This window comes from Myxocyprinus asiaticus, chromosome 2, assembly GCF_019703515.2.
Source record: "Myxocyprinus asiaticus isolate MX2 ecotype Aquarium Trade chromosome 2, UBuf_Myxa_2, whole genome shotgun sequence".
Lineage (NCBI taxonomy): Eukaryota > Metazoa > Chordata > Actinopteri > Cypriniformes > Catostomidae > Myxocyprinus > Myxocyprinus asiaticus.
Genome location: NC_059345.1, coordinates 61,828,537 through 61,972,715, shown reverse-complemented (window position 1 = coordinate 61,972,715; position 144,179 = coordinate 61,828,537). Strand labels below are relative to the sequence as shown.

General features: G+C 39.4%; 4 protein-coding genes across 4 annotated transcripts; 2 read left to right on the top strand and 2 right to left on the bottom strand.

Moving 5' to 3' along the window:
* Nucleotides 1-14,338: 14,338 nt before the first annotated feature.
* Nucleotides 14,339-41,466, bottom strand: sf3b2 (splicing factor 3b, subunit 2). Its single transcript, XM_051718644.1, has 22 exons — nt 41,303-41,466; nt 40,725-40,768; nt 40,575-40,634; nt 37,937-38,092; nt 37,655-37,717; nt 37,300-37,426; nt 34,500-34,603; nt 34,266-34,374; nt 32,865-32,956; nt 32,580-32,774; nt 31,888-32,010; nt 31,725-31,805; nt 27,502-27,729; nt 26,608-26,757; nt 22,002-22,091; nt 21,703-21,810; nt 19,746-19,853; nt 18,484-18,626; nt 18,257-18,358; nt 15,346-15,445; nt 14,785-14,991; nt 14,339-14,586 (listed from the first exon to the last, which is right to left on the bottom strand). Exons 1-22 carry the CDS (start codon nt 41,415-41,417, stop codon nt 14,515-14,517), a joined length of 2,577 nt encoding a protein of 858 aa, XP_051574604.1. The 5' UTR covers nt 41,418-41,466; the 3' UTR covers nt 14,339-14,514.
* A 2,468-nt stretch (nt 41,467-43,934) lies between these two features.
* On the top strand, nt 43,935-109,558 carry capn1 (calpain 1). The gene is made up of 22 exons (XM_051719701.1): nt 43,935-44,086; nt 57,174-57,644; nt 66,317-66,386; nt 80,779-80,897; nt 87,670-87,803; nt 91,770-91,938; nt 92,125-92,208; nt 94,167-94,252; nt 94,365-94,439; nt 95,673-95,833; nt 97,998-98,158; nt 98,247-98,258; nt 98,811-99,022; nt 99,680-99,719; nt 99,821-99,886; nt 99,986-100,043; nt 102,012-102,076; nt 102,896-102,964; nt 103,534-103,612; nt 106,045-106,161; nt 106,530-106,588; nt 108,630-109,558. The coding sequence occupies exons 2-22, from the start codon at nt 57,393-57,395 to the stop codon at nt 108,654-108,656; spliced, it is 2,115 nt and encodes a 704-aa protein (XP_051575661.1). The 5' UTR covers nt 43,935-44,086; nt 57,174-57,392; the 3' UTR covers nt 108,657-109,558.
* A 933-nt stretch (nt 109,559-110,491) lies between these two features.
* Nucleotides 110,492-113,304, top strand: dusp19b (dual specificity phosphatase 19b). The gene is made up of 4 exons (XM_051719564.1): nt 110,492-110,787; nt 112,383-112,429; nt 112,621-112,773; nt 112,864-113,304. The coding sequence occupies exons 1-4, from the start codon at nt 110,562-110,564 to the stop codon at nt 113,044-113,046; spliced, it is 609 nt and encodes a 202-aa protein (XP_051575524.1). The 5' UTR covers nt 110,492-110,561; the 3' UTR covers nt 113,047-113,304.
* Nucleotides 113,305-119,142: 5,838 nt separating this feature from the next.
* On the bottom strand, nt 119,143-125,189 carry LOC127453198 (purine nucleoside phosphorylase-like). Its single transcript, XM_051719439.1, has 6 exons — nt 124,966-125,189; nt 121,433-121,602; nt 121,210-121,313; nt 120,585-120,760; nt 120,297-120,487; nt 119,143-119,823 (listed from the first exon to the last, which is right to left on the bottom strand). Exons 1-6 carry the CDS (start codon nt 124,986-124,988, stop codon nt 119,600-119,602), a joined length of 888 nt encoding a protein of 295 aa, XP_051575399.1. The 5' UTR covers nt 124,989-125,189; the 3' UTR covers nt 119,143-119,599.
* Nucleotides 125,190-144,179: the final 18,990 nt, after the last annotated feature.

The window sequence follows — 144,179 nt, the reverse complement described above, 5'->3', positions numbered from 1 at the left end:
TTCCATCTAAACTCAACAGTCCATATACACCTACGAGTGTCCCCACGACAACTTTGCTGTCGGTGCTTCTATACAACTTTTGTGAGACAGAATTACACAACAGAAAATAATCTATAAAACAAACTCCAGCCAATAGGTGGAATAAGCACAAAGAACGTGTAGATTCATCCACATAATAGTCCCGAAGGTGTGTTCCTCCACAAAACAAGCTCCAGCCGCTAGTGGAACCAGCACAAAAACAAAAAAAAAACGTTCAGTTTCCTCGGGCAGTCAAAGTGCAGTCAAAGTCAGTAAGCCGGCCCATACGGCTGTTACATGACTGTAACAAATGCCCTAATCACTCTAATGATTTGCAAGAAATATTCCACAAAACAAACTTCATCCAATAGGAGGACATAAGCACAAAGAGCCTGCAGATTCATCCACAACACTGTCACAAAGGAGTATTATTCCACAAAACAATCTCAAAGTCAATAAGCCGGCCCATACGGCTGTTACATGACTGTAACAAATGCCCTAATCACTCTAATGATTTGCAAGAAATATTCCACAAAACAAACTCCATCCAATAGGAGGCCATAAGCACAAAGAGCCTGCAGATTCATCCACAACACTGTCACAAAGGAGTATTATTCCACAAAACAATCTCCGGCTGTTAGGCGGAACCAGCACAAAAAGAAACAAAAAAGGCATCCAGTTTCCTCGGATGGCCAAGTGAAGGTTCAGTGAGTCAGGCCCACTCGGCTGTAACATGAGAACCACACAATGACCCACTCACTCCAGTGTTTGCAAGAAATATTCCACAAAACAAACTCCATCCAATAGGAAGCATAAACACAAAGAACCTGAAGATTCATCCACAAACTGTCCCGAAGGAGTGTTATTCCACAAAACAAACTCCAGCCGCTAGGCGGAACCAACACACACACACACACACACACAAAAAAGGAGCTCAGTTCCTCGGACAGTCAAGTGAATGTTCAGTGACTCAGCTGTAACATGAGAACAACAGATAATTTACTCAGTCATTGACTTTATGAAGGACATCGCTTGCTGTGTGCATGTAAATATTTTGCGGCCATCCTTAGTATCTACTCTCAATTTGGCTGGGAACATCAGTGCAAAAGCGACCTTTTATTGATGTCAGAGTTTCTTGCATTCCTTGAATCGATCACGTTTCTCTCTTGTCAAATTCGCAAAGTCTGGGAACAAGAAAATGCTGTGGTTCTTCCAAGAAAGCTTTCCTTTACTCCTCGCCTCATGTAACACAAGATCTTTATTGGATGATCTCAGAAATTTGGCCAGAATTGATCGGGGCCTGTCTCCCTCCGTGGATCTCTGAGCCAGAACTCTGTGAGCTCGCTCGATTTCCAGCTAATGGGCTGTTATGTCGGCATACTCGGGAAGAGCTCGTATTTCACCATATCTCAGCCTTCTTCTTTCTCAGGAATTCCAACAATTCGGATGTTGTTTCGCCGGTTATGATTCTTTAAGTCTTCCGACTTTTCCCAAACGCACTCCAAGTCCATCTTGGCCGCTAGTGGGTTAGAAGCTAATTCCATCTCCGATGACTCCAGATAATCTATCCATTTCTCGACGTCCCCCACTCTTGTGACCAACTCAAAGAATTTCGGCTCCATGGCAGTGATCCATCGACATATTACAGCAAGATCCTCCAAGTCAGCAACGACCTTCGCCAGCATTGCTGACATGCTCGACAGTTGACGCTGAATCTCTCCCACTGCACCATTCAAACTGAGTCCCCGGTCTGTGGCCCTGTCAGGGGTATCAGCTTGAGCACATAAGTGTCCTTTAATGTCTCCAGAGCCAGAGGATTTAGAATTCTTTGACATATTGTCTTCATAGAATAGTTATGGAACAGGGCGTATTGAATCTCACCGGTTTATGACACAAAAAGTATTAAAAACTAGCAAAGTGCACAGAGCTTGCCATTCACACGTCCGACCCTCGCATGGCGCCGCGCAACTCTCGGTTTTAAGTGGTCTTAACCCAGGGTCAAGTGCAGTGTGAAAAGTCTGTACTATATATTATTATAATGTAATAATAAGGTAATTATTAACCCCATCAATGTGCCCACACTTAGAATAGATTTCAATACATATTTAAATAAAGGCATTTGAGGTCAAACACTCATTTATCTGAGGTCATAGCCAAGTTCACATAGATAGTCAAACACTGTGTTTTGTTATATTGGTCATGTGGTCATGTCACTGTCAGCCACATTATAATCAGCTTGGATTAATCACTTGCTGGGTCAGATATGACAGCTCTTACAGTGATCCCCTCCTGCCCCAATATACACAACACGTCATCAGGACAGAGAGGAAGGTCAATTTGAAACAGCCCTTGTGTCATAAGCTCCGCCACAGTGATTATAAAGGTTAATAATCCCAGCAATCATTTGCAATAATACAGACTGACTGAAGGCCCCATAATAATTGGGTGTTGCTGGTTGTTGCCATAGCATTGTTATATGGTTGCTAAGGTGTTTGGAGTGGTTGTTCATGAAGCGCTTTGTGGTTGCTAGGGTTGTCTGGGTGGTTGTTTACTGTCCCAAAGTCAAACGTTCCTGTAGCTCATCTGGTAGAGCATGGCGCTAGCAATGCCAAATTCATAGGATGAATTCCCAGAGAAAATGCCTTCTGATAAAATGCAAACTGTGCCATAATTTTCAGAAACACCAGGTTAGGTACCATAGAGATATGGGCTTTTTATCATTCCTGACTGTTATAGTGCCACCTATTGTCTAATCGCCACCACAGTGCTTTTTCAGATTCACATGTAGCACAAGTGTACTAAATTTGACGAAAATGTTATCTGTCATTTAGGAGTTTTATTAGGAGAATTATTGATCGAGGCTGTCCACAAATTTTTCCTGTACAGGTTTTGTGGATGTCGAATGAAAAACCTTGTTCGCAAACGTACGTTTTTTAAAAATAATATAAAATATTTAATGAACGATTTAAATGACACCAATGGTTCTTGAGGCAAAGTTTTTCAGAATGAGGAGATCTATCATATGATAGTAATAACACGTGTCTGTGTGAAACACTGCAGAATATACAATGATTTACACGTGTGTAAAATGCCTCCCGGTGGGCAATTTTTTTCACATTTTGCACCGACCTTTTGGTCCGAGAGTCAAATAGGCCCACCACATTTCGTTCCAACCTTCTTTGTTAACTTTGTCTAACAGCTGCTGAAAGTTGATTGGTCGATGGTGGCCATGTTTTTCAAAATATTTGACTGTCCTCATAGACCTTGATGGCACCTTGGACAAAAAAAGTCGATTTGTCACGGTCCTGTTACTGGATCCTGCACGGTGTCTGGATCCTGACTTCCTGTCTGGTTCGGTTTCGGTCTGTGTCGGGGTCCGGACTCTCCTGCTCCATGTCTGTCTGTTATTGACGTGGGTGCATCGCGCTTATGTTATCTTGGCAGCATGCACTTGCGTCAATAGTTTGTCTGGCTCACGCGAACGCGGGTGCGCCTCACATTGCGCGCACGGGTCGCGAGCTGGCTTCATGTTGTGCCGAGGTTCAGTCGCTTCGGTCTAAGGTTTCGGGTATGTGTGTGGCCGAACTCTTGCACAGCTGTCCTGTCTTGTTTTTGTCGCCTGTTGCGTGCATCACATGGTGTTTGCCTTGCGATGTACGCTCAGGTTTCATTTAGTGTGAGAATGCGTGGCATCGCTTTGTTTGGTGTTGCTACGCATTCTCTCGTCTGGTTTATCGGTTGGCATATTGCCTTGCCGATGTGCACTCATGCCATTCGGGTGTATTGTTGTCTTGTGAGAGCATGTGGCTTTTTTTTGTTTCTGTATTGCCGTGTGTCTCTCTGTCTTACGTCATACCCCGCCTCCTTGTTTGCCCATTATTACTTTATTAGTCACACCTGCCCTGTCTTGTTAACCTGTTGATTTCTCTCCCTGTTTTAGTCTCCTCGTGTTTGCTGTACAGTGCCAGTTCGTCTTGTTTCCTGTCTTGTGTTTCCAGTCGGTCTTGCTTCCAGTCCTAGTCCTGTTCGGTCCGGTCGGTCCTGATTCCTCGTTAACCTCTGCCCCAGCCCTGGATTATAATTACTTTACGTTTTCCCCTACAGGGTAGTTTGTGTTTGTTTTTTCCACCTTGTGGGAGTTTTATGTTGGATTTTTTGTGTTTTACTTTTGTATTAAATTAACTTTTATTTTTCACTCTATGTTTGGGTCCTGAGCCTCTCTGTTCCTGACAGGATTGGACTAACAGTTCCATAGTTAGAGCAATGGTTAGTTATTTTTAGATTTGCCATTGTTATAGTGCCACCAATAGGCCTAGATGCCCTTTTTTGTGTCCTCAGATTTACCGCATACATAAGTGTCCCAAATTTGGTGAAATTATCTAATTCCATTCAAGAGTTCTAACCATTTATGTAAAAGTGGCCATGCACAATTCTTACATTTTCGCGTACCGTTGCGACGATGAATCAAAGGTTTAACCCTTAAACGCATACCTCGGGTCTTTAGAGACCAGGACCTCATTTCACCCCCCGTACCCCATCCATTTTTTGGAGTTGTGCCCACACCTTTTTAGTATTCCTCAATCTGTCTCTTATAAATAGTGTAACCAAATGTAGATTTAGAGAACTCCCTCTAGGGGAAATTAGTTTTGCAGCAAAAGGTGAAAAAAGGCAATAAGACAATACATTAATACATTAGACACAACACATACAAGATCTCATAAAAGGAGACACCCGTCCATAAAGTGCATAAAGCAAAATAAATGATGTAAGTAGAGTTCAACAGCCCAATGGCCACTGGCACAAAAGAGGCTTTCTTTGTTTATTATAAGATAAATTAGTACTATATTTATACAAATAAATATTATATCACGCTGATTTTCTGTGCAACAGGGTGAATTATCTGTATCCCATATGCGTGCTCACATACATAATTTATATGCTATTTCTTACTCAAGGTGGCGCTGTTGTTTCAGTGATTGACTTGATTTACATTTGTCATTGCTCTTTGATGAAGAAACAACATAGAAGAAAAATATAGCACAACACAGCACATGAACAGTACGATATGACTACTGTCATTTGGGTGTACTATTGAAATTATGTACATTTTGGATCCATTTAGACTCAATAAGTGCCTGAGAAAATACTTGTGTATCTTATGTGTAGATTATATGTTATGTGAAGCTCAGTATGTGTTTGACAGTCAGTTGCATCTTGTGGAATTTCAGTGTGAAAGTAATGAATGCTGTTCTAGATTTGTCCAGACTTGATGCATTTTCTCTTTGATATATAAAAAATAATACATCAAAATTATTTTCTAATTGTCTTGAAAATATTTTGAGAATTTTACACTATCTGGGCATTTTGTAGATCCATTCTGATAGATATATACAGTGCATCCGGAAAGTATTCACAGCGCTTCACTTTTTCCACATTTTGTTATGTTACAGCCTTATTCCAAAATGGATTAAATTCATTATTTTCCTCAAAATTCTACAAACAATACCCCATAATGACAATGTGAAAGAAGTTTGTTTGAAATCTTTGCAAATTTATTAAAAATAAAAAACGAAAAAAATCACATGTACATAAGTATTCACAGCCTTTCCCATGACACTCAAAATTGAGCTCAGGTGCATCCTGTTTCCACTGATCATCCTTGAGATGGTTCTACAACTTGATTGGAGTCCACATGTGGTAAATTCAGCTGATTGGACATGATTTGGAAAGGCACACACCTGTCTATATAAGATCCCACAGTTAACAGTGCATGTCAGAGCACAAACCAAGCCATGAAGTCCAAGGAATTGTCTGTAGACCTCCGAGACAGGATTGTATCGAGGCACAGATCTGGGGAAGGGTACAGAAAAATTTCTGCAGCATTGAAGGTCCCAATGAGCACAGTGGCCTCCATCATCCGTAAATGGAAGAAGTTTGGAACCACCAGGACTCTTCCTAGAGCTGGCTGCCTGGCCAAACTGAGCGATCGGGGGAGAAGGGCCTCAGTCAGGGAGGTGACCAAGAACCCGATGGTGACTCTGACAGAGCTCCAGCATTTCTCTGTGGAGAGAGGAGAACCTTCCAGAAGAACAACCATCTCTGCATCACTCCACCAATCAGGCCTGTATGGTAGAGTGGCCAGACGGAAGCCACTCCTCAGTAAAAGGCACATGACAGCCCACCTGGAGTTTGCCAAAAGGCACCTGAAGGACTCTCAGACCATGAGAAACAAAGACTGAACTCTTTGGCCTGAATGGCAAGCGTCATGTCTGGAGGAAACCAGGCACTGCTCATCATCTGGCCAATACCATCCCTACAGTGAAGCATGGTGGTGGCAGCATCATGCTGTGGGGATGTTTTTCAGCGGCAGGAACTGGGAGACTAGTCAGGTTCGAGGGAAAGATGAATGCAGCAATGTACAGAGACATCCTTGATGAAAACCTGCTCCAGAGCACTCTGGACCTCAGACTGGTGTGAAGGTTCATCTTCCAACAGGACAACGACCCTAAGCACACAGCCAAGATAACAAAGGAGTGGCTTCGGGACACCTCTGTGAATGTCCTTGAGTGGCCCAGCCAGAGCCCAGACTTGAACCTGATTGAACATCTCTGGAGAGATCTGAAAATGTCTGTGCACCGATGCTCCCCATCCAACCTGATGGAGCTTGAGAGGTCCTGCAAAGAAGAATGGGAGAAACTGCCCAAAAATAGGTGTGCCAAGCTTGCAGCATCATACTCAAAAAGACTTGAGACTGTAATTGGTGCCAAAGGTGCTTCAACAAAGTATTGAGCAAAGGCTGTGAATACTTATGTACATGTGATTTTTCTTTTTTTTTTCTTTTTTTTTTTTAATAAATTTGCAAAGATTTCAAACAAACTTCTTTCACGTTGTCATTATGGGGTATTGTTTGTAGAATTTTGAGGAAAATAATGAATTTAATCCATTTTGGAATAAGGCTGTAACACAACAAAATGTGGAAAAAGTGAAGAACTGTGAATTCTTTCCAGATGCATTGTAGTGCCGGTCTCTAAAGACCCGAATATGCAGGAGTATTTAGTGAAATTCCCATGCATTTAAGGGTTACTTAAACTTGTTTTGATAATTATTGATATTGGGACTCCAGAGAATCTTTCTGTACTGGTTTCGTTCCGATAGGGCAAATGGCCGATAAGGGAATAGCTGCAGGGCCAGGCATAGCTCTAAATTAAAGATATAGGGAGCCCCTTTCCCAAACCTAACCCTTTCCCTAACCTTAACCCTTTTGGAGTTGTCGCAAACCCCCTATTAGTGTAACCCCACCCCCTTTTAGAGTAACCCATCCTCTTTTGTAATTAATATTTTTGATTCATGAGCATATGACAGTAAAAAAAACTCAACACATATATAATGAATCAACATTTTACATTTAAACCCTACTAATACAATCCCACCCTGACCCCTAACGAACACCCCTGTGGTCCCACATAACACACACACAATCCAAAAAAATAAAATAAATAAATAAATAAATATATATATATATATATATATATATATATACACATATACACACACATACACATACACATATACACATATATACACACACACATACATATACATACATACACAGATACACATACATACACTTACATAAAATAAAATATATATATATATATATATATATATATATATATATATATATATATATATATATATATATATATATATATATATACACACATACACAAATAAATAAAATAATAAACATACATGATTAAACTACACTCTCCACATCCCCTCCCCGAGATTCCCCCAAAAAAACTAAATATTTGCCCCATTTTTTAGCAAATAAGTCCCTCAACCCCAGCCTTCTACTTACCGCCTCTTCAAATGCAGCTACCCTCCCCATTTCCACACACCACTCCGAAAAAGAGGGTACTCCATTTGACTTCCAACCCCTTAAAATTACTTGCCTGCCGATCATGAGACTGGTCATAACCCAGTTTTTTATATGATTGTCCCCTAAATGCATGACCGCTCCATCACCCAAAATACAGAGTCTGGGACAAAGCAAAACCTGAGTGTTCAAAACGTCGCACAAATACCTCTGAACCCTCAACCAAAACTCCTGGATCTTAACACACCCCCAAAAGACATGGGCAGTGTCTCTAACTTCTGACTGGCATCGCCAGCAAGTGGGTGTGTCTTTAAGACCAAGCCTATATAATCTAGAGGGGGTCCAATAAAATCTATGTAAAATCTTAAATTGCATAAGGCGAACCCTTGCATATCTAGATACAGACTTGACATTTTTAAGAATCTTAGTCCACACTCCATCTCCAATACCAAATTCAAATCTTTTTCCCATACTCTCTTGAGAGAAGTCAAGGCTCCATCCCCCAGACTCTGAGTTAGTAGGGAGTAATACACTGATGCTTCATGGCCTTTTCCAAAAGCAGCAATCACCTCTCCCAAAGCACCTGCTGCTTTAGAGGGGTGTGTGCCACTCCCAAAAATAGTGCAGAGAAGGTGGCGAAGCTGTAAATACTTATAAAACTGAGATCTGGGAATGCCAAAATGTTGAACCAAATTTTCAAAAGATCTCAATACTCCACCCTAATATAGGTCACCAAGTGTATTAACCCCCCCTCACAATCCAATCTGACCAACAAAAAAGTGACTTATTAATACATAGTTTAGGGTTCTGCCATATGCTCGAGGCAACATTTAAATAAATATCAGAATTAAACACTCTGGACACTTTTGTCCATATCGAGTGCAAATGCAAAATAACAGGATGCGACTTAACCTCTCCAGCTAGTTTAATCGAAAGGCTATGCAGTGGCAAGATAGGGGCAAGAACTTCCTTTTCAATACAAAACCAGGGAGGGGCCCTCTCAGGTGGAAGCGACCAATGAGCCAAATGTCTAAGACTGAATGCATAATAATAAAACAAATTCTTGGGTAGGCCTAGCCCTCCTCTGTCAATTGGCCTATGTAACTTATTGAAATTTAACCTGGGGCGCTTACCATTCCAAATAAAGGACTTCGCTATGCTATCAAATTGCTTGAAATAAGAGAGGGGGACATCTACAGGGAGAGACTGAAGCAGGTAGTTGAATTTTGGAATACAATTCATTTTAATAACATTAACCTTCCCAATTATCGATAAATGTAATAAAGCCCACCTGCTGACATCGCTCGAAAACCTTTTTATTAAAGGGTCAAAATTAACTCTAACTAAATCAGACAAATTTGCTGGGAATAAAATCCCCAAATACTTAATGCCCTGTTTGGACCACTGGAAGGCACCCGGCTGGAAAGCCGTTTCTGGGCAGTACGCTGTCAGCGCCAAAGCTTCGGATTTAGACCAATTGACTTTGTATCCTGAGAACTTGGAAAAGGAATTAATAATTCTGTGGAGGCAAGGCATAGGTTCAGAGACAAATAATAAAATATCATCTGCGTAAAGCAGAAGCTTATGCACCACACCTCCCGCTGTCACCCCTGGAAAATCATCCACCTTTCTTATCGCAGCTGCTAATGGTTCCAGGGCAAGACAGAACAATAATGGGTAAAGAGGGCAACCCTGTCGAGTGCCCCTATCCAGAGTAAAATAATCTGAAATTAATCCATTTGTTTGTACCGCTGCTACAGGGTGTTTATAAAGTAACTTAATCCAACCAATAAATGTACTCCCGAACCCATACATTTCCAAAATCTTAAAAAGATAATCCCATTCTACCATATCAAACGCCTTTTCGGCGTCAAGTGAGATGGCAACGACCGGAGATTGATCATTCGCCACTGACCACATGATATTGATGAGACGCCTGATGTTATCAGAAGAGCTACGGCCCCGAATAAATCCCACCTGATCTCTATGTATAAGAGATGTCATAACCTTACTTAATCGGTTAGCCAAAATTTTTGACAATATTTTTACATCTAGTTGGATCAGGGAGATTGGACAGTAACTTTTACACTCGCTTGGATCTTTGTCCTTTTTAAGAATCAGACTGATCCGGGCTTGTGTCATGGTTGGAGGAAGCTTTCCATTCTTTAATGATTCAGTATAAACTTCTAATAAAAGTGGGGCCAGTTCTGTAGCATAGGATCTAAAAAATTCTGCGGCAAAACCATCTGGCCTTGCCAGTAGGTAGGGACTTAATTACCTCGTTAAGCTCCTCCAAGGTTATCTCAGAATCAAGAGAGTTTTTTTGCTCAGTCATCAGTTTAGGAAGATCTAATGGTTCCACAAAGTTTCTAATATCTTCATCAGTAGGCGAAGGCGTGGAACTATAAAGATTAATATAGAATTCTTTAAAAGCATTATTAATATCAATGGCTGAGGTAAATATTTCACCACCAGCAGATTTCACTGAGGGAATGGTAGAAAAAGACTCTCTCTGCTTTATATATCTAGACCCACCCTCTTTTGGAGATTTCGCCCCCATTTGGATGTCTCCGGCCTGCAGCTACACCTACTTGGAATGACCTAGGAGTTCGAAAAAGTAGATTTTGACACAAAACAAAAAACAATATGGTGGAAAAAAATATACAGAGATGTACGTTTTGTTCCAATGATATATAAGACTCGAGTCTGTGACATAAGCTTGATGAGTTATGGCCCAAAATGTAAGATTTATTTATTTTTTGTTCACCATAGCTCCTCCCATTGGCCGATCGGGGCGAGTCTATGCGCATGTGTAACCAGTTCCATGTCTCTAGTCTAGGGTCATCCAAAGGTATAGCTGCAGGCTGGAGACCTACACGTGGGGGCGGAGTCTCCAAAAGAGGGTGGGTTTACTCCAGAAGGGGGGTGGGGTTACACCAAAAGAGGGCTGACCCAACTCCAGAAGAGGGCGTCACTTCCACTCACGGATATGGTTAGGGAAAGTGCTGTAAGGGGCTCTCTATATCTTTAAAGGCGATTTAGATCCCTTTTTGGAGCACTGCCTGCAGCTAAATCAGTTTTAGGGCATAATAATAATAATAATAATAATAATAATAATAATAAATCCCTGACAAAAAAAGGAGCTTTGTGCTTGAACCCCTAATTAGCTTTACTGTGTGTTCTTTTTTGTATCAGTGCTAGTATTTAGCTCTGTGGTATTACTCCTCAAACAGCACAAAACAGATAAATATTAAGATGTTTGGGCCTGTAAAATGAACACTTACCATACTCAGACTGTTTGGATGAGGACTGGAATGTGGCAAATTGCATCTTTCCCACGGATCAACACCAGAAACATGTTGCAACTCATTCAGCGAGCAGCCATGTCTTATCTCACATTTGCAAAATAGCACCCTCAGCTGACAACTGTTATGAATCTGAATATTATGTTAAATCTGAACGAACCGCTTCTAGTATGAGAATGTGCAAAATGATTGACAAGCAGTAAACACATCAAAGTCTTCTGATTGGCTGATAAATGAATGTGTCTGCGGGCCGTGGTCACATTTTTGTTTGTTGTTTATGTAATCAGTCAAGCTCAACCTGCTCCGAGCGGGATTTGAACCGGCATCTACGGAATGGGAGGCAGATGCGCTAACAAGGAGGCTTAAGGCTACAGCCTCTAGTGTCAGCTGCTGTCTTACCTAAAGCAGCAGTCCAACACTTGAACCTGCATCATGTGTGTCATCATGTGCTGTGCCCATTGACAATGTCAGAGTCAACTTAAGATGTTTTTCAGAAGTCAGGATAAAATTCAGTTGGGAATGTCAGTCTAACATGTTCAAGGAATAAGTCTGATGAATAAATAAATATTTTTCACTTATGTCATCTCAGTGCACACTTGTTTTGAGTTGATCCACGGTGCGTACAGATGCCACAACTTCAAAGGCGCATTTTGATACAACTTGAATGGAATTGTTTTTAATGCTACCAAAATGTCATAAAAAAGTTGTTAAACGTATTTATTATAAAGCAAAACTTTTGAATACTTTTAGAAACTAAGACATTTTCTCTGCATACACAAACCATATAGTATGTTTCATGCAGCCACTGATCCAGAGTCAGCTTTTCTCATCTTATTCTCCCAGTTACAGGGAGCTGTAACACGGAGCAGTTAGGCTGTACTATAAGTCAGTGAACTGAGCGAGTATTTCACCATGTGTATTATGTCGTGTCCAGTGGAAGACTAGATTTATAATCCCTCTGCCTAAACGGGTTTACTGATTTTTGTAATGCAGTGTATTTACACATGAATCAACTGCGTTTCACTCAACCGAATGTTAACCTCATATTACTCTAAAACACGACATGCGCATGTGCATTAGCAAGTTGATTGACATGTAATGTCTGTATCTAAAAGGTGATTGGCTCTTTTACCTGCAAGGCGGGACTTCCTTTCTACATCCATTGACGGTTGGGTGCTAGAGCTTCTTGGCTGGGCGTTCCAATTTCTCCCATTCATTTAAATAGAAGTGACTTGTCTCTGCTAAATAGTCTCTGACCTCACACTGTATAGAACTACAATGCCAATCATGCATTACGTCTCCTTCCTGAAGTTTGTGCACATTTACTCCTGATTTCTCACAATACAGTGACAGTAGAAGTGTACAAAAGCAACGCGTTACTTTATTTATTATCCCCTTTTCTCCCCAATTTGGAATGCCCAATTCCCACTACTTAGTAGGTCCTCGTGAACCGTGGTGGCACGGTTACTCCCCTCGATCCGGGTGGCAGAGGACAAGTCTCAGTTGCCTCCACTTCTGAGACAGTCAATCCGTGCATTTTATCACGTGGCTTGTTGTGCATGACACCACGGAGACTCCCAGCATGCGGAGGCTCATGTTACTCTCCATGATCCACGCATAACTTACCACGCGCCCCATTGAGAGTGAGACCCGCTAATCGTGAACACGAGGAGGTTACCCCATGTGACTCTACCCTCCCTAGCAACCGGGCCAATTTGGTTGCTTAGGAGACCTGGCTGGAGTCAGGAGTTCGAATCCAGGGTGTGCTGAGTGACTCCAGCCAAGCCCTGCTTTACTTTATTTAAAAAGTAACTCTGATATTATGGTCTGAAATAAAACTATTGCGTTACTTTACTCGAAAAAGTAATCTGATTACGTAACACACATTTTTATTGTGTTACCCCCAACACTGGTCGCTAGTGTACCTCATGAGGCCAGGGGAGTGAGGTTTACACATATCACACAAACCATCTGGCTTCATTTACACAGTCTAGTGCTCTCACAGAGGCCGTGAGATAACTCAGGATAATTATTTCAGTGATATCTTTCAGGGAGAAGGAACATTTTCTGTGTTCCATAAAACTATAAAAACTTTGAAACCTATATCCTCCAAAAAGTTTGTTTTTGCAATAAAGAAAAAAATCAGCTAATTAAATAAAGCTGTGAATACAAACTATTTATTAACAAGACAAGAAACGTGGAATCTTACTTTCTGAACATGTGCACGTCTACAGCACACTTTACATTGTCAAATGAGATTGAGTCATTTATCAGTAAATGACAGGTTGCTGTCTGTACGTATCAGACTATATCTGTTATGAGCCATTTTAGCGGTTCCAACAGCCAAAATACAAACTATGTTGATAAACACAAAAAAAAAAAAACTGTACATACTGCCATTGCCGTCTATAGGCACGATCATTTCAAGCTTGATTTCACTTCCTAGTGCCTGTCGCATGCGCAAGATCGTTAAATGGCGCTATAGGAAGTTTAATTGAGCCTGAAATCATGATCACCAAGGAGACTGCTGTCAAGATGTACAGTGAAAAAGGAGTTACATTTTGGTCTGTTCTCACCCAAAACCAACTGGATCACTTCAGAAGACATTGATTACACCACAAGAGTGTGATGGATTATGTTTATGCTGACTTAATCTGCTTTTTGGAGCTTCAAAAGCCTGATCACCATTCACTTGCACTGTATGGACCTACAGAGCTGAGAAATGTTTTCAAAAAAAAAAATCTCCATTTGTGTTCTGCAGAAGAATGTCATATGCATCTGGGATGGCATGAGGGTGAGTAAATGAGAGAATTTTTATTTTTTTAACTAACCCTTTAATATTTCATACAAATTCATTACGGTGTTCTGGGTAACTTGTACTAGACCAAGTCAAGTTAATATTTTCCCCACAGATATGAGTTATGGTAACCAACTGAATGTATCTACCAGGCCTCACATGCATTACAAGTTTACTGAAGTGAAATCGTATAAATAGCATATTTCAGGTGTTAGTTTTGTTAATAGAGTTGGAAATCCAAAAAAATTACAATATAAATGAGCATAAAGTAGTTTCCACAAGTGATTTGCCTTAAGTTATCTGCTACTTAACCTGAGATATGAAAACCACTACAACATCAGTTTGTCATGGACTGGCATTTTATTTACAAAAAAACATTGACCATATACGCAAAAAGTTGCGCATTGTAAGATTACGGCAACAAACATGAGGGTGATTCTACAGAACTTAATCAGTTAAAAAGAAAAACAAAATGAAGGATGAATATGGGTGGTCTTCCACAGCTCTCTCTGGGGCTAAAACTTGAATTCTTTGTATTTCTTTGCTCCTGCACGTGTGTCCTGTGGCTGCGCCTTTCGTTTCTTTTGCTGTGAGGGTGACAAAAGTGGAAAAAAAATTAAGCTCTGAAAACATTAAACGTTTGAGAGCTTATGCAAAAAAGCTCTTCAATAAAACATTTCAATGGTATTTCATACCATCAAAAGCATTTGAGATTCTCCAATCACTGATTATGCTCATCAGAAAGCACATGCACAATCCTCCAGTTACTAGTATACTCATCTCACCTTTTGTTTGGCTGCATGTTCGGCCACCATGTCGCTGAAATCTTCTTTCTCCACCTGCGCCTGCTGCTCTCTGACGTGCTCCTCGTACTTCTGCGTCATGGCCATGGGGTCCAACTCCAACTCCTCTGGGGCCAAAGCCACTTCCACACCCTGAGAGTCTCCACCCAGACCTGAAACACCGGCCACTTTACGCCCCGCCACTGCCGCCTGGACAAGGGAAGAGGAAAAGTGAGAGATCAAACATTTGTATATTTTCAGTTACCAGTTTGCATGTCACTGTCACAAAGTTGCACTCATTAATCCACATGGGACTCATTTGCATTTAAAATGATTGTATATAGACAGTAATCTGCATGTAATGGCTTTGAGCGATGAGACCCAGATCTGTAGGAGGCAGGGAATGGCGCTCTGTTATCTGAGGCTTGTAAAGGTCATCTGCCCACCACATATTTAAATCAGATCAGACAGTCTGGGATACGAGCAGGATGAGATGCTGTCTGGATCTGCATGTGGATATGTAAAACTCCTAAACATCTCTCACACACAGACACACAATCGTACCGCAGACATGTCATAGATGTGAGTGGAGGCCATCATCGCGGCGCCCACTGGTCCTGTTCTTCTCTCCGGCAGCACTGTGAACAGCTGAGGAGTCTCATTTCTGAAAACAGACATGATAATAGATACATTTAGTCTATGGGTCCCTAGGAGGTCACAAGCGGGTGCTGATATTTTTTTTTTTTTTACAAAATGTTTATTTAACAATAATAAACATCTGCATATACAGCGGCCCCACTTAAGCCAGACTGAATTTAATTTTATTCCATTTGATAACATTTCAAACCAAGTTGCAGACAAATTACACCTTTTTAATCAGATGACCTTTTCTCAGAACTTCAATTATCCAAGAATTGTCTCAAGGTCATTTTAAAGGATGCATAAAGTCAGTTAATTTGAAATCTAATTTATTTCCATTAATTACAAGTTTCTCTAAGTTGAAAACTTAGGGTTAGTGATTCTAAAAAAATGAAGAGTAGGGCTGGGCGATATGGGTACAAAAATTATATCTCGATATTCCAAATATACACTGATCAGCCACAACATTAAAACCACTGACAGATGAAGTGAATAACATTTATTATCTCATTACAATGGCACCTGTCAAGGGGTGGGATACATTAGGCAGCAAGTGAACAGTCAGTTTTTGAATTTCATGTGTTGGAAGCAAGAAAAATGGGCAAGTCTGAGCAACTTTGCCAAGAGCCAAATTGTGATGGCTAGATGACTGGGTCGGAGCATCTCCAAAATGGCAGGTCTTGTGATGAGTTTCCGGTATGCAGTGGTTAGTACCTACCAAAAGTGGTCCAAGGAAGGACAACCGATGAACCAGCGACAGGGTCATGGGCACCCATGGCTCATTGATGCGCATGGGGAGCGAAGGCTAGCCCATCCGGTCCGATCCCACAGAAGAGTTACTGTAGCACAAACTGCTGAAAAACGTAATGCTGGCCATGATAGAAAGGTGTCAGAACACACAGTGCATCGCAGCTTGCTGTGTATGGGGCTGCGTAGCCACAGACCGGTCAGAGTGCCTATGCTGACCCCTGTCCTCCACCGAAAGCACCTACAATAGACACGTGAGCATCAGAACTGGACCATGGAGCAATGGAAGTAGGTGATCTGATGAATCACGTTTTCTTTTAGATCAAGTGGACAGCCGGGTGCGTATGCGTCCTTTACCTGGGGAAGAGATGGCATCAGGATGCACTATGGGAAGAAGGCAGGCCGGTGGAGGCAGTGTGATGCTTTGGGTAATGTTCTGCTGGGAAACCTTGGGTCCTGGCATTCATGTGGATGTTACTTTGACACGTACCACCTACCTAAAGATTGTTGCAGACCACATACACTCCATGTCAACTGTTTTCCCTGATGGCAGTGGCCTCTTTCAGCAGGATACTGCGCCCTGCCACACTGCAAAAATTGTTCAGGAATGGTTTGAGGAACATGACAAAGAGTTTGGGGTGTTGACTTGACCTCCAAATTCCCCAGATCTCAATCTGATGGAGCATCTATGTGATGTAGTGGACCAACAAGTCTGATCCATGGAGGCCCCACCTCGATATTTACAGGATCTGCTGCTAACGTCTTGATGCCAGATACCACAGGACAGCTTCAGAGGTCTTGCAGGGTCCGTGCCTCGATGGGTCAGAGCTGTTTTGGCGGCACGAGCGGGACCAACACGATATTAGGCAGGTGGTTTTAATGTTGTGGCTGATCGGTGTATATCTCGATAATTATGTATTTGGTCTGAAATGGCTTAAAAGTGATTTTTGTTTTCTGAGAAACCATTATTTCAACTAAATAGCCATTGTAATCAAGTAGATTCAAAATGTTATATGCATGAAGTAGGGCTGCACGATATGGAGGAAAAATGCAGTATGCGATGAGTTGTTGGAAAAATGCGGTATGATATTGGAATAAAAAGGGACAATCTATCTCAGAGATCACATTGTTGTCTTTTGTTACAAATTGCATATAGACCGCATATAATATACAGTTTTTTGACCATTAGCTATGTAGCATATATTAAAAATCAATCTTCAATTATTTGTATTTTTTTGTAAAAAAGTATATGAATATAAAGTTAACTGTGGGATATCTTAATAGAATCTGTGTTGTAAAATATTTTATTTTAACACTGTAATCCATGTTCATATTAATTTCAAAATGTGTTAATTCAATGTGGGACTTGTATTTTTAAAAATTATTGCCGTAGACAAGCTGCTTTGGTTTAACATGCTTGTTGTCAGTCCTCGCTGAACTTGAGACTGATAGGAATGATTTCACGGGACAATCCATTATTTGAACCCATCCTTTGATATATCCACTCAGATCCACATCGGCCAATAAACAAGACAAGTCTGAGTGTATATACTGGTGTCTGGTCTCATTATTATCTGCACACACACAACGCATTGTGAAATCACAGGACAGCAGCGGTTACAGCTACATACGCACAAACTATGAAATGCTCCATCATTTCAATCGAGTCGGTGCCTATGCACACTAAGTAACAATCTCGGATCCAGTCTATTCTCTGTGTCACCTTGAACGTTACTGTATTAAAATAATTCCTTTATCGCCCTTGCGATATGTATATTTGCAATATTTCGCTAAATTCAATGTTTTGTGCAGCCCTAGCATTAAGTTAAAATCAAGTAAAATAATAATCAAGGCATATTTTCCAAAAGTTTTAACTAAATGAACACATGAATAAATGGCATTTTCATTCATGTTTCCATATACAATGATGCATATATATATATATATATATATATATATATATATATATATATATATATATATATATATATATGATTTACACATTTCAATTTATAAACAAAACTATCACATTGAATTAAATAAAAAAATATTTTAAATGTTATTGATTTCAATTTGCGCACACACTCACCCATCCATGGCCTCTTCGATCTTCTTCTTCCTGAGCTCAATGAGCTCTGGAGTTTCCATGCCAGTAGGTACAGAGGAAAACCCACCAGGAGTGATCATACCACTGCCAGAACAAGAGAAAGACCTCTGTAAGCTTCCACATTCTGAATGTACTATTAAAAACATAGTGATGCAGAAACACGGTTTGATTTCCATAAGTTCAGGCTGTGAGTGGAGAGGAATCAGTACCTGTCTGCAGGTGTGAAGAAACCAGTTTCATCTGGTTTCTCTTCGTCGCTCTCCTCTTCCTCTTCTTCCTCGGATGATTCCTCGTCAGACGGCTCCAGCTCACCCCAAGGGGTTCGATCTACTTCCTCCTCCTCTGCTTTGGCCTGTCAACAGATCAGACAAACAAAACAACCCAATGAATCATTGAGTGAATGAGTAGTGTGTGAAAGCCCTTACTATAAAACACATAGTTCCATTTCTGGATGCAATACAGCATTCCAGCTGTGCTAAAATACATGATACAACAACAGCTATGTTTAACTAGACACTGTGTATTTACTGTGCAACACCCATACAGGTCTTATAGCGGAAGGGTGCCACTTCATGAATTTGCTTAATCCGTTTTAATGACAATGTCTCAATATCTTTATTACCCAGTAACTGTTCTACAAAAGGCAATTAGGCACACGAGGTTGTGCAATATGTTGACTATAATCAACTTCACAGCACATTGTGCCTCTCAACATCCTCTAACCAACACAATATAGCACAGCCTCTCATTGCTTATTGACCTGTTTCAGTGACGTCACTTTTTCCGCGCAGCCGGCACATTTGTGACCATCAGCGACAATGGCAGTGAATGGAAAAATACCCATAAAACTATATCAAGAAAAACATCAAAAAACGCTTTTGATCCATGCCAAGTCCCAGGAAATGTGTATAAAGGTCTGAACAAATCTTGGCAAATTTGACTTTCACGGACATTAAAATATATTTTAGCAACGATTCACCTCCGTGTTTTTATTTATTACAACGTGTTACAATGATCGCATACCTTTATACAGTCTGGGTATTATGAAAAACATCATCCTATGTGCATTTCCAGTTTAATTGTATCAGAACCGATGATGTTATAAATATAACTGACACGTGTACAGATAACTGACATGTCTGAATAAATGAGCAAGAAGTGTTTTATCCGTGCTCTCCCCCTTCATCGCTGCTTGTCTTTGGCGAAATGAAGCCGTGTTACTTAAGATAAAACTTTACTGAAAGCAAAATTACATTTTGGCTCTGGTAATTAAACAGCAGTGTCACCTTTTTAAGGTGCTACAAACATTTCGCAGACTTTTGCCACATCCCACAGCGTAGCACAATGAAGAAAAATGGAATTTTGGTCACAAACATGGCCGTGCAGTCATAGTGACATCACATGAAACAGGTCAATTGCATAAAAGTGTGCTTCAGTTTGTGTGTTAACAGTTGCATGTTTGTGTTCTGACCTGGAAGTCCACTGCGTTAGTTCCGAACACATCTCCATACAGAGGTTTTCCCATCTCATCCACAGGAGGTTTACCCCAGCCGCCCGCATGGTACCCGAATGAACAGCCCTGAAAGAGATACACAGACAGCCAAACATGCTGACCAAAGTCTTGCCTTTCACTGTTAGAAGTATTTGCAACAAAGGTCAGTAGTAAAGTTGTTGCAAGCAAACTATGTTGGAAGTACGAACACTTCACAACAACTAAAAAAATATTTGGTGTTTCTTTAACTTCAAGCATGGTCCAGGGGGTTGATTTTTATTCAAATGAACAGATTTCAATTCTTTCTGTCATATGACAGTCTCGTTAAAACTGAATTGGAACCTTTTTACCATGGGGATCGTTTCACTGACCAATCAGTTAGCGCTTTCCTCATGAATATTAATGAGCTTTCACTGTAATCTTAACCTAATGTTTTGGAGCACATTTTGCTCGCTTCAAAAGCGGAAAGACAGCACTACACGGGCCATTTATCAACACGGTTTAATGGTTAGAGCAGCACGAGTGCAGGTCAGGTACGTTAACACACAGACCACGCAGATGATTATCAACAGTGCTAGACGATACTCGGATTATCAACATAGCAAAATGAAAAGAGGTGCGTGAGCACAGGGCAGATGTGCTTATTTGCAGACTGGTCTCAACAGACTATTTTAAATGTGCTTGTGAAACCGTGTGATGCACGACAGGGATCACGAAACCCATTTGAATGCGGTACAGAATTGTCTGTTGCAAAACTCCAAATGTCTCGGTGAAGAAACTAGTTTAAAACAAACAGCCCCCACAGTCTAAACATCTGTTGTTTATATTATCGTTTACATCTGCATCCCAACCTCAAAATCAATGCTATACTGTGAAATGTGCATCTCAATGCACAAAATATGCAATAAAGATGATGCGGCCCAGGCTGAAATTGAGTTTGACACCCGTTTTAAGCTATTCCTCCACGACGAGTGTTAATACAGGTACGGCATTGCGGGCTTGTGGATGCATGCATAACAGCACCGCTGCTGAAAACAATCCTAGGGGAAACACTGCCATGGTCAGGTTTGACTGTAAGCATATTGTAGCATCTCTGCAATTCTCACCCTTAAAAAAAAAAATCCACAATTTTTCAAATAATTGACTTTTATAATGTCTAAATATATATGAAACAACCACACTGTCTTTTTCCAGAGCAGCCTGTATTTCTCCTGAGGTTACCTGTGGGTTTTTCTTTGTATCCTGAACAATTCTGGCAGTTGTGGCTGAAATCTTTCTTGGTCTACCTGACCTTGGCTTGGTATCAAGAGATCCCCGAATTTTCCACTTCTTAATAAGTGATTGAACAGTACTGACTGGCATTTTCAAGGCTTTGGATATCTTTTTATATCCTTTTCCATCTTTATAAAGTTCCATTACCTTGTTACGCAGGTCTTTTGACAGTTCTTTTCTGCTCCCCATGGCTCAGTATCTAGCCTGCTCAGTGCATCCACGTGAGAGCTAACAAACTCATTGACTATTTATACACAGACACTAATTGCAATTTAAAAAGCCACAGGTGTGGGAACTTAACCTTTAATTGCCATTTAAACCTGTGTGTGTCACCTTGTGTGTCTGTAACAAGGCCAAACATTCAAGGGTATGTAAACTTTTGATCAGGGCCATTTGGGTGATTTCTGTTATCATTATGATTTAAAAAGAAGCCAAACAACTGTGTGATAATAAATGGCTTCATATGATCACTATCCTTAAATAAAAGACAGTTTTTTTGCATGATCAGTCATATTTTCAAAATCAATGCAAAAAATTTCACAATTTCTGCCAGGGTATGCAAACTTCTGAGCACAACTGTATACCGGTTGGCAAATTTCTACCGGTTTATCATGTCTACCAGTATATCGCCCACCCCTATGGTTAAGGTTTGTGTGTGTCTGACCTCAGGGATGGGGGCATTCAGCCCGGGGATCTTCAGGTTAGGGTATGAAGGTGGGGGTCCGTATCTCTGCATGGCGATCAGCCACGGTGGAGGAACTTTATGAGAGTTCTTAAGAAAGAGAGAGAAACCAATAAATAGAACTTAAAAATATAGAATTACAAAACTGCCTAGTGCATAGAAATCTCTTGCAGTTTCATGGAACAAAACCACAGAATTGCTTTGCATGGTAGCTAAAAAAAAGAATTTTTTTTTTATTTTTATGATAAGCAGGTAGATTGTTCTTGAGTTCAAGCACTCACGGGTCCAGTGGGCATCCCCAGAGCAATCCTAAGCTCATCTGACAGATCACCTGGCTTCTTCTCTTTCAGCCTCGTTTCAAACTCTTTTCCCTGACAAGGAAAAATTAAATAAAGTTCAACTTATAAGATGGCAGAAAAGAACAGAATCAGAACATATTGCATTTTTTATTTGATGCAAATGAAAACAAGGATGTGATGAATGGAAGTCTAGTATATTCAATATGTCATCCTTTATTGTCTGAAACTAAATCTCATTTTCACAACCTGTGCTTTCCATGATTTTTTTTTTTATCCACTGGAAAGCTTTTGGAAAGATGTAGTTACAATGTTTAAATGGTTGAATGATCAATAATGAGGTGCACAACAGCAGCAACATCTAGTATCCCAGACCATGCCAACAGTGTTCTTTACAAAGACAATGCAAAATCATCAGAACAAGTCATTCCTTTATTAGGTTACTCATAAAAGTTTTGGTATACAACCTCTTTAAGGAACTAAAAACATGGATATATAAAAAATAAAATTACATATTTCAAAATTTAGGCAAACTGTGCAAAGATGACAATTTAATATGGCTTAAACAGTCATCCTAAATTAAAATTTTTGGTAAGTTATCTAGAGGCTATGCATGACTTATTTTTCAAAGCAACTCGAGAAAAACAAGACAAATCGTTTAGTCGATATCACTTACACCAAGACCCTATTTACACCTGGTTTTAAGATGAGTTTTGGGTGTTTCGATCACAAGTGGTCAGTGCTAATTACAGCGAGGAGGTAGCGTTTATAATAGTCGACTAACTGGTGCAGAACGAGTACTTGATTAGATGATTACTCGTGCACATACCTACTCAATATCAGGTGTAAACAGGTTCTCTATGGCCTAAAGTACAGTGAAAGTGAATTGGGCCAGTCCATAAACATTAAAATACACAGTGTTTCAAAATATAGCCACATGACGCAAACATTATACGTTAATATGAATTTATTGGGAAATGTAATGTTAAATCCAATATTACAACTTTATTGCTATGCTGCCATAATGCAGGTAAATCCTGTCAGTGACTACCTAGTCTCACATAACCAGACATTTGACTAAAACAGCAAAGGTCTGGACCATATAGCAGCTTAGATTGTCCAAGAACTGCCTACTTAGGAAAATCCATCTAACTGACATTTAAAAAGGTCAAACACCGTTGGTTTTGCCAATGCGCACGGTAAAGGGACAGGGTTATCAGATATACACTGGCAGCCAAAAGTTTGGAATAATGTACAGATTTTGCTCTTATGGAAAGAAATTGGCACATTTATTCACCAAAGTGGCATTCAACTGATCACAACCTATAGTCAGGACATTAATAATGTGAAAATGTACTATTACAATTTGAAAAAACAAAAATTCAGAACTTCTTAAACTACTTCAGAGTTCTCATCAAAAAATCCTCCACGTGCAGCAATGACATCAATTTGACCAGATACGCAAGTGACATTTCACACCACGCTTCCTGTAGCACTTGCCATAGATGTGGCTATCTTGTCGGCAAGACTTCTCAGCACCTTACAGTCTAGCTGATCCCACAAAAGCTCAATGGGGTTAAGATCCATAACACTCTTTTCCAATTATCTGTTGTCCAATGTCTGTGTTTCTTTGCCACTCTAACCTTTTCTTTGTTTTTGTTTCAAAAGTGGCTTTTTCATGCAGTTCTTCCCATAAGGCCTGCACCCCTTAGTCTTCTCTTTAATGTTGTACATGAAACTGGTGTTGAGCGGGTAGAATTCAATGAAGCTGTCAGCTGAGGACATGTGAGGTGTCTATTTCTCAAACATTGTCACAAAGACAATGTTAAGCTTCATTTAATGAACCAAATAGCTTTCAGCTGTGTTTGATATAATGGCAAGTAATTTTTTAGTACCAAATTTAGCATGATTACTCAAGGATAAGTTGTTGGAGTGATGGCTGCTGGAAATGGGGCCTGTCTAGATTTGATCAAAAATGACTTTTAAATAGTGATGGTGCTGTTTTTCACATCAGTAATGTCCTGACTATACTATGTGATCAGTTGAATGCCACTTTGGTGAATTAAAGTACCAATTTCACTCCGAAACAGCAAAATCTGTACATTACTTTTGGCCGCCAGGGTAGATGACACCATAATAGTCGGTTTTGCCATAGAGTTGTTCAGCTTGTAGTCAAAAAACCCAGAAGAGAATGGGTTCGCCATGGGTTCCCTCTGGATTTTCCTATGGGGTTTATTAATTTATGAGAAAAACAAGGTCTGTGGTAGAGCTTTGCGATATGGCGAAAAAAATTATATCTCGATATTTTTCAGCCTATTGACGATATTCAATATATATCTCGATAATTATGTATTTGCTTTGAAATGTCTCAAAAGTTTTTTTTTTAATCAGAGGAACCATAATTTCATCCAAACAGCCATTGTAGCCAAGTAGATTCAATTTATTAAAGGCATTGAATTAAATCTATTTTAAAATAATGAATAATGTTTCCTGTTTTTCAATAAATTAACAAGGGATAATGAGATCTAATCATTTTCATTGATATGCACTTTTATATTTTGTATACCGTGATGCATAGTAGCTTAATAAAAAGCATTATTTACTTTCATGTATTTTTACTTTAACATTTTTTGTGAATGAACTAGGTGGAGCTTTTATGTTGACACAGAAAGTGTTGTGTATTGTTCACAATGTTCCGCTTCTGGCGAAACAATTTCATGTCCTCCTTTTCTGTTATACAGTGCCACCTTAGATTTAGATTTGTATAACTTGAAGCTGTTACTAATGTTCGGAATTGCGAATTACGAACATTACTGCGAATTGCGAATTCCGAACATAAACCTGCAGTACTTTTAATTCACAATGCATGTAAACTGCTATGAAAGCGCTAAAAACATGAGCCCTGCACGTACACAGACCAGTGCACCATCTAAAGCACACACAAACATGTTTATCTGTCTTTCATCGCAGTCTTCTGCAGTTTAATAATCACATAAGACAATAAAGCCATTTTGATGTTATTTTGATTAATTGTGCAGCCCTGAAGGATTGAGAAATTAGTCAACTGATACTCTTTATGAAACTAAATGGCCAAATATAAAGCATTTTAAAATCATCGCGATATACACGATATTGCTTAATTTTATATTGTCAGCAAAATCATCACGATTATATCGTTAATATTCGATATACTGCCCAGCTCTAGTCTGTGGTAAACATTACCTGATGATACGTGGATGTTTTGTTCTACTACTATAATTAAACAATCATACCCTCTAACGTGAATTTTGAAGCCGTATTCAATTACATATTTTTTTTTTTTAAAACACACGGGCAGCTTCAAAATGTTTGAGGTATGACAGTGTGTAATTTATGTTGTAGAACAAAATGTCCACGTATCGTTAAGTGATGTTTACCACAGACCTTATTTTACACAAGTTCAAAAAACCCATAATAAAAACCCATAGGAAAATCCCGAGGGATCCCATGGCGAATTTCACTTCCGGGTTCACCTACAAATTGACGTCACGGCTGAACAGCTCTATTGCGTGCAGTTTAAGGGCTGGTTATCGGAGGTATACGATACCATAATAAAAGACCGACAAGGGGAAAGAAATCTTTTATATAATGGCACGGCAATCTCCGTGAGCAACTGCACAGAAAACACACGGGGAAATAGCAGAAAATGTGCAGAACGCCTAAGTACCACACAGAAAACCTCATCACAGAGAATTTCACAGACCTAACTAAGAAAGCAAAATATGTAGATCTGCTCAAGGATTTCCACTTGACTTTCTGCAACGTGCCACAAACGAAACTCTGAATATCTTTAAAGGATTAGTTAACCCAAAAATGATAATTCTCTCATGATTTACTCACCTTTAAGCCATCCCAGATGTGTATTCGATTTGTTTCTTACCCAAACCAATTGATTTGCTTCAGAAGACAGTCACTGATCGACTGGAGTCGTGTGGATTACTTTTATGCTGCCTAAATATGCCGTTTGGACCGTCAAACAGCCAGCAGCCTCACGGCACCCATTCACTTTCATTGTATGGACAAACAGGGCTGAAATGTGCTTGTAAAAATCATAATTTCGGTTTTGCTGAAGAATGAAAGGCATACCTTTAAGCCATCCCAGATATGTGAGTAAATCATCTGAGAATTATCAATTTTGGGTGAACTAATCTTTCCAGTTTTGATATCACTAACCTGGCAAATCTGGTGATTATTTTGTCCTAAACACGCTAATTTTATCAACTTGGAACCTTGTGAACACGACTCTGTTTCCAGGCAAACTGATAAAAAGTCGTCTGCTTCTACTCACGGTAGTTCCATCAAACCATGCAATCTGATTAGGGCTGATTAACTTCAGATCTTTCACATCTTCAGTTCAATTAAAATCAACAGACTTTTGGATACACTGGCACCAAGTCAGAAGTGCACAATTCATGCTAAATATTCATGCCACTTAGAGGAAACATTGCACAACAGTATGACATATTGAGCATACGTCATAGCCTGATTTTCGCACATGTCCACTTAAATATACCATCTACACTGAATAAGTTCTATGTTATTTGATGTTTACCTCATAATACAGGTCCCCGTGTATCGTGAGCTTTGGTTTGATCTGCCATTTGAAGAAGGCGTCGTGAAGTTTCTGGTAGTCGATGTCAATCTTCCCCATCTTGGGACGAACTTTCTCTCTCATTTTGGTCTTCATGGTTTTGGCATCCTCCTACAGAGAGGAACAAACATCAGTAAAACTGACAGCACTGGGAGAAATCTCAGGCCACAACGTTGACATTAACGCTGCTTGCAACCTTATGAAATTAAAATGTGGTCTCATATGGCAATAGCATAACTGTCAAGCCTAAATGAAAGGTACAAATCAGTGTCAGTTTTCAAGGCCTCAAGAGTTCATGTGTCAGGTTTAAGAGAGAAGTGTAATATTGAGCGGCTCTCCTCAAGGATTTACTCAATGCTGGTGAACTAGTTGATGAATAAGAGATTTCTTTATGTCAGCAATGATCTGCTCTTCACAAACTTGTATACTTGTCATTATAAAATGGATAGATTCATTACTGAATGCTCACAGGTCAATAAAGCGTTCAAGTTGTGCTAAAATACCCAATACATTTAACACTCTCAAACTAATTTTGCCAATGTAGATGATCATTTAAATGTCTCAAAAGGTGAGCTTTGGAGGAATGGTCATAAATGGTTTAAGGAAATCCAACTGATACACCAAGAATACTGGCCGTAACCACCAATCGGTCAGTACATTTAATATGCTCAACAATTTTGCTTAAACCATTTATGACCTTTCCCCTGCAACCATCATGAGGGCTGTGAATTTTGTATGATCATAACAGCTAACTATAAAATAATTTAAAAGGTTTTCATTGTGGGCATGCCTAGGCAATGCTATCTCCTGTGAGAATGTTTCAAACCATCTCTGTTGCTCTGACAGTTCTGGTACCTTCTCCTGCAGAGCTTCTCTCATCTCCTGGATGCCGGTTCTTTTGATGAACTCTGGCAGCTCAAACGGAGGTTTCTCAATGCCTCTCTTCCCCTGCAGATACTTCCTCTTGAAGCACCAGTGTCGCGGCACAGGCACCGTATTCCTGGTGGCTTTCAGGTGCACCAGCAGTTTGGGCTCCTGCGCAGTCACATCATGCATCTCCACCACATCAGGACGAGCCACCAGCTGATGGGGAGAGGAAGGTCAAAGGTCATGAAGGTGACATGGGCTGCACTGGCCTTATACAGAGTCATATGTTGTTTTTTTAAATGGGGTTTAAATGTGGAATCTTGAAGGAACAGTTTCCTCGAATTAAAATTCTGTCATTTACTCTACTGACCCAAAAGTCACTCAAACCTGTTTGACTGTCTTCCGTCAAACACAAAAAGATACAAAAATAAAATACAAAAAAAGGCTCTGAAAGGTTTATTTGTCATATAATTACTCCAGTTTGTCAGGCTCCAAAAATAACAAAAATGCACCATAAAACCACAATGAAAGCAATCAATACCACACATGCATTATATTCCAAGTTTTCTGAAACCATTCAATCACTTGGTGTGATGAGCAAAACAAGTTTTAGGCCATTATTCACTCATTAATAAAGAGCTGAAATATGACAGCTATTGATAACATAACTTCATTGGTTCTTACGACATGACATTTGGTCATGAGATGCAATGAGAACAAATTAGGTCTGACTTAGCCACCATATTTGATTTCAGTGCTTTATCAATGATTTAAGAGAAAAACAGTGTACATTTTGTTCTGTACATAACATAGTGATCATATGGCTTCAGAATACCTGGAATATAGTGCACAAGTAGCATCAGCTACTTTTCCTGTAGTTCTCCTGACTGAGACTAACATTCTGCCTGTCACTACATCGTTTTTCCCACACAATAAAAATAAAAATTAACATTCTGCCAAACATCTCCTTTTGAGTTCAACGGAACAAAGATAGTCATACAGGTTTAAACCAACATGGTGAGTAATAACAATTGTAATTTTTGGGTGAACTATCCCTTTTAGAGTACAAGTAAATGTTCGGCAGTTACATAACAATTGGCTGTTTAATGTTGAGAAAATGTACTGAAAATGTTAGATGAAATCCTGAGAACCTAAATCAGCTGCTAAATACGTTATTATGTATATTGAAAACAGATATGTATTTTAAATTGACTGAACCCAAGGCAGAGAAATTACCTGTATCTGTCAGATGGAACAAGGAGAGATTTAACAGGTGTTTAAGCATTTCTCTTCACCCTACAGCTGAGTAGTTCTGATAGCATTACACACAAAGCATTTTTGATATTTCTGCCTTTCTTGTGAAACATGCTATTTTACGAGGGAGCAGCACGATGTGAATTAGGACAAAACGAGATCGCTCCAATGCTGCATGCTTGCAATGTCGACAGCTTTGTTGATTATAAACAGGAGCGATAGTTTTATCACATTGCTTGCTTACAAAGATGCAGTATAACGTAATTTGCATGTCAAATTAACAAGTTTACAAGTTTTATACATCTGAAACATCTTGAATTTAGTAAATATGCAACAACGCACTTCACTACGCGCACTCACACCAGCTGCTGAAAGCTGCACGAGAGAGAGGGAGACAGGGACACAACAGAGTAGGGATGTCAAAATATTGATATAGCGATTATTGATCGACACGTTATTTTATCGATATATTTGAGGCACTGATATATTAGAATTAGCCGATATTTAAAATAGAAGCCCAATTTGCATGCTTTCCTATACACTCAGTTGGCCTCTGTTTAACAGTCTGGCTTAATAGCGTTGGGAGACCACAAGAGGGTGATATACCATTTACTGAAGCACGCACACACACAGGACCAGTTTAAGCGTCACAGCAGAAGGTAGTCCAAAGTTACACATTTCTTCGTAACTTCAAGAATGATCAAAGTGAAGTTGATGAGTTTGCAGGTTAGTGAAACTGGTGTAACTGCACAAACTAAACGATTAAAAATGGCAACGTTTATTATGCAATTTCTCTGTATAAAAGGTCTTTCATTCAAGCTCTCAAACCGCAAAACAACAGTTGTAACTGAAAATACATTGTGTAGGCTCTATGAAAGATACATGTAAACAATATATCATCCAGTGATGGCCAGAGTAAATAATCTTTGTCCATTGATAATGATTTGTGTCTAATTTAATGGAAAACTATGCGAGTTGTACTTGGTGGCACTTCAGAATGTTGATGCTGAGCGTTGGTGGTGTATGCGTACCTTTTGTAGAAAATAAACTGTTTTGAATTTTAAAATGCACCATGTCGTCCGACAGATGCGTCCGATGTGCGACCCCCTTTAACTTTACCCTGCTGCTCACACTTTACCAAATTTGTGTTGAGAAATATGTCTGAAGAGACAAATACTACTGTGCAACAAGCAGCCCTATTTATAATTGAAAAAATATATATATCGATAACCATCGGGAAAATCTTCCGATTATCGATGCGTGAAAAAGCCATTGATCCCAAGCCTACAACAGAGCTGATTTACACGCACAGATTCTGAGATTACAATCTGTTACAAAGACAAGATTATTTTTTTGATTAGTTCCATCTTTATGGATTGGTTAACCAATTCACAGCTATATTTTAAAGTGAATAAACGTGTGCGGAAATTCCCCACATTATGAAAGTGGAACTTGAAGAAATGATTAAAATTGGACACAATACCCTCCCACTTCCTCTCTAACAGATTTTGCTACTTTTTTAACTACCATCAGCGGTCAATTCCTCATTGTGCTATCTCAGAGGCACAAATCGCTTTCCCGAACTTTCACTTCCACCATTCCTTGCAGGTGGAACGATCTTCCGAACTCCACTGGAACACTTGACCCAATCCTACTAATGCACTAACTGTCTTTTTTATTATTAATTTTGTTTTGTGGATAATTTCAGTCTTAGGTTTGCAAAGACTACAGTTTGAAAATCAATACTGATATGATATTGATGTTCAACATTCAAATATAACCAACCGTCCTGATGTTATTGTAATACGTGCATTTTTAATTGCGATTGGTCTCGTTTCTTGTACTTTTTGCATACTGAATTGGTCTTTTTTTTCTGGAATCTATTTAACTACCTACAGTAACAATACATTGTAAATGGTAGCACAGAAGCCAGGTATTTGTTGATTCTTGGGCATGGCCAACAGAAAAGACACACACTAGCCGCATCGGGCCAGTGCGAGCCAGGGCTATCAACTGACCAGCCGGGGCCAATAGCCTCGGACTTCGAGCCACAAGACCAAAATCGATCTGCGTTCTCACCATCTGGCCAACAGCCCCGCAGCGTTGCCCTTAAACCCACCCTTCATATGCCGCCCTGGTGAAGATGTCACACAACACGCCCATTTCACAAGCCAGAGGGAAGCTCAAGCTGAGGTATCATGTTATCTAGAATATTGAGTTTATATCGAATGTAAACATTAGCTAGCTAGCAAGATAAATTAGTGATAACAACTCACCAACTGTAACTGCCATGATATGTCCCGAGGGGTCTCTCCACTAACAGCGGGACGATGTCCCAGATCACAGTCTATGGAATGGGCACTGCTTTGTCAATTGTGCCTTTTAACGGATTCGTACTGTGATGCATTTTTTTTTTATTGATTTTTCCCCGAACCTGTACCGTTGTGTGCTGGATACATATCCTGACAAGTTTGGCGAAACTACCACTTTGATATTGAACCCGCCTCCATCCCCGGCTGGCCTTGTTTGTCCTAAGTGTAATCGGCAGGCCAAAGGCCATTGGCCCTAAGAAAGCCCCAAGGAGCTACAATGAAGCCACAGAAGTGACAGTGGGAACGCAGCTGGCCCTGGAACGCACTAGCACGCCCTCATTTGGCCCAACAGTGGAACACCGGCTACTGAGTGTAATTATGCAGCATTTATGCAGAACCAAGCCTAAAACCAAAATTTACCTAAAACTTTAACACTATGTTTTTGCTACCACATAAGTGCTGGTATTTCCTTCAAGAAATGGAAATCTTGTTATCATTAAACTGCATTTTTTTAACTAAGCAAATATGGGAAAACCGATAGCAGTTGACATCTGATGTGGGTTTGAAAGTATCGTGTCACGTGTGTCTTGGAACAGACAATAAGATGCTTACTTAGAGAAATGTAACATCTCTTGGCTGCGTTACCTGTTTGAGCTCCGCCACTGTCAGTCTGTTCATTCTCCTCAGTTTCTTCTTGGACAGCTTGGGCATGTCCTTCTTTATTTCCTGTCAAACAGGAAAGGGAGGGGTTAGACAGGAATAACACCAGTAGATCGCAAAAAGAGCTTTCATATGGCCTTCAACTCACCTCATCACTGTCATCACTGTCTCTCCTCTCCAGCTCGAATCCCTTCTTTTTCAAGGAAATGGTTTCTGGCTTGTCAGCCTTCTCTGGCTCCTTGTCCTTCTCCTTTTTCACATCATCTGTCAGCTGTGATTAAAAACCATACAATTTTGTATCCATAAAAAAATGAGAAATCTACCAAAAAACATATTTCCTTTGTTTAAAAAATTCAGTCAAGGTAAATTAAACTGCTGCATGGATGTCAAATAGTGATGGACAGTCAAGAATGATAAATCTGATCAAAAGATTTAAATGTATATATGAATAGAACACAAGACAATATTCATTTTTTAACCTTTTTCTCTAAGATGCCATTTCCTAAACATAACTTCTATTTTCCTACAAGTCCACTTAATCTTAGTCTAGGTCGTAATTAGGGGTGGAGTAAGGAATTTAATGATTCCAGTTTAGATTCCTTACTGGAAGACAATGTATTGGATTTACTGCCCTGAGATTATGTACCCAGCCATATCAGCCATCAGTGCACCAAAACAGCTACTAAAAACCCCATTGGCCATTCTGATCTTTACAGAACATCTACACTGTACTTAAACTTTAAACTAGTAAAAAAAAAAAATATATGATATGATATGATTCCTCTCTCATTCTGTTATGAAGCATCTGGAGTTTATCAAGTGATTCAAAGAGCTCCTGACCTTGAAAGCTTCAAAGATTCTCTTGAAGAAGATGAAATTGGGGTCATATATCTCAGGCTCCTCTGTGACGTACTCAATCTCCACCTCTGGCTCTTTCTCACGGTTCTCCTCTTTCTTCCTGTTTTCCTCTTGCTTCTTTTCCTGCTCCCGCTTCTTCTTCTTGTTCTTCTTCCGGTTCCTGCGCTTGCGATTCTTCTGCAGGTAAAACAGGAAGATAGTCAGTGTTCAAAAAAGCAAGGGTGTGATCCTGATGCAAATGATTACAAATAATGTGAGGAGACATACGTCTTTTTTAGAAAGAGTGCTTTCGTCGTCCTCATCCGAGTGTCGAGCGGAGGAATTGTTCATGTCCAACTCTTCATCATCGTCTTCCTCCTCTGAAGAAGAAATCACACAAGCCAATTTAACAGCAACTCATTATTCTGATTAGCTCAGGAATTAGCAATAACATCAATCTCACGTTAAGATATCTCTTGCTGCCTTCAAAGCCACTTGGGAATTTGCATAAGTCGTATTGTGGCATGATGTGCATACAAGTGAATTTCGGGGGTGAAAAAACATTTTAGGCAAATACATCTAACATTTTTTTTTCCATTTATATCTATCAAAGCTTTCCAGTGCTGCGATACAAAATGAACAACAAAAGGTGCATTGTGTTATGAATGTAACTGAATCTTCACAGCGTATTTTATCATTCCCGTGCTGCCACAGAGAATGGTGGAATTTGTAGTTTTGATGCACAAGCCGGTCGCCGATATTTTAACCACCATTTAAATATGTATAAATAAAAATTATATAAATGATTAGGGCTGAGAAATTTAATGTGATAATTTCTGCGATTAATAGCTGACGGCTTAATTAAACCTTTTTTTATCTGTATGTTTAATGTCTTATAATGCATTGGAAATGCACACTTAAGTTTATCTTGCCAATAAAGCTTAGTATAAATTCAATCTGTCCTTCTGATCCTATAATTAGGAAAACGCCAGAAGACTTTGTCCAACTTTTAACTACAGCATGTCAGCTGATTTAATGGCATGTTTACATGTACTTTTATCAAATATTTATACCTGTGAAAATGTGTCTAACCGTAAAAAATGAATATTTTAACAAATACATAAAATAAATGACTATCCGATTTCTTGTAAGTTCTCTGAGACAAAGTGTAGAGTAAAAAAATGGTATAATTATATTTTAATGCTTGTTAATATACCATGATTAATCACAGAAAATGATCAATTCACAGCCCTATAAACGATATATTGTTTGGTGAATTGAGTAAATATTGTAAATATTTCTTATTTCCGTCATTAAATTGTATTACTATGCATATTTCTGTTGCCCTTCTCTCTAGATCAGTCAAACACAACACAAAACAAATACAAATTATAAACTAAACTGTACAGTCAACATTAACCACTAGAATTTATAAACAAAACGAATTAACTTCTGCCATGATTCTTAACAAACCCACCCCCCAATCAGAGTGTTCAGCTGCTAATTACAACATGGTGGTGCCATTTGTGTGCTCATCTCTTAAAATATGATTATTCTGACATGACTTGAAGGCAGCATCTGAAACCTAAAGTAAACTTCGGTCAGGCGCAAACACTAAGTGTCTGTGTACAGGACGCATGACACTAATTTTGTTATCAGTAGATTGCTTGTTCAGTTTCTCATTACGACCTGTAGGGGCAGTGCTGAGCTGTTCCTGTCTCATTTCCTTCAGCTGCAGGATCTTCTCTAGAGCTTGAGGAATCTTCGGCCCGATGCCAACATCTTCACCCTGCCACACCTGAAAAATCAATAATACAAACACCCCTGATTAATGTGTCAATTACACACATCTACAGGGTTTGTGTCATTGTGTGTGTGTGTGTGTTATACAGAAGATTTGTTGAGTATTTCATGGTTTCACACCTCTCTGACATCCTCTCCAGGAGGGGGCGGGACCTTCTGCCTCTGATTGGCAGGCTGGGGTGCCACAGAAACACCTGGAGGTGGTGGACCGCTCTGTGGCCCAACTACAGGACAGATTGAGGAAAAAAAAAAAAAAAAATCAGGTTAAGATGTAACAAAAGCTCATGGATTGACATGCAATCACAGGCTACTTTTACATAAAAAACAAACAGCTAATCAGCTTCACAGATTCTCACGCTGCAGGTCTCAATTAAGCAACATCATCTTGAAGGCTTTACAAAATAAGTGCACAAAGTACACTAGGGCTGGGTATTGTTACAGATTTCCTGATTCAATTCCGATTCACAAGTTAGATAGTTAATTATTTTATGCCATGCCAGCTTCCGAGGCTATTTTCAAGGCGAAAAACAAGTTATAATATATTAAAAGGTAGAGTGATTAAAAAAAACCTACATAAGGTTTTTTTAAACTTATTTTCCATAAGAAATCGAAAACTAATTCAGGACTGACTTTGTTAAAAATCTCTTCAAAAGAGTTTGCCGAGTAAAATCATTTCCTAAAAGAAATAAAACCAGCACAATCCAATAAAATATGTTACAAGGATCCGATTCACAAGCTCTCGATTCGATTCTCAATATCGATTCATATGGGTACAATGTCCATTTTGCTTACATATGAAATAAATTCTCTCTCAGCTAATGCTCTTAATTATAAAGGAACCTTCTAGGTTCAATTCGAAAATGTTACATTTAACAAATTATATTTAATCATTAGTTTATCAAATTGGTCACATTTTAATTTTTGAAAAATGTTTACATTTGGTCTATTCCATCAATTAATGTCTTGAAATTGCATATCATTTTTAAAAAAAATTTTTATTGTTTACTTGCATAATTTGTACTATTACACGTATTTACATTGATAAGTAGAACACGTTTAATCTTTCCTGTCTCTTTAAGACTAGCGGCATCAGCCAGTAAGCGCATATAACGAGAGAAGACGTGTGTAATTAGAATTAAAAACAGAAAGGGCATTAAAAGAGACATTATTCAATGACAAATGGATCCGTGGATCTTGTCTTTGGACTCACAGAAAGAGTTAAACCAAACTTTTACTTTTAACAAGCAGTTCTACGGAAGCTCTGAACCACACAGTGGGAAAAAAAATAAGAGTGAAAAAAAAAAAAAAAGTGTCTCAGTTCCTTCCTGAGCCTAAGTCTAACATTTTTTTCTCTCTTTCTAAAATGTTTTTTTTCTCTCTTCCAAAATGTTTTCAAGTTTGGTACCGCATGCATTTTTTTGAAGAGAGAAAAAATGTAAGACTTAGGCTCAGAAAGGAACTGAGACACTATATTTTTTTTTCACCGTGCGGTTCAGAGCTTCCGTACAGTTCAAAGTTCTCAGAGCTAATAACTTTCTCACTATACTACTCAATCACTCGTGAGTGAATTCTGAACATTAAGTAGCTAGCCAGTGGCTAACCATAGACATTTTTAGTTGCATAGCACCAAATTTGGTTGAACATGCAAGTAATTTACTTGCATTATAGAGGGTTGCCACAAAGACTGAAAGATCGATCTTGGGATTTAAGAATCAATATCGTTCAAACGAAGATTGCGATGCATCAGAAAATCTATATTTTTACCCAGTCCTAAAATACACCCAATTAAAGTGATTTGATAGAATGTGAAGTTCAGTTCAAAGTCACAATGCAATTTCAAACTGATTCTTGGTGCATTTTAATTTTTTAACAATGGCGTTGATAGTTACTGGGAGTTTCTCTGTACAACATTGATAAAAACAAGAACAGGACATGCTTCCTCCAGCTCTGTATGGAAGTCCACATAGGAATGAACAATATATCATGACCATAACGGATATTGGCTGATATCGTGTTAAAATGATTTAATTTATCAGTCTATATTAGTTATTAATTGGCCTATATTGTTTATGTAATTGCAAACTCTCCTTTTCCAACTATTCAAGAATTTTTTTTTAAAGCATTTATGAAACCTTTTATGACCACTATTACTTGAAGAATGTTTTACTTTTAAGAGTGCATATCAAAATTAGTTGCTGTGCAGTTGTCTGTTCATACAATATCTTTCATACAGGAATTATGTTGTGATGCCTAAACTCACTTTAGTAGCATATAAAACTGTTGATTTGAGTTTTAAGTGTTTTTCGATTTTTGACAGTACTATAGTGTGTTTGTTTCTGACTTAAATCTAAAAGTCTGATTCGGAACTATTTGTGCATTGATGCAGAAATCTGAGAAAGCATTGCAGTATGCCAAAAAACAGATTTTTGCCCAAATTAATTTCTTTTTCATTTTTATCCCCTTTTGGAATGCCCTATTCCCACTACTAAGTAGGTCCTCGTGGTGGTGCGGTTACTCACCTCAACCCGTGTGGCGGAGGACAAGTCTCAGTTGCCTCCGCTTCTGAGACCGTCAATCCGCGCATCTTATCACGTGGCTCGCTGTGCATGACACCGCGGAGAGTCACAACATGCTACCAACAATGCTACCCTCCGCGATCCACGCACAACTTACCACGCGTCCCATTGTGAGCGAGAACCCCTGATCGCGACCACAAGGAGGTTACCCCATGCGACTCTACCCTCCCTAGCAACCCAATTTGGTTGCTTAGGAGACCTGGCTGGAGTCATTCAGCACGACCTGGATTCGAACTTGCGACTCCAGGGGTGGTAGTTAGTGTCAATACTCGCTGAGCTACCCAGGCCCTGATTTTTGCCTGTTTGATTTAGTTTTGATTTATGAAAGCTATGAGGCAGCTAACCTCGGAGAGGGGGGATGGGGGGCAGGAGGTTGGGTCGAGGTCCCAGTTCGGGCCCCCTGGTGCCTGGTGGCCCCTGTTGGATTTTAGCAAATTCTTGCTGCCTTTCATGTTCCAGCAGCACAGCAGCCTGAGAGACAGACAGAAACACTCGATATAAGACCATCAAACACTACGAATTTATTCATTCAAATTAATTCACAAGAACACATACATGTACAAAATGTTTTATGAACAAAAACTGAGTCCACAGGACAGAATGAAAATAAACAATGTATTAACACACTTGTTAGCCCTATATAACGTCACAAATCCTCTTAATACAGCACCAATAACAATATAAAAGCATTTCTCTCACCCGTTTCTGCTGCTCTAGAAGCTCCTGTTCCTTCATCTGCTCCTCCATCCCACGTGAATCACCCTAAAACACACCAACACATTCATAAATCAGCAGTCTGTAAACTGCAGTCATGTGACCAAGCACTTCTACTCCCAGCAAAAGCAAAAATATATACAGTGTTATATCATGACAGGGTTTCCTTCTTCCTTTTCCCCTCTTCTCACCTTCCTCTGCTGCTGCGGTCACAGCCCACATCAATATAATAATGTAACTGTTCACATGCAGCACTGTCTCTCTCACCTGATGGGCTCTGTCATCATGCTGGATCATGCCGGGAGGCTCTATGCCCATGTGTATGGGTGGAGGGCCGCCCATCATGTTCATGGCCTGCATCATGTTCATGCCCGGCGGCAGGGGCATGGATGGCATTGGGGGCATGGGCGGCAGGCCTGGCATCTAAGAGAGACCCAGAAAACAGCAGAACTTTCAGCAATGCTTTGAGTGGACAAGACAGCAAAGAAGTTGATTGGATAAGACTGTGAGGAACTGGGATGCACCGAAAACGGCTTTAAAAGTCAGTTTTGCTTTTCAGCCGAAAGAGAGAATACACCAAAAATCTAAACAGAAAGCATGTGACAGTCGTGTTAACTGGAAAAGACAAATGTTGTTGTTGTTATAGCCAAGAATCAGTTTACGAGTTGATTTAAGATCATTGTTAGCTTTACAGTTTTTTGACACACAATGTTGTTTATCAATGGCGTTGGGTAAAAATATCAATTTTCCGATGCGTCACGATCTTCGTTTGAACGATCTTGATTCTTAAATCCCAAGATCGATCTTTCACTCTGTGGCTACCTTCTATAATGCAAGTAAATCGCTCTGATATGCAACCAAACCTCACATTATGCGACTAAAATGTCTAAAATTTAGCAACTGGCTAGTAAAGGTTTAGAATCCACTCAGGTCCTTTTACTGCATGTTAAAGAGTAAAAGTTTGGTTTAACTAGTTCTGTGTGTCCAAAAGCGAGATCCACGGATTAATATGTCACAGAATAATGTCTCTTTTAATACCCTTTCTGTTTTTTTTTTTTTTTTTTTTTTTTATACAGTCAGCTGTTGATTAAAAAAAGAAAAAAAAGAAACATTTCATTCTAATCACACATGGATGCGCTAAAGATACCATGCACGTCTCCTCTCATTATAAGTGCTTACTGGCTGATACTGGTAGTTTTAAAGAAACAGTGCCGATTAAGCACGTGTTCTGCATATCAATGTAAAAACTTGTAAATAGTTCAAATTATGCAAGAAAACAATAATAAAAAAAAATAACAAATATATATGCAACATAATATTTCAATTTTAAAACATTAATTGATGGAATAGACATTTGTTAAAAGCTAAAATGTGACCAATTTGATGAAAACTAATGTTAAAATATGATTTGTAAAATTTACATTTTCAAACTGTACCTAGAAAGGTTGCCTAGAAGGTTTATTTATAATTTAGATCATTAGCTGAGAGAGAGTTTATATTATATGTAAGCAAAATGAACATTGTAACAAAAATGTACCCATATGAATAGATATCAAATCGAAAGCTTGTGAATCGGAATCGAATCGGGAAATCTGTATCAATACCCAACCCTACTTATCATAAGTTTTCAATTTCATAATAGTACAATTTATAAAACTAACATTTTCAAAGGCATTTAAAATATAACAATGGTCATTTTCGGTTTCCCGCCAAAAAATTCAAGAATTTAAATTGCAAACTATCACAAGCCCTTTCGACATTTAAACGTGCAGGAAATGAATAGATATCTATAATAACATCTTCACTAGTAAAAATGCTTATTTTTTATATCAGTAATTAGGTTTGTACAAGTAAAAAATTTTATTCTTATCAAAAAGTACATTACCCAGAAATACCCATTCTTGATATCAAATGGAATTTCAACTGGTAAAAGCCGTATTCTTAATATTTAACAGTATTTTCACTAGTAAAATTCCTTCCTGTTCAAAACGCAATTAAAGATATCTATAATTTTTTAGTGAAAATTATTCTTTTTTTTAAATAATATTCCTGATATCAACAACTGAATTACAACTAGTACATGTTCACTAAACCAAATTAGACATAAAAATGTTGGAATTCAATTGTTGATATAAGGAACAGACATTTGTACTAGTAACAGTGTAATTATTGATAGCAGTTTTTTACTAGCAAGTAGTAAATTGTTGATATGTGAAATATGGATTTCAAAGAGTAAGAAATTAATTATAGATATATGTAACTGCAATATCTGAAATTTTACAAGTGAAAATGCAGTTACAGATCCAATTTTTTTTTACTAGTTGGAATACATTTTTGGATATCAAGAATGGGTATCACGCAATTAATGACTTCATCTTTGATATCAAGGATTAACATTTTTATAGTGCAACATCAATTACTGATGTCAAAAATGTACATTTGAATTAGTGCAAATTGAATTATAGATACCTGTAATTGCAATTTTAACCGGAGTGAATGATCATTGTGAAATTTTACTTGTCAAATGCAGTTACAGATCAATGTTTTTAGCAGATGAAATAACATTTTTGATATGAAGAACTGGTATTCCATGAGTAACGACTTCATCTTTGATATCAAGAATTCGTTTTTATAGAGCAACATTAATTACAGATATCCAAAATGTGCGTTTTCACTATGTAATTCCATTGCTGATATCAAGAATTGACTTTTTTATAGTGCAACATTAATGACTAATCTCATGAATTTGCATTTTCACTAGTAGTAATTCCATTGCTGATTTCAAGAAATACCATTTTAACTAGTGCAAATTGAATTATAGATACCTGTACTTCATATCCTGCACATTAAAGGTCAATTCAGCTTGCCATAATAAACAAAATAAAAGACAAACATGTTGCTGTACCGTAGTCATGCCCTTATCATCTCCTCCTGACATGTTTGGTTTAGTCAAGATCATCCCAGACTGTGGGTAAAATAAAATATCAAGTCATACTTTGGCAAAGAAATCAAATATATTAACAGATTTTGCAGTTAAAACCCCATAATCACTTACCTGAGCATAAGCTTTCAGTCTGTCTATGAGCTCCTCTCTGGGGCCTGAATGAACAGAGAATTAAAAAAAACAAAATTGATGGAGATCAACACAGAGTGAACTAAACAGACTTAATATATCAAATAACATGAGATGTGGCAAGGAAAAGCCCCACTTCTGTTGAATGTGTGCTGCTTTGTTACTGCAGTATCGACAGAAATGTTGCAGAACATACTGCAATCGAGTATGATAACAGTTATAGTTTGTGAATGCGTGTTATTTTTATACGTAGTGATAGTTTGCAATTAAAACATAAAACAAACTCGCAGTTCAGGACGCATTGCGCTCATTCACACATGAACTGCACACTTATAAACCTCACAGCAATAAATGGTCTTTTCACCCGCACAAGAGGACAAAATTTAAATAAACGTTCCCATATAACATATTTAAATACAAAGATAAAAATTTAAGAAGTTTAGTGCACTAAAGGCCTGGACACCAGAGGAAATAACAGGCTAACTGGCTAATGTTAGCTAACAAGAGAAATCTTACTCTTAATAAAACACTGTACTCTTATGAAAACATATTAAACTCACCCATATTAGGAGCTCCAAACTCCGCCAATTTGGCCTGTAACTCGCCGTGGCTCCATGAGTTAAAGTCTACGTTTGATTCAGCGCCCGGTGGCCCGTCGCTCGCCATGTTGAACATCTACAGTCACCAAACGCGTTCACTCACTTCTCACACACACAGAGGAATCATGGGAAGAACATCAAAGAACTGCATCATGGGATTCGTAGTTCATTAGTGCGCTTGCTGAACACAAATATCTTTATTATTAGTAGTAGTAGTAGTAGTAGTAGTATTCATGTTTGGTTATTTTTGGACTCTTTCTAGGAACGTTCTATTTAGGTTTTATTTATTATTAGAGTTTTGCAATGAGGTTTTTGTGGGAACCTTACATAGAAACATTTCTAATTATTGGTTCATGTTTGGTTATTTTTGTGAACTTTTTAGGAACGTTCTTTTTTTTAATTATAATTAACATAAAACAATGTTCTCAGAACACTTTATTAATGTTTTTGTGTGAAAACCTAATAATAACGCATATAGAAATATTCTGATATTCTGCTTTTGATGGATAACAAACATCTATATTTAATAAAATGGCGATCGCAATGTATGCAATTAGCATGCAATGCATAATAATAATAATCAGAGTTTCAAACGGAAAAGCACTTTTTGTACCATAATTGAAGCATTGAGCACGTAGTTGAGGAATATTTTAAAGAGATGCGTTTGCCATGTTGTGGCGCAGGGTGGCAGTCTTTCATTGGTAATCACTTTCTGTTCTAATCTAATTAACCATGACAAGTTGGATCAGTGGGGAATAAAAGCTCATGTTAGTACATTAAAAAAAAAAAAAAAAAAACGCATTCCAATTACTACACTGAAAAGCGAGGTGAAAAAAACTAGAACGTTCCTGTTATGATCATCGAAGCTTGTCTGCACTGCAAGCGAGAGCGTCGCGTCTATTGCATACACAAGTCTTTTGATTGGTCAAGTGGGCGCCGACGTCATGTCTCCACCCACAACCCCGAGAGACGCGTCGCGTCGCCAGAACCCTTCTACAAAGTTAGCCTTCAAGCTTAGCATTAAATAGCAAAACGCCATTGACTTTCTATGTGCGGTACAAGTTTTTTGGATGTCTAAGGAGGAGATGTTTTAGTGCGCTGCATAAACTACTTTTGTGAGGAAATAGCTCATCAATTATTAATGAACTGACCGCATGTCCGCTAATCTTCAACATGTTTTACACTAAATTCCTCTTGGAATGAACCAATTTGTGGAGTTTACTAGGATAAATCACTGTTTTATAAGAGAAGTTATAAAAATTTTACGACAGGTAGGTGCCAGTTTGCGGCTCCCCCCCTTCATGTGTATGGTATCCTCAAACGGTAACTTAATGTCGTAACACGCTAGTTTTTTTTTTTTTTTTTTTTTTTTTTTTTTTTTATGCAAAACGTCTTACATAAGATTGTGTCAGCAAGTACAGAACAACAAGAACAGTAAAAAAAAAAAAAAAAAAGGAAGACTTATCATAAATATAATAATATTAATAAAAAACCCTCATCTATACAAGGTTAAACATTGAAAGCATTTTTTAACTTTTCAAAGATTTATTGTTTTTTATGCCCATCAAAGACAAAACATAGGAGTTATAGTCTACCAGAAAAATTGACAATAACGGATTCTTACCCAAAAATTTGCATTTGTGTATAAAAAAATTTACCAAGTATAATAAAAAGATTAACAATATACTGGATATGAGAATTTGAGTTGTTATAAAGAAAAATAATATTAAAAGTGTTTATACATATTTTGACAGTTGTTTTTTTCTGAGACATAGGTACATAGCTCGTTCCAAAAAAGATTTAACACAAAGACATTCACTAAAAAGATGAAAATCGTCTCTTCTATGTCACAGAAAGTACATTTTTTCTCAATATTTTGAATATACTTATGGAGTGTGCCATTACAAGGGTAGCATCTATGTAATATTTTAAACGTGACTTCTTTTATCTTGTTTCTTAATAGATATTTGTGGGGAAGAGACCAGACCAAATTCCAGTTAACACTGTATAGCGTCATCCATTGAAAAGAAGATGCTGGAATAGATTTTCTGTTGATATGATTGCGAACAAAGTGGTTATTGAATTTGTCATCAGTAATAAGAATTCCTTCTATTGAAATAGAAGTGTTATTCAGAGAAATAGGCTTATAGGTTCGCTCTCCTTTCAAAATAATTTTTATTCCACTAGGAATAGCGTTGACTACAATATTACACTCTTTTAATGACGCCCCAAAATCAAATTTTCTGGAGAATTCTGAAAAGGAATAAAACTGATCATTGTCATCTATCAGCTGATTAACGATATTATTTAAATACCATCTCTCAAAAAACAATGATTTCTTTCTGTAAATAATATTTTGATTATTCCAAATAAAACAACGGTGAGGTGAAAAGTTATGTTTGTAAACCAGTAACCATGATAGTAAGGCCTGTTGGTGAAATTTTGCTAATTTAATGGGTAGTTTACCATTTGAGAAGGGGCACTGTCGTAACACGCTAGCTGACCGTTACGCTCTCGCGCGGGGGTTTAATTATTGAATCTCTGGCGTCGCTAGCAGCGCTGTGTTCGAGCGGCTGTCAATCACACAGTGCGCAGACGCGTTCTGAAGCCACTGGGCGTTCCTGCTGCGGGCGGAGGGAGGGAAGGAAATCAGTGAGGATTTCTAAATTTTACACGGGCTCCACACGTTTAAAACATCAACCAGTTATAACATCTGCATAAGTGGAGTACAAATAAAGATACGCGGTAGGTCGAAATGCGTTGTTTATTCTGCAACAATTCAAATGCTTCTTTGACACTTTCCTCCTATTAGTATTATCTTAAGAACATGCATGTACCATGTAAAGTTTGTATTGTAAAAGGTGTGTTTATTAGCAAATAGCCTAAACAACTTTAAAACTGTGTGGACAAAGAATATGTCCATTTCAAACATCAAACACCACTTTCTTGTTTAGCAGTTTAAAAATGGACTTGAAAAGGTCATTTAAAATCTTAAAATTCTCACAATATAGTGGTAAAAGTTTGCATCTTCATGTTATAAACTGGTACAGCATGCAATAACGTGTTTAATGGTTATGGATGATTGTAGTTGTTTAAGTTTCTAATTAGTTATTACTTTTCTGTATACATTTAGATGCGATATTTATCCCACAACTTTTTTCCCCCTTTCTCTATAATAACATTTGGGTTGTTTAAGACAGAATGCATGCAACTCCTTGCTGTTTAAAGACTTTTAAATTACACGGCATGGTCAGCTGTTGTGGTCAGGGTGAGTTTCTTGAATGACTGCTCTAATGGTTAATACTAGTGGCATAAACACAGAAAGTGATGAGAACATGGTCTGTTTCACCACTGTTGCAGACGCAACCAGTGCTTTGTCTATTGTGTGAGAAAATCATCACACAGAAACAACAGGCATGCAATCTCCCAGCGAACTCCGGCGAGTAAAGGCCCAAACATACTTGCTACAAGCTCGATTTCACGCACCGTTGCGTTGTGAAATGTGTCAGGGCTCAATTCATCACCCAACGCATGTACGCCCTGCATTCTCAACGTTGCCGCAAGGGGCGCTTGAGCGGATTTTCTTCTTTCAATCAACAATTGTCATGGCGGACTAGGGCAGCAATTTGAGTTGAATCTTTTCGGAAAATATATTCGGCTTTTTGTCCCAAGTCCATTCAAATGAACTTGATTTTTCTCCGTGTCTCTCCCCACTCCTCAACTATCGACTCATCTACCACATCCGGGCTGCATCCGAAAACGGAAATCGGCTGTCTTTGGTGGAGGGGCAGGGTTCTCCGCCATGCGCTGATCTAAAATAGAGCGGTGAGTCATCAGACTGAGTCACCGGTGACTTTTTGTGACCCGCAGCGCCATCTTGAGGCAACCACGAAATTTTGTGTCACATCCATGACTCTGTTATGGCACGTATCAGCTTGAGTCGACGGCTGGTTTTGAACCACGGTCCTCTGACTAAGACCAACACTTAACGCAAGTCAGATCTCCAGGAAGAATGGCACAGCCCTTTGAGACACAGTCTTTTGACGGCGGCCGGCCTGCAGGACCACTCATCCATGCACACGCCCCATACCTTCACTGGGGGAAGGGACGGCGACATCCTCCGTGGACCACTCGGTCATATTTGATGCTGCAAGGGACACGATGTCATCGCCATCATCAGAACCACCAACGTGATAAGGCCGTGCGCTGTACTAACATGCGCTACATCTGGCTTGCGCCAGTGCGGAATCTTCCTCGACTTCATCCAACTCAACCTCACGGCCCTGCCGTGCCTCCCTGTGTGAACCCTTGGGATCTAACACAGAGGAGGCGGGTGGGAAGGCACGGGAGGCGGGATCATCCCTCAGAATGAGGGCGATCCTTGAGGGGAGCGTACGGAGACTCATGTACTTGCAGTGAGGACAGTCTGTCTTTATGAGAGCCGCTTCGGCATGGCCACAGCCCAGGCAGTGAACACCGCTCTCATTTTCATCTGATGGCGGGATGTGCCGCTCGCATGAGGAACAATTGCGGAACGACATCTTTAAAAAGACGCGTTGCATGCCAGCGGCTCTTTATCGAGTATTTTACGTCACATGCACAGAATATTATAATATATACGCTGGGGGCCAAAAGTTTGGAATAATGTACAGATTTTGCTCTTATGGAAAGAAATTGGTACTTTTATTCACCAAAGTGGCATTCAACTGATCACAATGTATAGTCAGGAAATTAATAACGTGAAAAATTACTATTACAATTTGAAAAATTTTTTTTGAACTTCTTAAACTACTTAAAAAATTTCTCATAAAAAAAATCCTCCATGTACAGTTATGACATCTTTGCAGATCCTTGGCATTCTAGCTGTCAGTTTGTCCAGATACTCAGGTGACATTTCATCCCACACCTCCTGTAGCACTTGCCATAGATGTGGCTGTCTTGTTGGGCACATCTCATGCACCTTACAGTCTAGCTGATCCCACAAAAGCTCAGTGGGGTTAAGATCCATTACACTCTTTTCCAATTATCTGTTGTCCAGTGTCTGTGTTTCTTTGCCCACTCTAACATTTTTTTTTTTCTGTGTCAAAAGTGGCTTTTTCTATGCAATTCTTCCCATAAGGCCTGCACCCCTGAGTCTCCTCTTTACTGTTGTACATAAAACTGGTGTTGAGCAGGTAGAATTCAATGAAGCTGTCAGCTGAGGACGTGAGGCGTCTATTTCTCAAATAGAGACTCTGATGTACTTATCCTCTTGTTTAGTTGTACATCTGGCCTTCCACATCTCTTTCTGTCCTTGTTAGAGCCAGTTGTCCCTTGTCTTTGAAGAGTGTAGTGTACACCTTTGTATGAAATCTACAGTTTTTTTTGGCAATTTCAAGCATTTTATAGCCTTCATTCCTCAAAACAATGATTGTCTGACGAGTTTCTTGAGAAAGCGGTTTCTTTTTTACCATTTTTGACCTAATATTGACCTTAAAACATGCCAGTCTATTGCATACTGTGGCAACTCAAAAACAAACACAAAGACAATGTTAAGCTTCATTTAACGAACCAAATAGCTTTCAGCTGTGTTTGATATAATGGCAAGTGATTTTCTAGTACCAAATTAGCAATTTAGCATGATTACTCAAGGATAAGGTGTTGCAGTGATGGCTGCTGGAAATGGGGCCTGTCTAGATTTGATCAAAAATGACTTTTTTCAAATAGTGATGGTGATGTTTCTTTACATCAGTAATGTCCTAACTATACTTTGTGATCAGTTGAATGTAGGGTGTAACAATCCACTGATCTGGATTGATGCATCGATCCAATAACCAACGACCCAGTGTTATCGATACAATGCGTAAATATCGATATAGAATTTTTTTTTAGATGCACCTTTATTTTAATTCTCTCACGTCAGCCACATCCGTACGCATTTTCGTCAGGCGATGAAGCAACCTTATTACATTCTTTTAACTTTATGAGCGCTAAATACACTTTTCATGTGGGACAAGGATGTTAGCAGAGTCTGTGAAGCCAAATTGCGGTCTGCTATCCGTGCGCGCACGTCAACCAGGCTTCCCAGGAAACGCGAGCTCCAGACCAGTGACAGGATCAGTGTGAGCACGTCAACCTGGCGCTCCTTAAAATGCGAGCTCTCGTGACAAACGTAGAGCGGCTCACATGTGCGAATAATTTGGGCTTCCATCGATATAGTTGCGCATACGACCCATTTTAATTTTACATGAGAATTTGCTATTTAAAAGTACCATGGAGCAGTTCAACCATCATGTGAAACGTCTTGACAACACCAACATTCTGAACAGCACTAATGAGGGAAAGTGAAATCACCTGCTGCCCAGCACTAGCATCAGTTATAAGACTTTACATATCTACACATCAACACACTTACTAACATTTATCCCAGTTAACTGTAACAGAATTTTTCATTACAACTGTGGAAGTTGTAGCCAAGAAAACCACGGATAGTTGGAAACAAGTCATGGGTATGTAAGTACTTTGAATTGGACTAAATTGAAAAATAAGCTGTAATCAAATGATTGATCACTTGTTTGTGATGTTGTTTTTTTTATATTATCTGTATAATGTTTTTCAACATCTGAAGTACCTTATTTTGTTGTGGATGTCCCAATGTGGATACTAAATTTGCACTTTTTAGAGAGCTATAAAATATTACAATTTTATTTTGATTGCATTTGAGGGCAAAACATTTTTCATTGATTGTTTAAAATAGGCACATAATATCAGAATATCGATCGCAGGGCCCTGAATCTAATCAAATCAGAATCGTATCGTGGCAGACTTTGAAGTATCGGCAAATGTCGGATTGCAGGCCAAGAGAATTGATATAAGTTTGTATCGTGATGAACGTCTGATTTACACCCCTAGTTGAATGCCACTTTGATGAATTAAAGTACCAGTTTACTTCTGAAACAGCAAAATCTGTACATTATTCCAAAATATGGCCGCCAGTGTGTATGTATGTGTGTGTGTGTGTGTGTGTGTGTGAGATAGATATATAGATATATATATAAGGATACAGCTCCTGCCAGAATGCTGCAGGAAGCTGGTAGGTGTCTCGCTGAGGCGAAGAACCCGATGCCAGTGGCAAGGCGGAGTGACTCTTCGCCGGAACACCTGAGGGGGTGGGTGAATCTTTCGCTGCAGGTGCTGAGAGTCAGGCGATGAACGTTCTGATGTGTCTGCAGGGAAGTCCTGTCTGCTGGAGGGTGTTAGTCGACGGCGAAGAGAGGGCTGTTCCAGACTAGATTATTGTCATTATCAAGATGTGATGTTGATCTTGAAGGAAGAAAATGCTGAAGAAATGGTGTTCGCGCACATGCTAATATAGGCCAACTGCATGCCTAAAGGGGCGGGGCTCAAACACCATTGCCAATCATAAGATTGCCGTTATTATACAACGACTTCAGCTAGGTCGTCGGATAAGGAATTCCCCAAAAGCATTTACCGCAATGTCGAGTGAGCTGAATTGAAAGGGAACCCCAACATTCCTTATCTATGACCCACATACTGTTAACAAAAAGCATCTGCTGACGTGGACCATGCTTTGCAAAAAAGAGATCACAGAAGACCAACAATAAAGGTTTGTTGTTTGCATAAAGCTGGAAAGAGTTAGTTAACTCGAAGAGCTTAGATATTCATCTGTCCACAGTTAGACAAATTGTCTATGAATGGAGATGATTTAGTACTGCGGCTACTCTCCCTAGAAATGGTCGTTGACTCACCAAAAAAAGGGCACACCAAAGAATGCTCAGTGCAGTAAAAAAGAACCCTAAAGTGACAGCTAAAGACTTGAAGGAATCTTTGGAACTGGTTAACATCTCTGATCATGTGTCTACTATTGAAAACATTAAAAGGTTATGCTGCTTTCCAACAAAAACATTGCTGCACACCTGAAGTTTGCCAAAGACCACCTTGACACTCCACAATGCTACTGGGAAAATGTTTTGTGGACTGATAAAACTAAGTTTGAATTGGGAAGAACACGCAGCACTATGTATGGTGTAAAAAGAGCATGGCTTACCAACATTAAAAAACATCATCCCAACGGTAAAGTACGGTGGAGGGAGCATCATGATTTGGGGCTGCTTTTGCTTTCGGGCCTGGACTGCTTGCCATCATCAAGGGAAAAATTAATTCACAAGTTTATCAAGATATCCTACAGGATAATGTCAGGGCTGCTGTGGGCCAGCTGAAGCTCATTAGAAGTTGCGTAATGCAGCAGGACAATGACCCTAAACACTGAAGTAAATCCACTACAGAATGGCTTCAAAAAAAGAAAATCCAACTTTTGGAGTGGCCAGTCAGAGCCCAAATCTTAACCCAATAGATATGCTTTGGAATGACCTCAAGAGAGCCATACCAGACATCCTAAGAATATGGCCTGAGCTGAAGCATTTCTGTAAGGAAGAATGGTCCAAAATTTCTTCTGAACATTGTGCAGGTCTAATCCGCAGCTACCGTTTGGTTGAGGTTATTGCTACCAAAGGAGCAATATTAGTTACTGCTGACCAGTTATTCACTTACTTTTTCCACAGCACTGTGAATGTTTACTGGGATGTTCAATAAAGACATGAAAGTGTCAATTGTGTGTTTGTTGTTAGCTTAGGCACATTGTGTTTGTCTGTACTTGTGACTTCGAGATCACATTTTATGACCAATTAATGCAGAAAACCAGCTAATTATAATGTAACTTTTTCTTGCCACTGTATCTCTTGTGGCACTAATTTACTTGGCACAAGCTAGACTTTTTTATTTTTCAATCGGAGGTAACTTAAGAGATGCAAACAGCAAGTGTTATTTGCTTTATAGTAGTGTACTGCCACTATTGACATGATCATATCTAAGGTTATAAGTAGCATCTCTGGGGTCAACACCACTATTTACATTAGGAAATGTGGAGCTGGTATCTTGGCTTGACGTATAGTAGTTAACTCTAACCGCAGGGAAAACACTGTGATTGTGCATGTACAATGTGTGAGAAATGCAGAAGTTGTTGTGCGTGTTGTCTATTGGCACATTCTTGTGCAGTGCAGCCGTGCCCAAGTTTACATTACAAAATCTTACCTTAAGGGTACACTTGACCCCAGACCTGCCAGGTGTGTTGTGAATAGTCCGGAATGAAATCGGAATTGGATGTTTGTGTCCTTGTCTATTAGCTTTGAGGCCGTCTATATGCTAATAAGCTAACCATAAAGTTTGATTCTCTTATCATTTACTCACCCTCATGCCGTTTCTTTATTCTGCTGAACACAAACGATGATTTTTGAAGAATATTTCAGCTCTGTAGTTCCATACAATGCAAGTGAATGGTGGCCTGGCATTTGAAGCTCCAAAAAGGAGATGAAGTCAGTATAAAAGAAATCCCATACGACTTCAGTGGTTTAATGTCTTCTGAAGTGATGCAGTTGAGAACAGACCAAAATATAACTCCTTTTTCACTGTACATCTTGCCATTGCAGTCTCTAGGTACGATCATGATTTCAAGCTTGATTGCACTTCCTAGTACTTGAAGCATGTTCAGAGCGCTAGATGGCTCTATAGGAAGTGTAATCGAGCTTGAAATCATGATCGCCAAGGAGAATGCTGTCAAGATGGATAGTGAAAAAGGAGTTACATGTTTGGTCTGTTCTTACCCACAACCAACTGGATGGCTTCAGAAGACATTTATTAAACCACTGGAGTCTTTTGGATTACTTTTATGCTGCCTTTATGTGCTTTTTGGAGATTAAAGTTAACTTGAAGTCAACGTTACTCAGCGTTTGCATCCAATTTTCATAATGTGGTATATTTCTGAGTGAAACAAGATTTTCAACAAGAACTGATTGGATGCTGAAAAGTGGAGTCTAAATGACAGCTGGTAAGAGAGGAAGGGTTGAAAAATAAGAGCACTTGGTAAATAATTAAGTGGTAAGCAATTTCATTTTGATGAAAGTTTTCGAAGACATACTTTAGTTTTTTTAAGTTACGTACATGGATGATGCATGCACAATAAGACTATGAAAAAAGTAAATACGGATAATTTTAGATGTTATAACACCTGACTTGTTACAGCACATACTAAACAAACTGAACTTTAATTAACAAATGGTTGCAAAACTATGTTCCCACACATACCATAAGCCTATATTGTATAGCTATTGGCCTTGGTGTCTTGGTTTTTGGTAAGATGCTTGTGAAACTTGTTTTACTTTAATGCTTCTTCAAATATCTATGTCTGTGCATGTCTTCTGCCTCTCTCTGATTGGTCTCTCTGCATCCCGTCAGTAACTGAAGTTTCTAGATATGTTTTTACTTGTGTTTTGTGTTTTGTCAGCTCTCTTCATTTAGTCTTTCTCTAGAGATTTAGATTAGGGTGTGTTCTTGGCAGGTTTGGTTCAATTAAAACGAATTCTGGTGCGATTGCTCTGTTAGTGTGGTTCATTTGAACAAGTGTGAACGCTGCCATCCGAACCTTGGTGCACACCAAACAAGTGTACCGAGACCCCCTAAACAGTGGGTCTCTGTCCGCTTCCAAATGAACTCTGGTGCGGTTCAATTAATATATGAATGCAACATGGACCAAAGACGTCTAAACGGACCAAAAACAGGAAGTAATTTGCCTAATACTGACCTCAAGCATACCTGGTTCTTCTCATCATAGGAGCTATGTTGCCCATTACAGTTCGGTACAGGTGTCGGAAACGCCGTCAGCCGTCCTTGCAGCATATCTTCGTTTGTGTGTGCAACAGAGGAATTCCTGGTGCTGTTTTGACTCCTTTACACATTTTATTAGCTCTTCGTTTGTTCTCTGCTGGTAAAGATACCACCAGCTATGCATATATAAATCCAGCGATCGCATTTAGCCCAGCAGCCAGCATTGTTTTGGATGTTCGGCAAGTTCCATCGCAAAATATTCGTCATAAAAGCAATCCAATTAGGTTGTGACTTTTTCCTGATGCCTTTTGGTTCGGTGTTAAAAATGCCAGTGTGAACGCTAAGCGAACCAGGACTAAATGTATCATTTTCTTTTTTGGTCCGGACCAAGAGGACCAAGAGAACTGAATTACAAGTGTGAACACACCCTTAGTCCACATTTATCCAGATAAATTTGAAAACGCCGTTTTTGTTTTCAAAACACTTCGTTCACACTGCAGTTTTCAAATGTTTTCCTGAAATTGCTCAAGCATGGCCCTGCGTCATTTCCATGTACGGTCTGAAACGCAATTGTCCACGTGTTCTACCGCCGGACAATAATTCTGAGTAAACTTCCCATCGCCTTTGTACAACCTTTGCATTGTATTCCTTCAAAGTAACATTTATCTTAGGGCATTTTCACACCTGGCTAATTTGGAGCATTTGTTTCGGAACCTGGAGTGTTTTCTCCCTTAGTTCAGTTCGTTTAGGCATATATGAACACGGCAATCGCACTCTGATCCGCACCAAAACTAGGTGGTCTCGGACCGATTAATCCGAACCAAACAATATCCCTATAAAAACCATGAACATACCTGAAGGATCTTTGGAGAAGACAACTGTAGGTCAGCACTTCATCAAAATGCGTATACGTATAGCCTTTTGGTGACTATATTAGATATAGATGCATGTTTAAAATAGGAGCTGTTTTATAATTCCTGAGGTAATTTTAGTATGATCGTTTCTCTCGGATAGTGGCAGAACACAGGTAGGATGGCATCAGCAACTTTTTGACAGATAAAAAAAAAACCAATTCCATGGCTTCTCTCTGCTCTGCGTGCATGCAGGCGAGAGCCAGTTCTGTGACTGTGAGAACAGGCACTTTTTAATGCAGAGATAATGCAAAAGCAACTAATGATAAAAATAACCAGGACGCAAATTTTACATCACATATAATTTGTGTGTCGGACAAAGTGTATTTGCCGTGCAAATGATTGCTTTCTGACTGGAACGTGCATTTTGAACCATGCAGTGACATTTTGCATAAGCGTGACATAAACAACACTTGAAAATGTGTTACGGTTGACAAAATATTTACAGGTACATAATTTTAACCGGTATATCAATGGATGCGCTAAATCCCGGAAAAGCGCAAAAACATTCAGACCAATAAGGGGGCAGTTTGCTTACATGTGACTTTTATTGACACGAGAGGAAAGTGCAACATTTTAACAATTTTAGCCCCTGTTTCGGAACAATCAAACAAGCTACAGGTAGATAGCATGCACAACACCACCACTACAACATGGGCCACCATCTTGATTGTTTTAGATTGAATGGATCAGATGACCACAAATACATCCTTTTCGAATATCTTTGTTTTCCCTGTCCACACTATAAAGCAAAGATAGTGTTTTCGAATTATCCACTTGGGAGAGCGTTTTCGAACAGATCAGTTTTCGCTAGACAAAAATGCAGTCTCGGTGTGGATGGAAGGCAAAAACGTAGTGAAATTAATGCGTTTTCAAACTAAAATGAATTGGTGTGGACATCGCCTTAATGTATCCTGGCCAAAACTGGGCTGCTTAAGATGCAAAATGTTTTTTTTTAAAGGTTGCCCATCTTTTAGCACAAGTGTGTTCATGCTTAGAACATTCAGTGCTTGTACTGTGACTATTTGTACATTTGGCAAGCATCCGCATGCATTCACTTACAGTGAGATTATTACACCCTTGGTAGTGTGTATTATTACTTTCCATGAATCTCACGCACCACACCCTTCCACTGCTCTACATTCTCTCAATTATTTGAATGAAGTTCAAGTCGGTGTTCTCACAGATCACTGCAGAGCCACAGTCATAATTATACTGCAGTAAACTACAACAAATAACATAAAATTAACCAAAGCCATCTAAAATAACCAGTTGCATGTAACGTCTATTAGTGACATATATTATGGCATAACCTTATAAAATTTAGCCATAAAATGTAAGGAGCTTTAGTGATCTGTAGTTAAGACCTAGCCCTAGCCTAATCCTGACCTGAACCTCAACCCAGGACAATGACTAACCTTATATTTGTGTAAAACAAACATAACTAGCCCTAAACAAAGAAAATGGGAATTGAACGGTGACTAAACTCTTCCGAGTTTAGCGCAGTGTGAGAGTGAACAACAGAGGGGGAGGGGGAATGAAGACTTGTTTGGCTTAAACTGCCATACTAATGATTTACAGGGTGAAAAGCAACCAAACAGGAGAAAGGGAGGGTATACTTACACAATAAAAGGAAGAAAAGTTATGATGCAAAATGAATGGGTAAAATGTTAGAATTTGCCCTATTTCTAGGTCACTAATCAAATACAAGCAAATTTGTGACAGGTCAGCTCAAGTGGGTGCTGTCTTAAAAGTGAAAGTGGAACGTACTTCCTTTTTAGTAATGTGCTCATGCTATGTTTGTTTCAGGCAAAAGAATAAGATTTTTTATTTATTTTTTATGCTGCGTTGTGCAAAGCTTAATGACGATATATGATTGTAGATACTACTGTAAATAATGCATACACGTGCACATTAGGATTGTGGCACTGCCAGTACTATTTCACTCTGAATTTATGACAGTGAAGTACAGTATGTTTATATTTGAGTCACAGTTCAGCACATTTAGGCAGCCATGGGAATGTAAGGATACTTACAGTATCTGTATTACTTGCCTACTTTGCTTACATGTCATTTAGCTGACTACACCTTTTATCTAAAGCAACTTGCACTAATGTCAGGTACAATCCCCCTGAGCATATATGACTTTAAGTGGTTACAGAAGATCTCACACTGTGTTCGGATTGAAATACTAGCTTACTGCATACTCTGCATTATGCACTATATGCTCAAAGTAGTATGTTGCATGGTTGTCACATGACCTCATTATATTGCGTATTTAATTTATTGAGTGGTGTCCAATAATCATCTCAGAATTTTTTATTTTATCCAATATTAAATTTGTTTTTGTGAGAATGTCTTAAATGAATGTTACTGTTTCAGGAAACCCTGTTTCAGCACAGTTGAGATCTCACCACAGTTTTAAAAAATGTCAGGGAAAGTGGGTGTGGTCAGCAGCAGAGGCTGAGGGAGGAGGGGGGACAGAACACAACAACTGTCTGTTTGATCCAGTTAGCTTTATTTCACTAATGCAGTTAACAGCATCAAAGATTCTCACAACTGCTTATTACAAGTTGCACAAATATATGTATTATGCACTCTTTTGTAAGCACAGAGTACATTACACAGAAACACACTAGTCATTTCATAGCTGTAATGTAATGTGCAAATAAATGGCAAGCCGTTGTGCTCTATTGAAAAGATGTGTGAATGTACTTTTGCATTTTAACTTTCGAAATGTATTCCACGACGTTCATCCACAAATATAAGTGCTTAGATCGATTAACACACTCACATTAAGGATAAATGGATTGATAGCATTTTTTTATAAGACTCTGTGTCAAACCACGCCTCAAACAAGCCCAACTCCGCCTCGCAAAATATCTCAGAACTCTCACGTAATAAATGGGTGTTGTGTAAACATTTAGAAAGGTTTCGCCATTGATTGAAAACCTGCCCCTCTGTCATCATCACGAAAGAAGCCTAAAATGAAAATTAACTGATGCTGATATTGTCTTCTATCATGCGCAACACACAGGGGTTAAATTGGTGTGGAACAATATGGAAAGGCTTTCTGGCACCTCCGATTCAAAAAAAAAAAAGAAAAAAAATATTGGCAGTTTGTTCGTCACTTCATTCTATTTCCTGCAGGCGGTCTTCATTTTTTTTTTTTTTTTTTATGCATTCCATCTCCATTTAGTTAGTGTGCTCGCTCGAAATCGCATTTTATAGTTCTTTAAAGTTAATTACATAAGCATTATGCTTCTGTCTATTCTGTGTCGGAACCTAGTCCGCTATATTCGCCTAGAGCTGCACTCTTTTAGTGAAGTATTTCGCACACGCACTCCGCCACCCACTCCTGTTCCTGTTAGATCACAAATTTAGCAAAAATTAAGTGTTCAGTAAGGCACTTACAATGGAATAAAATAGGGCCAGTCCATGAAACTTTTAAATTCACATGGTTCCAAAAGTTTAGCCACAGGACTTAAATATAATATGCCTTGATATGACTAGTGTGAATAAATTGATTACTAACCTTGTCAGTGTGAAGTTGAATCAAATATCTCAACTTTGTTGACGACATAACTCCGGAAAACCCTGTAATCTCTGTAGCTTTCAAAATAGACCTCTACACCCTCTGAAATCTGGCACCGTTAACTTCCATTGTAAATGCCTTTAATATCTAGCTTTTGGTTTATTTATTTATTTATTTATTTATTTATTTTTTTTTAAGAAAACAAGGGACAAGTAGAAATTCTTATTTCTTAATTCTTATTAGTCACCAAATGCATTGATTGAGCTTGACTCGTATTGAACCCGGAACATTCCTTTTAAGTCCAATCAAAGAAGAAGATATTTAATCATCACACTGGAAATGGAAGATAAAGTCGCATTATGTATTCCACAAAATATGCTTTTTTGTAAACTGCTTATTTTGGCAAACGTAGGAAGTCATCTGGGCTTTCTATGCATGTAGACAATTTGCAAACCTTGCACCGTATATTTGGGGAATACTTAAATTGTACAAGTAGTATGTAATTCTTAACACAACAGTCTTCAGTACATGAAATGAACCTGCTTGGGTTTGAACCTCTAACCTTTCTGTAGCCAGCTAGCTGCCAGATCGTTTACCACTAGGCAACGATTGAAATTGGTGCCTCATTGCTATCAGAACCTCTTGGCGCCTGAGGGCTAGTTATGTTTCTTTGATGTCACTCTGAATGGCTCATTTCCTTGACACAGCTCTTTCTTCTGTTTTACAGGACTACTGGGACTATTGGACCAGTTTCTGTTGGCAGCTAACTTATGATTAAATGACACCCAACATCATCTTCCTCATTCATTAAAAATTAATACATTCATTCAACTCCCTGAGTTGTGATTGGCTCAGTCCTTCCCATTCCTCTGTTATAACTGGTTCCTATTTGGACTGAAATAACCAATTAGCTCTCTGGTGCCAGTCAGTTTAAAGTGGCTGAAAAATGGAGCCCATGTTTGCCACTGGAATGGCCGCAAAGCTTCGGAGTCAGTGGGACCGGGATGAAGGTTTGGGTCAGAACCACAATGCTGTGAAGTTCCTGGGACAAGATTATGGGTCACTGAGGGCCCAATGCCTCCAGACCAGAACGCTGTTCGAGGATCCTTTGTTTCCAGCCAGCTGCACTTCACTGGGTTTCAACGAGCTGGGCCCACGTTCCTCCAAGACGCAGGGTGTTCGATGGATGAGACCAACGGTGAGCTGATAGGGTTGTAAGAGTCCAGATGTGGCCCAGAGGCTTGTTTGTATTTTCTTTATCTCAGATTGGTCTTGTATTTGTTGTATCTGTCTGCCTTTTCCACTGCCTCCTAAGTGTTTAATACTGTATGCTCACCTATAAGTTTCACCCCATGACTGCTTCCTGTATACTTCCTGTGAACTACATCTTGCTTCCTCTATACACCATCATTGCTTCCTGTTCTTAGATGACCACTTATTTTACTCTTCATCACTGCTTCATCTACGTATACTCCATCACTACTTCCAATTTATAACCACTTCTCCTATACTCCATTGCTTCCTGCTCTTAGATTACCACTTCCTCTACACTAGAGCTGCTCGATTATGGCAAAAATCATAATCACGATTATTTTGGTCAATATTGAGATCACGATTGTTTAACATGATTACTTACTGACTTTGAAAACAATGCATTTATTGAACTTTAAAAAAAAAAATAATAAAAAAAAAAATGTTTTTTAACAGTGGATTTCCCTAAACTTGAAATGTAAACTGCACTGGGTATAATAAAGGAAAGCCTCCGTCGCCACCATTTACAGCAGGGATGCTCACCCTTCTATGGAATGAGATCTACTTTTTCATCACGTTATTGCAGCAAGATCTACCATGTACAATAAAGGCTAAACATTATCACAATACCAACATTTCAGTAGTTGGTGAAATTTATCAATTCTCAATACCAGCTTCAAAACCACAACAAATAATAACACTAACTAATATGTTAATTATGGAAGAATGATTTCAAGTTCTTTTAGTAATTATTCATGACTAGTAAATAGTCAGTAATAAAATAACAATAAAAAACAGCAATGAATAGAAATAGATTAAAAAAATAATAGAACAAAAATACAAATTAAGAAAATTCAGTGCTTTTTAACAGCTTTAAAAGTTTTTAACAGCAGTAGGCTATCAAGCATTCAAGTAAACATTTAGAATGAAATGCAACAAAACTACTACTGGTATTTACTGTATGATTATAATACATTAATACTTTTTAAAGCTACTAAAGTTACCCAGTCAAGAGCAGTGAGTGTTTTCTCGTTTCTTGTTATGGTTGTTTGATTATTATAATGACACACTAGACGGCAGCAGGTCTATTAGCTTACATTTATACTTACAAGTCCGACATTTTAATACAAATCCGCTTTTTTCTCCGCTGTTTACGTTCACCTTAGACATCACTCTCTGTGTTTACATGAATACCTCACCAAGACGGGCATTTTGGTGGAACTTTGAAATGTATTTGGCCATTCAGGCACACATTAGTGTGAGCATTTTCAGAACACACACACATACGCCGCCTGTCAATCAAACAGGGCACATCTGTTACTAGATCACTAGAGAATTATAAAATTACGTGCTCTGGATTACTTTCAATAGCAGAATAAGAATATGAACTTTCTAAGAAGTGACACAGGCCTAGGCTATCACAAATATAGCCGGTTATTTTTCCGTTCTTGACGTTTAAATCAGTCTGCTTGTCTGGTCGGGAAGTAAAATTCTCTTTAACTTGCTCCTTGAAAAATACACTTGTCCCAGACAAGCAGATACCCGATGATTAAAATTGTATTCAGCATTCTCCGATAATTTTTTTTCTTCTGCAGTATAGCTCCTAAAGTAAATAAATGTACATTGTTTTAAAGGAGTTTTAGATATTATTTTGGAAAGCAAGTCAAAAAAGACTAGTCAAAAATGTATTTTGTACCAGTGTATAGTGGACTAACACTACACTCTCTCACCTTATTATGTTTCACTTTGATACATCTTTAACTCACAAAAAAACAAACTTTCTCTTCTTAATAGAGCTGCGTATCGCTGATTTTTTTTCATGATAAGATACACACAGTGAACGTGACACATATATTATGATTCACTACGTCGCAAGCCATCATGTTGTAATCTAGCTGCAGCAAACGTGCGAGAGTGACAAGCGTCCCCGCGCCAGAGTATGTATCAGCTGGGAGAAGATTCAATCTCTACCCCGGTCACTTCAGGCAACTCCTAGATGCTGCGCTGATCGCACAGAGAAATGCCAGTTTCGGGGTTTATTTTCATAACCCACTTCCTTATTATTTGAACTTTAATAAAGGATGCTTTTAAGATATAATGCCGGGGTGCTTCATTGCGAAACGGAATGTGGCACAATAATAGTTTTATCTCGATTATCTTGTTTTCATAATCGTTGGAAATAAAATTTGATTAATCGCCCAGTCCTACTCTACATTCCATCATTGCTTGCTCTGTACACCATTACTGCTTCCTGCTTATAGCCAATTGCCCAAAACTCCATCATTGCTTCCTGCTCTTAGATTACCACTTTCTTTACACTCCATCACTGCTTCATCTATAATCCATCACAACTTCCTGCTTATAACCACTTGCAGATGACCACTTTCTCTACATTCCATCTAGGGCTGGGACGATTCATCGATTACAGAAATACGTCAATTTGCATAACATGCATAGGCGCGTCGCAATGGAGTCATTTAAATGGCAGCGCCCGGTTTAAGTATGGATTCCCCCTGCAGCAAAAAAAAAACTCGCCTACGGTCATCTAAAGCATGGGAGTATTTTAGCCAGAGACCCAACAATGTGGTGCTGTGTAAGCAACGCAAATTGGAAATGGCTTATCACAGCAGTACAACCGCCATGAACACTTGAAGCGAAAGCATCCCAGAGCGCTTTGTCAAGATGGCAGTATGGCAGCACCGTAAGTCCTGTTTACTTTTTGTCCCCACCCAAGCATGACATATTAGTATTACAACATGTGTTTATGTTAGTAGTAGTCACTTTAAATTGATTTTCTAAATGATTCCTCATCGCCCCCATGTTAAAAGTAATTTCTGCACCGCTGCTAATGTAGGGTGACCATACGTCCTTTTTTTCCCGATCATGTCCTCTTTTTCTGACCTTAAAGCATCCGGCTGGGATTTCTAAATTTGCGAAAATGTCCGGGATTCGGCTTTAGTTGCATTATGATGTGCATCTGGTCTAATACTTCATTGTGTGTGCACGCATATTTGCATTGCTTTAACCCCTCTTTGTAAGTCCCGCCTTCTCGCACACCAATTGGTCAATTATAAGAGGCTTGCAGCAACTATTGGCCAAATTCCTGTCTGTCAATCTCTCCGCGAATGCGCAAAGCGCTGTTGTGTTTGGCATCAAACAGTTGCTTGACAGCAGCAGCAAATGACAGCTGAGTAGAAACAATGCCCAAACACAAGTGCAAATTTACAGAAGATTTGCAAAAAAATTCCCATGCTTTCATCCAGGTCGAGATCCGTGGGAAGCAGAATGTATGACATGTAAAGCTGGCACTTAGGTGTCAGTTGCTAATAAAGGTGCAAGTGATTTAGAAGCACACATTAGCTCTGCGAAGCATAAAGGGTCAGCAAAAGGTGAAAGTTCATCAGGTAAATTAATGGACTACTTTTTGTGACCAGGTAAAATTATCACATTGCTTCATTTTCCATGGCCATTCAAAATAATAGTAATAGTAAATGAAGGTACACTCATGGCATCAAATATTTTATTTTAGTACATGGACATTCAAAAGAATGTTGGACATTTTTATTTATTTATATATATATTTATGTTACGCTAATAGAGTGTCTTTTTCACTGTATTGAAGTTTGCATTCATAGTAACACTGTTTTTTGTTGCAGAATAATGCCCTGCAGTGCACACTTTGTTTCTTGTACATTTGTTTGTGTTTAAGAGAAGATGATTTAATAAAATATTGAAATATTAATGAGACAAGTTTTGTATATTTATTTTGGGTTAATTAATTGTTATATTAATCAAGTAATAATTATAAAAAAATCTTTAGAATAATCAGCAATTTAGTCGTTAGATTAATCGGAAAAAGAATCGTTAGATTAATCGATTAAAAAAAACAATCGTTAGGTGCAGCCCTAATTCCATCACTGTTTCCTCAGTACTCCATTGCAGCTTCCTGCTAATAGCCTGTTCCCCAATACCTTAGATTACCACTTCCTCTACACTCCATCATTGCTTCCTCTACATTCTACTATCACTGCTTCCTGCTTATTGGCACTTTCCCATACTCCATCATTGCTTCCTGCTCTTAAATGACCACATCCTCTGCACTTCATCTATGCTTCATCTGTACGCCATCACTGTGTCCTGGTAATAGTCACTTCCCCTATACACCATCATTGCTTCCTGCTCTTAGATATCTACTTAATCTACACTCCATAACTGCTTTCTGCATGCTCTTAGATTACCGCTTCCTCTACACCCCATCACTGATTCTTGCTAATATCCACTTTCCCTATACTTCATCTATGCTTAATCACTGTTTCCTGCTCATAGATGGCTGCTTCCTCCACACTCCATTACTGTCTCCTGCTTATAGCCACTTCCACTATATTCAATAGGTTCATCCCAAATCGCACACTTCTGCGCTATTCTACGTTATTTTATAGTGCAAGTAGTATGTTAACAATGAAAATGCAACAAAAAGGAGTGTACTAGGAGTACCCGGATGATTTACCTCTTCAACTGAAATAACAGAATGTAAAATTGGCAACTAGCAAAACTTCTGTGAAGACAACACCATACAAATGTGAGTTGAATGCTTTACCATCCCCCCATGCTGTGTGAATATGCTTTATTTGAGGAACAAGTGTTAAAAGCTAGCAGCAACACATTGCACGCACTAGATGGTAGATTTTATTGTGTATAGCAGGGGTCTTCAACCATTTTCAGGCCAAGGACCCCTTGGTGGGTAGAGAGAAGGAGCCGGGACCCCCGTTACATATTGTATAAAATTGAGTGTTGCGTTTTATGCCTATAAAAACGTGGATGGTGGATCATATTATTGTATGTATACTTCATGATGTTTACATTGCAAAGCCATTGAAATAATCGTTAAATGCTGCCCTGCTGAAAAGACCAGCTAAAACCAGCATAAGCTGGTTGGCTGGTTTTAGCTGGTCGCCCAGCCTGGTCATAGCTGTTCAGGCTGATTTAAAACCCTTTTTTTTGTTTTTTTTCTCCCAATTTGGAATGCCCAATTCCCAATGTGCTTTAAGTCCTCGTGGTTGCATAGTGATTCGCCTCAGTCTATGTGGCAGAGGACGAATCCCAGTTGCCTCCGCGTCTGAGACCGTCAACCCGCGCATCTTATCACGTGGCTTGTTGAGCATGTTGCCACGGAGATATAGCGCATGTGAAGGCTTCACGCCATCCACTGCGACAACCACACTCAACTCGCCACGCGCCCCACAGAGAACGAACCACATTATAGTGACCATGAGGAGGTTATCCCATGTGACTCTACCCTCCCTAGCAACCGGGCCAATTTGGTTGCTTAGGAGACCTGGCTCACTCAGCATGCCCTGGGATTCGAACTAGCGAACTAATGAACTCCAGGGGTGATAGCCAGCGTATTTTACCACTGAGCTACCCAGGCCCTGCCTTGAACCCTTTTTTCGCTGGTCAGGCTAGTCTTAGCTGGTCAGGCTGGTCGTAGCTGGTCAGGATGGTCTTAGCTGGTCAGAGTGGTCTTGGCTGGTCAGGATGGTCTTAGCTGGCCTCCCAGCCTGACCAGCTAAAAAGTGTTCAAACCCCCTCTGATACCAGCTAACTGACCAGCCTGGCTGGGCTGGGTGACCAATTAAAACCTGCCAACCAGCTTGTTTTAGCTGGTCTTTTCAGCAGGGATGTACAGCAGGGATCTGCAACATTTTTGACATGAAGTGACATTTTTAAATTCCCCTGTAAATCCCTGTGCCAAACCTCCTCCAAAAAGAAAGAAAAAGACAGACAGATAGATAGATACAGACAGACAGACAAACAGACAGAACCTGTCCATGCAGAATAAAACAACTTTTATAAGGTTACTAAAATAGAGCCTTCATCTCATGTGAGTAATCGATTTTATACATATATTTTAAAATGACTGTTGATTTCATTGAGTAACAATTTGTAATGAGGAAAACAATGAGTGCACCTTCCATCTTGTGTGTGTGGAACGTCAAGGACCCTGTATGCCAGCTTGATAATCTCAGCGGTAACCATTTATTTACACCAGGCAATTAAGCTATTGTTCTGAAAGCAGACCGTCATCAATGCAAAGCAGACGCGTTTACTCACGCGACCCTCCACTGCAGCGCTGCTGAACCTGATGTGTGTCACGCTCATTGAGCAGCTCGTGATGAGCATTGGTCGTTGTCTGGGCTCGCGCTTCTGCTAACTAACGCTGTTTAGTCACACTAAGATTTGGCATGCAGCTGCAAAGGACTTCAACATGTCAATAATTCATACACCTGTTGCTCGCGAGTGACTGATTTTAACAAATGCCACCAATACCCCTGTTGAAGACCCTTGGTGTATAGTGTAAATGTATAGTGGATCATTTGAGACACCGCTTACCAATGCTTCCTGCTCTTAGATGACCACTTCCTCTATACTCAGTCACTGCTTCCTGCTTGTAGCCCCTTCCCCTATACTCCATCATTGCTTCCTGCTCTTAGATGACCACTTCCTCTACACTTTATAACTGCTTCCTCTATACTCCATAACTGCTTCCTATTACCCTCATTCTTCTTCTGTGTCTGCAGTGTTTTAATCACGCTTCAGTGCCATCCCATGTGTTTATCCATTTCACCCATCTCACCTCTCTCTCTCTGTGTTTTTTTTGCACTCGCAGCACATTTTAAATACTCCTGACAGATCAACTCTGCTGCCTTGACATCTCACAGGATTTCATGCATTCTAACCAGTAGATGAATGTGTGGCTTTGTATAACCACGTACACTATATTGCCAAAAGTATTCGCTCATCTGCCTTCAGACACATATGAATTTAAGTGACATCCCATTCTTAATCCATAGGGTTTAATATGACGTCGGCCCACCCTTTGCAGCTATAACAGCTTCAACTCTTCTGGGAAGGCTTTCCACAAGGTTTAGGAGTGTGTTTATGGGAATTTTTGACCATTCTTCCAGAAGCGCATTTGTGAGGTCAGACACTGATGTTGGACGAGAAGGCCTGGCTCGCAGTTTTCGCTCTAATTCATCCCAAAGGTGCTCTGTCGGGTTGAGGTCAGGACTCTGTGCAGGCCAGTCAAGTTCTTCCACACCAAACTCGCTCATCCATGTCTTTATGGACCTTGCTTTGTGCACTGGTGCGCAGTCATGTTGGAACAGGAAGGGGCCATCCCCAAACTATTCCCACAAAGTTGGGAGCATGGAATTGTCCAAAATCTCTTGGTATGCTGAAGCATTCAGAGTTCCTTTCACTGGAACTAAGGGGCCAAGCCCAGCTCCGGAAAAACAACCCCACACCATAATCCCCCCACCACCAAACTTCACAGTTGGCACAATGCAGTCAGACAAGTACCGTTCTCCTGGCAACCGCCAAACCCAGACTCGTCCATCAGATTGCCAGATGGAGAAGCGTGATTCGTCACTCCAGAGAACGCGTCTCCACTGCTCTAGAGTCCAGTGGCGGCGTGCTTTACACCACTGCATCCGACGCTTTGCATTGCACTTGATGACGTATGGCTTGGATGTAGCTGCTAGGCCATGGAAACCCATTCCATGAAGCTCTCTACGCACTGTTCTTGAGCTAATCTGAAGGCCACATGAACTTTGGAGGTCTGTAGCGATTGACTCTGCAGAAAGTCGGCGACCTCTGCACACTATGCGCCTCAGCATCCGCTGACCCCGCTCTGTCATTTTACGTGGCCTACCACTTCGTGGCTGAGTTGCTGTCATTCCCAATCGCTTCCACTTTGTTATAATACCACTGACAGTTGACTGTGGAATATTTAGTAGCGAGGAAATTTCACGACTGGACTTTTTGCACAGGTGGCATCCTATCACAGTACCACGCTGGAATTCACTGAGCTCCTGAGAGCAGCCCATTCTTTCACAAATGTTTGTAGAAGCAGTCTGCATGCCTAGGTGCTTCATTTTATACACCTGTGGCCATGGAAGTGATTGGAACACCTGAATTCAATTATTTGGATGGGTGAGCAAATACTTTTGGCAATATAGTGTATCTCAGGTTTGTTGCTATGTGCAGGTCAAGAGCTGAAATGATTTCTCTTATTTCTCAGGAGAACATTAGTTTATCCTTCTCACCCTTATAGGAAACCAGACATGAGAGTCTAGCAAGAAAACAGTGTGCTTTTGAGAGAGAATTTGAATGACACACCCAGTGCTTTCACATTTTAATGCATGCAGTAGTCATTTAAAATCTAACAAACATGAATCAGTCACAGAGAGCAGAAGGCAATTTTTGTTCTAACATGCTAGTTTCAAGAGTCTTTTTCTTCTCACCAAATAAAATAATTTAAACTGAAATCAATATTTCCTTGTCGATTTATGTATTTGGTGAGTAGTCATGTGATAAGGAGAATAATGTACTGTCAGCCATTCATTATCGCTTCAGGACCTGATCAACTTTTCTGGGTTTATTTTGTAATAATGATCAGCTGACTGTAGATGATCGCTTATATATGCAAGGACCCCCCCCCCCCCCAATCAAAGGGCCTGGTACAAAATTTCCAGTTGCCCCAATCCCAGGCACTAAAGACAACCCTTTGTGTATGCATCTGTAAGTGTGTTTCATACGGTTGTAACTGTGTGTTTTCAGGATATTTGTTCGCGTCCCCAGTTCATCATGGATGGAGCCACTCGCACTGATATCTGTCAGGGAGCTCTGGGTGAGTCTGTCTTCATCATCACGGCAGTAACATGAGGGGCAAGGATGTTATCTTAGTGAACCCTGACTTTACTACATCTCTGACTCTGAATGAAATTGGTATAAATATACACTGAGTCAAAACATTGTGACCACTCACACGTGAAGTGAATAACATTGATCGTCTCCTAACAAGGCCACATGTCAAGGACTGGGTAGAATAGATGGTAAGCAAACAATCAGTTCTCGTAGTCAACGTGTTGCAGGTGTAAAGACCTGAGCGACTTTGAAAAGTGCAGAATTGTTATGGTCAAACGACTGGGTCAGAGAATCTCTGAAATGACAAGGCTTGATGTGCAAGGGCAACGAAGGCTATCCCGTCTAGTCCGAACCGACAGGAGGTCAACCGTGGCACAGGTCACAGAAAATGTTAATGATGGTTACGGGAGGAATGTGCCACAACATACAGTGCATCGCACCCTGCTGCATATGGGGCTGCGTAGCCGCAGACCGGTCAAGGTGACCATGATGAACCCTGTTCACCGTCGAAAGCACTTACAATGGGCACGCAAGTGTCGGAACTGGACCTTGGAGCAGTGGAAGAAGGTCGCCTGGTCTGATGAGTTCCGCTTTCTTTTACATCATGTGGATGGCCATGTATGTGTGCGCCATCACCTAAGTGATGGCACCAGGATGCTTTGTGGGAAGACGGCAAGCCGGTGGAGGGAGTGTGATGCTCTGGGCAATATTCTGCTGGGAAACCCTGGGTCAGGCTATTCATGTGGACGTCAATTTGACACATGCCATCTACCTAAACATCGTTGCAGGCCAGGTACACCCCTTCATGGCAATGGTATTCCCTGACAGCTGTGGCCTCTTTCAGCAGGAAAATACGGCCTGTCACACTGCACACATTGTTTGGGAATGGTTTGAGGAACATGATGAAGAGTTCAAGGTGTTCCCCTGGTCTCCAAATTCTCCAGATCTCAATCTGATTGAGCATCTGTGGGATGTGCTAGACCAACAAGTCCGATCCATGGCAGCTCCAACTCGCAACTTACAGGACTTGAAGGATCTGCTGTTAATGTCTTGGTGCCAGATACCACAGGACACCTTTAGGGGTCTTGTAGAGCCCATGCCTCAGCGGGCACTGTTTTGGCCGCAAGTGGAGGACCAAGAGCATATTAGGCAGGTGGTCATAATGCTTTGGCTCATCAGTGTATACATACACTGTAAAAAGTAAAAGTTGTGATGTGTTGTTACCTTAAAGGGATATTTCTCCCTAAAAATTACAATTCTGTGATCATTTACTCTTCCTTATGTTGTTCCAAACCTGAATGACTTTTTCTTCCATGGAACATAATAGATGTTAGGCAGATTTTTCGTCTCTGTCACCATTCACTTTAATTACAAAGACATAAAAAAAAAAAAGCTATTTAACGCATCATTTAAAAAGCTATTTCTAACTAACCTGACCCTTAAAAATGGCTTTAATTGGTGAAACTGCTAGTCAGGCTGATTCATATGTTTTATTCTATTATATATATTAATATTTTATATATTTCACACACACACACACACACACACACTCTCTCTACCGGTCAAAAGTTTTGAAACACTTACTCATTCTTTATTATAATTTTTGTGACTAAACAAAATCCAAAATAAATCAAAACTGTGTTATATTTTAGCATCTTCATAGTAGTCACCCTTTGCCAAGAATTTGCAGACATGTACTCTTGACATTTTCTCAACCAACTTCTTGAGGTATCACCCTGGGATACTTTTTAAACAGTATTGAAGGAGTTCCCATCTATGTTGGGCACTTATTGGCTGCTTTTCTTTATTATTTGGTCCAAGTCATCAATTTCAAAAATGTTTTTTTTTTTTTTATAAAATTTGTTTTATAATGAAAAATGAATATGGTGGCACAATTATATTTTTGTCTACAAAACTAATTTCAAAATTTAAGCATACGCCTTCAGAACAAAAGATTTTTAAGATCATGATTCAATCAAGCGTTTCAAAAGTTTTGATTGGTTGTGTGTGTGTGTGTGTGTGTGTGTGTGTGTGTGTGTGTGTATATATATATACACACACACACACTGTAGGTAGGTAGGTAGGCAAAGCTATAATAAAATGGAGTAATATTTACTCCAAACATAGCACCTCACACATAATTAAAACTCTGACCCTACGGTCATTAAATAAAAAGTTGCTGTATTGCAGCAGTGCAGCTAATGCCTTGACGTCATTAAGGGGCAGGGATACAATGTTCAAACATACACAGTCTGACAGAAGAGTTGTGATTGATCAGGCTGTTTGTGGCAAACCAAGACTGCTGTTTTTATTTGTGCATTACACTTAATCATTAATCTTACGGTTCAATCAATATCCTTTAGTTTTAAACATTGCCCACCAACATCATCTCAGTTTACTCAAAAGATACATAACTTGTATACGTACTAGATTGGCATTATATTCATGCTGTATAGCCAAAGGGGAACTGGCTCCCCAAGCAAAGTCTAGTTTTTCCCAAGGGATTTTTGGTTGCTTGCCACAGTCACTTTTGGCTTGCTTACTAAGGGCCTAAAGACAAATCATTTTTAAAGCATGATTTTCAATCACATTTTTCATTGAAACTGCTAAATGAGAACTTTAAGAAATTTAAAATATTAGAGACATTACAGCATCATTTTCTGTAAAGCTGCTTTGAAAAGATGTGTGTTGTGAAAAGCGCTATACAAATTAAAATGACTTTAAAAGCTTGAGTAAATATGGAAACAAAATTACTGTGCCTCTCTTGTGACAGATATCTTTGTTCCTAATGGGTAGATAATTTAAGTCACATATTTACACATTCTGTTCATTGTAATGGACGAGGTCATTTTCCAAAAATGGTTGTTTTGTTTTGTTTGGGGTAATAAATTGTCATGGTTGAGGGATCCCAGACCCTGGAGTATGTAGATATAAAAGAAGAATCTGAGGAAAAAATACAGGACTGTTTGGATGAGAGATTGATTACAGCAAAGACTGATAATTTTTTGTGAATTAGTAACATTGCATTTGCTAAATCAGAGATATGAATTACAAGCCCAATTCCAAAAAAGGTAGGACAGTATGAAAATGCTAATAAAAACAAAAAGCAGTGATTTGTAAATTATATTCACCTTTTGCTATATTGAAAGTACTACGACTACACATTATATGTTTTACCTTGTGAATTTCATTGTTTTTTTGTTTTGTTTTTTTAATGTTCAGTAATTTCAGATCAGATGATTGCAAAAGACTCCAAAAAAGTTGGGACAGTCGAGTGTTTACCACTGTGAAACATCACCATTTCTTCTAATAACACTTTTTAAGCATTTAGGCACTAAAGACACAAGTTTAAATGTAAAAAGTGAAATTTTCATCCATTATGCAGGTTTTTAGCTGCACAATTGTAGGGGGTCTTCATTGCCGTATTGTGGGCTTCATAATGCACCACACATTCTCAATTGGAGATGGTCAGGACTGCAGGCAGGCCAATCTAGCACCCACACTCTCTGCTTATTTGGCCAGTATGTGGTTTGAAGTTGTCCTGCTGAAAATTCTGGGACGTCCCTGGAAAAGACGGTGCTGGATGGCAGTATACGCTGCTTCAAAATGTTTACATATCTGCCTGCATTAATGGTGCCCTCACAAATGTGCGAGTTACCCATGCCATGGGCACTGACACACCCCTGGCCCATACAGACACTGGCTTTTGGACCTGATGCTGATAACAGCTTGGATGGTCCTTTCCCTCTTTGGCACGGAGAACACGATGGCTGTGTTTTTCAAAGATTATTTGAAATGTGGACTCATCGGACCAAAAAACCCGGTTCCACTGTTCTACTTTCCATCTAAGATGAGACCGAGCCCAGAGAAGTCGGCAGCGCTTCTAGACAGTGTTGATGTAGGGCTTCTGCTTTGCATAGAAAAGTCTTAACTTGCATCTGTGGATGCAGCGGCAAATGGTGTTGACTAACAAAGGTTCACTAAAGTAATCCCAAACCCATGTTCATGATATCCATTACAGATGAATGATGTTTTTTAAGACAGTGACGTCTGAGGGATCAGAGATCACTCGCATTCAGAAGTGGTTTTCGTTTTGCCCTTTACGCACTGAGATTTGACCAGATTCCTTGAACCTTTTAACTATAATGTGCACTCTAGAGGGTGAAATGCCCAAAATCCTTCCAATTTGTTTTTGGGGAACATTGTTCTCAAAGTGCTGGATGATCCTTGCTCTTGAAGGATTAGGCTGTTTTTGGAGGCTCCTTAAATACTATGACACGACTGCCTCGCCTGTTTAACATCTGTTTCACATTGCCTTGTTATTTCAACTCATCAAATTGTTATTAGTCTTAAATTGCCCCTGTCTCAACTTTTTTGGAGCGTGCTGCAATCATCTGATTTTAAATTACTGTACATTTAAAAAAAAAAAAAAAAAAAAAAAAAATTAATTCACAGGGTAAAACATCATATAATATTTAGATGTAGTTTTTTCAATATAGCAAAGGATGAATATAATTTACAAATCACTCCTTTTTATTTTTATTAGCATTTTACATACTGTCCCAACTTTTTCGGATTTGGGGTTGTAACTAAAGCCTCACAGAAGCGGAATTAATATTTATAGCTTCAACAAAATTATTAATAAAGACAAAACTCATCAACAGTACAGTGTTGTACTAAATGTTATGCATTCCTGTGGCCATTCAGGCTTTTATTTATCCATAATAATTGCTTCTTACAGCTCTGAGGAATGTGGTTTATTGATGTAAGTTTAGTGAGGAGAACAGAACGTCATTCTTTTAGATCAGTGGTTCTCAACTAGTGGGTCACATGTCTCTCTGATAGGGTTGCGAACAGCAGGGAAAAACAACGGCAAATGCATAAAATGAAATACAACTAATCAAAAGATTGTGCATGGTTAGGATAGTAAAATAAATAAGCTTATTAACTAAAGGTAGGAGAAAACACTTCCCATAATGGGAAGTCTTTTGTTGTTGATGTCAAAGGCCGTGCATCCAGTCAAACTATACAGTATTGTGGCACAAATTCATTCGTCGCTTGGCAGATGCCAGTCAATTTTCAGTAAATATGGGTAAAAACCAGGGTTGAGAATGTTACTTTTAAAAAGTATTCTGCTACAGATTACAATTTACATGCTGTAAAATTTAATATGTAACATATTCCATTAGATTACTCGAGGTCAGTAATGTAATCTAACTACTTTGGATTACTTCTTTAGCACTGGCAAATTATTTTACTTGTTTTGACTATAAACAAGTACAAATAAAGTAAGAACATTCACTTATCTTAAATCTTATGCAATTTTGCTACTCAGTTGAATTTATCTTGTGTTAAGGATTTTTAGATATTACGGAGGCAACTGAGATTCGTCCTCTGCCACCCGGATTGAGGCGAATCACTACGCAACCATGAGGACTTAAAAGCGCAATGGGAATTGGGCATTCCAAATTGGGTGAAAAAGGGGAAAATCCCCCCCCCCAAATAAAAGAAATAGCATTTTAGCTTAGCATAAAGCTAAATGTTAACATGACAATTTACACAAGGTTAAATATTTTTACTGCTCCAAACTTCAAAACTCCACAGAGTGTACACAACAATATCCTTTTCTGATCGTAGAATGATGCAGAAAAATATTATCTGTAGCTTTCTATACGATGTTAAAGGCTACATTAGTAAGCATTTCTTGTAAAAATAAATAAATAAATAAATACCCTAACCGCATAAAAAACATTGACATGTCATGTAATCATGGATTTATTGCATTTATGTTTCATCTGTCAAAGCTTTTCTAACTGTTTTTTCTTAAGCTGTAAAAACATTATGTTGCTCCTCTATTAAGCCCCCAAGGGAAATTTCCACAATGACGTGGAACAGTGTGAACTTGTATGAATGTAATACATCATAAGAAAATGTATCACTGCTGTATAAACACTCCGCGGATCGCATAATTTATATGGATAACTGTTTTCAAACTAAATAATCGAAACATTAAATCAAATATATGTCAATAAAATGCTATGTAATCTCTTCAGTAATCAAAATACTTTTTGAATGTAACTATTCTGATTACTAATGATTTAAACTGTAACAGTAGTGAAATACCATTACTAATATTTTGTATTTTAAATACGTAATCCCGTTACATGTATACCGTTACTCCCCAACCCTGGTAAAAACTACAAATAAAAATAGCTGGCACTCTGAACTTTATAACATCATCAGTTTTGGCGTTTTTTAAATTTTTTTATATTAACTGTCACAGCTTGCTAAATGCGCACAAAAAGCGAAAAAGCTAGTTGACACAATTGCTAAAACTTTTGAAACAAATATAGCAATTTTCCAAGCAAGTATTTGACCTGTAATATTTTTTTTTTTATTCTCAGCTAATGGAAAAATTATTACATTGCCCAAAAATATCAACTATCATAAATGTAACACTTGGCATTAGTGCTAAAAAATGTTTCTATATTCACACAATGGAGCCTATTCAGTAAATAATAGATAAACTATTCCCAGTGATTTTTTTTGTTTTCTGTGCCGTTCCGTTATAAATCTGTTTTATGGTATTTATTGTATATTAAACACACTACATTACATAGAGATTGGTATTTTTTTGTATTATTTTGATTGTACCAGCAAATATATCACCAATATCAATAGTTCTTATTGGTTTTAAATTTCTTAGCTGTTAATGAATTTACCCATACTGCTTGTAATATATATATATATATATACACACATACACACACACTACTGTTTAGGTTTAGGGTCACTTACTCATTCTTTATTTTTTTTATTTTTTTTTTTCACATTTTAGAATAATAGTAAAGTCATCACAACTATGGAATAATAGAAATGGAAATATGGGAATTATGTTGTGACTAAAAAAATCCCAAATAAATCAAAACTATGTTATATTTTAGCATCTTCAAAGTGGCCACACTTTACCTAGATTTAGCAGAAATGTACAGAAATTTTCTCAACCAACTTCATGAGGTATCACCCTGGGATGCTTTTTAAACAGTATTGAAGGAGTTCCCATCTATATTGGACACAGTGGCTGCTTTTCATAATTATTCGGTCCAAGTCATCCATTTCAAAAACTTTTTTAAATAAAATTTTCATTTTGTAATTAAATAAATTAATATGTTGGCTCATATTTTTGTCTACAAAACTAATTTCAAACATTTAAGCATACGCCTTCAGATCAAAAGATTTTTAAGATCATGAGAAACATTTCAGGCAAGTGACCCCAAACTTTTGAACAGTAGTGTGTGTGTGTGTGTGTGTGTGTGTATATGTGTGTGTATATATATATATATATATATATATATATATATATATATATATATATATATATATATATATATATATATATATATATATTATACAGTACTGTGCAAAAGTCTTAGGCACATAAGATGTTTAACAAAAACATTTGTCTTAAGATGGCTATTTATATCTTTAGCGGTAGTGTGTCAATAGGTAATATACATTTTAGACTCCCAAACATTCCTTCTGCAAATAGAATAGAATAGAAGATCATGTAGCCCTGCAACAGATGGCATGGCCCCACAGAGACCCCCACTGAACATTGAGTCAGTCTGGGATTACATGAAGAGACAAGCAATTGAAGAACTGTGGCGAATTCTCCAAGAAGCTTGGAACATCCTATCTGCCAACAGCCAAGAAAAACTGTGTCCAGGTGTCCCTTGGAGAATTGGTGCTGTTTTGAAGGCAAAGTTGGTCACACCAAATATGTTTTTTTTATTTTATTTTTTTATTTATGTTTACTAGACTTTGGATGATGTTAATTGAAAAATGAAAATTAATTATGGCACTATTTTTGAAGAAATCCTCACTATGCAAAATTTTTAACAAATCCTCACTATGCAAAATTTTTCACAAATTTTGCACAGTACGGTCTAATATATATATATATATATATATATATATATATATACACACACAGGTTAAGTCAGAAGTTTAAAGACACTTTAGCCAAATACATTTAAACTCAATTTCCTGACATTTAATCTTAGAAAACATTCCCTGTCTTAGTTCAGTTAGGATCACTACTTTATTTTAAGAATGTGAAATGTCAGAATAATAGTAGAGAGAATGATTTATTTCAGCTTTTATTTCTTTCATCACATTCCCAGTGGGTCAGAAGTTTACATACACTTTGTCAGTATTTGATAGCGTTGCCTTTAAATTGTTTAAATTGGGTCAAACGTTTTGGGTAGCCTTCCACAAGCTTCTCACAAAAAGTTGCTGGAATTTTGGCCCATTCCTCCAGACAGAACTGGTGTAAGTGAGTCAGGTTTGTAGGCCTCCTTGCTCGCACATGCTTTTTCAGTTCTGGCTACAAATTTTCTATTGGATTGAGGTCAGGGCTTTGTGATGGCCACTCCAATACTTTGACTTTGTTGTCCTTAAGCCATTTTGCCACAACTTTGGAGGTATGCTTGGGGTCATTGTCCATTTGGAAGACCCATTTACAATCGAGCTTTAAGTTCCTGGCTGAAGTCTTGAGATGTTGCTTCAATATATCCACATAATTTTCCTTCCTCATGATGCCATCTATTTTGTGAAGTGAACCAGTCCCTCCTGCAGCAAAGCACCCCCACAACATGATGCTGCCACTCCCATGCTTCACTATTGAGATGGTGTTCTTCGGCTTTCAAGCCTCACCCTTTTTCCTCCAAATATAATGATGGCCAAACAGTTACATTTTTGTTTCATCAGACCAGAGGACATTTCTCCAAAAAGATCTTTGTCCCGATGTGCACTTGCAAACTGTAATCTGGCTTTTTATGGCGGTTTTGGAGCAATGGCTACTTCCTTGCTGAGCAGCCTTACAGGTTATGTCGATATAGAACTCGTTTTACTGTGGATATAGATACTTGTCTACCTGTTTCCTCCAGCATCTTCACAAGGTCCTTTGCTGTTGTTCTGGGATTGATTTGCACTTTTCACACCAAACTACATTCATCTCTAGGAGACAGAATGCGTCTTCTTCCTGAGCGGTATGATGGCTGCGTGGTCCCATGGCGTGTGTACTTGCTTATTATTGTTTGTACAGATGAACCTGGTACCTTCAGGCATTTGGAAATTATTCCCAAAGATGAACCAGATTTGTGGAGGTCCACAAATCTTTGCTTGACATCATTGAAAAATCAAAAGAAATCACCCAATTTTTTGTGGACCTTGGCTGATTTCTTTTGATTTTTCAATGATGTCTAGCAAAGAGGCACTGAGTTTGAAGTGTTGGGCCTCATGTATTCAGATAGAAGACAAAGGCAGTCCTAACACAGTCGTAAAACCTAACTCAGGCCCCCACATACCAAGTCATAAATCTTACTGATAAAAACCGCGCCAAAATTAAACAAAGGGAGTCCAAAACAGACTACAAATCCCATGAAGCCTTGCTCACTAAAGGATCGAACTCTCATCTCCTATTGGATGAGGCACACGACAGAACGAACCTCAACCATGACATCATCAGGAGTAGAAATACCTCTAAAATGCTTCCGGGATTTGCTTCCAGCAACTTTGCTCGCCGTGCGTAGACGCAGCTCATCGCTGCTCTCAGGTGCAGCCTTGTGGCACAAGGAAGTAACGTCCGACTTGAAACTGTGGCCATACAATCTCCATCTCGCTGGACGAGTTGAGATTACTCTGTGTTCCACCGAACACTCTAACAGATCCGAAGGAGACCGCCGAGCAATCCGCATCTTCATCCGTTTGCCTGCAGAAGTGAAGAGATAAAAGATTTCTCTTCCATCTTCAATCAAGTCGACATCGCTGATTTCTCCGCCAGCCCGCCGAGAATCAGCAGCCGCCGACAGAGCGAGGAAACGGCCTCCCGTCATCACCCGAGTCTCGAGGAACCGAGTCTGAGTTAAAGGACGGATGAACACACATTCTGCATCCTCATGCGATTCAAGTAAGAGGTTTACGTCTGGGCAGAGATAGAATATTATAGTGTGTTATTCTTGTGTTTCAAGGTTTTTGCTTGTACAATTTACGGACTGCCATGTCCGCTCATTATTAATACTCAGGGTATTAATTATCACAAATTTGATTTGCTGTATTGTAGTTCAACCACATTTGACTGTTGTGCATTTCCGCCATCATGGGTGAGACCGGCAAACTGAGTTTATCCATTAAAGAATCAAAGACCGCGGGACGGTTTACGAGCCGTCCACCGCGTCTCTGAGTGATAAACTAACAGCTGCTTTCTCTCCCACAATCGTGAAATCGGCTTTGGGGCCGTCACTTGATTATCTATCTCTCTCTCTCTCTCTCTCTCTCTCGCACGCACGCACGCGCGACCCCTCACAAACATTCTCGCACACATTTTTGGCTAGTAGATAGCTTCGTGATAAACCTCAGCTTTGTCCCTAAGCTACCATTGACTGGTTTCTCTCCGCCCACATTCGCGGCCATATTCTCTGGCCGGAAGTCTCACGTGACATACTCTCCACGAGAGTCACGTCTGCCATTTTGTGCGCATATCTCCTTACTCACACACACACACACCCTCATGTGTTATAGGATTATTTTGTTTTCCATATCTAATCATATCACTGTTTAGTTTGTAGTTGTAAGTCAGAAGTTTATTGACTGCATTTTATTAATTATTAATTGATATTGCTGCATAAATAAACTTTGTTATATTACAAAGAGAAGTGTTTTGGTTTGTTTTGCATACACCTGTGTCATGCTGACAGGATGTCAGTGCTCTGATTCAAGCCTTCATTCATTGTTTTTTCCCGAAAATCGATATTCTTCGGATGTCGATTTTCCTAAGAAAACAATCTAATATTGAGACTGTTATACCATCTGGTTATTAGTCCTTGATTTCAGGGTGGTGCCCCGTCAATGTTAATCCTTATTAATATTCTATTGATTTTTGATAATTAATAATTATCTTTGACAATAGTTGATTTTGAAGGATCATTAAGCTAGTGTTATTTTAATTAATGTATCATAGATGTTAATGATTGGTGATTATCTTTGATAATTGTTGATTTAAAGGATTAAAAAAGCTAACATTGATTCTCATCAATGTTCTATTGATTTTAATAATTAATAATTATCTTTGATAATTATTAATTATTGCTAATAACCAAACCCACTCCTAAATGTAGCACACTACATTTACTGGAACCCCGTATGATGTTTTAATGAGTTAGATTCAATTAATTAAAATATTAATTAATAACTAAAGAAATAATTAATTATTTCTGATAGTAACACTGATCTAAACAAAAAGCCCTACAGAAGGAAGGTCTTAAAATACATCCACAGGTACACCTCCAGTTGACTCCAATCAGAAGCTAATTGGCTAATTGCCAAAAGGCTTGACATCATTTTCCAAGCTGCTTAAAGGCACAGTTAACTTAGTGTATGTAAACTTTTGACCCACAGGAATTGTGATATAGTCAATTAAAAGTGAAACAATCTGTCTGTAAACAATTGTTGGAAAAATTACTCGTGTCTTGCACAAAGTAGATGTCCTAAATGACTTGCCAAAACTATAGTTTGCTAATATGAATTCTGTGGAGTGGTTAAAAAATGAGTTTTAAGTCCTTCATTTCATCTGTTGTGGATTGCTCAATTGGAAACATCTTAGTCTCAGATCACACCCTGGTGAGTTTAGAGGTGTTGCCACATATGGAGAAAAATAAATCATATAGTTGGCACTTTAATGTATACCTTTTGCAAAATCCTGAATTCCAACAAATGTTAAAGGCTGAAATCAATGTTTATATGGAGACCGACTGGTCCTCAGTATCCTCTGTAGGTGTGGCTTGGGAGGCACTAAAGGTGGTTCTTGGGGGCCAGATCATACAGTATGCCTCATTCATCAAATAATCCAAGGCATGAGAACTCATGGAGTTGGAAGGGTATATTAAAAGTGCCGAGGCAGAGCTGAAGCGCCGAATGTCATCTGATGGTCTCAGAGAATTTACCCGATTGAAATACAGATATAACACTATTTTGTCGCGGAAGGTGGAGTTTTGGCTATTCGGGGCAAGACAGTCATACTTCGACTCGGGGGACAAAGCAGGAAAACTTCTGGCTAGATATATAAAGCAGAGAGAGTCCTTTTCTACCATTCCCTCAGTGAAATCTGCTGGTGGTGAAATTTTTACCTCGGCCATTGATATTAATAATGCTTTTAAGGAATTCTGTCTTGATCTCTATAGTTTAACATCTTCGTCTGAACAAACTGAACAAGTTTCACAGACATGTGTCTAACAGAAATGTAATAATGTGTCCCTGAACAAAGGGTGGGGGTGGGGTGGGGGGTGTCAAAATCAAAAAGTAACAGTCAGTATCTGGTGTGGCCACCAGCTGCATTAAGTACTGCAGTGCATCTCCTCCTCATGGACAGCACCAGATTTGCCAGTTCTTGCTGGCCATCCACCTCCAAATTGATCCCGCTCCAGAGTACAGGCCTCAGTGTAACGCTCATTCTTTCGACGATAAACGTTATTGAGAGATAAAATCCGTCCATCACCCCTGGTGAGACAAAACCGCGACTCGTCAGTGAAGAGCACTTTTTGCCAGTCTTTTCTGAGCCAGCGAAGGTGGATTTGTGCCCATAGGCGACATTGTTGCCGGTGATGTCTGGTAAGGACCTGCCTTACAACAGGCCTACAAGCCCTCAGTCCAGCCTCTGTCATCCTATTGCGGACAGTCTGAGCACTGATGGAGGGATTGTGCATTCCTGGTGTAACTCGGGCAGTTGTTGTTGCCATCCTGTACCTGTCCTGCAGGTGTGATATTCGGATGTACCGATCCTGTGCAGGTGTTGTTACACGTGATCTGCCACTGCAAGGACGATCAGCTGTCCTTCCTGTCTCCCTGTAGTGCTGTCTTAGGCGTCTCACAGTACGGACATTGCAATTTATTGCCCTGGCCACATCTGCAGTCCTCATGCCACCATGTAGCATGCCTAAGGCACGTTCACGCAGATGAGCAGGGACTCTGGGCATCTTTTTTTTTTTTTTTTTGGTGTTTTTCAGAGTCGGTAGAAAGGTCTCTTTAGTGTCCTAAGTTTTTTATAACTGTGACCTTAATTGCCTACCGTCTGTAAGCTGTTAGTGTCTTAACGACTGTTCCACAGGTGCATGTTCATTAATTGTTTATTGTTCATTGAACAAGCATGGAAAACATTGTTTAAACCCTTTACAGTAAAGATCTGTAAAGTTATTTGGATTTTTACAAAATTATCTTTAAAGTACAGTGTCCTGAAAAAGGGACGTTTCTTTTTTGCTGAGTTTCTCTCTCTCTCTCTCTCTCTCTCTCTATATATATTAGTGTGTGTGTGTGTGTGTTGAATTTTGTTGTGAGTTCAAAACTTCCCATAATGTCTAATAAAAACACTGGTGAAATTATGCAACTCTAAATGCCCAGCGTTGCAATTTTTACAAAACATTAGGGATGTGAATCTTTTCAAATTTAACTAATTAATGGAACAATTTTCTATGATTAATCACTATTAATCATGGTACATTTATAAAAACAATAAATATATTTACTTTGTCTCAAAAAATTTAAACTGGTTAGTGATCATTTATTTATGTACAGTATGTTAAAATAAATATTTTTGTGGATAAAGTTAAACACATTTTTACAGCTATTAATCTTTGATACAAGTGTATGTTTACATGCCATAAAATCAGTGGACATACTGTAATTAAAAGTTGGGCCTATTCCAGTCGACTTTTTTAATAGGATCAAATGGGCAGATTCAAATCAAGATATTGATGATTGTCAAGATATACTTAAGTGTACATTGCCAATGTATTATAAGACACTATTCATACAGATATAAAACAAGTTGAATGCTGAAGTTTAAAATCTCGAAACTTATATTTTCTTGTTCAGTCTCTGTCGCGCACATGCTGGGTCTCTCTCACGCGGCTTTGTTTTTGGCAGTGATTCAGATGATGGTGAATAAGCATTTTTGGGTGATGTGAAGAGATACAGCTGCTTGCCCGCATCTCTCCCACACCTGGCTCACTGCTTGCAGGAGAAGTCTCCATTCTCTGTACAGTAAATCCGCTCCTGTGTTTATTATGTGTCACATGCAATGCTCCACACAATCAGTTTCTGTGCTAGGATGTGCAGTTGAGTCAAGCATGTACCTCGTGGAAGTTTATATATTCCAGTTTAAGCCACAGGAAGTGGGGAAAGTGAAGTTTCATGAAGGGAAAAAACAGATACTGCATTAATTATGTGCTTTTTTTTAACACATTAAAAAGTTACAATTTCTATCTCTGCTTGATCTTGATTTGATCTTGACTGTCCATTATTTTGATGTCTCTTTTTCATAGGTGATTGTTGGTTGTTAGCGGCCATTGCATCTCTGACTCTGAATGATACCCTCCTGCACCGCGTGGTGCCGCATGGACAGACCTTCGACAGCGACTATGCTGGAATCTTCCACTTCCAAGTACCTCATTTTACATTAAAATATTCTATACGTGTTGCCACAGGGAGTTCTGGAGTAAAAAAACTTTAGGCATCCTAGATAAATTTTGCATGGTAGAAGTTGTGATTTTAGATGTCTTTGATTTGAATAGCTTGAATCACTTACATCAGTGACTATCAAAATATCATTCTTACAATTTAGTTTAAACCATTTTTTGTTTCAGTTACCTACAAAGGCATTTACTTTACTCACCAAAGCCAATTTTTACCCACATTTAGCAAATTTTGACCCTGTCTGTGTGTCATCCTGGGATGATTCATCCCAGCGACATTTATTGAAGAGAGGAGAGGGCAGAGGACCGAACCCTGTGGTACCTCATTTGTTAACTGATGATAACATCAATACTGACATACTGCTGAATGTTTTACAGAATGAAATTAGGAGGAACTAAGACCGTCTCACTCTCTGGTGCAGTTAATGGTTAATTAATTATTAATTATAGCGCACTGCCTAGCAACAATGTGTGGGTAAGGCAACATGGTTAGGCTGTTCTTCTTGTGATATAATAATGCTAGTGCATTCACATGTCAGTGGCTTTGTGTGTGCAGATTTACTTCGCTATAGTTTGGGGACAATTTTGTTTAATTTTTTTATTAATAATATTTTTATAAATAGTCAATTGTTTTTTTTTTTTCTTTTAAGTCATTTTTATTTGTATAGCGCCTTTCACAACACACATCGTTTCAAAGCAGCTTTACAGAAAATCGTGCATTAACAGAAAATGAAACTGTAATATCTATAATATTACAGGGGTAGGGTTATGATTTAGATTAGAATTAGTCTGTAGTAATTATTATTAGCATTATAATTAGCTTTAGTAATTTATAATTAGCTCAAATTGAAATTTGAAATTCAAATATTTGTTGAATTCAACTCTATAAAGCCAGACATATAAAAGAATTGTTAGAAAATTAGTATTTTTTTGACATTAAACAAAACTATAACAATCTATAAAAATAAATAAATCATTTTTATGTATCATATTTGATATATTAGGCTTTAAAGGTCATAATCCTCCTGATGCCCAGCAATTCATTTTTGTTTAGGATATTTGTTATTTTAGTTTTTCTTAGCCCATACATGCTGCAGTGTCTTGGGATATTATCAGAGGACTCCCTGGGCTTTTCAGAGATATGAAATATTTGAGAGTTTGGCCATGATAACTTCCTCTCCTTGGTCTATAAATATGGATTGAAATGTATCACAGTTAAATTCAGCACATCAAATACAACATAAATAAAATATTATTTTTAAAAAAAAAAAATTTTTTTTAATCATATGTATTTTATGCACCAAACACTATATTGACGTTTTAAAAAAGGGAAATTTAAAACTTTTTTTGCTGGGTCTCAGGAACTTATGGAATGATATCATAATAGCTTGTAATGTAAAATAATGAAATCTTTATAATGACAGAGCAGGCTGCATATATGAAAATACACAGAAATATTAGTTTACACTGTAAATATATCTTATAAAATATATGTCTCTTTTATTTTTTATGTGGTGGGCATGAATGGAATGGCTATTTTAGAGACATAAAAAAGCCTGTAGTATCATATTTGATACAATAATAATAAAATAATATGCAAAATTTTAACCAAGTTGCTTATATTCAGCAAGTTCTCCTTTTAAAATATCAGTAACAATATTATAATTACTGTCACTTTTACTTAAAATCAGCAAAGATTTCCCATTAAAAAAAAAAAACGAGTGCATGCAATGCAAAAGCGGACATTTTTAAAAATATTTTTCCTTCAAGATATGCCTGGAAACGTCCATCAGGTGGCAGCAGACATCTAATACATCGTAGACAACAGGATTTTCGGCAAAATTTTGATTAATTTGATGCACAGGCTTTAGAAAATAGTGCATCAAATTTGATACAGGTGGCATTATAGGGTTAAGGTAAAAATGCACATTTGAATGCTAAAATGAGCATATGAAATTTTGTATGTGTGCCAAGTACTGATGATGACTTATGGGCCATTCTGGCCAATCGCATTCTTGGGCTAAAACAGATGCAGTGCAACGAATAAAACAGAGACATGATTAAAAGGTTGAATTTTCTTTTTTAAATGACACAGCGTCTAATAAAACGTGGCGCCCCTACACAAAGCGCTGAAAATATAGCGAGACGCAGTGCAACGGTCTCTGGACGTTGTGTCTTGCTCTCTTATTAGCATCTTTCTTTATAAGCATTAGGCACGTATATACAACTTTATTTAATGAAAAGCACTGCGTGATCTCCAGTATTATGAAGCTTGAGTCTGTAGTAAGTCATCGTAGAATCGTCTATTAAAGTGTTTCTTTTCTCATTTCACTTTTTTACTTAAGATTTGAAAATATGAACTGGCTAAGTCTTTTGACTTTATCATTTTACGCATTTTTGTTAACAGCCAGATATTTTCTTTCTAATAAATAATAGCTGTAACGTTGTGCTGTTTGGGTTATATTGATTCATTGCACCCTTTTGTAAATGTAAAAGACAACACCGATTTAAAAATCAGATGTCTTGCAGCTACCTTTTTACCTTTCTGAAATAGGCTAATGTATTGTTTTATCTAAAAGCAATAGAAGATGTGTCCTCATTTAGAACAGGTTAAAAATCATAAACCAATCAGTAATGTTTTATAGTAAAAGTTCTCCAGCAAGTGTTTATGAAAAAGCTTAAATCCAGTTACATTATGTAAGGTATAATTTACGACGGGCCGTTGAATTATTGAAAAATAATCCTCATCCCGATGTGGTAATGCGGTCACAACGCATGTCATATTTTACAATAATTTGGGGCGGAGTCAATTATTCCGCTTATACCACGGTTACCACACCTCAAGACATCGTTCAGGGTTTTGTATCAAGACATTTTCTGGTTTTCTGCCGTAAAACGCTCTTGTGAGTGGAACTACTTTCTTCCACCACTGATTCAGCATCATGTTTTGATACAGCCAGAGCCTCCATTGCTAGTTCAAAAACATCACTTTAGAACTAGCAACGGAGGCCTGCGGTACTCGTAGAGAGAGAAAGAGAGGGGGTGCGCGAGGTACTTAACACTATGCGAGGCTGATTAAGGCAAAATACATTTGAACATATTAAAATGTATTTCTGATAATTTTGAAACTGTTGTATTGAACAAGTCGTGGGGGTGCGGCTCTGTTTGTTGGTCGCGACTCAAGTCTCAATGTGTATTTGTATGCGTGTGTGTGCGTATGTACACTGATGAGCAAAAATATTACACAGGTGAAGCAAATAACGCTGATCATCTTCTAACAAGGCCACATGTCAAAGTCTGGGTAGATTAGATGGTACGCGAACAGTCAGTTCTCATAGCCAATGTGTTGAATACAGGAGAAATGGGCAGGAGTAAAGACCCGAGTGACTTTGACAAGGGCCAAATTGTTATGGCCAGATGTCTGTGTCAGAGCATCTCTGAAACGGCAAGGCTTGTGGGTTGCTCCTGGTCAGCAGTGGTGAGTACCTACCGACAGTGGTCTGAGGAGGGACAAACCGGTGACAGGGTGTTGGGCGCCCAAGGCTCATCGATGTGCGAGGGCAACGAAGGCTTTCCCGCCCACGATGACCCCTGTCCACCGTCGAAAGTGCCTACAATGGGCACACGAGCTTTGGAACTGGACCTTGGAGCAGTGGAAGAAGGTTGTCTGGTCTGAAGAGTTCCGTTGCCTGGTCCGATGAGTCCCGTTTTCTTTTACTTCATGTGGACGGCCCTGTACGTGTGCCGTTTACCTGGGGAAGTGATGGCACCAGTATGCAATGTGGGAAGACGACAAGCCGGTGGAGAGAGTGTGATGTTCCGGGCAATGTTCTGCTTGGAAACCCTGGGTCAGGCTATTCATGTGGACGTCAATTTGACACGTGCTACCTACCTAAACATCGCTGCAGACCAGGTACACGCCTTCAAGGCAATGGTATTCCCTAATGGCAGTGGCCTCTTTCAGCAGGACAATGCGCCCTGCCACATTGCACACATTGATTGAGAATGGTTTGAGGAATATGATGAAGGTGTTGCCCTGGCCTCCAAATTCCCCAGATCTCAATCAGATTGAACATCTGTGGGATGTGCTGGACCAACAAGTCCGATCCACAGCGGCTCCACCTCGCAACTTACAGGACTTGAAGGATCTGCTGCTAATGTCTTGGTGCCAGATATCACAGGACACCTTTAGGGGTCTTGTAGAGTCCATGTCTCAGCAGGTCGGCACTGTTTTGGCGGCACACGGAGAACCAACAGCATATTAGGCAGGTGGTCATAATGTTTTGGTTCATCACTGTATGTGTGTCAGCGTGTGTGAGTGTTGTTGAGACGAGAGAGAGAGAAAGAGAGGGAGCGCAAGAGTGCTTTTCAACCAAAATTGAAATAAATGTAGGATATTATAGACATTGTATGTCTTTCTTATCTGATGTACTTAACCAGTGTTTTTGTTTTATATGGTTATTTTGTTGTGGTAGCCTGTGCGGCTCTTAGAAATAACTTAAATAATTTGGTGAAGTGATATGGAACCGTTATGCGGTCAAGACCTGGAACTACTTCATAGCCGTACGTTTACTGGAAAATAATTGCCTTAGAACATCTGTCAACCAATCAGAATCAAATACTTACTGTTGAGGCCTGTAATGCCATGGTACTTTAAGGTATACAATGTTACAGAACAATTACCATATTGATATACCATGGTATTTACTCCAATGTACTTCCAAGAAAACCATGGTACATTATTACTTTGGTACATCTTCAAAAACAAAACATGCTATAGTAATGATACATGTTAAAAAACAATGGCATTTCCATGCTAACATGTCCAAAAAAACTAACTTTTTCTTAGTGTGAGAAGGTAGGTGCCTCAATACAGAATAACTCAAAGCAATAAGAAAACAAAACTGTAATCAGACTTTCACTACTCACAAAATGTAATGGGACTCTGCTAAATATATCATCATAAAATGATCATACATACTTTGATGCTCCAAAAATACACACACGTGCATCATGCATGAATGAGCCAGTGAATAAAAACACAAGGCTGTTTAGGATGCAAGTGCACTCACTCGTGCGTCTCAGCACACCCACACACACAGTGCTGGATGAAGGTCTGTATTTGTGTGTGTGTGTGTGTGTGTGTGTGTGTGTGTGTGTGTGTGTGTGTGTGTGTGTGTGTGTGTTTTTTTGTTTTGTTTTTTTGCTAGGTCTCTCTGGCTCATCCAGGACTCATTAAGATTAAATTAGAAGCATAAAATGTACCGAGTGTCTGTACAACATAATTATGAGAGAGAGTGAGTGAAACTCTGGAGGATAGAGGGAAATAATTTTGAAATAGAGGCAAAATTATGCAGAGTGTTTTAAACAGTTTACGGGTGAATCTGACGAAGCTTGTCAAGAACATGTCTTGGTCATATTCAACCCCAAAATCAAAAGACAAAGTAAAGAATATGAAGTTAATTTTAGGAGCATTAAGATTTCTGACATTATTTACATGACATTTAAAGCACATTTTCACAAACATTTTAATACCACCAGTATCAGATTCAAGAGATTAAAAATCCGCAAGAGATTGAAGTGCAAAGTAAGTATAAAGAAATATACATTACAAAAAGTACAAGTACTGTCATGATGTATAATTATTTTACAATTTGAATAATATACTTTATCTTGAGAATAATGTCACTATTCCAAAAAACTTTATGGTCCTAAAAATATGCTTCATTTTCTTCTTGCTGTGTTCTTTGTAAGTAATCAAAAACCCGACAAGAAACTGCTGGTAGAAAATTATGATTCAAGAACAGCATTTTATTTAACTTTCCAATCCATCTTAAGCATTATTTGAATAGCTCTTTGGGCTCATATGTAGGGGTCCTATACACACACACATTTCGGTAATTTACGAGTGACAACTGCATTCTACAACTAGCTTCCACATTCAACTTGGATCATGTGCACCTTGTAGGCCAATCATATAAAGGCCCTTACATCACTACATCGCATCTGTCACAATATTGTCTGTGACTTCTCTTATAAAACAGCTACTTTTGGTAGCAGTCTCAAAATATAGCTTCCTCCAAAATGAATACATTTTATCATCTTTTTTGCCAAGTATGCTTACACTTACAAGAAATTTGTCTTGGTGACAGGAGCTTCCAGTGTACAACAATGACAGCAGCAAGACATAGATAATAATAAAAAATACAACTAATTATACACATACGTACAGACACACACATACATACATACACATGGGTAGTGCAAATCTAATACAATCTGTTATGTACAGTGCAAATACAAATCTGTTATGTGCAGTGCAAATTTATTTTTTTTAATTTTTTTTCAAACATGTTAAAGTATTAATAAGCTTTTCCCACACAAAAGTTCATTCAGTGTACCGAAGCGTTTCCTCCATTGACTTCCTGTCAAACAGTACAGCCTCTTGTCTCCCAGTTCGGATCTTGCCGCTTTACACATTTATTTAGCCAACCTTGAATTCTTCCCTTTTTTGCTATGGTGCAATTTCCCCCCAAAATTTAACAGCAAATGTAGCATACTGTCTCTATATTAATAGCTAGCTAAAAACTGCAAGTTACCACAATGCACTAATGTGATTGGTGTTAACTGATTACAAAGATTCAGCTTGGCTATGGGATTTCCAGTGTAAGTGGTTGTATATGAAACCTAGCGTGCTCTCTCTCTCTCTCTCTCTCTCTCTCTCTCTCTCTCTGTCTGTAGTTCTGGCAGTTTGGTGAGTGGGTGGATGTGGTAATTGATGACCGGCTGCCCGTGAAGGATAGTAAACTGTTGTTTGTGCACTCAGCGGAGGGTGAAGAATTCTGGAGCGCCCTGCTGGAGAAAGCGTATGCCAAGTATGACAAACCATGCCTTGTTTTTATGCATCTGTGCATTTTATTAGTGGTGTTTGCTAAGGCGTCACAATTACTATTGCGATTATTACTGGGGTTAGGGTCAGGATTTGAACAAACACTTAACACTGAGTATTAACAAGTAGTAACTCGTCCCGCACTGTTTTTTCTATGGACATAGATACCTGAAATCATGTGGCTTAGAAAAGAGGCATGATATTTTTATTTTACCTGATGGGCGATAAAACCAGAGACTTTTTAGCCCAAGATGGAGCACTGATATTAAAATTAATGGGAGAAATTGGAACTGCCAATATGGCGGAAGTCCCGCCTTACAGGTAAAAGATCCAATCACCTTAGAGATACAGACGTCGCCTGTCAGTCAACTCTAAAATGCACATGTGCAATAGCTTGAGAAATAGAGGGGGTTTTTTTGTTGTTTTTTTGTATGATCTGAGCTAAAGCAGCACATTTTATTATACCATTGTTGTCAGATTTTACTGCTGATTTGAAATATGTTCTTTGATCAGAATCATGGCCAACCATTTTGGAGAATTTGGTCTCTCCCCTTTCAAGTAGATAGGTGCTGTTCTTTTATGCCAATTTTATCCATAGAATATAGCTGCCTGTGTTTGTTCCAAAGAACTGTCTTGACTTGAAAGGGATTTTGATAAAACAGACAAACAAAATCCCACTCTTTTGATTTGGATCAATAAGCAATCACACCAAATGCCCTAGCACAGTGGTTTCCAAACTGGGTTGCGACACGACTGGCTAGGAGTGCCGCGGTTCAATATTTTAATAGCCACCGATGTTAAAAGTATCGGAAGTGCCAAATATTGACTTATTTTGATACCCGCCTGCTGTTTGACTACAGCCGGCCCACCCTAAAGATCAAAATGCCCCCCCAAAGATTGCATCTTGGTACCGGCCCTGCGATCAATCAAAATATTTCAAATCAGCAGTAAAATCTGACAACAGTGGAATCGTAAATAGTGCTTCTTTAGCTCAGATCACGCTAAAAAACGCTATTTTTCAGGCTGGTCCAGCTAATGCGCATACGTATCCTCAAGTTGACTGACAGGCAATGTCTGTATCTGACTGGTGATTGACTCTTTTACCTGTAAGGCGGGACTTCCTTTTATACATCCGTCATATTTGGCATTCAAATTTCTAGCATTTCTCCAAGTGCTCTATATTGGGCTAAATATTCTCTGTTTTGATGTGATATTAATGTAAACAGACGTTAATGTGTTACGAGAGTGCAAGCTGTGGACAAAAATCATATATCTCAAACTATCGGATTAAGTGCGATAGGTAAATGCAGCCTAATAGTCCTACTGCGGTCTGTTATAGACCTGTCGTTAAAATTAATTAAACAACAATATTGACAAGAATTATATATATATATATATATATATATATATATATATATATATATATATATACATATATATACTCTTACCAAACAATTCAACCTCAGTTTCATCAATCCACAAAACATTTTCCCAGTAGCGTTGTGGAGTGTCAAGGGACATTTTGGCAAACTACAGGTGCGCCGCAATGTTTTTTTTTTTTTAAAGCAGCAGCTTGCAGCGGTATACCGGTTTCACGATATACCATGGTATGAAAATTGATGGTTTTCATACCATGTACGTTTACTTATCTACGGTATTGAGAAAAAAATACAGTTTGTCTAACTGTGGACAGATGAATATCTAAGCTCTTCAAGATAACTTTCCAGATGTATGCAAAGCAACAATTATTGATCTTCTGAAATCTCTTTTTTGTCAGGCATGGTCCACATCAGCAGATGCTTCTTGTGAATAGCAAATACAAAATGTTTGAGTGCTTTTATAAGTCAAAGTAGCTGTAAACCACACCTCCAATCTCGTTTCATTAATTGGATTGCAGGTTGACTTTAGTTAGCTTTTTTTTTCCTCATCCTTAGCCTAGGGATTCACTTTTTCCACAGCACTGTTAATGTTTAATGGAATGTGTTCAATAAAGACATGAAAATTTATAATTGTTTGTGTGTTGTTAGCTTAAGCACATTGTGCTATGTCTATACTTAAGGCAATGTTTAAAAAAGACTCCAAGGCTACATTGTTTTTATATGTTAATATTAAACTTTTAAAATAAAGGACTGTTTTCAATAGCATAAGTGGTTGGGGTGCCGTGGGGAAGAAAAAAAAAAACACCATAAAGGAGTACAACCCAAATTCCAAAAAAGTTGGGACAGTATGTAAAATGCTATTAAAAACAAAAAAGGAGTGATTTGTAAATTATATTCACCCTTTGCTAAATTGAAAACACTACAACTACACATTATATGATGTTTTACCTTGTGAATGTTATTGTTTTTTGTATGTACAGTAATTTCAAATCAGATGATTGCAACACGCTCCAAAAAAGTTGAGACAGTGGCAATTTAAGACTAATAACAATCTGACGAGTTCAAATAACAAGGCAATGTGAAACCGGAGATGTTAAATAGGCGAGGCAATCGTGTCATAGTATATAAGGAGCCTCCAAAAACAGCCTAGTCCTTCAAGAGCAAGGATCATCCAGCACTTTGAGAACAATGTTCCCCAAAGACAGATTGGAAGGAATTGAGGCATTTAACCCTCTACAGTGCACAATATAGTTAAAAGGTTCAAGGAATACGGTCAGATCTCTGTGCGTAAACCACTTCTGAATGCACGTGATCTCTGATCCCTCAGACATCACTGTCTTAAAAAACATCATTCATCTGTAATGTATATTATGAACATGGACTTGGGATTACTTTCAGTAAACCTTTGTTAGTCAACACCACTCACCGCTGCATCCACAGATGCAAGTTAAGACTTTACTATGCAAAGCAGAAGCCCTACATCAACACTGTCTAGAAGCGCTGCCGACTTCTCTGGGCTCGGTTTCATCTTAGATGGAAAGTAGAACAGTGGAACCGTGTTTTTTGGTCCGATGAGTCCACATTTCGTTTTTTTTGGTGAATCAGAATCAGAATGAGCTTTATTGCCAAGTATGCGTACACATACAAGGAATTTGTCTTGGTGACAGAAGCTTCCAGTGCACAAAAATATAACAACAAGACAGAGATAATAATAAAAAAAAAATTAGAATAAAAATAAAAAGTGAATAGAAAATATAAGTAAGATGATTCCACATTTCAAATAGTTTTTGAAAAACACAGCCGTCCTGTTCTCCGGGCTAAAGAGGAAAAGGACCATCCAAGCTGTTATTAGCGTCAGGTTATTAGTGGCATGGGTAACTCGCACATCTTTGAGGGCACCATTAATGCAGACAGATATGTAAACAATTTGGAAAAGCATTTACTGCCATCCAGCACCGTCTTTTCCAGGGACGTCCCAGAATTTTCAGCAGGACAACTTCAAACCATATACTGGCCAAATAAGCAGAGAGTGTGGGTGCTAGATTGGCCTGCCTGCAGTCCTGACCATCTCCAATTGAGAATGTGTGGTGCGTTATGAAGCGCACAATACGGCAACGAAGACCCCCTACAATTGTGCAGCTGAAGACCTGCATAATGGATGAATGGGGGAAAATTTCACTTTTACATTTAAACTTGTGTCTTTAGTGCCTTAATGCTTAAAAAGTGTTATTAGAAGAAATGGTGATGTTTCACGGTGGTAAACACTCGACTGTCCCAACTTTTTTGGAGCGTGTTGCAATCATCTGATCTGAAATTACTGAACATTAAAAAAACAAAACAAAGACATTCACAAGGTAAAACATCATATAATGTTAAGTTGTAGTGCTTTCAATATAGCAAAGTGTGAATATAATATACAAATCACTCCTTTTTATTTTTATTAGCATTTTACATACTGTCCCAACTTTTTCGGAATTTGGGTTGTACATTTTGGTATTTTGATTGGTGAATTTGAATCTTGCACAGAAAAATCTATTTATTTGGTCCTATATCACTTTTTGTGTGTACATCAGACTGAACGGCTGTTATGAAGCTCTGTCAGGTGGCAGTACATCTGAGGGGTTTGAGGATTTCACCGGCGGGGTCACAGAGATGTATGAGTTAAATAAAGCACCGTCTGACCTCTTCAGCATCATTGGCCGAGCTATTGAGAGGGGCTCGCTGCTGGGGTGCTCTATAGATGTGAGGACTGATTTCACTCTGCATTTCTTATTAACTTTGTGTATTTTTTGTGGTCAAAGCTTCAAAGAGTTTCTGGGAACAAGCTAATTTTGGAAGAATAATTATTTTGCTTAATATATTACATTATACAGTTATACTGTATATAATTCAGCGTGTGATAGTGTTACACTACCTTTTGTCCTTCAGATCACCAGTAAGTTTGACATGGAGGCAGTTACCTTCAAGAAGCTGGTCAAAGGTCATGCATACTCAGTAACTGGAGCAGAGGAGGTGAGCCAGAGACCAAAACAATGACAACAAAAAGGCTGGGGCCCAAATGCCATGTGATATTAGATTTAGTACTTCCTAAATTTACTTTTTAAATAGCATATCAAAGCTCAACTAACAATTTTTTGTTCCCAGAACGTTATAGGACATTTTTTTAGTTTAACATTTATACCCAAAAAAATATACAGTGCATCCGGAAAGTATTCACAGCACTTCACTTTTTCCACATTTTGTTGTTACAGCCTTATTCCAAAATGGATTAAATTTCTTTTCCTCAAAATTCTACAAATAAATACCCCATAATGACAACGTGAAAGAAGTTTGTTTGAAATCTTTGCAAATTTATTAAAAATAAAAAATGAAAAATGTCACATGTACATAAGTATTCACAGCCTTTACCATGACACGCAAAACTGAGCTCAGGTGCATCCTGTTTCCACTGATCATCCTTGAGATGTTTCTACAACTTGATTGGAGTCCACCTGTGTTAAATTCAGTTGATTGGACATGATTTGGAAAAGCACACACCTGTCTATATAAGTTCCCACTGTTAACAGTGCATGTCAGAGCACAAATCAAGCCATGAAGTCCAAGGAATTGTCTGTAGACCTCCAAAACAGGATTGTATTGAGGCACAGATCTGGGGAAGGATACAGAAAAATTTCTGCAGCATTGAAGGTCCCAATGAGCACAGTGGCCTCCATCATCCGTAAATGAAAGAAGTTTGGAACCACCAGGACTCTTCCTAGAGCTGGCCGCCCGGACAAACTGAGCGATCGGGGGAGAAGGGCCTTAGTCAGGGAGGTGACCAAGAACCCGATAGTCACTCTGACAGAGCTCCAGCATTTCTCTGTTGAGAGAGGAGAACCTTCCAGAAGAACAACCATCTCTGCAGCACTCCACCGATCAGACCTGTATGGTAGAGTGGCCAGACAGAAGCCACTCCTCAGTAAAAGGCACATGACAGCCCGCCTGGAGGACTCTCAGACCATGAGAAACAAAATTCTCTGGTCTGATGAAACAAAGATTGAACTCTTTGGCCTGAATGTCAAGCGTCATGTCTGGAGGAAACCTGGCACCGCTCATCACCTGGCCAATACCATCCCTACAGTGAAGCATGGTGGTGGCAGCATCATGCTGTGGGGATGTTTTTCAGCGGCAGGAACTGGGAGACTAGTCAGGATCGAGGGAAAGATGAATGCAGCAATGTACAGAGACATCCTTGATGAAAACCTACTCCAGAGCGCTCTGGACCTCAGACTGGGGCGAAGGTTCATCTTCCAACAGGACAACGACCCTAAGCACACAGCCAAGATAACAAAGGTGTGGCTACGGGACAACTCTGTGAATGTCCTTGAGTGGCCCAGCCAGAGCCCAGACTTGAACCCAATTGAACATCTCTGGAGAGATCTGAAAATGGCTGTGCACCGCCGCTCCCCATCCAACCTGATGGAGCTTGAGAGGTCCTGCAAAGAAGAATGGGAGAAACTGCCCAAAAATAGGTGTGCCAAGCTTGTAGCATCATACTCAAAAAGACTTGAGGCTTTAATTGGTGCCAAAGGTGCTTCAACAAAGTATTGAGCAAAGGCTGTGAATACTTGTGATTTTTTTCGTTTTTTATTTTTAATAAATTTGCAAAGATTTCAAATAAACTTCTTTCACGTTGTCATTATGGGGTATTGTTTATAGAATTTTGAGGAAAATAATGAATTTAATCCATTTTGGAATAAGGCTGTAACATGACAAAATGTGGAAAAAGTGAAGCGCTGTGAATACTTTCCGGATGCACTGTAGTTACTAACCTTACTTACTAAAACATTTACTATCCAAAACTTTGCAGACAGATCAGGCAGAATTTGGATGTTTTAAGTACCTGTCATGCTTTAAACATTGTTCATGTCCCCACAACTGCAAATATTGATAAAAGTGCTAAAAGGTCTTTGAATGTGTCTGTGTACCAGGTGGTATACAGGGGAAACATGACTAAACTGGTGCGTATCAGAAACCCCTGGGGTGAAGTGGAGTGGACTGGAGCTTGGAGCGATGAGTAAGATAAACACACAAGCGTGCACATAGATACTACGCTCTTACTGTGGTCTTACTTCCTTGTGTTCTACGTGGAGCTATACTGATCTGATAACAGTACTGAAATCTTTCAGCTCTCGGGAATGGGACAATGTGGACCGCTCTGTCAGGGGCAGATTACAGAACCGCAGCGAAGACGGAGAGTTCTGGTGAGTGGATCATGATCAGTGGTGTATCAGTGAAGAATAATCATCATCCATCTAAAAACTGCCAGTGGTACTAGTTATTAGAGGTGTGGCATGGAGCTAGAACAATGACTTTTAATCTGAAATAAATTAATTTGAATTCTACACATGTGACATTTAAAGGTGCACTCAGTAATTCTTTCCTCATTAAAAAAAGTTAAACTCCTAAAGACTCCTAAAAATGTTTTTGCAATACATGTAGGAAATCATGACCACTCACATTAAAATTAAGACTCCAGTCATATCAGTAACCATATAAAAGCTGTTTTATTCTACATGGAGAGGGTCCGCACATGGGGGCTGCCATGTTAGAATCACATGACCAGCCGAATACTACTCGCTTAATCTCAGTAACCGTCCTGTTATTTGACACTTTCACTCATTGATTAAAGCAATCATGGCTGACTGTGAATACTACATTTCTACAATGGCATCTGAAACCGAAAAATATTGATTTGAAATGATGCTGCATCCAAGCCGCTAGGTGTCAGTGTAAATCCAAGATGACAAAAAGACAAAAGTTACTGAGTGCACCTTTAACAAAACGAAAATTTTAGCAGCATATTTTATTATTTAGAGTTTTTAAACAGCAGAATTTTTATTTTGAATTTTTTGCAGTGAAATTTGATGTAAAAATTCCGATTATAGAATTACAACCAACCAACCACATCACCCTAGCATCGTGGCGACAAGGTTTTGCGTGGACAAGCAACACAGAAAATGTAAAAATGAATATTGGTATTATAAATATTTCAATTTGAACTTTAATGTAAATACATAAACACACTTTGTGTCAAAGCCTGTGAGAGTCTGTGCGTCTACTCAATCCAAAAGGATAATAAGAATGAGCGATTTCGTTTTTTGTCTCGAATTTGACTGTACCGATCAGTTCGGGTCATCTGGGTTTGTCTTGTCAAATTAACAAGGTTAGGTTAAGTTGCCTATGCAGACCTGTACTTGTTAATCCATTACAAGATTACCTAATACATGTAAACATTACTTATATTCTTATATTTGCATTCTACAACATCAGGAAAATCAGACATTTCCTGTCTGAATATGCCATCCAAGCTCTTGTCATTTCAAGACTGGACTACTGCAATGCAGTGTTTCCTACTGAATTCAGCTCTTGCTGTGATGGGCAAGATTATATTGTGTTTTCTGGGCACTGTTCATTTAAATGGCATTCTGTTTCAGGATGTCGTTCAGTGATTTCCTGCGTGAGTTCACTCGGTTGGAGATCTGTAATCTGACAGCAGATGCTCTGCAGGCAAGTCAAGAGAAGAAATGGAGCACATCGCTCTATCAGGGGGAGTGGAGGAGAGGAAGTACTGCCGGCGGCTGCAGGAACTACCCAGGTGCAGTGTGTGTGTGTGTGTGTGTGTGTGAGAAAGTAAATCATTGGATCAGAGTCATCAGAAAGGTGATTGTTAATGGAAATCTGTTTATTTTATTTAAAGAATAGTTACCCTCATGTGTACTACATTCCAAACCAGTATGACTCTCTTTCATGGAACACAAAAGGATTTTGTAGGCCTTTATCACACTTCTGCATTTGCCAAGCTAATTTATTGTTGTTTATTGATTAAAAATGCATCAGAAATACTTCTAAAAAAAAAAAAAATTTAATTATTCACATTTTATAATTTTGAAGTGTAATATGAATGTGTGTAGGCAGCACTACACAGAGTTTGACTGCTTTTTTATTAAAGAAATGCAATAAATATAACGGATCATTTTCACAGACTGTGATGCTTTTCCGCCTTATATAGAAGCATAAGTCTAGCCAAAAAATTTTTTGCAATTTTTTTTTTTTTATTATTTTGTCTAAATTTATAACGTTATAGTGACAGAAAATTCACTAATACTCGAACTCACAGCTGATTGGTCCGTGCTATCTGCACGTCATTTAGAATGTTTACTTCGACGATTTCAGTGTAGCCAGCCTCAACTCATTGAAGTCAGTGGATCCATCCGGTGTAGATAGGGTGTGATATAATAAGCAGGCCCACACAGAATCTGGGCATGCAGAACTGGCAGAATTGCAATGTGTCGTTCACAAATTCTGCACATCCCCCACCACTTACATCTATGTTTATTACATATTTTGGCTAATATGGGAAAGCTTTCAGCTACCAATAATAGTTTAGTAGCCTTAGCTCCATTTAACACATTTTACTACATTTAAAGGTGCACTCAGTCATTTTGTCCTGATTTTAAAAGTTTTACTCAAGAAATGAATAGTAATTTTGAAACATATGTTTAAAATCATGAACAATCACATAAGATGAGGAATCCAGTGATATCAGTAACCCTATAAAAGCTGTTGTATTCTATAAGGAGAGGGTCTCTTCATGGGGGATGCCATGTTCGAATCACATGACCAGCTGAATACTACTCTCTTAATCTCAGTAACTGCCCTGTTATTGGACACTTTCACTCATGGATTAAATTACTCATGGCTGACTGTGAATAGTGAGTTTCTACAATGGCTTCAAAAATTCTTAAATGGGAGATCATATGCATAGTAAGGTCATAGTAAGCAGTGTTGGGTAAAAATGTTAAATAGTAATCCACTACAAATTACTTATTATTTCTATAAAATTGTAATCACATTACTAATTGCTTAACTTAAAATGTAATCACATTACTAATTACTTTTAATTTACTTTCTAAAACACTTTCCCGCTCAACAAATTCAAAATAATATCTATATTTCTTTGTTCATTGCTTCACACAAGTCATACACTCAGCACCTCACATTTCTCCTTCACACTGACTCATTATGGGGCCATAATTCAAGTATTATACAAATAATATATTAGAAATAAGCGTTACTCTATAATGTACTTAAAATTGATTAAAATAATTGAAATTCAGTAGCTATAATCTGATTACAAGAATTTAAAATGAAATGCATTACACTACTTTTCTGACTGAAAAGTAATTAGACTATAGTAACTAATTACTTTGTAATTGGAATACACCCAACACTGATATTAAGTCGACAAGGTTTATCAAAACTGTCAAGATTCAATAACAATCCTAATCAAAGCTGGATATGACGACACACAGATTGTGATAAAGATCTGTAGCATGTTCATGCTGCTCTTTTCCATGACCAAAGCTCAAACTGTGACAGTTTAGCTTCACAAATAACATAAAATTGCCATAAAAGCAGTCCATATTCCATATTTCAAATATAAAATGCTATAAGTCTTCTGAAGTCATATGCTATGAATTTCTGTGATGAACAGCCATTATGCTAAATATCTCCGTTGTGTTTCACTGTAAGTTGCTGGTGAAAGCTTTTTCATTTTCTAACTACTCTGCTCTACAGAGACAAAATGCAGTAACTACAACACTAGGTGATCACCAAAATAAATGGCTTCAGTTACTTGGTTTTAGTGTGGATTTTGTAGTTACTGTAATTTCTCTGCTTATGAGCATAGTTGAGTTGTGTTTTGCCTTTGCATGGCAGTATTCTGTCAACCTGGCCTCTGTTTTTCTTATAAATCACAGCCACATTCTGGATCAATCCTCAATTCAAGATAGGCCTGACACACCCCGATTCTTCTGGCCAATCAGAATGCAGTTTTCTGGTGGCACTGATGCAGAAAAACCGCAGGAAGAAGCGAAGAGAAGGACAAGACATAGAGACCATTGGATTTGTCATTTATGAGGTCAGTGAGACTTTTTTGAATGGATTCTATTTGTATATTTGCTTGATTGCTCCTGTTCTGAATGTTTGTTTTGTTGCTTTTTTTGCAGGTTCCAAGAGAGGTACGATGAGAGCTGCCAGGACCTTTTAAAAGCACTTTGAATTTAAGATTGTGAGAAGATCAGACTCGTATAGGTCTTAAAATCCAATTGAATATCGAGAACTGTATCTGTTAAGGGAAAATGTAAATAAGACTGTCTTGAGGAGCCATTACAGATTAGAGAGCTGTTCAGTCATGTTGTCAATTTCTAGGCCAACCCCAAAGTCTAATTCACCATGGGTTCCCTCAGGAATTTCCATTGGGTATATAGAATAGAGATTTCCGATCTGTTAGTAAGTTACTAATCACAACCTTTACAGCTCTATGTAAAGGCTCTCTGGAATACTTGATTCTGGTCAATACCAACACTTTGTGGTCAAACATTTTAGTAACCGCTAAAATGTATAATTGACCATTGGCCCAAGCAACGGATTTATCGCTAATGCACCCAATTCAGGGTGATACAAGACCTAAATTATTTCCAGATTTCTTCATATGTTGTGCATTGTGTCAAGAAATGCAGCTTTGTATACTCGTTTTCTCTCTCTTTCCTTCTTCTTGTCTCTGGTCTCAGTATTTGGGTAAGTCGGGTGTGCACCTGAAGAGAGACTTCTTCCTCAGTCATGCGTCCAGCGCTCGCTCCGAGCTCTTCATCAACTTGAGGGAGGTGAGCACACGCTTCCGGCTGCCAGCGGGTGAATACATCATAGTACCGTCTACCTTCGAGCCAAACAAAGAGGCTGACTTCGTCCTCCGGGTTTTCTCAGAAAAACCTGCCAATTCTGAGTAAGTAACGGGGGAGAATATGAGATGATTACATCATTTAGTTTTTTGCCAAATTTAGTCCAGTTTAGTCTTTTGTGCTTATGCCAAAATACAGATCACTGATAATTTATAGTGGGGTGCAAATGTCTGTTTTTCTTCCCTTGAATTGGGTAAACCCAACAAAATTAGACAGGTCAATGTAACTCAAATAAATCTCTTATTTTTTTATGTACTAACTAGGGAAAGTGAATCGTAGCATGCTAAAACATGCTGGTTGGAAGCACTACACAGTGTAGTTACAGCATTTGGTCAACGAAGCATGCAATCATTAACCTGTCCCCTATTAACCACTCAGAACACTTTAGCAAATGTATACTGTAACAGTGTGCTCATAGTACTCTGAAAACCAGTAATCATATAGCAGTACCCTGGCACCTACAACACCCTAGTATTGTGGTATTGGGTTTTGCACAGGCAAGCACCACTCACATTTTCTTCAGAAAATGTCAAATTAAGCAATAAGCCATGAGAGGCTGCATTAATATAGATAGAATGTGCGGCCACAGGTATATGTTTCTAGCCATTTTACAACTTTAAACGTAGGTAATCCAATCACAATTTAAAGTCGAAACAATCAATTTTATAAATCTACTTTAATTTTATATTTGTGTCCTTCAGGGAAATGGATGATAAGGTCATAGCTGACCTCCCTGATGAGGTGAGGAGATAGTGATTAGATATAGCTACATGATATAGCTATATGATTTGATAAAGACACATTTATATGCTTTCTCTCTCTCTCTCTCTCTCTCTCTCTAGCAACATCTGGATGAGAATCAGATTGATGCTGGGTTTAAGAGTCTCTTCAGACAGCTGGCTGGTCTGGTGAGAGAGAATCCAATTAATAACTCCTGTCTAGAGGTTGAATATTATGATGCATTACCACATTACACATATATGTTTGTGCTTGAATGTGATTCGTAGGACATGGAGATCAGTGCCACAGAGTTGCAGACCATACTGAACAGAATTATCAGCAAACGTGAGTTATGACACAATTTCTATTAGAGCAAACTCTAATAGTCTACATGAGGCAGCTGCATTCTAACTGGCTTTGTTGCTGGTAATGGCAGAATATTTATCAATACATTAATTCATCTCTATATGCTCTTGCAAAATGAGACTTGTTTTTCCCTGTCTGCTGCAAGTAGTTCTAATAGAGATTAGTCACATGGCATTTCTGGTGAAGAAAACGGCTCCAAAAAATTGTCTTCTGAACTCGGGTTGTGTGTAGAAGGTAAACCTCCTGGTTACGTAAAGTCTTGTAAGAGCTGCATGCGACGTTCACACTCTGTGTTTGTTTATTTGGAGTCCTACTGAAACCCTACACCTACCCCTTACCCTAATAACTCTTTTCAGGTAAATTAGAACTCCTTGGACTCCTTAATAGTGTTGCCAAAGCCCAAAGTACACTTCTTTTCGCATGAACGCAAGGCGTCTGCTTACTATGTGTATGCGCCTGGAATTATCTGCACTAATAAGTGAGTCCACAAGGTGGCAACAGTAACAGTTTAGCCGTTGCTTTCACAAGAAAAAGCTAGAAGATGTAATCACTGCTAAACAACAGGAGACGAAGGTGGAAACAAGAACCAGGTTTGAGGAGGTCAGGAGATACCTGCACTTGTATAACTCGAGTCTGAAGGAATATAAAGGCATATTTATGGGTCTAAACTCTTAAAGAGAAATAGTCCTGTATCTCATAGCAGTCGTAGCGTGCATGTGCCAAACACTTGTGTATGCTTACATGGTCAAATAAAGTCTACTTTGAAAGACTGAGCGTTCGATTGTACGCAGACACTTAGCGTTCATGTCAAAACCGAAGTATGCTTTGGGGTTAAGGCAAACAGTTTATTTAATTGCAAACAAGTTCTTATTCACTAAACCTCTTTTCCACTGTAACTCTCGAATCTCATTTGCGCATTTGCAAATTCCAACTTGGCATGTGAAGACACATCATGCCAGGTTTGATGTAATTGACAGCAAATGCCATTGGTTCTCACATGTGTCGTAACCAAACATGATATGCCAAGTTTGAATTCATTTTTATAATAGTGCGAAAAATTTGTTGTAGCTCAACTAACCACTCAAAATGCTAATAAGCACATGGAACATAAAATAAACCATATGGGATGAAATAATCAATTTGCAAATAGTTGAAGCTATTTTATTTTTACTTTGCAGTATTGAATACAAGTATATTTATAATTTCTCTTGACTCCATCTTGCATTTCTGGGATTGCCTTATGCATGAAGAATATATGTAGTGCTGGCCAAATGTTTCTTAAGGCCCGGGTATACTTAGTTTTTCTGTTTTCGGCCGCGTTGCCTTTCAAATTCTGCTGTTGTGACCGCAAGCAGAAATGACACGCTCAGACGCATGCGGACTACGACTGCTTTGTGATACTCTTTTAGTACAGTCAACGGCTGGTGCATGCGCCCACAGTGCGCACAGACGAGGACTGCCCTTACAAAAAATTGAGAGTTCAAGGCAAATTTACTGCAAATTCACCACTGATTATTGTCACATGCAAATTAGCTTTGCTGCAGACTTGCAGCAAATTGTCCATTGTTGCCAAAAGTTGCCAAAACTTCTGGCAAACATCTACTGCGAATCACAAGCTCATTTGCATGCGAATATAATGAATTTGTGGCAAATTTGGGGCTAGTTTGCTCGAACTCTAGATTTTTTGTTTGTGTGCTTGTGTCGGAAAAATCTGGGCTGCGCGCAGACTGTGATAATGACGAATTAGCGCCACGCATACTGTGCGTTGAGCGATCAGCAACACGGACAACCGAAAGTATACTTTGGGCTTTAAAAGGAAGCATAATGTTGCCGACTACTGTTTGGTCTTTGCGTCATACCTTAGGCAGGCTGCTCACTAGGGTTTTGAACAGAGCTAAGACTTTTCTATAACATTTTAATTCTCACTGTTTGTGTCTTTATTCTCAGATAAAGATTTGAAGACAGATGGCTTTGGTAAGGAGGCTTGCCGTAGCATGATCAACCTCATGGACGTATCCTTTCCAAAAAAAAAAATGTGTCTGCCTCATAGTTCTGTGTGTCTTTTTGTCTGTGTGCAAACCAGCCCAGGTTGGTCTTTGCTCCACCTTTCTACCCATGCCATTCTTTTGCCTGACTGTCTTAAGGTCTGTTCACACCAAGAACGAAGCAGAGAAGTGATATTAATCACAAACAAAAGCTGCATTCTAATTCCTGTACTTTCAGAGCATGTACTACATTTGATGAAGAATGAACTTCTCGACTGTTAATACAGTACATTTTTAGGTATGCAGTTTTGCAGTATAAATCCATTCCTGGACATACTATACCCAGGAACATGGGCATTGTCCTGTGACCCATATGTATGACGTACTAACAATAACATGAAAATAATTTTCCCTGGTGTTGTTAAAAAGTACTATTTAATCATGAGGAACAACTTTCTTGGCACCTATAGCACTTACATTTGAAAAGAGCTGCCCGACTTTTTTTAAATTAAGCTCTTATATCAATATATTGAGAGGGGTTTGTCTGTGTCCTGCAAGACTACTACAAGACGCCCAATGTAAGGCACGCTGGCCCACTTCAAATAACCAGTGAAATCCTTGTGATGAAAATGAAGAGAAGTTAGCGGTTTGCTCAGCTAATATGCCAACTGGTTAGCTTGTGAGCTAACAGGAGAAAATGGAGCAGGCAAATGTTTAATTTCCCCAATGTTGTTTTTTTTTTTTTTTTTTTTTGCGTAGCACAATACTTGCTCTCTGTGTGAAAAGACCTTTACACTGTCTGTCTCTCTGCTTGTCCTGCTCTTATTTTCCTTCACATGTTCATAGACCGATGGAAGCGGCAAGCTTGGACTTACTGAGTTCCATGTGTTGTGGGAAAAGGTTAAACGCTACCTGGTGAGATGATACTGTCATTACATTTAGAGATGTTATTTACAACAAATGCTCTTATACAGTGTTGTACTGATGTCTTAAAGGAGTCATATGGAAACAAGAAAATGGAAAACAGGAATTTTTTGATGTACTATGTAGACATACTCTAACATTTACAACACAATGCTCCCTTCTCAGTCAGCCTAGATCATTTATTCAAGCGAAATTGCCAAAACAGCTCATTTAGAAACAGTCATGGTGCTGATGTCACAACCATGAGCTCATTAGCATACGACCGCCCACATTTACTTAACAACTTACAAGGTGCGTTGTAACTTATTTTGTGCTTATGAAGAGGTATCCAGTCATAACAATCATAACATAACGTATACATTTATAAATCTTAAAGGGTACAGTTGTACAGTCCATTTAATTCTTATGGTTTGAGAGAGGTGAAAAATGGTTATGAAAAACAAGAAACCTTGACTAACGTTATAAGTGGACTTCAGAGAAAGAAACAGAAACAGGACCACTTTCAACTCTCTAACTGTTCCACCTTTATCTCTGTCCTTTCCCCTGCCGTATATTTACAGAAGATCTTCAGGGATCATGACTTCGATAAATCTGGTACTATGAGCTCTTATGAGATGCGACAAGCTCTGGAAGCTGCAGGTACACAGCCTGAAATTTTTTTTGTTTTACTTTATTAATTAGTAGAGATGGGTCAGGATGGTCGACTAGCCGTCCACCAGCTAATAAGTGATGTTGACCTAGATTTTTTAAATACTTTTTGTTGTAGCTTTCATATTTTTAGCAATGATTTAAAGAGAATGACATAAGAGAGACAGCTTCTCAGAGGCGATTTTTGGCATGCTGTCAACATGCTGTGCTTTAGTGTGCTGTTAGACTGTCAGCTCTGTAAATGCTCTTCAAGAAGTTGCATCTCTGACTTCACCGTTTTTTAAGCACTGCGGCAACAGCCATCAAAGCAATGCCTATGTACTTAAACGATACATTTCAAGATAATTTTTGTCTGACTTTAAATCGCCTGCTGTGAACAACATTTCATTATCATGCATAATCTTCAGGTCTGCATTTTGTTTGTGAGGGCTATGAAAAAAAAGTCCTTTGGAAGTCAAAATTATGAGATACAAAGTCATAATTATGAGACAAAAAAGTCATTATGAGATCAGAAGTCATAATTCTGAGATTCTGAGTCTTAATTATGAAATACTAAATCTAAGTCAAAATCATGAATTTAGTCTATTTTGAGATCAAAAGTCATAATTATGAGATAAAATTCAAAATTATAATATTAAAAAGTCAACATTTTGGAGAAAAAATCGAAATCATGAGATGCTAAATCATAATTATTAGGGATGTCCCTATACTGATATCGGAATCGGGTCCGATACCACACTCATGTACTCATACTTGTGCTCTTAAAAATGCTCCGATACCAAAAACCGATACCATCTGATGTACAAATGTCATTACGTAAACATTCAGTCCACAAATTCTAGTCATTATGTCCTAGTGAGGTAGCTGCAATTTAATGAGATAAATAATAGTTTACTTTGCATGTGCAACACGCTTCAAATGTGAGCACAGCACTAGTGAATGTGTGGAGACAGTGTTGTGCCAATGCCAGCTGCACCGCACGTACCTTTAAAGCTCCTCCTTGGCTCATACAGGGAAAAACACTGTCATGAGCATCGAGCACTTTGTTTGTAGCAGATGACAGTGAACTGAGTGAAACGTGAGGCACATAAAGAGTACATACTTATTTAAATAATTAGCAGGCTTTTTGCAATTCTTTTTTTTTTCGGACTGAAAAGCTACCGTCATCACACAGAAACACTTAAAAATCAAAATAAAAGCTCAATTTAAATGAAAAAAGTATGACCGAAATATATCTCTATTGTAAAGTTGTGTAATATTCACTGTATTACTACTACTACTACTACTAATAATAATAATAATAAAACAATGGTAATTGTATTACATTTAAGCAATATCTCACATCTGTGATGCTCTGTTATGTAGCAATTCATTTGACAAAATATAACTCAGTGCTGTATTTTGGATTGTGCTGTTAGATTTTGTATATAAGCACTTCATTTGATAAAAAAATAATACAATATTATTGTGGCATGGGGGGCGTGGTCATGTGTCACCTGGTCATGCTCGTCACCTGGCTCACTTACCGCTCTCCCTCTCCCGCAGACCGACACATGACCACGCCCCCATGTCACAATTATGTTGTAAATTAATTGTTATATTTTCATTTGTTTAAAGTTTTAATTTACTCATTTCTTTAAACACCATTTTGATGATAAAATTGATATAATCATTTGATATGGAGTTCAGAAAAAAAGAAAACCAAAAAAACAGGTATCCGACTCGGTATCGGTGAGTATCAGAAAGAAAGTATCTGTACTCGTACTTGATCTCAAAAAAATGATATCGGGACATTCCTAATAATTATGAGATACTAAATCATAATTATGAGATAAAAAATCAATATTATGAGATTTAAAAAGTAAAATATTTGAGAAGTCATAATTATGAGATTAAAAAGTCATCGCATAATTATGATTTAGTGTCTCATTTCGAATTTTTATATCATAATTATGACTTATCTCAAAACTTTTTATCTCATGATACTATAGCACAATTTTTTTATTATGTGGCAGAAATGGGCTTCCATACACACACAACCTGTCGTCTTTGACCATTGTATCTTGTCTCACGCTGTTTTTTCAGCGTCTCATTTTAAAGACGATGTGTAGTTAAAATAGTTCAAATCTCAAAATCGCATCTGGAGACCCCTGTGTTCTGTTTCCATCCAGCTGTTTGATCACAAGAAAGCATCTTATGTGAACACCCCAGTAAAAACCCATCTGAACTGTGTGTTGGACATTACCCTAAACCAGCCTATACAGTATACACGGCTTCCTTACGACTAACTAGTTGTTCAGACAACCCACCGACTATTCAATTTTAACAATTTGTAGTTTTGCACAACCCAATTCAGTAGCCTGTCTCTTGTCAACATTGTCCATTCTTCTTTCTGTCCTAACTCTCAATTTCTCTCTGTTCAGGTTTTAAGCTGACCAATCATTTGTTCCAGCTGATTATTCTTCGCTACACAGAAGAGGACTTCTCTGTTGATTTCGACAACTTTGTTACCTGTTTAGTGCGACTGGAGACCATGTTCAGTAAGCCGCCATTTAATGCCATAGAACTCGATTTTATAAGTTTTAAACCACGTTTTAAGGTTTGGCTTCAAAGGTTTGAGGTAGTTTGGTATTTCCCTCTCTAAATATATTGTATTATATCTATTAATATTTTTTTCCCTAGTTATTCTTAAATGAATTGTATTTTACTGTCATCAACAACAAAGCTAGACATGGATACATTTTGGCATTATGAGCATGTTGCCATAAACACAAATAATTTCTCCAAAGAAGTAAACAACTAAGAGTAGAAACTCAAGAGTTATCTCGTAATTACAGTAATTCCAACATGATGTGAACATGACATAAAGCTAGTAGGATGTCCTAACCAAGACCTTTGTGTTTTTCAGAGACCTTCAAGACCATTGACACAGACAATGATGGAGTAGTGTCGCTCACATTCTTTCAGGTTTCACTTCACTTACATAAACATTTCTCTTAAATTAATGTTAACTTGGTTTACAACCTCTGGCAATTACAGCTTGCCATAAATATGCTACATGTAACAGGGCTAGAAACATACTCTACACAAGTACACTGATGAGCCGAAACATTATGACCACCTGCCTAATATGATGTCGGTCCTCCGCTTGCCACCAAAACAGCTCTGACCCACCGAGGCATGGACTCTTCAAGACCCCTGAAGATGTCCTGTGGTATCTGGTACCAAGACATTAACAGCATATTCTTCACCTGCACTTCAATAATTGTCAGCTATGAAATTGAACATCAGACTACAAAGGACAGTTCGGACTGCTGAGTGGATTATTGGTTGCCCCCTGCCCTCCTTTCAAGAACTATACATTTCCAGAGTGAGGAAAAGGGCTGGAAAAATCACCCTGGACCCCACTCACACAGCTGTTTGAACTGTTGCCTTCTGGCAAGCACTACAGAGCACCGAACACCAGAACCGGCAGGCACAAGAACAGTTTTTTCCCTCAGGCTATTCATCTCATGAACACTTAAAACTGCCCCATTGAGCAATAATTATTTGCAATACACCGATTAGTCTTTTTATATTATCCAACACATCCAACCTCTTCTGCCATTACATTCCTTTGCACTATATATATATATATATATATATACATATATATAATAGAATTTTTTTTTTTACATTTATTGTCTTATTGTGTATTTCTATATATACTTATATTTTCTATTCGCTTTTTATTTTTATTCAGTTTTTTTATTATCTTTGTCTTGTTGCTGTATTATTTGTGCACTGGAAGCTTCTGTCACTTAGACAAATTCCTTGTATATGTAAGCATACTTGGCAATAAAGCTCGTTCTGATTCAAGTCCTGTAAGTTGTGAGGCAGAGCCGCCGTGGATCAGACTTGTTGGTCCAGCACATCCCACAGATGCTCAATCGGATTGAGATCTGGGGAATTTGGAGGCCAAGGCAACACCTTGAACTCTTCATCATGTTCCTCAAACCATTCCCAAACAATGTGTGCAGTGTGACAGGCCGTATTTTTTCCTGCTGAAAGAGGCCACAGCTGTCAGGGAATACCATTGCCATGAAGGGGTGTACCTGGCCTGCAACGATGTTTAGGTAGGTGGCATGTGTCAAATTGACGTCCACATGAATAGCCAGACCCAGGGTTTCCCAGCAGAATATTGCCCAGAGCATCACACTCCCACCGGCTTGCCGTCTTCCCACAGTGCATCCTGGTGCCATCACTTACCCAAGTAAACGGTGCACACATACACGGCCGTCCACGTGAAGTAAAGGAAAACTGGACCCATCAGACCAGGCGACCTTCTTCCACTGCTCCAAGGTCCAGTTCCGACACTCGAGTGCCCATTGTAGGCTCTTTGGAAGGTGGACAGGGCTCATCATGGACACTCTGACCCGTCTGCGGCTACTCAGCCGTATACACAGCAGGGTGCAATGTATGTTGTGACACATTTCTCACGTAACTATCATTAAAATTTTCTGTGACTCTTGCCACAGCAGGCCTTCTGTCAGTTCAGACCAGACTGGTTAGCCTTAGTAGCCATCGCACATTGATGAGCCTTGGGCGCTCAACACCCTGTCGCTGGTTTGTGGTTTGTCTCTCCTCGGACTTCTGTTGGTAGGTACTCACCACTGCTGACCAGGAGCAACCCACAAGCCTTGCCGTTTCAGAGATGCTCTGACCCAGTCATCTGGCCATAACAATTTGGCCCTTGTCAAAGTCGCTCAGGTCTTTACTCCTGCCCATTTCTCCTGTATTCAACACATTGACTACGAGAACTGATTGTTAACTTACCCAGACCTTGACATTTTGGCCTTTTTAGGAGATGATCAACGTTATTCGCTTCACCTGTGAGGTGTCATAATGTTTTGGCTCATCGGTGTACTGTACATGAATGCAAACATTGGCCAAGCATTTGCGTCTGTATTTGTGTACTTGTGTAGAGTATGTTTGTGACCTAATATACTATCTCTCTCTGCCTTTACAGTGGATCTCTCTGACCATGTTTACCTGAAATAACGGGTGGATTTCCAGTGCCTCCATGCCCAGTGTTGGCATTGAGACTGTTGTTGCCTCTCCTTCTTTAGTGCCTTCTTTTTCAAACTATTTACTTTTGTTACTATGACCTTAGTAATAAGGCTTTGTTTACAGTACCTGCAATCTGAACATGCTTTACAAAATACTGTGCCATCAGTGAGTATTCCTAAAGCCAGGAGAAATGTACAGACCATTACCAAGACATTCAGGATAGACATTTAACTGTTTCTTGCCACTTCTGGATTGAGCTGCATGTATTGTCACCTGGACTGCCAAACAAAACTCTGTTTACACTTCCTGTGCCAAATATGTCAGTTACTCATCGCCAATTCCAATCATTCTTAAAAATCTTCAAAAACATTTTATGAACATGCAATGCATTATATTTTTCAATGAATGTCATATCTGGAATGATGCATACATAAAGATTGCTGTATAAGAAATGCATGTGCTGGTGTGTAGTGATCCTATGCATGTTACTGTTGTTAAAGCCCAGAGTTTTACTCAGAGAATATGTTTATTTTTATCACCATGTTGGACTGAATTTCATACACGTTTTATGCCACAATTTGTCAAGATGTACTGAAAAACCAAAGGATTTTTTAAAAAGCTGGTAGGGATGAACATTTTATTTACATATGCATTCCTTAAATTCTGTTAATATGAGCAATGCCAAAAGTCATATTAAATAAATATACTGTAGACACTAGCAACACAACTGGGAATGAACAGAAATCGTATATACTTTGATTAGAAAACTAAAAGTAACCATGACATGACTATACTGTTCCTAATTGGAAATAAAAGAACATAGAAAGCCATATTCTTTATTTTTGCTTAAATTGTGCATTTTCAATAAACTTTCTTTAAAATGAGAAATGTTTGCCCAGATCATGTTTAAGAGTGTCTTGCATCAACTAAAACCGGAACATCAGGTCATTTACATAATTTAAGTCCTTTTTTACTATAAATTCTCCTCACTGCCCAGTAGGTGGCGATGTGCACAAAGAAAATCACCAAAAACAAAAGAAGAATATGGAAGTGAAAATGAAAGTGGAGATTTATAGTAAAAAAGGACTTACATTTTGATCTGTTTCTCACCCACACCTATCATATAACTTCTGAAGACATGGATTTCACCACTGGAGTCAAATGGATTACTTTAATGCTGCCATTATTTGCTTTTTACAGCTTCAAAGTCCTGGCCATCATTTACTTGCATTGTATAGACTTATAGAGCTGAGATATTCATCTAAAAATCTTCATTTGTGTTTAATGAAAGTCATACACATCTGGGATGGCATCTCAGTTTTAGATCTTTTCACCTGGAAAGCATCACAATCTGATGCATCTCATAAAGATCAGATTTACAAACATTCTAAATCATAAACTTCTCAAAGACGTCTGCTGCATGTCTTATTAACATCCGAGACATACTTATTGGCATGCATATTGCAGATGAGCAAAAACGTTTAAAATATGTCTTCCAGTTGTAAACACACATACATTAAACAGACGGCTGGATGATTTTCATGTGCTATCAGGGATGAGGGTGAGTAAATTATGAGAAAACTTTCATTTGGGTGAACTATCCCTTTAACTCGGCAGTAGCAACTATTTCCATAAAAATAAAAATCCAATAAAAATTCCAAAAGCTTTTTATGCTGTTTGAATGAAATTCCTTATTAATGTATTTTGATTTTAGAGTAGTAACAGTAAAATATGGTAGTTTTGTAAGGCGCTGAAACAAATTAATGGGACTTTTATTTTGCAATAAAAGGCGCCCCAAATTTGAGTTTCCCCTCTTGATTTCCACGCTCCTTCTCTTTAGTTCCGCGCTGCGATCAGGAATAAATCTGTTGACCATTACACATGGTTAAAGATGAAATCTCTGGGGCAGGAGATAGAGGGGTTCTCCACATCGCATTTAAGAAAGCAGAGTACCCGTGTGACGACAGTGACTGGGAGGAAACTGGTAGAGACGCGGATCGGCGATGATTTTCACGTCGCAGATGATGCGGAGCGGGATAGTGACGCGTCGTGCGGATTTGTGCAGGACTTGAACCTGGACCTGCAAGTGGGCACCATTAGACCCTTCCTCTTACTCTGTGCGTATCATATAAATGTACCATGGTATTTACAGGGCAATCCAAGAAACTTCAAAGAATGCCATGTTATTACCATCGTGATACTGTCCAAAACCATGGTAATACCATGGTACATTTTGAGAGTGATGTCCAGGTATATCTATGATAAACAGTAGCTACAGTTATTGTTACTAGTGTAAAATCATAACAAATTCATATGGAATATCCATCCAGGATTCCCATGGTCATGGAAAACCAGGAAATGTCAGGGAATTTTTAAATAGTGTTTTCTAGGCCTGGAACATTTATGGATATTATATATATATATATATATATTAAAAATCTTAAAAGTCATGGACATTTCAGTCGTGAATATATCTTCTTCTAGTTAAGCTCTGCTTTCGAATATTTAATCACCTAAATAATGCTCTTAAGAGCTTATGTAGATTTATATAATAACCATAGCCATTTCCGATTTGGGAGTGAATCCTTCTTTTGAGACGGTTCTTCTCAATTAATTGGTACAAACAGGTCTGAATGAAGTTGTTAAATTATTGATCAATAGAGCGCAACAGTGCCCGCCCACTTTTTCAGTCGTCTAGGTCCCGGAAGTATTTTTCCCATTCATGTCTTCCATAGACTTTTCATAAAATCCTTCATTAAAGAGTTGTCAGCTATGAACCAAACCAACCAGCTCCGAGTTGAATCAGAACATTACAGTCTTTGATTTCAAGCAAAGAATTATTTGAAAATCAGACAAAAAGATAAAGGTACAATGTATTTACCGTCTTTCACGAGGGCATGAACTACAATCCCATGAAGCATTGCGAATGACATAACCGAATAAAAACTATTGATTTAAGGTTGTTGATTATAAGTGTAGAAAAATGTTAAGCTTACTGCAAAATATTCCGATATATATAAGTATATATGTAATTTAAGGGTGTAGGGAGTCTGACTCGATTGTGTTATTCACAGTGTGTCATGGAAGTGGGTGCTCGCTGGCGCAGGGAAGTGGTGACTCAGGGTTTAAGGCTCTTGTTTATTGACCAGAAGGTCGGTGTTCAAGCCCCAGCACCGCAAAGATGCCACTGACCCTATCTGCTCCAGGGGTGCCGTATCATGGCTGACCCTGCGCTCTGACCCCAGCTTAGCTGGGATATGTGAAAAAAATTATTTCATTGTAAATGTGCAAATGTATAATGTGTGATAAAAAGAAATAAATAAAGGCTTCACTGCTGGACTGATTTTGCAGGCTTTTATGGTGGCTATTCGTTGATTGGTTGTTCTCTCTTCAGGATTATGGGTAGTGTAGTTGTTCATCAGGAATTCCACTATTAAACATGAATTTAAAACAATGATGTTGAAATAATGTTTACTGACGACTTCAACAAAGGCATATATCATCGATAAAAAATATCAGGGCTCACGGTAGGTCAGTCTTTAAAGGTTTATAAGTTATCGTTGAAGATCAATTCACCTATGGAAAAATGTATGGGATTTTTACTTCTGGAACCAGACTGATGCATTCTGTTACAGTAACAATAGTATTTTGGTTATAGTTAATATGGTATTTTTTGCAATATCTGTCCAATTATACATTTTTTTGTTTTCAGCATCACAGGATGCTGCCCATGACATAGACACTTTGAAGAAATTTAAGGTAATATAAATTTGTTTTGCCCATTCTGTAAAATTGGTTATGTCTATATTTCTTAAAATAGTTAAGTATATATCATATTTTTATATTGTATTATTATTTTGTCATATTGCTTAAAAAAATAACAAGCAGATACATGTTGATGCTTCATTTTACATTCCCCTGTGCGCTTCCTGCTTTCCTGTGTGTTGTAGGTGACTCATGTGCTGAATGTTGCCTATGGGGTTGAGAATGTGTTCCCAGACCTCTTTACATATAAGACCGTTACCATGTTGGATCTTTCAGAGACAGACATCACCTCCTACTTCCCTGAATGTTTTGAGTTCATAAACCAAGCCAGTCAACAGGTGTGTAGGTGGATAAGGTAGATATACTGTAGAATGAGTGTAGGCGGTAAATGTGCTTCACTAATTTTTATTTTCTGCATTTCTTCCCAGTGTGGAGTGGCACTGGTCCATTGTAATGCTGGGGTGTCTCGCTCTGCATCTGTTGTCATCGGTTTTCTTATGTCCCAGGAGAAAATGTCATTTGAAGAAGCCTTCAGCACTGTAAAAAATGCCAGACCTTCCATCCAGCCAAACCCAGGCTTTATGAGGCAGCTTAAGAAATATCATCCATGATACAACACCTACCATATGAATGATTTTATAATTTTCTACATTTTAGGCACTAGGTGGTGATGGAGGTAATGCTTCAGTACATTGAATAAACTGCTTTAGTAAGGAAACAGCTAATCTCTTAATGAATTAACAGCTTGTCTGCTAATCTTCTATATGTTTTACATTAATCCTTTTGAGTGAACAATGCATGGAGTTTACTAAGAAAAATGTGCTGTTTTATATAGTCAGAAGTCAATAAAAATCTTGTGACAGGATTAATTTTACGGCTCTACCCACTTCTGTGGTATTTTGCAAACTGTGATTTACTGTTGTAAAACTCAACGTGGTTCATAGATGTGAGGACCATTACACTCAGTGAGCACTTTATTACTAACACCTGTACACCTAATCATGTGGCAGCATAAAATCAAGCAGATATGGGTCAGAATCTTCAGTTAATGTTCACATCAACCATCAGAATTAGGAATGTGATCTCAGTGATTTTGACCGTGGCTTGATTGTTAGTGCCAGATGGGCTGGTCTGAGTATTTCTGTAATTGTTGCTCTTACTCAGAATGGTGCCAAAAACAAAAAACAACTAGTAAGCGGCAGTACTGCGGATGGAAATGCCTTGTTGATGAGAGAGGTCAACGGAGAATGGTCAGACTTGTTCGAGCTGACAGAAAGGCTACGGTAACTCAGATAACCATTCTGTACATTTGTAGTGAGCAAAATAGCATCTCAGAATGCACAACACGTCGAACCTTGAGGAGGATGGACTACAACAGCAGAAGACCACATAGGGGTTCCACTATTGTCAGCCAAACTGGACAGTTAAAGACTGGAAAAACGTAGCCTGATCTGATGAATCTCAATTTCTGCTGAGGCACACAGATTGATAAGTCAGAAATTGGTGACAACAGCATGAATCCATTGATCCAAGCTTCCTTGTGTCAACAGTCCAGGCTGGTGACAGTGGTGTAATGGTGTGGGGAATGTTTTCTTGGCACACTTTGGGCCTGTTAATACCAATCGATCATCGCTTGAATGCCACAGCATATTTGAGTATTGTTGCTGACCATGTGTATCCCTTCATGGCCACAATTTACCCATCTTCTAATGGCTACTTTCAGCATGATAATGCACCATGTCACAAAAGTTGTCTCAAACTGGTTTCATGAACATGACAGTGAGTTAACTGTTCTTCAGTGACCTTCCCAGTCACCAGATCTGAATCCAATAGAACACCTTTGGGATGTGGTAGAATGGGAGATTCGCAGCATGAATGTGCAGCTGAAAAATCTGCAGAAATTGCGTGTTACAATCATGTCAACATGGTCCAGAATCTCAAAGGAATGTTTCCAACATCTTGTGGAATCCATACCATGAAGCATTGAGGCTATTTTGAGAGCAAAGGGAGGCCCTACCCAGTATTAGTATAGTGTTCTTAATAAAGTGTTCAGTGAATGTATACTGTATATGATTGGCTTAGAAGACTCGCGTAATCCCAGTGGACCGTTGCGCTTTCTGCAATTTTAGATTGTCCTTTATAAGAGAATTTCTGTGGAGGCTGCCATCTTTGCCCATAGGTGCTCATGTGATTGATCATTCGCCACTGGCAGCAATATAGAGCTGTTCTGCCATGATGTCAATTTGTAGGCGATCCCAGAAATCTAATTCGCCATGGGTTCCCTCTGAATTTTCCTATGGGTTTTTATAATGGCCTTTTGGTACATACAGGTGCATCTCAATAAATTAGAATGTCGTGGAAAAGTTAATTTATTTCAGTAATTCAACTCAAATTGTGAAACTCGTGTATTAAATAAATTCAGTACACACAGACTGAGGTAGTTTAAGTCTTTGGTTCTTTTAATTGTGATGATTTTGGCACACATTTAACAAAAACCCACCAATTCACTATCTCAAAAAATTAGAATACATCATAAGACCAATAAAAAAAAACATTTTTAGTGAATTGTTGGCCTTCTGGAAAGTATGTTCATTTACTGTATATGTACTCAATACTTGGTAGGGGCTCCTTTTGCTTTAATTACTGCCTCAATTCGACGTGGCATGGAGGTGATCAGTTTGTGGCACTGCTGAGGTGGTATGGAAGCCCAGGTTTCTTTGACAGTGGCCTTCAGCTCATCTGCATTTTTTGGTCTCTTGTTTCTCATTTTCCTCTTGACAATACCCCATAGATTCTCTATGGGGTTCAGGTCTGGTGAGTTTGCTGGCCAGTCAAGCACACCAACACCATGGTCATTTAACCAACTTTTGGTGCTTTTGGCAGTGTGGGCAGGTGCCAAATCCTGCTGGAAAATGAAATCAGCATCTTTAAAAAGCTGGTCAGCAGAAGGAAGCATGAAGTGCTCCAAAATTTCTTGGTAAACGGGTGCAGTGACTTTGCTTTTCAAAAAACACAATGGACCAACACCAGCAGATGACATTGCACCCCAAATCATCACAGACTGTGGAAACTTAACACGGGACTTCAAGCAACTTGGGCTATGAGCTTCTCCACCCTTCCTCCAGACTCTAGGACCTTGGTTTCCAAATGAAATACAAAACTTGCTCTCATCTGAAAAGAGGACTTTGGACCACTGGGCAACAGTCCAGTTTTTCTTCTCCTTAGCCCAGGTAAGACGCCTCTGACGTTGTCTGTGGTTCAGGAGTGGCTTAACAAGAGGAATATGACAACTTTAGCCAAATTCCTTGACATGTCTGTGTGTGGTGGCTCTTGATGCCTTGACCCCAGCCTCAGTCCATTCCTTGTGAAGTTCACCCAAATTCTTGAATTGATTTTGCTTGACAATCATAAGGTTGCGGTTCTCTTGGTTGGTTGTGCATCTTTTTCTTCCACACTTTTTCCTTCCACTCAACTTTCTGTTAACATGCTTGGATACAGCACTCTGTGAACAGCCAGCTTCTTTGGCAATGAATGTTTGTGGCTTACCCTCCTTGTGAAGGGTGTCAATGATTGTCTTCTGGACAACTGTCAGATCAGCAGTCTTCCCCATGATTGTGTAGCCTAGTGAACCAAACTGAGAGACCTTTGCAGGTGTTTTGAGTTGATTAGCTGATTGGCATGTCACCATACTCTAATTTTTTGAGATAGTGAATTGGTGGGTTTTTGTTAAATGTGAGCCAAAATCATCACAATTAAAAGAATCAAAGACTTAAACTACTTCAGTCTGTGTGCATTGAATTTATTTAATACACGAGTTTCACAATTTGAGTTGAATTACTGAAATAAATGAACTTTTCCATGACATTCTAATTTATTGAGATGCACCTGTATGTGTAAAATAACGTCTTTGGTAAACATTACTTGACGATACGTGGATGTTTTGTTCTACAGCATAAATTACACACAGTCATACCTCAAATGTATATTTTGAAGCAGCCAAACTGAACAAAACACTAATTTTGAATCAGTGGCGCAGTGCACATTGGCACAGTTGGAAATAAACACAATGGGAATAAACAACGTTGGATTGGATATCACTATGAACCTTAATAAACAAGTGTACTTGGATGAAAAACCAGTGGTAAAATATTAACCTAACTCAACAACTTGAGAAGACACCAGCAGAAATTCCAAAGTGGATACACTGCCCACTTGCAAAGAGTGCAATATATCTGAATATACCTGATAAAATGCTTCGGCAGCAGATATCTCATACAAATCCACCAGGTGTCCACAAGGAGGAAAAACCTCACAAATAAACATTCTTTTAGAAAATGTGTCGCTTGCCAAACCAATTGAGGAATCACATGGCAAGTCACGAGAGACAGTTTACTTGTTCCACATGTGAGAAGAGCTTCTGCTTGATGCGGCAACTGTGGCACAACATTCGTACACGCCAATAACTTCAAATCCCACAAGCAACTTTACACAGGAGTCAAAGCCTTTTGCTGTGAGCTGTGTGGGAAGAGTTTCCGGCGAGGAACGCATCTACTGAGACATTCTGGAAGCAAACCCTTTTGTTGTGATGTATACGGGAAGACTTTTACCCTCAAGGAATTTTTAAGATGCATAAGTTCACTCATACAGGAGAAAAATAATTGTGTCTGTAATCTCTGCAATAAGCGGTTTATAGTCAGGCCAGTTCTTTAGAAAAAACAGAAGGATTCACACTGGAGAGAAGCCGCATCGCTGTGAAAACTGTGACAAGTCTTTCTCTTGAAATCTTAATTACCACTCTAAGGTTTGTCACTCTGGGACAAACAGTTCAGGAAACTGTAATGTGGAAGTGTTTTAAACTATCATTTCATTTGTGCCTTGAATAAATAAAATATTTATAAGACTGTTCTTTGACAATCTACAAGGTGTTTCCTGAACAAGTCCTGAAGATGATTTTTCATGAAGGAGAAAAAAAATGTACAAAAGAAAGAAGAAGAAAAAAAATCATATTTTGTATTAAAACCACTACGATTTTTGCATGGTGACATTATTCTTATTATAACACTTCCCCACAGAATTCTCATTCTCACTAAAAAATATCTCATTCTCACTGCTGTAAACAATAAAAATCATCCTGTCTGGACACAATTTTTGCCAGGGGCTAAAAACTAAATGTTTCTAAATTCAGTTTGTTTTGAGCAGAAACTGTATTATCATTATTTTATTTTTTTTCGTTCTGGTTCTGGCATTCTGCAGATTCTTTTCCAATTGGTAAGCGGTTAGAATGAAATAAAAGAATGGTTAATAATGTTCATTGTAAAACGATAGTGTTGCCAGATCTTGCAAGAGAAAAGACCTCAAAATAAGGGATTTTTCTCACTGAAAATAAGCAATTATTTCCCCCCCATTTTGGGGGAATTATCAGTATAGAAATCATAACAAGTGTAGCATACAGTAGCCTATATAAAATTACATCTTTTCAATACATTTTATTCTTAGTATTTAAAATATGCCCAAAAATATTTCAAATATACATCTCGCCATCTAAAATCAATTAATAGCCTAAATCTCTCTTTCCAGCATAAACGCACACACTGCTTGAGCATGTTTGAACTAAACGTCATCTTATTTTGGCCAAATCATTTTATTTTACTTTAATTATTTGTCTTGATTACAGATCTGCTTCTTTGTCAACACACTAAATGCACACTCTGCGTGGGCACGTTTGGACTAAACCCCATCTTATGCGTGCCAAATTATTTTAATTATTTAATCATTTTTTTATTATGTTTTAATTACAGATCTGCTTCTCAGTCAAAAAACGTCTGCATCAAATCTGTATTAATGCATCATATTTCACCATAGTTCAGAGAAGACTTGAAAACAACTGAGAAATGTACTTTTTACCTCAATATTTTTCCTTTCATCTGGATTAATCATGCATGTATATGTAGTAATTACACAGTATGTAGTTGCCAAAAAGGTCTTCAGCATGTTATGGAAGGCTATATCCACAATGTGCAATTAGGCGAAGAAATCTGTTATGAAGTGGTTCCTATCAGAATCAAAGCACATGCTTATCATTTACTAAAAAGACAAACATTTTTTTGGTGTAATTCTGAAAGTTTACTGTGATAAACCATTTAGACTTTGGTTTAATGAAATATATATATATATATATATATATCTCAAAACAAAATAAACATGTCATTAACCGGTTTCCAGCATTTAAAAATAACATTTTCACTCCGGAACAATTGAAAAGAAGTTTGTTCCCAATTTCGGTTACATTCTACAAAACATTTTATTCGTTTTTGTTTCTTGAACTGTTTTTAGTCCCTGATTTTTACAAATAAACTCATAAATCCAGTACATCATATACGATCATGATGAACATTTACAGTTGTAATTTACAATTTAAATGTAGATTTTTTTTAATTACATTAGGCTATGGAATGTGCTTAATTGTTATTAAAATAATGCTGCAATGTGAAAAATCGATGATCCTAAGCTTCATTTTCTTTATGTAATTTTATCAAATTCATTTTCTATACATTTTGGGGTGACATATGGCTTGGACATGTGCTTGACAACTTTTCATGAGATGCACCCATGTGTAATATCATTAAATTGCTCAAATCGGATCGTGACTGTGCATACTCATATGCAGAACTCACATTCCCATCATTACATATAGAGGAAGACATGCATAATAAATAAAACAAATTTAATATTAATGTTAAAAAACACAAGATAGACATTTACTGTACATCTACTGCCAAAGCTATAAAGCAATCAAAATTTTACAGACAATTCAAACTCATTTTAAATTAAGATGAAAGTATGAATGGTAAGTGTTAAGTTAATAATAAACATTTACAGTTTTCTACATTTCAGCATTCAGAGAAAATGTAAATATGTATTATATATATATGCACTCTCCTGCAGACTGTGATTATATACACAAGGACAAAATATGTAGACAACAAAGAAAGCAAAGCTTTAAAACATCGTTGCACTTTAAAACATGAATCAACACATTTTATAAATAAGTGTTAGCCAAAACAAACTGACTATAACAGTTTGAGAAACCATTTCAGTTATGTTCATTCACAGATGAACAGCATTCTTTGGTCTGTGATGATAGATGATGGTTCCGTTTTGAGATCAGTATTGGGCGTAATTGTTGTTGTGCTCTAGCCGGGTGACTATGGTGGACACCAGCCTTTCAAGCTGCTCTGCCCTCTGTTTTCCCGTCTGCAGAACTTCTTCATGATTGGCCTTTTCCTCACTGTCATAGTCCATCACTGCCTTGTTAGTTATCAAAGACAGAGCAAAGACCCGCATGTTGCAGTGACGTGCCACAATCACCTCATGAACGGTGCTCATACCTGCAACAGATACAGTCTGGTTTATAAAATTGTTGTGCTCAATGCTGCTAAAAATACCTGATATAGCTATGACGTTTAATGAACTTGCTTAATAAAATAAAATGTATATTAAAATATGTCCTTAATATTTTCATTATGTAATAACCAATTTATAAAAGCTATAAGGCACTCGAGGCTATGCTATATCGTATATGTAATCACTACTATGCATGTCATGCCTAACAAAGTGCTTTAGCCTTGACTACATTCACAATACTGTCTCTTGTACCATATTGCTGAAATATAGTAAAACAGTTACATAAGTGGAACTATGTAGTTTCAAGGAGGTCATAAAATAATTGCCATGCTACAAAAATGTTTTGAAATTTCACTTTACAGTTACAATTTATATGTTGCACATCGAATAAACTTTTTTTCTAATAATTAAACCATCATAAGCCTTTCTGATTGGCCCTTGTGGCTTTACAGCTTACCGACAGCATCAGCTCCCAGCTTGTGCAACATGCGACACTCAGCGATAGTCTCGAAAGACGGTCCTCCAAGAACACAGTACACACCCTCTCTCAGAAAGTCACTGTAACCAAGCTCTGAACCCACGTCCATCGCTAGCTGCTGAAGGTCCCGATCATATGCATCGGACATGCAGGGAAAACGGACCCCAAACCTAAATAAAGTTAAAAAAAAGTTACATCTACAGAAGTGTGCAAAGAATTTCTGCATGTCAAAACATCCAGTGCCTATATTGGTTAATAAACACTTGCCTCTCATCATTGGGTCCTGCAAGAGGGTTGTTTCCGGCAAATCCAGGCATGTTGAGATGATCTTTGATGATCATGATATCTCCCACTTTAAAGTCCTGGTTCAGACCACCAGCAGCGTTGGTGAGAATCACTGTCTCAACACCCATCAGTTTGAATATCCGCATAGGCATAGTAATCTTAAACAGAATAACGCTTGATATATAAGGGGACATTCACAAAGGATGCATCCTTGCATTCCATCTGTGTGGTTTTATAATTGTTGATCTGTGTACATATGCGTCAGATGGATGCTCTGGTTTTTCAGGCCACAGGGTCAGAGAGTTTATGCCCAAATACAAACACTTCACAAGAGGTTAAAACTAATAAGGTTTTTAATAAGGTTATTTGGAAATAAGTTTAATCAAGTGGTGTGGGGCACTGATAGGCAAAGTAGGTTCTTTAGGCCAGAGTGCTCAAAGTCGGTAGTACATAAAACATAAATGTCAAGGTCTTATGCTTCTTTATTGGGTCAGAAACCAGCTAATTCAGCCTTAACTATATCTAAACAGCCAGACTATTTACACCAAGTAGGCTGAAATGGATTTCGACTTTGAAAAGGTAGAATGTGTATGTGGGGTATTTGTACCTTCTGGATGGGATATCCCTCATAGAGATGAAACCTCCCCTGCATACAGACACATGGTCTACCCTTCAAAGTACCAAAGACCAACCGACCTGCGTGACCATGCACTGCAACATAGAAACAAAGAACACATTCAGTACAAAGCAGTAAAATTAGTCAACATTTTATACAAGATATGGTACACCATATCTTACTTTTGATTATACGATGAGAATGAAACACACACCTGTACTCTGGGGGAAGTTGGGAATTTCCCAGTAGTTAAAAGCCACCTGATCTTTCAGCATGTCTGCCAAGCCACCCAAACCTGAGCCGCACACTATGCCCACCAGAGGGCGCAATGCAGTCTGAGTCAGAAGCCAGTCAGCTGTAGCCTGGCAGTCCTCAAAGCTGTACCTACAGAAAGAAACAAATCAAGAAAAAAAAATTGCTCGTAACTTTAACTGCATTAACTTGTTTCTAAAAGCACATCAGCGCTTTACATTCACAGTACACACACTTGAAAGAATTCACAAATAAACACAAACACAACTCATCTCAGAATTTCCACAGCATATCCTGGTCATTTTCACTAGTGACAAATCTATCAGCTAGGTCGATTAACAGAGCGCAACAGTCTGGTTCCAGAAGTAAAAATGCCATTCAGTTTTGCCATAGATTAATTGATTTTCAGCAATAACTTAGAAACCTTTAAAGACATACCTACCATGAGCTCTGAGGTTGTTCATCAATGGTATATGCTTCCATTGAAGCCACCCATCTGCATTAATTCAGCTTCATTGTTTAAAAATCATGTTTGATAGTGGAATTCCTGGTGAACAACTACATTACCCATAATCCTGAAGAGAGATCCAACAATCATAGAACCTCACATGAAGCACTGTGTATGACGCAATCGAGTCAGACTCCCTTCACCCTTAAACTACTCATATATTGGTACATGACAGGATATTTTGCAATAAAATTAAAATATATAGTTTCTGGGGGCCTGGTTAGCTCAGCGAGTATTGACACTGACTACTACCCCTGAGTTGCGAGTTCGAATCCAGGGTGTGCTGAGGGACTCCAGCAAGGTCTCCTAAGCAACCAAATTGGCCCGGTTGCTAGTGAGGGTAGAGTCACATGGGGTAACCTCCTCGTGGTCGCGATTAGTGGTTCTTGCTCTCAATAGGGCGCGTGGTAAGTTGTGTGTGGATCGCGGAGAGTAGCATGAGCCTTCACATGCGGAGTCTCCGTGGTGTCATGCACAACAAGACACGTGATCAGATGCGCGGATTGACTGTCCTCCACCACCTGGATTGAGATGAGTAACCGCGCCACCACGAGGACCTACCAAGTAGTGGGAATTGGGCATTCCAAATAAAAAATAAAATATATATTTGTTTCTATACTTATAATCAACATCCTAAAATCAATAGTTTTAGAGATTTCCATTGTTTTTTGTTTTTATTCGATTGCGTCATTGCAATGCTTCATGGGATTGTAGTTTGTGCCCTCGTGAAAGATGGTAAGTCTTGTATCTTTGTCTTTTTGTCCAATTTTCAAATAATTTTTTGCCTCAAAACACAGTTTTTAATGTTGTGATTCACCTCTGAGCTGGTTGCTTTGGTTCATGGCTTTCAAACTCTTATGGAGGATTTTATGAAAAGCCTCTGCAAAAAATTAATGGAAAAAAACACTTACAGAACCCAGACGGCTGAAAAAGTGGGCGGACACTGTTGCGGTCTATTGGCCGATATTTGGCCATTTTGTGATTATCAGTATCAGCTACTTGGATTAGAAGTGTGTCAGTTCCAACATGTTCAGACAGCCTGTTAAATGCATAATTCACATTTTCTGTTGAGTGAATTTTGATTAAATATTGTGTAAAATACACCTTTTTCTCATCTCATTTGCCCAGAATATTTTGCAATAAACTTAAAATATATTGTTTCTGGGGGCCTGGGTAGCTCAGCGAGTACTGATGCCGACTACTACCCCTGGAGTCGCAAGTTCGAATCCAGGGTGTGCTGAGTGACTCCAGCCAGATCTACTAAGCAACCAAATTGGCCCGGTTGCTAGGGAGGGTAGAGTCACATGGGGTAACCTCCTCGTGGTCGCTATAATGTTGTTCTTGCTCTCGGTGGGGCGCGTGGCGAGTTGTGCATTGATGCCGCGGAGAGCAGCATGAAGCCTCCACACTCACTATCTCTCCGCGGTAACGTGCTCAACAAGCTACGTGATAAAATGTACAAATTGACGGTCTCAGACGCGGAGGCAACTGAGATTCGTCCTCCGCCACCTGGAATGAGGCAAGTCACCAGGCCACCACCAGGACTTAGAGCGCATTGGGAATTGGGCATTCCAAATTGGGGAGAAAAAAACAAATTCTCATCTAGTAATAATAAACAACTGTGAGTGGCCCATCCTGGCCAGTGCTGAGAAAAGTAACAGGTACCACATGACACCATCGTCTAGTTGGGCAATACCAGTTTGTACAATGGAGGTGGGACTTCAGTTTTTTTCTCAATATATCAGACTCAGCCACACAATTGCAAGGTATCTCATACTAAATAATTTTCAGCGTTTATAAAAATATATAAACAAGGACAGATGCATGATTGTGGGGGCCGACAAATCATCCCCTTCACAGCATTGGGGGGGGGACATGTGCCCCCCCCCGTCTCCCCCAATGATCCTATGTATATTTTGTGTTTGTATATACAGTACACACACACACACACACACTTTAACATTATCTCATTATACTGGCTACCTAATACATGATTCCGAACCTTTTTTTATTGAAATTTTTGAATACCAGCTGTCAGTTTCAATGAATGTTTGGTGAACATGCACCAAACAAAAATATCTTTGGGGGGAGGACTGAAACTTGAGCCACTTTCATGACCACACATTATGACTTGCCTTTACTGTAATCTGAGCAACTGACTAGTAAAATTAATTTCGTGACGCAGCATCTTCACATGGCCTTTGCTATTCTGACAGTTGTAAGGAATTTATTATCAGGCACATCTTAGCATATAGTTTAGATATTTCTTAACTTTTCTTAAAATAAAAAATAAAAAAATATTTGTTTCTTTAGTAGGCAAAGATGCTTAGACCTTAAAAAGTCTACATTCAACAAATAATTTTTAATTTAAATTTGGGCAGAGCCAAACAGACATCTGACACAGAAGATTACTTTAGAACTTTTTACCACAGTAACAACAGTTTCTGAATAAATAAATAAATAAATAAATAGTAGTTTTTGCTACTACCTTTGTGGTAGCATGGTACAGTTATTGTAATACTATGGTATTAATACAATATCACTTTATATACCCCATAATACTGAATAGTTACCATATTAATATACTATATTTACATGGTACTTTTTTTTTTTTTTTTTTGATAGATAGATAGATAGATAGATAGATAGATAAAAAAGGAAAAACATTTATATAGACTGTCGAAGCATTTGCAAATAATTAAACTATTTTTGATTTGTAGTAATAGAACATATTGTAATCAAAAAGCATGTTATCGGGGCTCGTGCATCGGCTCGTGTATTGCCACGTGCTCCTGACAGCGACTTTCCGGTTAAATGAAATGTTACAGCAGATGGATGGTTGACATGGTAATTTCAACCAACCATTAACGCCATGGATCGGGTAAAATACACATCAAGGGTCGAACAAGATACACGCAAGTACATACTTTCAAAAGGAAAAAAGAAAGAAATGGAAGAGGAATATTTGATAAATAAATATTATTTACCCAGTGCTGCTCTCAGGAAACATGTTTGACAGAAATATCGATGTTTCTAGAGTGACGAATCGAGAATCAAATGTACACAAATAACGAATATATAAATACAATAAAATAAAAACCGCGTTGAACGAGTCGCGTTTCCGACGAGCAACAATAACACTTTAAGAATCCCTGAATGTGTTACTCACGTCGCCTGTACTTTTATAGTTCGTCAGTTTTCTCTGCTCCTCCTGCTATCTGACGCAAATGAAAATGCGGAACACACCTCCTGACGCACAAGACCCCTGGTCAGGGTAGGCCATATAAGTGAGCCATATATTCTGTGACTCTATAAGCATTAAATCTCTTGACTGGGCACCTGATAACCTGGGAATTGATTTGGTTATTTATTAATTGATTGATGGTTATTTATGGTCGAAAAACACAAATGCACGTGTGACGTCATCATCATAAACATTATCATGTGCTGGCTTATTAGTATTTGTCTCATACAATCTAATACAAAAGCTGTCAAACCAGACTCTTGACCTTCAAGGCTTTTTGAGTTGGGGGTTGGGGGTTCTGGGGGATTCTGTTTTAAAGTCTAAACTTCAGAATGTGTTTTGAATGTGTACTTTAAAACTTTTTTTGTGGAAAACCTACAGTACATTGAGATCACAGAATAAGCCTTGCGGAATAAGGTTTTGGTCCAATTCTACAAGAACACATTTTGACCCACTTTTCACATTCACTGTTCCTTGAGTCAACGCTGCGGAAATACCTAAGGAATTTACATAACAAGTACAATAATTCACTGCTTCATGAACATCCCGCTCCTTTTAACCCCTACACTAAATTTATGCTGAATATATTTTAATGTTTCCAAAATCTTTGGAGCAAGATATACAGTATATAAATACAATTAGTCAAGCATGCTTTATTTTAGACCTAATCTAAGTTCACAAATACCAGGGCAACTCAGAAACAAAGATCATGGCCCCTTTCGACCTTTGACCTGTTTTAAACATATCACATTAGGCCCTGTTTCCATTAGCACATCATGACATCCCACACAACCCTGTCAGTCAAAAAGGTCCCTTAATAAATTTGCAGGCAAATGTATTATTATTTCTATATGAGTTTAAATAATGATTCCTTTTTATTCCCTCTCCCTCCCATTTAAAAAATGTAATTACAACAAATATTTGAAAATCCTAAAGGCCTCAATATACTTCCGGAGAAGTTCTGCTTCTAATCAGCCGAGTAACAGTATGCTGTTTGTGAACATTCAGACACCCGCCACACAGCTGTGGGAGGCATTTAGAGGAGCATTTAAATATGAAGACGCTACATGTAAAACTTAAACTAATGTGACATTAAAATGTGTTATCAATTACTTTATCTTATTCTATGTGTAGAATTTACATGAGATCAGTAAAATAAGTTGTTTTAACCACTCGATGATGATTTAAAGTAATATACACTACCGGTCAAAAGTTTTGAAACACTTACTCATTCTTTATTATAATTTTTTTTCACATTTTATAATAACAGTAAAGTCATCAATATATGGAATAACATAAATAGAACTATGGGAATTATGTTGTGACTAAACAAAATCCAAAATAAATCAAAACTGTGTTTTAGCATCTTCAGAGTAGTCACCCTTTGCCTAGAATTTGCAGACATGTACTCTTGACATTTTCTCAACCAACTTCTTGAGGTATCACCCTGGGATGCTTTTTAAACAGTATTGAAGGAGTTCCCATCTATGTTGGGCACTTATTGGCTGCTTTTCTTTATTATTTGGTCCAAGTCATCAATTTCAAAAACTTTTTTTTTTTAAATTAAATGTTTTGATTTATAATTAAATACATTAATATGGTGGTACAATTATATTTTTGTCTACAAAACTAATTTCAAACATTTAAGCATACGCCTTCAGATCAAATCATTTTTAAGATCATGGGAAACATTTCGGTCAAGTGTTTCAAAACTTTTGACCGGTAGTGTATATGCAGTAGAAAATGTTTAATTTGTGCTGTTTAGATTCTGCATTCATGACACTAATGTGCTAACAAGCAATATGCGGCCATAATATGTGCTGATTACACTCTGTTATTGTAATTTATGATGACACTGATACTACTTGTAACCTGTGCTGGCAGTGACGATGACGAAGACGATGATGATGAGAACCCAAGTGCAGTTTATTTACAAACGTGATAACCAATAACCCTAACTACAAATGTGAAACATAAAACATAAACATGAACTTGACTATGACTTGACTATAAACATGACTTGACTATAAACATGGCTTGACTATAAACGTGACTTGACTATGCACATACACATTCACATTCATTCACATTCAATACTTGACAAAAGCACAATGGAAAACATGAGGCTTAAATACATGGACATGGGGAACATAAACCAATGAACAAACAGAACTGATAACAAGCTAATTAAACAATAAACCAATGAAAACATGACACATGAACATGGAAGGAAAACAGGAATCACATGACAAGGGAAACAGGAACTAAACATTTAAAAATAAAAGACATGAATCAACAAAATACACATGACATATTCCCCCCACTAAGGGGCGGCTCCCGACGCCCCAATACATAAACAAAACACATAAAACATGACATAAATTCAAAGTTCTGTAGGGAGCTGGGGGGGTGTGTGTCTTGAGGCGTGGGGTGTGGCGTGGCAAGAAAGGGCGAGGGGCATGGGACCAGGGCAGAGTCCATTGGGGGTGGAGCCGTGAGAGGCTCGAGGGGCGGAGCCATGGAAGGTGGAGCTGTGAGAGGCTCGAGGGGCGGAACCATGGAAGGTGGAGCCGTGAGAGGCTCGAGGGGCAGAGCCATGGAACTTGGTGCCCGGAGAGTAGCCGAAGACTCGAAGGGCCAGGGTGGAGCCGATGGCAGGGAGGACCAAGGCAGCGCTGGAGGCTCGGAGGAGCAAGGAGGAGCTGGGGGATCAGAAGACTGAGGTGGAGCCGGTGGGACTGAGGACCAAGGTGGAGCCGTAGGGAAGGAGGACCCCGGTGGAGCTGACAGATCGGAGGGACGAGGCGCAGCCAGAGGATCGGAGAGCCAAAGCGAAGCCACGTGACCGACAGACCAAGGAGGAGCCGGAGGGACGAGGGACCCCGGCAAAGCCGACAGGCTGAAGGACTCCAGTGGAGCCGAGGGAATGCCGAGCTGAGGCAATGTCGAGAGACCAACAGGCCAAGGCAAAGTCCAGGGCTTGGAGGGCCGAAAGTTCCCCTTGCCTGCTCAGGAGAACTAAGGGTGGGTATAAGGGTGGGAACCATCTCCAGGTCCAACTGCTCAGGTGTGGCTGTGACGTGGCATGGAGCAGGCTGAGGCGTTGCTGTAACGTGGCATGGAGCAGGCTGAGGCGTTGCTGTGACGTGGCATGGAGCAAAAGATGGTGCTAGCTCAGCGACCATGACTAGGAACTCTGGTTTGGCGGCCATGACTTGGAACTCTGGCTTGGCGGCCATGACATGGACCTTTGGCTCGGCGGCCATGTCATGAAACTCTGGCTCGGCATCCGCCTCCCCCACAGTGAACGTGGTGTCAATGATCTGTTGGGCGAGGTCAATATATTGAGCCAGGCTGAGGGAACTGCGACCGCCAGGCATCAAAAAAGAAATGGACTCATTCAGACCAAAGCAAAAAATGTCTTTGAGGGCGACCTCATTAAAGTTCACTTGGCTGGCCAGAGCGCAAAAGTCCTCTACGTACTCCTCCAGGGGACGATTCCTCTGACGTAGCCGTATGAGTAGAACTGCTGGGTCAGTCAAGTATTCTGTAACAAGCGCTGGCAGTGACGATGACGAAGATGATGATGATGAGAACCCAAGTGCAGTTTATTTACAAACGTGATAACCAATAACCCTAACTACAAATGTGAAACATAAAACATAAACATGAACTTGACAATGACTTGACTATAAACATGACTTGACTATAAACATGACTTGACTATGCACATACACATTCACATTCATTCACATTCAATACTTGACAAAAGCACAATGGAAAACATTAGGCTTAAATACATGGACATGGGGGAACATAATGAACAATGAACAAACAGAACTGATAACAAGCTAATTAAACATTAAACCAATGAAAACATGACACATGAACATGGAGGGAAAACAGGATTCCCTATCTGTCACTCGCTCGAAGTTGTGTCTCCACTCTTGGGAGCCCGAGACACCTCTGGTCTTGATAAAAGGCCAATGAAAATTGGCGAGTGGTATTTGCATGCCACTCCCCAGGACATACGGGTATAAAAGGAGCTGGTATGCAACCACTCAGAACACACAGATTTTCTCTTCGGAGCCAAACGGTCATGCTCATTGGCTGAATTCTACTGTTCATTCACCTCTGCTGGATCTGACGGCGCATTTCAGCAGCTTCTCCCTCCTCTGCACTGCGCGCTTCGGCAGAAAACGAGAGTATATTTTCTGAAAGAGCTTTTTTCCTCTAAAAGAGTATATATTTCTCTAAAAGAGCAGCACACACGGAACATCTTTTTAAAGACGTGTCTTTTTAAAGATGCCTTTCCGATTGTGTGTTATTCCTGGTTGCGGTCATTATCTCTCAACTTCGGATGGTCATGATCGCTGTCTTTCGTGTCTGGGCGTGACCCACATGGAGGCAGCGTTTGTGGATGGTTCATGTTCTCATTGCGAGAACATGACCATGGCAAAGTTGTGGTCGCGGCTTGCTTTCATAAGAAAGCAAGCCACCCTAGCGGCTCCCCACCTTGGTCCTTCTACCTATGGGTATTAGGCCAGCGCAGCTAGCACTGGGGGCGATTTGGGGACCCCAATGTGATCGCCTCTGCCGGGTATCCCCCCGCGGACCTCCCATTCCCCAGCACGCTCGTCTGCCCCAATCGGGCTTCCGGATGAGTTCGCTGGCTCGTCTCATGGTGAGTCTGGCTTCTTGTTCGGAGCCCGCGAAGATGATGAGCTCTCGAGCGCAGCATCGGAGAGTGGGCTTGTCCAGTCGGACGCAGAAGCCTCAGCTGGGCTTCCCCCCTCGGGGACGATTGCCCAGTCACAGGCCGATGCCAAAATGACGGACATGCTTTCCCGGGCGGCCGCGAGCGTCGGGTTAGAGTGGAACTCTCCACTCTCCCCTGAACCCTCACGGCTTGATGATTGGTTCCTGGGCTCACAGCGCAGCTCAAAGCAGCCACGCCCTGCTCCAGTGCCATTCTTCCTGGAAGTGCACGAGGAGCTGACAAAATCGTGGGAGGCACCTTTTACTGCCCAGCCCCGATTTCGCAGTTCCCCTGCTCTCACTACCCTCGATGGCGGGGCGGCCAGGGGCTATACGGCGATTCCCCCGGTGGATAAGGAGCTCGCGGTGCACCTATGCCCGCAGAGCACCGCCACCTGGCGCAGATGCCCTAAGCTCCCATCCAAGCCCTGTAGGCTCACGTCGTCCCTGACGCCTCTGCCCTGCACGCCATGGCTCTCCTGCAGGTCCACCAAGCCAAGGCTTTGAAAGAACTGCACAAGGGTAGTTCTGCTCCGAGCGACAAAGGTCACGGCGCGGTCTCTCGGGCGGACGATGGCCACACTAGTGGTCCAGGAGTGCCACCTTTGGCTCAACCTGGTCGAGATGGGTGAGGCCGAAAAGACACGGTTTGTTGCTGCCCCCATTTCCCAGGCTGGCATATTCGGCGACACCGTCGAGGACTTTGCCCAGCAGTTCTCGGCGGTGAAGCAGCAGACGGAAGCGATCCGGCACATCCTGCCCCGGCGCGGCTCAAGATCCCACACCCCGTCTGCTCATCGCCAAGGGCGTCCCCCTGCGGTGACTGCACCGGCTCTGCCGCAGTCCGCCCCTTCGACCCGGCCCCGGCGTGGAGCCCACCACAGGAAGCAGACGCCACCCGTCTCACAGTCGGCGCCTAAGAACCCACGGAGGTCGTTAAAGCGCCCCTGAGATGGGCGATCCAGGGATGAAGGAACCCACTCACCTGGAGGGCTGGGCGGAAAATCTTTTGTTGCCTATTTGTTTGATTTCACCGCATGCCAAGTGGCTGCGGTACCCAACAGTTCAGCAAAACAGCAGTTTCCTTCCTCCCTGGGTCACATACCCGGTGTGCACAGTCGTCATCATGACTACCATCCATGGGTTTTTTCTTGCAGGATTGGCGCTCCAGCGGTGGTCTTTCCGCCCCTGAGCACCCAGCTGTGGCACACAGCCACCGCCGATGTGGCAGTCTCCACGGGTTACGAAGACAGGCCTCTTCCTCCCCCATCCCAGGCTGTTCCGGGGGTGGTCACAAGGAGCCAGGTAAGTGCTTCGATGTCCCTAGACTCAGCACAGCCATGACGTGGTGTGGCACCCCGCCACGAGGCCCCACCTGCCGGTACGTCTGACGACGTTGTCCCCTTGGTCCCCCTTGCGCGGAACTTAGACGCGTGGCTTGCTCTTTCCAATCCGTCGTGATGGCTGATCCGGACCGTCCGACTCGGCTACGTGATTCAGTTCGCCTGGCGCCCGCCCAGGTTCAGCGGTATTCACGTCACCTTGGTCAAGAGCAAAAACGCTGCTACCTTGCGCGCGGAGATCGCTACCCTCCTACGGAAGGGCGTGATAGAACCTGTCCCTCCAGCCGAGATGAAGAAGGGGTTTTACAGCCCCTACTTCATCATGCCGAAAAAAGGCGGTGGGTTGTGGCCAATCTTGGACCTGCGAGTACTGAACCGGGCCTTACACAGACTCCTGTTCAAGATGCTGACGCAATAACGCATTCTGGCGAGCGTCCAGCATCAAGATTGGTACACGGCGGTGGACCTGAAAGATGCATACTTCCACGTCTCGATCCTTCCTCAACACAGACCCTTCCTGCGGTTTGCATTCAAGGGTCAGGCGTATCAGTACAAAGTCCTCCCATTCGGCCTGTCCCTGTCTCTTCACGAAGGTCGCAGAGGCTGCCCTTGCCCCGTTAAGGGAGGTGGGCATTCGCATTCTCAACTATCTCGATGACTGGCTAATCCTAGCTCACTCTCAAGACATGTTGTGCGCACACAGGGACCTGGTGCTCTCACACCTCAGCCAACTAGGGCTTCGGGTCAACTGGGAAAAGAGCAAGCTCTTCCCGGTTCAGAGCATCTCTTTTCTCGGTTTGGAGTTGGACTCAGTCTCCTTGACGGCGCGCCTTACGAACGAGTGCACCCAGTTGATGCTGGCCTGTTTGAAGGCGTTCAAACAGAAAACAGCAGTTCCACTGAAAATTTCAGAGGCTCCTGGGGCATATGGCATCCTCGGCGGTGGCCACCCCGCTCGGGTTGATGCATATGAGGCTACTTCAGCACTGGCTCCAGACTCAAGTCCCGAGATGGGCATGGTGCCACGGGACACATCGCGTGGTCATCACACCGGTCTGTCACCATCTTTTCAGCCCTTGGACTGACCTCTCATTTCTACGGGCAGGTGTTCCTCAAGAACTGGTCTCCAGGTGCGTCGTGGTCATGACAGATGCCTCCAAAACGGGCTGGGGCACTGTTTGCAATGGGCACGCAACCACCGGCCTATGGACGGGCCCGCGACTGCATTGGCACATCAACTGCCTCGAGTTGTTGGCAGTTCTGCTCGCCCTGCGGAGGTTTCAGCCGTTGATCCAGGGCAAGCACATGTTAGTTCGGACAGACAACACGGCAACGGTAGCATATGTCAACCGCCAAGGCGGTCTGCGCTCTGGTTGTATGTCACAACTTGCCCGCCATCTCCTCCTCTGGAGTCAGCAGCACTTCAAGTTGCTGCGAGACACTCACATCCCGGGCAACCTCAACACTACAGCGGATGTGCTGTCATGGCAGGTTACCCTCAGGGGAGAGTGGAGACTCCACCCTCAGGTGGTCCAGCTGATTTGGAGTCGATTCGGATGGGCACAGGTGGACCTGTTCGCCTCCCAAGAATCCTCCCACTGCCCGCTCTGGCACACAGCTGGCCCCCTGGCCTATGCAAATATGCGTTTCCCCCAGTGAGCCTGCTTGCACAGACCCTGTGCAAGGTCAGGGAGGACGAGGAGCAGGTCATCCTGGTAGCACCCTACTGGCCCACCCAGACGTGGTTCTCGGACCTCACGCTCCTCGCGACAGCCCCCCCCCCTGGTGAATTCCCCTGAGGAAGGACCTTCTTTCTCAGGGACGGGGCACCCTCTGGCAGGTTCCTAAGAGGCGCCAGGAGGCTGAATCCCTCCAGACCACACCTCGTTCCCTCATGGGACCTCTCTGTAGTTCTTCAGGGTCTACAAAGAGCCCCCTTTGAGCCTTTGCAGTCAGCCGAGCTTAAGGCACTCTCCTTGAAGACTGCCCTCCTGACTGTGCTCACTTCCATCAAGAGGGTAGGAGACCTGCAAGCGTTCTCTGTCAGCAAAACGTGCCTGGAGTTCGGTCTGGGTAACTCTCACGTGATACTGAGACCCCGTCCGGGCTATGTGCCCAAGGTTCCCACCACCCCTTTTAGGGACCAGGTGGTGAACCTGCAAGCGCTGCCCCAGGAGGAGGCATACCCAGCCCTGTCGTTGCTGTGTCCGGTGCGCACTTTACGCATCTATTTGGATCGCATGCAGAGCTTTAGAATCTCTGAGCAGCTCTTTGTCTGCTTTGGTGCACAGCAGAAAGGAAGCGCTGTCTCCAAGCAGAGGATTGCCCACTGGCTCATTGACGCCATAACTATGGCATATCTCGCCAAGGACATGCTGCCCCCAGTAGGGCCATGAGCCCAGTCTACCAGGGGTGTAGCGGCTTCCTGGGCCCTGGCCAGGGGTGCCTCTCTAACAGACATTTGCAGAGCAGTGGGCTGGGCAACACCCAACACCTTTGCAAGGTTCTACAACCTCTGGGTGGAACCAGTTTCATCCCAGGTAGTGGCACGCAATACAAGCGGATAAGCCCGGGATAGCCAGCCGGGTGTATCACTTGCACATAGTGCCTTCCACCTCCTTTTGAGCTGAAGACGTGCGCCATTAATTTCCAGTAGTGTTCACAAGTTTTGTTCCCTGGTTGACTTCCTCCGAGCCCTGTGGCAGTCGAGTTTTCGGAGAGACTCGCTGCCAGCCCAGTACACGTGCTAACTAAGAGTCCTGTTCTGGGGTAGGTGCTCCGCATGTGGCGGTTCCCTATAAGGCTAACCTCATGCGATATATGTCTTCCGCTAATTCGTTTCCCTGTTGGCAAACTGCGTCTTCCTTGGGCAGAGCCCCTCTGCCCCAGTCTCCATGTTTGTAGTAACTCCTCCCCCATTGGTTAGGATCTACCTTGAAGACTCTCCACTATTCTTACACTTAAATATCACCCCTTTCTTTGGGCGAGGTGTCGTCTCCGCGGAGTCTTCCCCTTGGGAGGGACACCCCCCGACTAGACCTGGCGGCCCAGTCGGATAATCCCCCTTCTTTTTTAGGGAGTGGAAAACAGAGAAGGGGAAAAGAGGCCACGACTGGGTTAAGCCTGTCTCTATCTCTTGGGTAGTCGACTTGTCCCCAAAGGGCCGTTCGATACTCATAGCTATGTTGGGGGAGGTTACGTGTCGACCTGGTGTGCTGGCTATGAGGCACACAGTAGTCTGCCCACCACACACCGCCAGTTCACGTAACACAGTTCAGCCAGTTGTGGCGTTTCGTATAGGGACCCCTAGTGTCACTACATCGACACAATGTCGAGTGAGTGACAGATAGGGAACGTCATGGTTACTTGTGAAACCTCCGTTCTCTGATGGAGGGAACGAGACGTTGTGTCCCTCCTGCCACAATGCTGAACTACCCGCTGAAATGGCCGGACCTTATATCGGCTCCTCAGCATAAAACCTGAATGAGTGGTTGCATACCAGCTCCTTTTATACCCGTATGTCCGGGGGAGTGGCATGCAAATATTTGGCATTTGGCATTTTCATTGGCCTTTTATCAAAGACCAGAGGTGTCTCGGGCTCCCAAGTGTGACCCCTAGTGTCACTACATCAACACAACGTCTCGTTCCCTCCATCAGGGAACGGAGGTTACACAAGTAACCATGACAATCACATGACAAGGGAAACAGGAACTAAACATTTAAAAATAAAAGATATGAATCAACAAAATACACATGACACTACTGCAGAGATAGGTGTATAAAAGAGTAATAATGGGCAAAATAAAGACAAAAGAATGGTGATAAGAGAGGCATATCTTACTTTGGTCAAATGTGTGAATTGCTTTTGCAGCAGATTGCACATGAATGAATGGGCACTTGAGAGTATTTTAGTAGTTTGATTCAATTTGTAGACTAATTAAACAACAACAAAAAATCGCATGACATGGTCTTTCACGCTGGTGTGTTCACGTTGAATACTGACCGAAAAACGTAAACAAAGTAGTAGGTGGAGCTTCAGGTCACACCTACAGATGACATGGACCAATGACAGCGAGAAGGTGTTTAGCAACCTGTTAGAAGTTTTCCTAAAAGTGTGCCCAGAAGAGCTATACCGAACCACCGAAACGAATGCAAAAACACCTCCTTTTTGGCCAGATTTTTTTCAAAATTACGTCATACCCATTCGTTCTTCGATTTCGTATGAGGTATATCTGGCCCTTAATAATGGCACAGTTCCTACAACCACCCAAAGACACCATTTAGACCTGGTATTAAGATGCATTTTGGGTGATTCGATCACATGCGGTCAGCCCTAAATGGGGTCTAAAACATTTTGTGATTGGATCACAAAAGCCACAAACTAATGTGGTCAAAAACGCATGTTTATTAGGAAATAACCTTCCGATCAGAAATTTTTAAAAAGCGAATACATACACAGTTACGAGAGCTTCACAGATCATCTTTACTGTGTTTGATATCAAACCGATGAAAACACAAACATCTGAAGCTCCTTTAATACAGGCAATCCATTAAAAAAACAGATAATTCTACTTGACATGTTGCATTTGTGCTTACATAAAATGTAAACTGCATCTGGGAGAAACAGCACACCATTTTTTATTTTTTTTGAACTTTCTTTGTCTTTTCTGAATTTGTTACGCTTTAACATCATGCAGTAACACAGACTGACACAGTGATTGATGTATGTCATCATGAAACAGAGACCCTCTCCTCCAAATCCGAACACAAGTGGTCACAGGAGATGCATTTAAATGTCCAGGGTAGGGTTGCACGAGCTGTGCATAAGGTCTCACTTAAGTTGAGACGTAAAGTTCAAACTAAGGGCTTAGTAACTACTAGTTAGTTTGTAACTAAGTCAGTGCTCAATTTGATTGCACCACCTGTTCTTAAGTCAAGACTTAACTAGTAGGTCGTAAGCTCTCTGTAAAGTGATGCGAAGTCGCATAATATGACGTTTACCTGTATTTATCTGGTAAGCAGCCTTCAAATTTGTACACAGATTTGTTAAAAAGCTGTGAATTTCAGTTTGATCTTGTTACAGTTTATATTTAAACCTTGTTTGCTCACATAACTGTCAGCTGTAATAAATGATATCCCCATTAAAATACGATACGTAATAAAACAAAATTTCATTAATGATTAAGCTATTTAGCTTTTGTAAATAACAATATTCAATAACTGTTTCTAAAATGAATAAGGGACAATAAATAAATACTAATACAACAGGCTGGATAAATAGACATTTATTAATTTTAATATTTTATATATTTCATATATGTTGAAACTTGACACCGGGCGGAGTACACAGTAAAGTGCACCGTTAGAGTGTAAATGCCAACATCATCATATATGTCGAAAGGACTGAAGCCTGTCAACCAAAACATGAGCTCACTGATGTCATTGAGTGAGCCTGCTTTTTTATTCCATCTGTTACTCCTGGTCGGAGGCCTCCGTAAATATTTAGATTATACGCAGGGTTACGTCCTACCTAAATTTAATGGTGCAATACTCAAAATATTTAGTTGTGCATAAATTAATGCCCATTTACGCCACAACTAGGCTAAGTTGTAACGTATGTATAGCTGGTGCAACCGGCCCCAGGTGTAAACATCGGTGGTTCTCACTTGACCACATGTGACCAGATCACCCGAGACGCATAGTATTACCAGGTGGAAACGGGGTCAAAGCTGCACAACAAAGTTACAAATGTCCTCAGAAGCACACAAAAATCATCCAATCCACCAAATACAGCAGTAACTGGCAACTATCTAGTTAGTTGTGAGATTTGTAGTGGTGAGTGGTGGTGGTGTAGTGGGCTAAAGCACATAACTGGTAATCAGAATGTTGCTGGTTCGATCCCCACAGCCACCCCCATTGTGTCCTTGAGCTAAGCATTTAACTCCAGGTTGCTCTGGGGGTATTGTCCCTGTAATAAGTACACTATAAGTTGCTTTGGATAAAAGCATAAATGCTAAATGCTTAAAATTTGTAGGTGATTACCTACTTGGTCTCTGCCATATAGGAACATGGCTGTTCCAGGGGACTGGGATTTAAATCCAGATCCAAGCAAGACCAATCAAATGAGTTATGAATCAACTGACAGGCTTGAATGAATTGTGCTTCTACTTTTTGTAATGTAGCTTCTTGTTGTGGTTGGTCTAGTAGACGCAGTAGTTTAAAGTACAACACGTGACTTATTGACAAGAAAGATATCCATAATATTTACAACCTCACTTTGAACGTGTCTGGTGCCCGTTTCAACATACGCCTTTTGATATCACTGTTGTGACTGTTCATAAACTCACCAAATGATTTTGCAACTCACAAGGCCAACTCAAAGAAGAAGGTCATCACTGTTTTTGAGGGCGTTTCTTGGAGCGAACTGACACGCCTGTGTTCTGACCAATGGCGTCGCTGCTCTGGCTTGTAATGCTGCAAAACAATTTGCCTTTTCCTCCAGAGTTTACAGGACAATAAGAATCAATAAAAATGTTCCCAGAGTGACATGCCGTCCGTACCAATGCCCTATTCGTTATGCAACAAGCCCTGCAAACTGCGGAAAAGGGTCTGGAGGCCCTTACATTTTTTCTCATCTTTATGAAGCAGTTAAACAAGATTAGAAAAGTCTAGACTAGACTCAGTCAAAACATGAATAAGAAGAACAAAGTAAAATAATTTGACCAAATTTCAGCCATATTTTGTTCTTAGTGCACAGCAATTGCTTTTAGTTTAAGGAAGCTAATTCTAAATCAGCATCAAACTTGAATGCCTGCATGCTTGAAACTTTATGCAAATGCTCATGTAATATCCCAGTGATAATATTATTCATGCCTGATTTAATTTAATTTCGTTTATTTAAAGTTTGACAAGGCAGGATATAGCAGCACAAAATTGTTTTTTCTTTAGACAGCGAATCTTGAAATGTGTCAAACATAACAGCAATGAATATCATTAAAAAATAAATAAATAAATAAATAAATAAATAAAAACATAAAATTAAGAGCATTAAACCCTAAATAAATATGTCATTTATAATTCAATTTAAGAGCACGAGGAATAAAGAAAAGTTCATGTATTTTGGTTCAACCCGTGGTCACTACATGTTCCCTGCGCAGTCGAAGTGTATAAATAGATGTTGAGGCTGCAGGCAAAAAACCATGCAGAGGGGATGAACTGTATTTGAGTATGTTAGTGAGGGTCCGCAGGGTGACCTCATCACGCATGATCCTGCAGCATCGTTTTTAAACCCTCACCAGCTCCTCGGATTTGTCAGCCCACCCCAAGCTGGGTTGGCATACTCAAGAATTGGCCGTATGAAGGTCAGATATATTTGTTTTAGAACATCGCATGGGAGACCAGCTCTTTTGAGAACACTGAGGTAATGGATCCTTGGCCGTGTCTTTAAGAGCATATAATTAATGTGGGCATCCCATGACAGTTTTCACTGGCAATGAATGGAAATAAGACCATGGATATGGTAATTAGTGCCAAGAGAAAGGATAACATCCTCTCTCCTCTGTCTCCAACAATTTCTGGACAAAATATCAGTAGAGTCTCCACATTTAAACTGCTTGGAGTTCAGATATCATCTGATTTGTCATGCGATGTCCACATGAATTATATGCTCTTTAAGATCATTACAAAATATACTTGCATCAGGCCAAGAGTGTGTATAAAAGTCACATGCCATATTCATCACAGGCAGTGAGCTGTAATCATGCACAGTGTCCCTATTATTCTTAATGTGTGAAAGAGTGTGGCTTGTGTGACATGCCTTTGTGAGGTTAACCCTTAAATGCATGAGTGTTTCGGCAAACATTATTACAATACTCAGGTCTTTAGCGACCCGGCATGTATATCTATCATAAATGGATCTACAAAACGGTCAGATAGTATAAATGTTTTTTAAAGTATTTCAAGTATTTCAAGACAATTAGAAAATAATAGAATAGCAGACATTTTCTGATCTATTTTGATGTTTTATTTTGACTATATCAAAGAGATGATGCAACAAATATATAACAGGACTCATTACTTCCACACTGAAATTTCATAAGACGCAACTGGCTGTCAAACACATATTGAGCTTCACATAACACATAATCTACATATAAGCTACACATATGTATTTTCCCAGGCACTTTTGGAGTCTAAATAGATGTCTAAATGACAATAGCCAAAACATACTATTCATGTTCTACACTTGCTATAGTTCACTTGCTTCTTTGTCAAATTGCAATGTCAAATGTAAATCACTGACACATCAGCACCACCTTGAGTAAGAAATAGCATGTATAATATGTATATACAGTACATGCATATGGAATACTGCATTTAGGCTTATCATAAATGCCTTTTTCACGGATCGATAATCTGAAAATTCTCCCGATGATTATAGATATATCAGGATTTTTTTCAGATATAAATAAGGCTGCTCGTTGCACAATATTCTTTGTCTTTTTAAACATATTTCTCAACACAACTTTGGTAAAGTGTGAGAGGCAGGGTAAATTAAAGGGGTTAGCACACCGGACGACATGGTGCATTTTAAGGCTGAAACATACTTCACGCATTTACGCAGACGCGAGCGCTTGGCCAACACATGGTCAATGTGTGGTCCCGTTGTACATACTGTACATCACGTGCACTCTTGCATGTCTCTGGCGGTTACAAATCTCAGACCACAAGGGGCCAATAGATTTTTTAGGCGTGGCCACAAAACCGGATGTGGTAGATGAGTTGATAGTTGAGGAGTGGGGAAAGACACAGAGAAAAAACAAGTTCATTTGAATGGACTGGGGACAAAAAGTTGTATATTTTTTGAAAAGATTCAACACAAATTGCTTCCCGAGTCCGCCATGACAGTTGTTGATTGAAAGAAGAAAATTCACTCTAGCACCCCTTGCAGCAACACTGAGAATGCAGCGCATACTTGTGTTGGGTTATGAATTGAACGTTGAAACGTTTCACAACGCGAAATCGAGCTTGCATTGCAAGGTGAGTCTATGTTCATGTACTTGCGAAGAGTATGTTTGGGCCTTTTTTTCTCCTCTTTTCTCCCCAATTTGGCATGCCCAATTCCCAATGCGCTCTAGGTCCTCGTGGTGGCGTAGTGACGCCTCAATCCGGGTGACGGTGGACGAATCTCATTTGCCTCCGCATCTGAGACATCAATCCGTGCATCTTATCACATGGCTTGTTGAGCACGTTACCGCAGAGACACAGCGCATGTGGAGGCTTCACACTATTCTCTGCAGCATCCATGCACAACTCACCACGCACCCCACCGAGAGCGAGAACCACATTATAGCAACCGCGAGGAGGTTACCCCATGTGACTCTACCCTCCCTAGCAACCGGGCCAATTTGGTTGCTTAGGAGACCTGGCTGGAGTCACTCAGCATGCCCTGGATTCGAACTCACAACTCCAGGGGTGGTAGTCAGCGTCAATACTCGCTGAGCTACCCAGGCCCCCTGTATATTTAGGCCTTTAAAATTCTTCCAGAGGCTGCACATTCTGCAGTGCTACTGAATGCAGCCTGCATGGTTTTCCATTAAATTTGACTCAAATCATTATCAAAGTACAAAGATTATTTACTCTAGCCATCAGTGGAAGATATATTGTGTATATGTTTCTTTCATATAGCCTACACATTGTATTTGCAGTTACAAGTATGCCTTTTTGCGGTTTGACAGCTTGAATGAAACCTCTTCAAAGCTACAAATTTCATAATAAACGTAATTTCTAATCTTTCAGTTTGCGCAGTTACACCAGTTTCATACACTAACCTGCAAACTCATCAATCACTTTGTTCATTTTTTAAGAAGTACAAAAACCTTTGTAACATTTGTTTGTATAGTGATCCACCACAACTTAGTTTGGACTGCAACTATGCCTCTCCTGACGGTGACTGGCTTCAATAAATGTTATATCCCCCCCTTGTGGTTTCCCAAAGCTATTGTGCAATTGAAAAGCACACAAATTAGGCTTCTAATTTAAATGTTGGCAAATGTTAACATATCGATGCCTCAAAAATATATCGATAAAATAATGTTTCGATCAATAATCGATATATCCCTACAGACAATTCACCATTGTTGCACAGAAAATCAACGTGATAGTCATTTGTATGAATATAGTACTTATTTGTCCTGTAATAAACAAAGAAATATATATCCTGTGATAGTAAGCTTATATAGATATTAAATAATTATAAAAATATGATTTATGGAAGTGCCAAAAAAAATAAAACAACACTACTACATATCTCGGTCCTTTAATGACCCTATACACTTTATGTAATTATGCAGTTATAAAATAAATATATACACTATTCAAGAGAGAGAGAGATTGCTGAATACTAAAGAAGTGTGGATATAACTCCAAAAAAATGGATGAGGTACAGGGGGCGGAATGAGGTCCCAGGCCACTAAAGACACAAGGTAGGCATTAAAAAGTTAATGGGTACCCCTTTACAAGCTTTACTTCTATGAGCCTGGCCAGCTGCCACCACACATGTAAAAAATGTATGGTTTTGCTAATGCGTGCATCCTGCCTTTAATTATAAAAGGTCCTGATTAACATCTTAAGAAAGCATCATCTGAGAAGACCACCAGCTCAGTCGAGTTCAGTCACGAGCAAAACACTACGTCTCAACCTCAGTATATGAGATTCACTGATCTAGAACTTTCTGGGCTTAGACTTTGCCCTTGTCTGATTAGGATCTACCTAATGACACAGGAACGCATGACTTGTCAGCTGGCAAATAAACTGTACATGCATATACTGTAGCTCATATCAGCACATGTATGGTAGAACATGCGGAATGAATTGTTGTGTTTATATCCTGAACTGTCACACCTAATTCTATTAATAAAGTGCAGCTTGAACATTAGCAGAATCAGGTGTAGCCAATTTTAGTATTAAAACAGTGATCAAAGGACCATGGCTCTTAATTTTTTAAGTCTCATGGGTCTGCATGAGTCTTTTTTGTGGCAGCCTATCTGAATACAAAGGTTTTTAAAATTGTCACAGGAAAAACAGTAGAGATTTTTCCTGAACTGAAAAGAATGTAAGTGTTTTTACATGATTGCTGAGAAATATGCAGGCCCAGACAAAAACTGCAGATTTTTTTCCTCTTGCATATTCTGTGCTGATTTTTGGGTGTAATATGATACATGGACTTAAACATTGTAAAATGTGTTAAAAGGATAGTTCACCCAAAAAAATTAAATTCTCTCATAATTTACTCATACCATCCCAGATGTATATGACTTTCTTTCTTCTGCTGAACACAAACTTTTAGAAGAATATTTCAGCTCTGTAGGTCCAAGTGAATGGTGGCCAGAACTTTGAAGCTCCAAAAAGCATATAAAGGCAGCATAAATGTAATCCATTTGGTTAAATCTATATCTTCAGAAGCAATATGATAGATGTGGGTGAGAAACATATCAATATTTAAGTCCTTTTTCTTACTATAAATTCTCCTTCACCCTGCCCAGTAGGTATGCACAAAGAATGCGAATCGGCAAAAACAAAAGAAGAAGAAAGTGAAAGTGGAGAATTATAATAAAAAAGGACTTAAATATTGATCTGTTTCTCACCTACAACTATCATATCGCTTCTGAAGATATAGATTTAAACACCAGAATCGCATGGATTACTTTTGTGCTGCCTTTATGTCCTTTTGGACCTTTAAAGTTCTTGCCACCATTCATTTGCATTGTATGGATCTACAGAGCTGAGATATTTTTCTAAAAATCTACATTTGTGTTCAGCAGAAGAAAGAAAGTCATACATATCTGGGATGGCATGAGGGGAGTAAATGATGAGAGAATTGTCATTTTTGGGTGAACTTTTCCTTTAAGTTGAGCTGAGAGTACCATATTTAAAGTGGTAGCGTATACTGTATAATGGAGCTTAATGGAATTTAGATGTTAACTCCCTTTTTCTCACAAGGTTTCATGTATGATTTGATATGTTAAACTTCCAATGCAGCATCCACAGAGCTTTAGTAAATACAAGTGTTTATGATTTTTGGACTCTATTAAAAGCAAAAAGAAAAAGACATAGCAGAAGAGGAAGCACATTAGATGAGGAAATATTGGACGACATTATAAAAGTTATGTAAGAAGAAGGGTGGGTCTTGACTAGTAGCCATCAAGATTTATTCAACAGTTTTACAGTACAGGGAAACCAGTTGTGTTTTTCAGACAGGATCATTAGGTCTCAGCAGTTTGTTGAACTATTTGTCAATGAGTTGTCACAACTGCCACGTTCCATCAGAATGCAGACAATATGCCAGCCTTCCCCTTCTAAAACATGCCATCTGTGAACTCTGTGAGAGCTCTTTATGTAACATCCTCTTATCACCTACAAGAGAAATAGTGGGATATGTAAGAGAGAAATAACAGATGGGAAATGGGATGATAAGCTTAATCGTGTGAGCTTTCAAAACAAAGGTCAAGTTTTACTGATAATGAGAGGCATTTGTTTTTCCATGTTTGCACACAAATAACTTTGCAGGTCACTTCTGCATAGGTCAACTATGGGAATTAGTAGAAATTTACAGTTTTAACATGTTTGTAAACACAGAAAACTGCCCAAACAATTGCGAAACTCACCCCACTGCAAAACCACAGGCATCATTTATGCGTTATCAAATTCCAAATGATGGAAAAATGAATGGATCGAGAAATGGAACCATAGAAAAATGAGGAGATGGGCCACAGACAAAGTTTATTTAACCAAAATTTAGGCCAAGGCCCAAATACTGCAGTCCACAGAATGAGCCATTAATGGTAGATACAAGCAG

Coding starts and splice junctions, on each gene's coding strand:
- sf3b2 (XM_051718644.1), bottom strand. CDS start 41,417: ATGTTCAACATGGCGAGCGACGGGCCACCGGGCGCTGAATCAAACGTA. Junction 15,446..18,256: donor ATCGAAGAGGCCATGGATGG/GTGAGTGTGTGC, acceptor GTCTGTTTTCAG/AAATGAGACTCCTCAGCTGT. Junction 14,992..15,345: donor ACATCTATGACATGTCTGCG/GTACGATTGTGT, acceptor TCCCTTGTCCAG/GCGGCAGTGGCGGGGCGTAA.
- capn1 (XM_051719701.1), top strand. CDS start 57,393: ATGGAGCCCATGTTTGCCACTGGAATGGCCGCAAAGCTTCGGAGTCAG. Junction 99,023..99,679: donor GAAAAACCTGCCAATTCTGA/GTAAGTAACGGG, acceptor TGTGTCCTTCAG/GGAAATGGATGATAAGGTCA. Junction 102,077..102,895: donor GCATGATCAACCTCATGGAC/GTATCCTTTCCA, acceptor ACATGTTCATAG/ACCGATGGAAGCGGCAAGCT.
- dusp19b (XM_051719564.1), top strand. CDS start 110,562: ATGAAATCTCTGGGGCAGGAGATAGAGGGGTTCTCCACATCGCATTTA. Junction 110,788..112,382: donor TAGACCCTTCCTCTTACTCT/GTGCGTATCATA, acceptor TTTTGTTTTCAG/CATCACAGGATGCTGCCCAT. Junction 112,430..112,620: donor ACACTTTGAAGAAATTTAAG/GTAATATAAATT, acceptor TGTGTGTTGTAG/GTGACTCATGTGCTGAATGT.
- LOC127453198 (XM_051719439.1), bottom strand. CDS start 124,988: ATGTTTCCTGAGAGCAGCACTGG. Junction 120,761..121,209: donor AGGGATATCCCATCCAGAAG/GTACAAATACCC, acceptor ATTCTGTTTAAG/ATTACTATGCCTATGCGGAT. Junction 119,824..120,296: donor GCTGGGAGCTGATGCTGTCG/GTAAGCTGTAAA, acceptor TATCTGTTGCAG/GTATGAGCACCGTTCATGAG.